At 43.8% G+C, this 144,179-nt stretch overlaps 1 non-coding gene and 1 pseudogene across 1 annotated transcript; one reads left to right on the top strand and one right to left on the bottom strand.

Moving 5' to 3' along the window:
* The first annotated feature begins 6,068 nt into the window (after positions 1-6,068).
* On the top strand, positions 6,069-6,232 carry LOC136396220 (U1 spliceosomal RNA). Its single transcript, XR_010749614.1, has one exon. It is a non-coding gene; the product is annotated as a U1 spliceosomal RNA (small nuclear RNA).
* Positions 6,233-30,666: 24,434 nt separating this feature from the next.
* Positions 30,667-116,042, bottom strand: LOC136393954 (cAMP and cAMP-inhibited cGMP 3',5'-cyclic phosphodiesterase 10A-like; annotated as a pseudogene).
* Positions 116,043-144,179: the final 28,137 nt, after the last annotated feature.

Below are 144,179 nucleotides of genomic sequence, written 5' to 3'. Positions count from 1 at the left end.
TACACTTGCCCTGCCACATCTCTGACTGCTCTATTGCTCTGCTTCCTCCCCAAAGACTGGTTCTTCTACACTGTGCTGACCTTTCTTGTTACCATTTCAAATCTCATCTCACCTGGCTTTTCTTTTCCTCCCAGCCAAAGCACCCATCTGGATTCCCTCCTCCTCTGCCCCTCAGACATTGACCCATACCTTCTTCACTCACACAGCCACTTTCCAGCCCCTGCCACTCTCAGAAAACATGAAAACGTGCCTCCTGCTGTAAAAATGTAAATGGTGGTAGACATAAGATACCTTTAAAATTCTTACTTACACACTTTTTTTTTTTTTTTTTTTTTCATTTTTCTGAAGCTGGAAACAGGGAGAGACAGTCAGACAGACTCCCGCATGCGCCCGACCGGGATCCACCCGGCACGCCCACCAGGGGGCGACGCTCTGCCCAACAGGGGGCGATGCTCTGCCCATCCTGGGCGTCGCCATGTTGCGACCAGAGCCACTCTAGCGCCTGGGGCAGAGGCCACAGAGCCATCCCCAGCGCCCGGGCCATCTTTGCTCCAATGGAGCCTCGGCTGCGGGAGGGGAAGAGAGAGACAGAGAGGAAAGCGCGGCGGAGGGGTGGAGAAGCAAATGGGCGCTTCTCCTATGTGCCCTGGCCGGGAATCGAACCCGGGTCCTCCGCACGCTAGGCCGACGCTCTACCGCTGAGCCAACCGGCCAGGGCTTACTTACACACTTTTTGATGACTAAAATTGCCCCTGATTATTTGCCTGCCCCCATTTCCACCCTTCAGATTAAACAAAAAGAAATCAACATTTCTGCCTCTTCCACATGACTGAGGAACTCCCACCCTCTCTGTAATCTTCCTCTCTTTCCCCTTTCTCTGCACCACATGTCCCTTGGGAGGATATGTACTGCTCTCAGTCTCCAGATGACATAAATAGGGAGTCCTGATTTCCTATGTAAATGGACAAAATGCTTCCCTGTTTGTTTTAAACACTTCTGAATTTATACTTGCCCCTACTTGCAAATACATTCTCTCACTAATGTACATGCTTTCTGAAATATCACTCTGCTCAAAGAAGAACCCTGTGAAACTTTAAAACAAACTCAAATGGTCCTTGGACTCCTGCTGAACCAAAGACCATGGTTCCCTTTGTAAATGTCAGATGTCAGTGATCAGGATTTCTGATGCCCACACCTCAGTAAATAAGTTTCCATGCCATAGCCAAAGTACACATACATAAAAGCTAAAAACATTTTTGATGCCTTTATTTCTGCATCTAGGCTAGTACCATACTTTCCTAGCCACAACTTGAGAATGTTAGCTTCTATACCGTTTTCGACCAAAGCAAGTAACCTCTAAAAGCAAATTTTGGGAACGCAGATGCTTAATCGCTGACTACAAAAATGTTTACAGAAGTAACAGAACACAATTTCCTGGTAGAGACTTGGGAGAGGTACCCGACAACCAATATTGATATCGACCCTTCCACTGGGAACTTCCGTGGAGCAGAATTTCTTACACTTTTCCAGACTTTTACAGGGTTTTAGTATGAACACTGACCACAAGCCTATGTAGATTCACCTGCTCTTACCATTTCTTGCCACCATCAAGAAATAAAACACATATAAAATTTCCCAACATATGATCTACTGTAACATACTCATACTTTCTATCCTTACCGGCAAATAAGAAACTAATGTCTGATTCTTCACCTCACCCATTTGCTCACATCACCTTCATAGGTGCACACTTGCACAATGCTAACCATGAATCGCAACTTGATTTCCCTCCCACCCCACGTCCTAGAGGACCCATTTCCTTCTCTATGTATACACTTGATAGACTCCTATCCCCATTATCACTGAGTCAAAGGGGCCCACAGGCTTCCTTCTATATCTCTAACATGACTCTGAACCCTGATTCTGACCCATGACACTTCATTCAATCTCTGGGAAAATTTTTTCATGGTGACTGACAGCATAGCTCAGCACCCTCTATCCAGACCATATACTATTACACATCTTCATATGACCTCATTCTGCCTCTGCGACATCTTCTCTAACCTGCTCCTGCTTTTGCTAGAAACCACAGGAGTCCCTCCTGGCCTCTCACACTTTCTTTCCAATGGTAAATAAAACCTACCTTCTTCCCTTGTCCTCGATTTGATCCAGCACAGACTCAAACTCACATGGACACTTTTTGGACATTTTTCACGGATAGGCAGACATGAATGCCTGGCACCCTGTGCAGCAATGTGTCTGCACTCTGGGAGAACACTGCCTTTTTTCAACACCAATGCACACAGCTCACTCACGACCCTTGAAAACTTATGAAGCCCACTACAACCACCTCCTAACTTTGAATCTTATGACCAAACCCATTCCAAATAACAACAGCCCATAGTATCCCATAGAACCTCCTTAATTTACATAGGATGATAACTGAAGTCAGGATGGGTGACTTCCCTTATATTTAAACACTTTCCTGCTGTTAACTATATAAACTATATAGGAGCTTTTCACTCTGTACCAAAACTTGATTTAAAATGGGATAAACTAACAAAGTTTTAAATTATACACCTATCTCAGCCTTACTTACTTATCCCCTCCCTTGCACACACTATTAAATGCATCTAACAGGACCTAGCAGTTCTTCCTCACTTGCTTCACCTCATGAGAAAGAACATCTGACACAGAGCATCTCCATGGCAAGCCATGGAGAACGGTACCCCTACACCTCACAGGACACATCTAATGGGAAATGTGGATGTACACATCCAATAAGAAAAACTAATCACAAGAGTAAAAAAGGAAAATGATGCTTTTCTCTCTCTCTCACTCTCCTCCCACAAATTAACAATCATAATCTATAAGCAAAAATAAAATTAAAAGAAAACACAGACTTTCCTAGTATTTTCAATTCACAGCTTTGGCTTTCGAATGTATTATTCATAAGCCTGCCATCTCCACGTACCTCTCCAATCACTCTTCCCTTATAGATGAAAACTAACCTTTTCATCTACTACACTATTTATTGAGCTTAAAAATTCTTTCTTCACCAACAGATATCAAATTACAGTGAAATGCTTTCTCACAAAAAAGTTTTCCAACGAATTACCCTAACATGATTCTTTCTAAACACTTCAAAGCCTTACCAAAACAGTGGGAACTTTATCAAGAAAAGATCTCTGTAATTCTGTAATGAGGTAAACATAAATAAATAAATAAACTAAATAACCCATACCATTCCATATACATAACTGCTCCACTATACCCTAAATATTCGGCTCTACCATAATTTACAAGAATGCTTGCAACTTTTCAAAAAATAACCCTGTGTGATGATAGGCAAGCTCTCTACACATTTCAATACACTAAAATTACATGATCTTTCTTTATAACTCTGGTGACCCTCCACGTAGACCTCTACAAAGAAAGGTAATGACTATATCACTACATAAACATATTTTCAAGTGAACATCAAAAAATAATTCCTAACTAACTCAATGCCACCCTTAGAAAATAATTTCAAATGAATAATGATGGAATTCTATTTCCAAGGTCAGATTGTTCAAAGCTTTTCCAGCAGTATTTTCAGGACCACAGGTGAATATGCCCCAAGAGCATTTTCAGCCAACATGGTGGCACATAATACTTTTAACTCACCTAGGAGTTACTTCCAAGCATTGAATACAAGAAACTGCTGCTCAGGAACACCTACAATGCACAAGATGTTCGTCCAGGACACACAATAATCCTGCCCTTTAAGCTCAATACTAATCAGAAGATGAACAAACCCTATTCCTCTACATTACACTGGATGAAGAGTAACATAAAATACAAACAGCAGGTCATGCTGCTGATTCTACATCTCAAATAACATACCTCTCTTAAATGACCCACATGAAAACTGAAACTTAAACAATAAGAATAAACACAAAATATTCATCTTGCAATCTCTTCAGGGCAGTGTCTCAGGCTGAGAACACTCAGGAGAGAGGTGAGGAGGACTTCACAACTGAAGACACTTAATCCCACTGTGATAAACCACAGTGCGCATGTCCACATCACTGCTTCTTTTCATAAATCACTCATTCCTGTTTATTAAGATCACATATGCTCTTTACTCCTCATATTTTACATTCCATATTGCACCCTCTAAACTTTTCCTCATTGAAAAAGAAAACTCTGACCAGATTTGAGCCCCCCATGACCTCCTCAGAGCATGTGATGACTTAGTCTTTAGAATTTCCATGACACCTTGCATCTCTGCCCTAAACTCATTGAAAATTAAACATAGCTGTCGCTACTTCATTTCACCATTACTTGAGTTATAACTTAAAAAAAAAACCTCACTTGACCTCATTTCTTTCTTTTACCTTCCAAGCTCTAAAAATTTTTTCATCTCATACATAGCTACAAAAATGAAACAGTTGTTATTGAATAATTTATACCTTGATGACATATGACAATCACCTAAAATTTACTGCAAATTAAAAAATTAAGTAGAGAAAAAATAACATTTGTTCATAACAATCCTATCTAAATCCAAAAAAAAAAAAAAAAAATCAACTGTGCCCAACCAGGTTGGCTCAGTGGATACAATACCAGCCACAGTGCTGATGTCCCACATTCTACAGCCCTGGCTGGGAGGTGAGGTGTGATATTGGCATAGTTGATAAACTATCCACTTGGAATTCTGAGGACGCAGGTTTGAAACCCCTGGCTTTGTCCGCCATGTCAAGAGACATACTGAAACTGATCATGGCCAGTTTGCAATGTGGTAAAGTGTTGGCCCAGCATGTGGATATCCTGAATTGTATTCCTGGCCAGGTACACAAGTGAAGTGCCCATCTGCTGCTCTGTCCCTTCCCTGATCACTTTTCTCTTTTTCTTTCTTTCTTTCTTTCTTTCTTTCTTTCTTTCTTTCTTTCTTTCTTTCTTTCTTTCTTTCTTTCTTTCTTTCTTTCTTCTTTCTTTCTTTCTTTCTTTCTTTCTTCTTTCTTTCTTCTTTCTCTTTTTTCCTTCCTTCCTTCCTTCCTTCCTTCCTTCCTTCCTTCCTTCCTTCCTTCCTTCCTTCCTTCCTTCCTTCCTTTCTTCCTTCCTTCCTTTCTTTTTTTTCTTCTTTCTCTCTCTCTCTTTCCCTCCTGCAGCCATGTCTCATTTAGAATAATCCATATACATAAATGCTCCACTAGAACTGTAAAACTAAACAGTAGAGCTGATATTCAAAAACATTTAGAACTTTTTTTAAAAAAAAATGACTGCACAGAATGATAAAAACAAGTTTCTTCCGATGAAGATTCCCTGAAGTTCCATGGACTTTCTGGGTGTCTCTACTCGCCTTCTATCTAGAAAACTGTAAGAAAAGGTCATTACCATATTATTGTACTAATGTGTTTTAAAATCAATGTTATAAAAATGCCCCCAAAATAAATCACTAATATAATTACAAAGTGTTTGGAATAGAAAGGTAACAAAACTGCTTCATCATGAACATTTCTGATTCCACAAACAGCTTCAGCTTCAGTGCTTTTTTTGGACCAAATATAAATTTGCCCTGAGGGCATGCTTGGCCAAGATTTCAGAGTTTTATATTCTCTACTGGGGGTGGGGGATTGAAGCTGAGCATTTTTTGTGAGCTGTGCATAGAATGAACAAGTGCCCCTGACACCTATGATGCAGGGGATGTTCACTTGGGACAAAGAATGATCCAGCCCAAAAGGTCAATGCTACTCAGAATTCACACCTACTCTATATGGCACCATATAAAAACTAGAATACAAACAACAGGGCAATTGAAATCTTAGATCACAAATGCTGACTCTTGACCTACCCCCTTGGAAGCAGACAACTAAAAAAAAAATTACAAACCATCTTCAAAAATTGCTGACTAGGATTTTAGCAAAAACTGATGTCCCAGAAAATCCAAGAGGCAAGAAACATCTCACAACTAAGACACTGAATTACTCTCCAGACTTGTCATATCAGGTCTCTGCTTCTCCTCATGACTCAACTACTCAGTCTTTCACAACTGTTTATGAATGTCACTAAAAATCTTTTTTTCCATACTTACCTGGCAGGGGAGATACCATGATCACGAAGGTGGTTTTCCCAGGGCGAGGCTTACTCATTGCACTCCGAGTGTGCTGACCCCTGCGATTTCCCCAAATGTGGGAAACTCGACTGCATAATTTGTGGTAGTGGGGGACTGCGTTCGCACTCTCCCCTAATAAAAAAAAAATCTTTTTTCCCATTTTTCTACAACCCAGCATTCACCCTCTAAACTAGTATTCTTTTCCTTTGGTAAAATTAAACATGGATTCCTGTCTACAACTACCTTCTTTTCAAAACAATCTTTTAAGAGACCACAGAATACTGCTATCTACCAGTTTCACATAGCTTCAGTTCTTCTACAATATAAACCAAACAACAAATAAACCTATATTCCAGAACACTGATCCTCAGCCTAATTCAAACAATACTACATCACTTTAAAAAGAAAAAAAATACATTCTTTTCTTACCAATAAACATAAATAGCCTACTTCATGGAATAAAAGCTTCAGTACTCGATGTAAACTCCTATCTCTTCTTATACCATAAATGTTTCTCTTTACATCATAGGAAATATTTTCTTCATAAAGTAAATGGTGTCACAACAGTTTTGTCAGAAAAAAGAACAACCCTATATCGTACTATCTGAAAAAGTCACTTTCTGTGGATGTTAACAGACATGCACAACTAATAGAAAATGCTGAAGCAACCTACACCATAACACAGAAAATTAAAAGAAATGGAAACAAAACCAAAACATATTTGGATACCATGCACTACATTGAAAAGCAAAAGGCAGTCCTACAAATTATGGTCAGAAATTCATTTTAATACATTCCAATGAATGCAAATATCTAACTTCAATACAATAAGTCACAAACTAGAATAATAAAACTCAAATAATAAATCACGGACCTAAAACTGAAAAGAGAAAAACCTATAATTATAAAATGCGCCTTAACACACCTCTCTCATTCAAGGATATGGCAAACCTCCCAAAACCAATGCAGCCCCCCACAAAAACAATCAGTAAGTATATTTTAAAAAGAAACCTATAATTGCCAAAAATAAATCAATATACCTAACTATTCCACCATTCCAAAATACACATCTAACATGCTTTACAAAAATGCTTATAAATCTTTAAAAATTGACCCTACTGAACAATAAACCACCTTCCTAGACATTTCAATTACATATGCTCTCTTTATGGCTTACCACACCTTCCATCTAGAAACCTGTACATAAAAGTAGAAACAGTATCATCATGTTTGCATTTTTCAAAGACACATCTTAAAAACACACACACACACACACACACACACACACACACACACACACACACACACACACCCTAACATAAATTACTGGTAAAGTTAGGAAATAATTTCAATGAAGAAGTAAGTGTTGCATTCCTATCATTCTGCTCTCCAGAAATTTCATACCTATGTCAACTTTCTGAACCAGATGAATATGCCTTCATGGCATATTTGACCAGGATGGTGCCATTTTGTATTGTAAGGAGTGTTGAGGGCTGGGTGTTATGTGTAAGCACTAACTAGAAAGAACAGAAACACATGGGAGTGATGTCAGAGAAATGGCACTGTGAGGAGCGCTACCGATAACTCTCCCCAAAATTTCAACAAGTTCTTCAACCAGTGACAGAAAAATCTATCCTTGGAGCATCTGGAAATCTCACACACTGAACACGAAGGTATGATTGAGCGAAAAATTGACTAAATATATAATCAACCCTGTAGGAAATAAGACAGAGAAAGGAACACTGCCTTCCTCACTAACCTGAGCAAAGGCTGCTTTCACTTGGAACTAAGAGAGAGTGAGGGCTGAGGGTGTGGAGGGAGCCCGGCTGCGGTACAGATGTCCAAGCCTAGGAAAGAATGTGCCTGCGGCGACTCAGCCTGACCCGGCAAAGACGGGCGAGCAGCAGCTGCCATGAGCCCCGATATTCTGGTTGGCAAGCGTGGATAGTTTGTGAGAGGTTCCTCCTAGCACCCTAGGAGTGGGCGCCCGTGTTCCCGGACAGAGGGGTAGGGTCAGAGGCCTTTGCATGGGCTGTGACCAGAGTCTTGGTGTGGTCCCTGCACCCTGAACAGCGGTTCATGGAAAGTGAGTGAAAGCGAACTTCTCTATGTCCAAACTTCTCCTGGCAAGCAGGGCGCCTCACCCAGCCATTCAAGCTAACATACCGGGGAAGAAAAAATACAAAAGCATTAGGGGGAGGGGCGCACAAGCAGCTTGCAGTCTGTTTCTGGAACAGATCTGCAGATCCAATCGCTGATATTAGTTTTACCTACAGTCTGCTCACCTCCCAAATGACCTACGTGGCTCTAACTGACAAGATCTCTCTCAGTTCAATGATCTAAGACAAGAGGCGTGATATTTTTTAGTGCCTCTTGCTATGCATGTAGGGCCTACATGATTAAGCTGGTGGCGCTGATTGGCAGAGCTTTCATACTCAGGGCTATATGTTAAAAAGAGGGACTTGGCAGCTTTTAAGACCTCCTGTTCTGCAGGCAGTGACTAGGGCATCTTTTTCCCAGACAAAACAGGTTACAAAGTGCAAAAAACCTGGGAAGAGTGGTCTCACAGAGTGCTGAGGCATACTGGACATGCCTGGAGGATCATAGAAAGCCACCTTGAAAGCAATTGGCTCCCAGCCCCACCTGATTATGCTGGCAGCTCTGATTGTCAGAGCCTTACCCAGAGCACTGCACTGAGTGGGGATAGAGTGGGGATTTGCCAGCTCTTTGAGCCTCTTACTCCCCAGGCAGAGGCAGAGGCAGCAGCAACCTCATAGCTAGATCATCAGGCTGATAATTCAGGAAGGAGAGACTAGGAGAGAGGCTTCAGGAAAACAGACTCTCTCATTGTCAGAGTCTGCAAATGCTAACAAGTCGTTGTCAACTAGCAATGAGACTGAAGCCTAATATATGACATCACCATAGAGACTTATCAACTGCAAATCTCTACCTAAGCATGCCACAGGGGCAGAGCCTGGGGTACAGAATCACCAACTAGGACTAGGAGGGAAAAGAAAAAGGAAGAAGATAACCTCTCAAAAATCAAGAAAAATCCACAGACTTTATAATTTTTTCCACTTTTTTTTTGTTTCTTTCATCTTCTTGTCTTTATTACTTCTTTTTCTTCCACCTTGGTCCTTTTATTCTCTGCCCATCTTATTCTTTCCTCTTCTTGAACTACACTATCCATAAGTGTTACATTTCCCTTTTTCTTTCTTTTCTTCTTCCTTTTTCTCTATGAGGGTTACTCTCCAAAACCCTGAACTCTCTCTCTCTTCTTTTTTCTCTTTTTTTCTTTTCTTTTTTCCACTTTTTTCTCCCTCTTTATTAGTTTCTTCTTTTCTCCTTTACTTTTCCTCTCATTCAATTCCCAATCATGAACAAATTATTTTATTTGGGACTCAAATTTGTTCTTTGTGGCATTTAGGGTGCTTTTTACTTCACTTTTTAACTCATTAGCATTTCCCTCAACCCTGGCTCTCCATTTTATCTAGTTTTTGCTCCACTTAATACAATGGTATTTTTTTTCTTTTTTCTGTTTCCCTCTTATCCCTCTCATTATATCTCTGAGTCGACCATCACTTACAAGCAAATCATTTTATTCTTGACCCAAATTTTTTACCTTTTTTTGCATTTTGTGGGTCCCTACCTCCTTTTTTTGCCCCTTTATCACTTCTCCCAAACTCAGGCCCTCTGATATAGGTAGCTTTTGTTGCATTTAGCACAATATATTTCATACTTTATCACAATATTTTCTCAAGGAGAAGTGGAGAGGAGAAAAAAAAATAATAAATTTTCTTTTTTTTCTTTTCCATTTTTTTCTTTCTTTTTTTTTTACTTTTTATTCTTTATTAATTCCCATTAGTACTATCAACAAAACCCCCTCAGATGCCATTAAAAAAAGGGAATCAAATATCATGGATACAAAAGACAGAAATGTAGCACAGATAGATGAGGAAAAATCTATGGAAAAAAATTTTAATATATTGAAAATCTTGGAGCTAAATGACAGAGAGTTTAAAATAGATATCCTAAAAATACTCAGAGATATACAAGGAAACACAGAAAGGCAATTTAGGGAGCTCTGAAAACAACTCAATGAACACAAAGAATATATTACCAAGAAAATTGAAACTATGAAAACAAATCAAACAAAGATGAAAAACGCAATTCATGAACTGAAAAACGAGGTAACAAGCTTAGCTAATAGAACAGGCCAGATAGAAGGTGGGATTAGTGACATAGAAGTCCTGAAAGAGAGACACTTTCAGCCAAGAATACTATACCCATCAAAGCTATCCTTCAAATATGAAGGAGAAATAAAAAATTCACAGATACAGAAAAGATGAGGAAATTTATCATCAGAAAACTCCCACTCCAGGAAATACTAAAGGGGGGTTTTCCAACCAGATACAAAGAACAACACAAAACAAAACCACAAAGTAAAAGCTCCACCAAGAAAACAATAAAACCAAATTTGAACTGTGACAACAACAAAAAAAGGGGCGAGAGGACGGAGATTAACAGTAGCAAAGAACGATGGAGTGCAGAAACACTTATAAGATAGTGTACTACAATGAACATGGTAGGTACCCTTTTCATTACTTAATGGTAACCACCCTTGAAAAAACCACCACAGAAGCACATAACTTAAAAAAGGTAGCAACAGAGGAAAGAAGTATGGAATACAACCAAACAAAAACAAAGGATAGAAAAACAAAAGAGAAGAATCAAACAAGATACAAAACTAACAGAAAGCAATTTATAAAATGGCAATAGGGACCCCACAAGTGTCAATAATTACACTAAATGTAAATGGATTAAACTTACCAATAGACACAGAGTAGCAGAATGCATTTAAAAAGAAAACCCTACTGTATGCTGCATACAAGAAACACATCTAAGCAATAAGAATAAAAACAATTTCAAAGTGAAAGGCCAGAAAACAGTACTACAAGCAAATAACATCCAAAAAAAGCAGGCGTAGCAATACTCATATCTAATAATGCTGACTACAAGACAGCAAAAGTAATCAGAAACAAAGATGGTCATTTCATAATGATTAAGGGGACACTGAATCAAGAAGACAAAACAGTTCTTAATATATATGCACCAAACCAAGGAGTACCAAAATATATAAGGCAGCTACTGACTGACCTAAAATGAAAAACTGACAAAAATACAATCATACTTGGAGACCTCAATACACTGCTGATGGCTCTAGATCGTTCATCCAAACAGAAAATCAATAAAGATATATTGGCCTTAAACAAAACACTAGAGTAACTGGATATGATAGACCTCTGCAAGACATTTCATCCCAAAGCAAGAGAGTATACATTTTTCTCTACTATATATGAAACATTCTCAGGAATTGACCATATGTTGGGCCACAAAAATAACAACAGCAAACTCAGAAAAATTGAAGTTGTACCAAGCATATTTTCTGATCATAAAGACTTGAAACTAGAATTCAACTGCAAAAAAGAGGGAAAAAAACCCACAAAAATGTGGAAACTAAAGAACAAATTTTTTAACAACATACATTTAAATTTGAATGAGTCAAAGAAGAAATAAGCACAGAGATCAAAAGATATATACAGACAAATGAAAATGACAATATGACATCTCAGAATCTCTGGGATGCAGCAAAAGCATTAAAAAGAAGGAAGTTCATATCACATCAGGCCTATATGAACAAACAAGAGAGAACCCAAGTAAACCACTTAATGTCACACCTTCAGGAACTAGAAAAGAAGAATAAAGACAACTCAAAACCAGCCGAAGAAAGGAAATAATAAAAATCAGAGCAGAAATAAATAAAATAGAACACAGAAAAATTATTAAAAAAATTAATAAAAAAAAAGCTGGTACTTTGAAAAGATCAACAAAATTGACAAATCCTTGGCAAGGCTCACCAAGAAAAAAAGAGAAAGGACTCATATAAACAAAATCCAAAATGAAAGAGGAGAAATTACTACAGAAATCATAGATATACAAAGAATTATTGTACAATACTACAAAAAACTATACACTACCAAATTCAACAATCTAGATGAAATGGATAAATTCCTAGAACAATACAACGTTCCTAGACTGAGTCATGAAGAAGCAGAAAGCCTAAACAGACCAATTATCAGGGAGGAAATAAAAAAAACTATTAAAAACCTCCCCAAAAATAAAAGTCCAGGCCCAGACGGTTATACTATTCTACTCAAAGTCTTCCAAAAGTTGAAGAAGAAGCAATACTTCTAAACACATTTTATGAGGCCAACATAACCCTCATACCAAAACCTGGTAAGGACGGCACAATAAAGGAAAACTACAGACCAATATCACTAATGAATACAGATGCTAAAATACTAAACAAAATACAATACAATACAATAGCAAATCAAATACAACAACATATTAAAAAAATAATACATCATGATCAAGTGGGATTCATCCCCGATTCTCAAGGATGGTACAACATATGTAAAACGGTTAATGTAATACACTATATCAACAAAACAAAGAATGAAAACCACATGATCTTATCAATAGATGCAGAAAAGGCATTCAATAAAATACAACACAACCTTATGTTTAAGCCACTCAACAAAATGGGTATAGAAGAAAAATATCTCAACATGATAAAGGCCTTATATGATAAAACATCAGTCAACATCATATTAAATGGCATAAAACTGAGGACTTTCCCCCTTAAATCAGGAACAAGACAGGGTTGTCCACTCTCTCCACTCTTATTTAACGTGGTGCTAGAACTTCTAGCCAGAGCAATCAGACAAGAGAAAGAAATAAAAGGCATCCATTTTGGAAAAGAAGAAGTAAAGGTGTCACATTTTGCAGATGATATGATATAATCCTATATATTGAAAACCCCAAAGACTCCACAAAAAGATTACTAGAAACAATAAACCAATGCAGTAAGGTCGCAGGATACAAAATTAATATACAAAAGTCCATAGCCTTTCTATATGTCAACAATGAAACATTAGAAAAAAACAATTGCAACCAAAAAAATTAAATACCTAGGAATAAACATAACAAAGAATGTAAAGAGCCTATATAACAAAAACTACAAAGCATTGTTAAGAGAAATCAAAAAAGATACAATGAAAAGGGAAAATATTTGTTCTTGGATAGGAAGAATAAATATAATCAAGATGACCATATTACCCAAAGCAATATACAAATTTAATGCAATTCCCATCAAAATTCCAATGATATTTTTTAAAGAAATGGAACAAAAAAATCAGATTTATATGGAACTATAAAAAAAAAAATCCCTGAATAGCCAAAGCAATCCTAAGGAAAAAAAATGAAGCTGGGGGCATTATAGTACCTGACTTCAAACTATATTATAGAGCCACAACAATCAAAACAGCATGGTATTGGCAGAAAAATAGACATTCAGACCAATGGAACAGAATATAAAGTCCAGAAATAAAACCACATATATATGGTCAAATAATTTTCGATAAAGGGGCCAACAACATGCAATGGAGAAAAGGAAGCCATTGGTGCTGGGAGGGAAAGAGGGAGAGAGAGGGAAAGGGAGTGGAGAGAAGCAGATGGACGCTTCTCTTTCTGGGTACCCTGATTGGGAAAAGAACCCAGGATGTCCAATGCTGGGCTGATGCTCTACCCACTCAGCAAACAGCCAGGACAGGCCATCTATTCTTCAATGACCTTGACAATTTGTATCAAGAAATTTTTCCATTTTATTTAAGTTGAAGTTTTTTACATAAAGTTTTTTATAAAATTTCCTTATCATTTAATGTCATCAGGATGTTTTCTCTTTCACTTCTAATGTTGGCTATTTTTAGCTTTTTGTCTTTTTAAAAATTTTTTTAGAGAGAGACAGACAGACAGGAAGGGAGAAAGACTAGAAGCATCAACTCAAAGTTGTAGCACTTCAATTGTTCATTGATTGCTTTCTCATATGTGCCTTGACTGGGGTGCTCCAGCCGAGACAGTGACCCCTTGCACAAGCCAGTGAACTTGGGCTCAAGCCAGTGTCCATGGGGTCAGGTCTGTGATCCTACACTCAAGTCAGTGACCCTATGCTGAAGCTGGTGAGCCTGTGCTCAAACCAGCAACCTTGGGGTTTGAACCTGAGCCCTCAGTATCTCAGGTCAGCCTGATGCTCTATCCATTGTGCCATCACCTGGTCAGGCTCTTCTTTTTGTCTTGACCAGACTAGCTAGAGATTTATCAATTTTATTGGTTTGATGTTGAATTCCACATTCTGGCTGTTGTACTGAAGGAAGACTAAGAGGGCAAAAGCAGAAGCAGACCCACAGAAGGCAGACCGAGAGCAGCCTAGGTCAGGAGGTTGCAGTGGAAGAGGGTAGACACATGATCACATTCCGGATGCATTTTGAAAGTAGAATGAAAAGATAAGATGGATAAAAAACATTGATCAAAAACAGACAAAGATAGGAGATATGACTCCAAAATTTTTGTCTTGAGCACCTGGCAGAGCTCAGTATCTGTGGATGGGAATGGGAAGACCATGAGGACCAGAAGAAGGAGCTCAAGTCTGAGAAAGTGGAGTTCAGTAAGTGCACTAGGCCTGCAAGTGCAGGTGGTCAAGAGTCTGTGGGATACACAGGCAGGAGCTCAGGAGGAGGCCTGGACTAATGATACAAAATTGAATTCACAATATTTAAAGCCACAGGAAGAGGTGGAGATGATAAAGATGGCAGTCAGAGATGGAAAGTAAACCAGAGAGAGAGAAAGAGATGGGTTTCCAGGAGAAGAGAGTGGGAGCTAAGGAAGGGGCTGTGGACAGGAGTATAAGGGGAGGCCTGAGGATGTGTAGGCTCAGAGGAACTTAACAAGAGCACTTCAAGCTCTGTGTTGCAGTGAAGATAAATCAGAGAGAAAAACACCAGTGTCTCAAAGAGCTGTTTGATGTGAAGGAAAGAACAAAAATAGGGAAGTTGATAGAGGAGGAAGAGAATGTTTTAATGATGGAAGAAATAACAGTGAGCTGATATATTGATACAGATTATTTAACAGAGAGAAAATGGATGGGACAAGAGACAGGAAAAAGAATGAGAATGGGACAGGTGTGCAAGTTAAGGAAACTGACCTAAGCTCACCCATCCGAGGAGAGTCAGCTGAGCTCAAGGACACAGATGCAGGGAGGAGGATGGTTGGGGGGTGGGGATGGTGTAGATCTTCCTCTGGCTACTCTAATTTTCCTTCTGAAGGGGAAGCTGTCATCGCAGGAGGGTGAGGGTGGGGAGAACATGCTAAAGGTTCACTTTCTCCTTGACATGGCCTAAGCTGTGTGGTCCTCTTGGTGAGCTTGGGAGAGAGTGTGATGGAGGACTGGGCTCCCTAGGGAGGTGCGGCCAGGCCATGCCCAGTTCCAACATGCAGCCACCAGCTCTGGGCAACCTGGACAGACCATTTAACTTCACTGCACCTCAGTTTCCTCATATGAAAAGGGAGCATTACTGTGCTGACCTACAGGCCGGTTATCAGGGGGCACAGTCGATGCACAACACAAGCACCATGGCAGCCATCCTCCATCCCCAGACAGGCCCCACACCCCCTCTGGGCACTCCCACCCGGGGACAACTCTCAAGGATGGGAGCATGGCTCTGGCTTGATTCCCTCTCCCCGACGTGACCTTGCTCACCTGGAGCCAACTTGATCTCCAGTGCAGTCCGGATGAGGGCCATCAGTGTGGATGTGAAGTGAAGTTGTCCTCATTGGAGATGAGCATGTTCATGCAGACCAGGCGCTGGGGACAAGGGGGGCAGGTCAGGGCCCGGCCTTCAGGGATACCCCCACCACAAGACCACTCAGTGCTGGAGGCCCCTGGAGGTGAGCCCTGCAGGTGCCTGGGACAAAAAGAGGTTGGGAGTTTTGCCAGCATTCCTACTCACTCCTGGACCCCTGCCCTCCCTCATGTGAGCTGGGGATTCTCCTGGCTGCGGAAAAGTAGAAGTCCAGGTAGAGACTGGACCCTGGGGCTTCCCAGGAGCCTGGATCACTCTGAAAGAGCAGGCACTTCTTCAGCCACAAGGCTCCCTGCTGGCTGCCCATGGTCAGGATGAAGGTGCATGGTATCGCCTAAAAGGGAAGGAATCTGGGAGGCAGGACCAAAGCTGAGGTGGCTGGGGACAACCCACAGAAAGGAGGGAAGATGCCTATCCCTTACTCCTCTGCCCACCTGGAGCACTGGACAAGGGGTGAGGTGGCCATGAGACTCCAGGCCCTCTGGCATAGCTCCCAAGGAAGGCTCCTCAGCCCCAGCAGAGCTTCTGCCTCTCATCACCCACCTGGGCAGGCGGGAAGAGACACCCAGTGCCACTTGCCCAAGGTATCCAGGGAGTCTCAAAGACCAGCTACATTTGGAAAGACCCAGAAAGCTGGGATTGCACAGGCCTGGGCTCTGCCAGCAACGTGGGGCAGGCAAGGAGAGGCTCAGGGCCATCTGCAGGATACAAGCACTCCAGAGCACAGTGGGACAGTTTCCCACCAGGTGAAAAATCCCCCTTCCTGCTTCAGTCCCCAAGGACAGAAGAGCCTGTCTGCACTGCGTGCCTCTGGGCACAGCCAGCAGCAACCCAGAGTCCAGGGCTCTGAGGACTTACATGCTCTCTGGGGGTAAATCAGGTGTGTCTGGAGTGTTCTCAGCATGGAGAGTGCTGTGATCCACCTGTCCTTTCCCAGCAGCCTCCTCTCCCTTCCACAGAATGGGAGCTAGGAATGGGGCACAGGGCCCTCACTGGGTCTGCCGGTCCTCTGCCATGTCTGCAGCCTGTAACATGACATTCTCTGGGGAGGACCAGTTGGCCCCCAGCTCTGCCCCAGAGTCCCAGCACCAAATGTAACCCTCACCCTAGTGGAGGGTGGGTGGCCAGAGACCTGAACACATATCCTGTCCCCTGAATGCTGGCAAAGCCCCACTTCACACATCTGACTGTGGTCCTAGGACCTCACATGTCACCTGTGTGATGCACCCTCCAAAAAACAGCTTCCCAGAGCACTGTGTCCCTGCAGACCAGCACCAATGAAAGTGGAAAGGCAGAGGAATTTCTCTCTGGGGACTTGGGGAATCAGGGAACGAAAAAGGAGGAGCAAAGCAGGTGATTTCCAAGAATGGAGTGCTCCATCCAGGGCATCTTTCCCCAGAGGGCCTGGAGTCTCAGGGTGCAGCAGAGGACCACAACCTGGACAGGAGGACAGGCCTCCCTGCCCTGGTCCTTGGCACTCTTGGCCACAGCTCTGTGCATCTCCTGTACCTTCCCCAGCTTACAAGCCTGTCTACCCCTCCCATCCTGAATTCTCCCTTGGCCTCTTCATGCCCAGAAACTTGGAGTTGGCCAGCATGGCAGGGGAAGGGTTCCAAAGCTGCCCTATCAGGCCCTGCGGCCCACCCTGGCCCCAGGTGTCAGTGTGGACAGAGCTCTGCTTCTTGGGGACAAAGCTATGGTCTTGCATGCAGGGCCTCCAGGCAGGCACAATGCACATGCCAGGCAGGGAAGGCTGAGGAAGACACCAGAGGCCATCTGCATGGGGCTCCCAAAGACTGTGCTGAGCCAGGGGACAGACATGTCTGGAACCAGAGCACAGAGACAGACAGTGTGGACAGACCAGACAGACAGAGAAGTTCTGGTGGAAGCCCACTCAGAGAGAAAGAGATGGCAGGAAGGCTCCTGATACATGCTGGCTGTCTGCTGGGGGCACAGGACTATGGGAGGGCTCATGGGGACGGGTGCTTAAGAAACATGAGGGGGTGACAGATGCATGAGTGGAGAGAGCAGGCATGCCTGGAGGTGTCCCTTGGTTTACATTCTTCCTGGCAACTCAGCTGGCTGCATCATCAGCAGTTGGGGTAGGGGGCCACAGGCCACCTGGGTGCTGAGGCTGTGCCCACTCTGCAGTGACCCTCAGAGGAGTATTTCCTTGGCATGCTTCCTCTTCAATGCCATGGTGGGCCCCCGAGACTCCGCAGACATACTTCCTCCCCAGGCTGCTGCAACCGGGCCTGGGGAGTTCTGCAGGTGTGGACTGGGATGGCTTTCTCACATGCACCTAAGGCCCTGCAGGCCTCTCTTCTTCCAGGGTCAGACCCAAGGGTGGGGGACAAAGGAGTGAGTGTAGAACAGCCCAGAAAAAAAGCCTGTGTCAAAAAACTGGTGTACCCCCTCATTCTAGGAAGGAGAGGGGAAGAAAAGCCAGGGGACGGTTCTGTCTGCTTCCTGAGCCTCTTGGGGCTCTCAGGGGAGCCCTGGGGGTACAGGGGGCCTCTGCAGAGACACCGTCATGGTGTCTGTGTCCCTCTGTCTGGGAAGGAAGTGGAAATGGCTGGGGCGAAGAAAATAAAGAAAACATTGAGACAGCAGACTGGCAGACAGACAGATGGATAAGCCCCAACAAGAGGTAGGAGACCAGCCCCAGCACAGACAGCCTTCAGGGAGCAGGGTCAGGGTCCACCTTGTATGCAACTCGAGCAGGGCATTTCTTCCCCAGCCCCAGGGGCGAGGACATGTGTTTCAGCATCTCAAACATGTCATTTTAAGTGATGCGCCCACTGGAGACCCGGCCGAGGGTCCACAGGAGAGTGCGGGAGGGGCAGGGAAGAAGAAGACAAGAAAACAGATCCAGTTAGCCAGGGTCAGAGTGAATCCTGAGTCAGATAATGAAAGGAGGGTCTCCGCTCCTCTTGACCCCTCCATGCCCCCCCCAGCCTCACCTCCTCACTCCAGCCCCATGCAGGGCAGTGGGCAGGGGGACATCTGAGCTATGAACATGGAAGGATGAGAAAGGGCTGCATCAGGGCAGCTTTGGGTTGTCAACTTCTGATTTTACACTTTTAGAAACTACAGAAAATGCCAAATCAGAAAAGAGCTGCCTGACCGTGTCCACAGCTGGTGGACAGGCTGTGACCACTGAGGCAGGCCCGAGAACCATGGAAACACCAGCTTTTCCTTAATACTCAGCTTGCTTCCAAGTTAGCCACGAGGCCCAAAGCGGAGAAGAGTCTAAAACAAGCAGGAGAACTAGAGCAGAGGGACGCTGTTCTGCAGGAACCCAGAGGCTCCAGACAAACTGGACAGGGCCAGCCCTGACCAAGCCCAGAGACACCTGAGGCCGGCCCAGAGCAGGGCTGCTGCTGGGGTCAGGGCTGGGCAGGAAATGGGGGACAGTGGGCAGGGATGGGGTGGTGGGTAGCTCAGACAGGCTATGGCCTGGCATCACCCTTTCCCCCTCCGGACACTGTGCGGGACAGGCAGGGACCAGAACACAGCCTGAGGCTCCAGACTCAGGAGAGCATCCTGGGGCCAGCAACTACCTCAAGCATCACCTCCACCACAGACTCCTGCCTACTGTACCTGCTTGGGGTCCCAGAGGCACAGACAGGTTCAGGCCACCCAGGAGAAAAGGGGCAGACCCTTCCTGGGCCTGGCCTTCTGCCCAGGGCTCCCAACCTTGGCTGCACAAATCAGTCCAGAGGGGCAGCAGACCCTGGGATGTTGGACTCCTCTGACCCAGAGGGGCAGCTACTCCTGGCCTACTTGTGCCCATGTCCCTTCCTCCAAGCCCTCGGCCTCTAGTTTCTCTGACCATCAGCCCACCCTTGAGAGCCCAGGAGTTGTGTTGGGTGACGTCTGGCCCCGGCTCTCATCCAGCAGCTGGTGTGGAGCTCACAGCCCAGCCAGGAGGTTCTGTGTGCACTGTCTCACAGGCTGTCTGTCCCCAGCCAACTGGAGGGTCAGGGAGATCAGATGGGGAACCAGAACATCCAGGAGTCTAGAGTGCGGGTCAGGGCAGGGTGGGAGGAGAGAGAGGTGAGGTGTCGTCATTCCCAAACCAGGCAGGAAGTGTGTGCAGTGTTTGCGTTTTGGGCAAGGAAGATATGTCAGATGGAGGCTCTGAAGTTGCAAACCTTGTAGGCCAACCTACGAGGGCAGCTCTTCCCTAAGCTAACGGGTGGCACAATACAACACAACAAACTGTACATATCCTTATAATGAATCCGGTAACTGGAAAGGAAACGTCACAGGTTATGGCAACCAAGGCACTTGACCTCATCTGCCCACACACCCAACCTGATGGGCAGACATGCAGGTGAAACGGGGCGGCTGGACAGGTGGCTCCCTGGTGGGGCCAGGGGCTGGGAGCCCCTGGATCAGGGCCAGAGATAGTCTGTGAGCCCCTCTTTACACATGACCACTGTCCCAGCCTACCCCACCCAGCAAAAAATCCATCCTCTGGCAGCCCTGTCCCAGGAGTGCCTGAGCCCCCAGGGGCTCTCCTGACTGTCCCCACCTCCCTAAATGAATGCCCTGGAATCGGGGTTCCAGCAAGGGACCCACTCACCCCAGGGTTAGCTTCTATCTCCTGTATATGCCCCCCAGTTCAATCATCTCCAAACTATGAGGCCTCACTTGTGGAAAAAAGGGGAAAAAGAGGAAGCCCCACTGTGGCCTACCCAAAGTGCATGCCAACCTCAGGGGACCCACGGGACCACCACAACAAGGCTGAAAACATGGTAGAGCCCAGCTCAACACCACCCAGTCTCAATCCACACCCTGGCTCATCTCTCCTCTGCCATCAAAACCCTCAGATGCCACCAGATTAAAAGTATGGGTCTGATACTGTCACTCAGATTCAAAAACTATGCTCACAGTCTATTAAACAAAGTCAAAGATACTTATTTAACCCTGATTTCAAGACCTTTCCCAACATGTCCTAGCCACCCTTTGTTACACTGTCTCCCTTTCAGCCAGACACACTCAGCCTCCACCATCTGCCCCTCCACCTGCCCTACTCTGCACTCTGTCCATCCATCTAGTCTGTTCCACACACTCTGGCTCACACACCACCTCCTCTGATCCACATCTCCCTCCTCAGGCACTCCCTGGCCTCGTGCTTGGGCTTCTCTTTTCCCCTGTGACCCAGCACAGAGTCCACATGGACCCTGGTCCTCAGCACTCAGGATGCTAACTGAACAGGAATGGACATAAGGACGAGTGACAAACTCACAAGTGAGCATGACCATGATGTTCCCTCTGGAGTCCACACTCACTATATTGTTGAGGCCGCAGGAACCCCCAAAAGCAGCAGCTCTAAGCCTTCCTCCTCTCCCCCAGCAGGCATGTATTTGTGCATATAAGCCCACCCATGCTCACAGGCACTCAACACACACAAGCATGCACCATTACATGCATGCACATACACTCTCATGCACATGGTTGTGCACCTGTCACATAGCCACAGAGGGGTAAACACACACATATATGAAAGCTTGGGAAACTTCACAAAGTCCTATTGTTGTTTCAAAATCTCTCTGAGAAGGAGGACACAGCAGAGTCGTCCCCTGGGAAATGACCACATGCTGGCATCTGTCCCGGAGACTAGTATAAAGCTCACACCACTGTCTCTCCTGCCCAGGATGTGGGGTCAAGACCCAATCAGCTCAGAGATTCCCTCCCAGAGTCTGGAGGTGACCTGCTCTAAGCCCAGACCTGTGGGAGCAGTAAGCATGTTAGCTGGGGTCACACCTCTGCCACTTTGTGGACTTAGGTCTGGTGTGGGTGCAGGAGTGACTCTGGCGTGAGGTTTACATTCTGCTGTCTGCTTCCCCACAAACACTTTTTTTTCCATGACCTTGACTACAGGGATTCCCAAAAGCCCAGATGAGAACTCTGCCCAATCACAAGCCACAGCCTGGCCCGAGTTCAGTTCCCGTGTGTTCTACCTCTGTCTCAACTGTGCTGGCCAGGGAGTTCAGGGTCTACACTTCACACCAACTGGGGGACATCCTCCCCTCTCCCAACCTGCCTTTGCCCGTTGGTCCAAGTCCCATCTAAACAATCTGTCTTTCTGAAACACAATCTCCTCCACAAAAAATGTGCCAGAAACGGCAGTGTCTATGCGACCATGTCAGGATGAGTCAATGCTGCCTACATCATAGTCTCTGCCGTCTGTGCCCAAGAAGGACCAGACCTTGTGTGTGGTCTGATCTGATGGGCCTTCTCAACCAGAGAACCTGTGACTGTCCCTCAGTCAGGAAAATGACAGGGCTCTCCAAGGCCATGAAAATGGCTACGCACACCATGAATCAATACTAACAGCCATGCTTGTTTCACACTGCAGGGAACTGAAAGCTTTTCCCTACAATGAAAAACATGCTGCGGTGTTGGGGGCCTGGAAGTGCCTGGGCCATGGTGCTGCTAGGAGCTCCAGGACTTTCCCAGATGGGAAAGGGTCGCACAGGCCCCTTCTGGGTCCACATTGTGCTGAGGTGGAGCTCCAAGTGGTGAGGGAGCCTTTGGGACCTGCAGGTCAGAAAGCTCCAGGGCATTTTCTATGCTGACCTTCAGCTTAGAGAAAGGCGGGCAGAATCCTGCTGCTCACTGTGAGGACACTGATCCCCTCTGAGTCCTCTGCCACACAAGGGCTGTGCAAGAAGGACATGGCAGGACACATGTGCATGCAGCTCCAGTTTCCCGTCCCCTCAGAGCATAGGAGGTCACAGGCACCCTCCCACTCACTGAGGCACAGTTCACGTGCATGTCTGCTGAGTGCTCTCCCTGAGCTGCAGGCCTGTGCCGTACCTGGAAGACAGGTCTATCGGTCCCTCCATGCTCTGCCTTGCAGAGAACATGCCCTCAAACTACTCAAGTAACTGCTTGAGAGATGAATGAATGAGCAGGTGAATGAATAAGGGATGGAGAATGCACAGGTGGGCAGGGAATCCATGCTGCTCAGCTAGCCCTGCAAATGAGAGTACACCATGGGCATGCAGGGGTCTCCCAGGAAACGTGGTCTCAAACCACCTTCTGACCCCCAAACCATGCCCTTTATAAGACCCTTGCTTTACCAAGGGTCTCATACTATCCCTCACTCACACAACAAACATAGTAAACCTTTCCCACCATGACCAAGGGGTCCTACATCCTGGTAGCTCACTAGATTTCAATAAAAGTTCACCGAGCACTATTTGTAGCCTGATCTGAGGATACAGAGGGGCATAAAGTTTCCTGTCCCTGAGAGAGATGGCAGAGCCCTGACCCGGTCGGGAAGAACATTCTGTGGCCATGTCGTTCCTGCCCACGATGGCCTCTGTGCTCTGTGAGGATGAGCAGGCTTGAGAGAGGGTGCCCTGCAAACTCCACAGCCTCTTTCAGGGCCTCCCACAACCCCTTATGTGATGACCATTCAGTAAGAACCCCAAGTCTCACAAATACACTGAAAATGTTACATGAACCCCAGGTAACATCCAAAGGGCTGGACTGAGGATTCAAAGAGATTTCTCAGCCTGGGGAGCTGTCGAAAAGTGCATGAAGCCCAAGTGGGAGACCCAATGAGGCTGCTATCCCACAGGAGCAGGAACCCTGAGCCCCAAACAAAACCTGACAGGGATGCTCACTTGTAACTTGTCTGATGCCACCCCAGCCCTGTTCTGATACCAATGGGTCTGAAACAACCCTGAGGATCACAGAGTGTGGCGGCTCACTCACCACGCAGCTGGGTTGTACTCAGCCCAGACCCTGATGAACTCATCTAGGTGATAAGGCCCTAGGATGGAAGAGTCCCGCGTAAGGTACTCAAAATTGTCCATGATTACAGCCATAAAGAGGTTCAACATCTGCAGGACAGGAAGGAGAAGAGATGACGTAGAGAGACCTCAGCCTGCCCTCTCCTGGCACCCCCACCCTGCAGTCAAAGTCTGTGTGAGACCATCAGGGTGGCAGAGGTCACTCTGTCTCAGCCAGAGCCGGGCCTCCTCCACATGGCCACTGCCAGCAGCAGCAGCCTCAGCCTCATGTTGTGGGGTTAGGAGACGACTGACCACATTTAGCCCTCTGAAGGTTTCTGCTCTCTGATTCTATGGCTTGTCCTAACTCAGGCCCCATCGTCTGACATCCATGATCCACCCTGCCATCCAGGTTTATCTTTTCCCATTCTGCAATCCCATCCTCTTCCCTCTGAGCAAGGACAGCAGTGACTTTGGAGTATTAACAGTTTGGTCACAAAAGGCCAAAAGCTCACAAGCTTCTTTTTTGTTGACTTGAAATTCACATAACATACAATTACTCATTTTAAAAATGTTTGTTGTATTGATTTTAGAGAGCTAGGAAGGGAGAGACATTTATCTCCTCCTGAATGTGCCTTGACCAAGGATTGAACTGGCAATCTCTGTGCTTTGGGATGATTCTCCAACCAACTGAGTTACCAGGTCAGGGTTCAGGTTTTTTATTCATTAATAGAGAAAGAAAGGGGAGAGGGAAAGGAAGCAAAGGAAGCATCCATTTGTTGTCCCACTCAGCTGTGCATTCATTGGTTGCTTCCCCTGTGTGCCCTGATGCGATCAAACCCATAACCTTATTGTTTTGGGACGATGCTGTTAACCAACGAAGCTAACCGGCCAGGATCTAAGAAGCTTTTAATGTACCTGTTGGCCATTTGTATGTCTTCTTGGGAAAAATGTCTATTCAGCCACATTGTGTTGACTATGGTAGCTTCCCTCCCCACACACACACAAAGAGAGTCAGAGAGAGGGACAGACAGAAAGTGAGAGAGTTGAGCACCTTAGTTGTTCATTGATTGTTTTCTCATATGTACCTTGACCTGGGAGGCTATAGCAGAGAGAGTGACCCCTTGCTCAAGCCAGCTACCTTGGGTTCAAGCCAGTGACCTTGGAGTCATGTCTATGATCCCATGCTCAAGCTGGCAACCTCGGGGTTTCAAACCGGGTCCTCCATGTCCCAGTCCAATGCTCTATCCACTGTGTCACTGCCTGATCAGGCTGATTATATGGTAGCTTTATGATAGTCTTGAAATTGGGAAATGTGAGTCCTCTGTGTTGGCTATTTAGGGCTCCTTGAAATTCTGTATTAATTTGAGGGCAGACTTTTTTATTTCAGCAAAAAAACCTCAGAAAAACCTAAGTTACTTTCAGGGAGTGTTGCCATCTTAACAATATTGTCTTTTGATTCATGGACATGGCTGTCTATCCACTTAATTAATGTTTAATTTCTTTCAGCATTATTTTGCAGTTTTCAGTGTACAAGTCTTTTGCCTACATGGGTATTTATTTATTCCTACATATTTTATTCTTTTGAATACTAATGGTAATAGAATTATTTCCTTTGCAGATTGTTCACTGCTAGTGTGCAGAGATTTCTGTGTGTGGATTGTATGTCCTCCACGCTGGTGAACTCATTTATCAGCTACTGTAGTTTTTGGTGTGTGTGTATTTTTTGTGACTTTCTATACATGGAACAATGTCACCTACAAATGTAATTTTCCTTCCTTTCCATTTGGATGCCTTTTATCTCTTTCTTTCTCACTGCTCTAGAGGGACTTGTATCACAGCGATGGACAGCAATGATCTGAGTGGGCATCTTTGGCTTGATCCTCTTCTTTGGGAGAAATCTGTCAGTCTTTCGCCATCAAATATGGCATCAGCTATGGGTTTTCAGAAAAGCTTTTTATTATGTTCAGGAAGTTCCCTTCCAGTCCTAATTTGTTAAGTGATTTTATCATGAAAGTGTGTTTAATTTTATCAAGTACTTTTTTTTGCATCTACTGAAGTAACCATGTGGGTTTTCTCCTCATCAGTGTGGTCCTCACACTGACTGACTCCTCTGTGTGTTGTGTGTTGAGCCACCCTTGCCCTCCTGAGACAAATCCTATTGGGTCACAGTGCAGAACCCTTGTACCAATGCAATTAATCTGCTGATATCCTGTTCAGGGTATTTACATCTATATTCATGAGGGACATGTCTGGTTTTGGTGTCAAGGTAACACTAGATGGAGTTTGCAAGTGTTCCCTCCTCTTCAATTTTTTGAAGGAGTTTGAGAGCACTGGCATTAGTTCTTCTCTGCATGTTTGATAGAATTTATCACTGAAGCCATCTGGTCCTGGACTATATTTTGAGAGGATTTTTTTGTGTGTGTGACAAAGACAGAGAGAGAGACAGAGACAAGAATAAGGACAGACAGATAAGAAGGGAGAGAGATGAGAAGTAGCAATTCTTCGTTGCAGCACCTTAGTCTCCTTAGTTCTTCATTCATTGTTTTCTCATATGTGCCTTGATTGGGGGGCTGCAGCAGAGTGAGTGATTCCTTGCTCAAGCCAGTGACCTTTGGGCTCAAGCTGGTGAGCTTGTGCTCAAGCCGGATGAGCCTGCGCTCAAGTAGGTGATCTCGGGGTTTCAAACCTGGGTCCTCTGCATCCCAGTCTGATGCTCTATCCACTGTGTCACTGTCTGGTCAGGCTTGAGGAGATGTTTTTGATCAGTGACTCAAACTCCTTACTTGCTAGAGGTCTATATGGATTTTCTATTCTTCTTCAGTTAATTATGGTAATTTGTGACATTCTAGGAATTTGTCTACTCCAACAAATGCAAGCTAATCAAAATATATGACATCTCCTAGTGTCCATTTCTTCACTGTGATAATACCAACCTCAGGACTGTTGCAAAGATTGAAAAACTTATATGTACTCATTCACAGGACCCTGCACAACAGCTAAGTCAATGGCTGTGAGCAGGCTGTCATTTTCTCAGTTCCTGTTGCTCTGTCAGTGCCCCTCTACTCTAATCAAGGTGACTGAATCCCAACCTATCCTGGTCCTGCCACCTAGCCCATAAATCACAATACTGTTTTTCTCAACGTTGCTTCTCTGTTACACCAAACCAGACCCAAGTGATTCAGAGTATGAGTAACCCAACAGACTCACAACTGGCCAGCAGATGCTGGGGGACTGTGCTTCCAGATCATTTCCCTTCTCTGCTTCAGCCAAGGACAAGGCCCACAGGACAGCAGCCACAGTGAGGTTCTGACATGTCAGGCCGACCGTGTCCTGCCCAGCTCTTGTTCCCCAGGGGCTCTGCTGGCTTGGAATGGAGCCCACACTCCTGGCACCAGCCCACTGACTGCTCCTCCAGACCCACAGGCTCCCATGCCCATCCCCACACAGTGGCAGGAGGCTTGTCCCCCATGTCCTGTCACCACAGGGGACATCCTCTAATGGCTGAACACGAAGGGACAGCTGCTCTGCGGAAACCCACAGCCCTCTCCATTGAGGTCAGGCCAGGCTCCGGGGAGCTCCCTGCAGGGGGGCCCTCTGGGGGGGAATGAGGCTGTCATCTCTGAGGAGTCAGCTTGCAGTGGACACAAATCCAAGTTGGAGCTCCTGGAAAGTGGGGACTCGTAACAGATGGAGATGGGATGGAGGCACTGCATGGACTCACCAGGAAGGAGCAGAGGAAGATGGAAATGAAGTAGAAGTAGACGAAGTCACTGCCACACTCGCTGGCATTGGCATACTCGTCACAGGCCTGGGTGCTGAGACAGGACAGCATGATCTCATGCCAGGCCTCCCCAGTGGTGCTCCTGATGGGAGGGCGAGCTGTGAGGCCCATAGAAAACAACACGGAACTAGCCTGGGCTCCCATGCAGAGCGAGCCTGCACAGGCATCATGTTTGTTTGACAGAGGCTGCTTCTAGAAAAGAACCCTCTGGCATCAGACTTTTTAAGTGAGATGAGGGGAGACAGTGAGACATTCTCCTACATGTGCCCTGACTGGGATTCATCCAGCAACCCCCATCTGGAGACGATGCTCAAGTCAACCGAGTTATTTTAGTGCCTGAGGCTGATGTTCAGACCAACCGAGCTATACTCAGCACCCGGGGCCACTGCTTGAACCAATCGAGCCACTGGCTGTGAGAGAGCCAGAGGGAGAGAAAGGGGAAGGGAGGGGAAGAGAAGCAGATGGTGGCTTCTCCTGTGTGCCCTGACTGGGAATTAAACCCAGGACATCCATATGCCAGGCTGAGGCTCTATCCACCGAGCAACCAGCCAGAGCCTGGCATCAGACTCCGAAATTGCTCATTTCAAGTTACTAAAAATAACCCACTATAGCAGAATGAGTACCAGGCAGGCTGCCCTCCATGGGCACCTCAGAACCACTACAGCCCAACTGCAGCTCTCACCTCCCAGCACGGTCAGCCCAGTCCTCCTTGAACCAGGAAATATTGGCTCCATCCTTCTACCTGCTCAGTCATCACCCTGTGTCCTGCACCTCCTTCCTACCACATCTCACCCATCAGCTTATTGACCTTCAGCTGGGGCTAGGCCAGTCACCGCCCCGAGCTGCTTCAACAGTTTCCTGACATGTTTTTGCTCTGCCCTGCCCAGTAGCCTGGCAGGTACACTAGATTCTGGTCAGATCTTGTCCCTCACAGTAAAAGCCAAAATTCACATGACTGCCCACAGCCTCATGTGAGCTGCTGCCTGCCTTTCTCTGACTTTGACGACCATCCTGCTCAGTCCAGTCTAGCCACATCAGCCCTCCACTGCTTCTTGAACACACCATAGACACCTCATGCGGAGCAGTCACCTGAAGGACCCTCTGACACAGACCTTTGTTCCTGGGCAAGGCTACCAGCAGCAGGGGCCAGGTTTGCACTATACCTGCAGGCAGGCCAGAGGCACCTGTGTACCTGTGTGTCCTGCCCTGGGCAGAAGCTGGGCCCACGCCCCACTGATGATGGCCAGGAGTAAAGGTTTCCTACAGGATAGCCAGTATAGACTACCCATGACCAACAGGTACACGTGCTCACATGTGACAGAAAGATTAAGGAGGAAGAGATCTATGAGACTCCAGGCTTAAAGTCAGTGCTGACTTCCTAGGTTGGCCTCAGAGCCTCAGTGCCACAAGCAGGGATGTTAGTAAGTGAAGAAATATGATGTGTCCCAGTTGAAGTCCAGAGAAAGGATGCTCTTCAGGAAACTGTAGCCTCAGGGAAGCACCACAAGCACAGGGAAGAGCCCCAAGCCATCCCAGGGCAGCCCACACATCCCTACAAGTAAATGGACGTGGGGCAAAACCTCCGGAACCTAGAAGCAGGACCTGCAGTCACACAGAGCTCTTCCCTCCTGGTCACAGGGTGGGCGGGGCTAAACAAGAGACACTCTGGAAGCAGCAAGACATATACCCCTCCTCCTCTGTGCTCCTGCTCCTGTTCTCAAACTGGGATGGCCAACCGCCCCCAACCTCAGAGGGTACTAAATGTAAGATATAAATTAGACTGTATTGCGATCAACACTTTGTTCTTTAGAAGACACCATCAAAAGAACAGAAAGCCCCACAATGGCCATAATAAACAGATCTAGCAAAGGAGTCCTATTCAGGGCTTTAAAGAATTCCTACAAATCAACAAGAAAGAGAACTCATGTAGGAAAATGGGCAAAGGTTTCCACAGACATGTCCCAGGAATGGACATCCAAGTAGTAGATCCACCTGGGAAAAGGCCATCACACAGGTACAAATTGAACCACAGAAACATGCCATGACCCTTCACCAGGAAGGCTAAAGGCAAGACAGAAAACACTAGTACTGGCTGGCAAGATGTAGACATTGGAGCTTCATCCCTGCTGGGGAAGTGTCATTTTAAACAAGGATTTGGTGGCACCTGAAAAAGTTAAATATAAATAAAGTCCATGACCAGGTGTGAACACCTCCTAGAGCTGTGGCCTGTGGTTCCCAAGAGACATGCCCTGGGAGAGTCCCCCCAGCACTGCTCGTAAGGCCTCACACTGAAAAGCCCCACATGCCCATCAGTCACAGTGGGTAAGACAGTGGTGGCACGGTTACACACAGACAAGCGGGACAACTACCGTGGGCAAGGAAGGAGCTGGCTGTGCCTCCATGTTTGGTACCCACACAGGTACAAGCTCCACTTCCCTCCCTCCAGAGGGCACCTCTCCTGTCTGCTCTGGTGTGTGGCCGGGCCCAGGACAGTGAAAGTGGTCGCAGTCATTGGGCAACACCACTGATCTTAGGGCCAGCCTACACCTTCAGGGTTTACAGAGCCCTCCAGCGACACCCCAGTGTCCCCTGTGTGTCCCCTGCACGCCTGTGGCAGGTCCTCCCTGGCCTGGCCCTCGGGCATGGCTGGCCCTGACCCTGGGATCCCTGGGACAGAGGCACATGCTCCCCAGCCCCAGCCCAGTTTAGCTCACCTGCAGTCCCTCTCCAGCTCCTTGGACTCCATGCAGTAGAAGAACTTGCCCTTGAACAGCTGCACGGCAATGACGGCAAAGAAGAACATGAAGAGCATGTAGACCAGGGGTCCCCAAACTTTTTACACAGGGGGCCAGTTCACTGTCCCTCAGACCGTTGGAGGGCCAGAAAAAAACTATAAACAAATCCCTATACACACTGCACATATCTTATTTTAAAGTAAAAAAACGAAACGGGAACAAATACAATATTTAAAATAAAGAACAAGTAAATTTAAATCAACAAACTGACCAGCATTTCAATGGGAACTATGGGCCTGCTTTTGGCTAATGAGATGGTCAATGTCTAGTTCCATATTTGTCACTGCTAGCTGTAACAAGTGATATGACGCGCTTCCAGAGCCGTGACGCGAGCGTCCGGCATCACCGGAAGTAGTACTGTATGTGAGTATGCGAGTGATTCCGCGCTTTGCCGCACCATCACATACAGTACTCACTGACCACCAATGAAAGAGGTGCCCCTTCCGGAAGTATGGTGGGGGCCGGATAAATGGCCTCAGGGGGCCGCATGCAGCCCCTGGGCCGTAGTTTGGGGACCCCTGACGTAGACGATCAGGATGTTGAGTATGTTCTTCAGGGAGTTCACCACACAGTTGAACACAGCCTGCAAGTGTGGGGGACAGAGCACCTACATGCTAGAACTTCAGGACCCTGTGTGGCTCTTGGGCCCCTGACCATCAAGAGGACCTGCTGCCTGCTGTTTTTCTCTCAGGAAGGAAAGGGTCATTGTGGATGTAACAGAGTGGCTGGCAGAGCTAGGAGAGGTATCACAGGGCAGGTGGGCAATGACAGCCCGGATCCCAGGCTGGCCTGTGTCAGGCAGAGCTGACACAGAGGGAATGGGATGTGGCCACTCACCCCACCCCTGCCCCGAGGTCTGCCAGAGGGCCACACTGTGCTCCTGCCCATCTGTGGGATCTGTGCAGGGCAGAGAAGCAGCGATGCTGTGACTCGCTTCAGCACAGGCACTTTGGGCAGGCTTGGTGGCCCAGGGGTGACTCACTTTACCACCAGCCCTTTCCCTCAGCTCCTTCCCCATCAGGAGGCTCAGTTTTCCCTGCACTGCTGACCTGGCCCCAGTCCCAGCTTCCTGGAGCCCAGCAGCTGTCCCCATCCCACACCACAGCCACCTCCAGAACACTGCCTGGCATGCACAGACTGAGCAGAGGGCTTGGCAAACACAGCCACGGCCCACCTGCACAGTGTCCCTGGGCCCTCTCCCCGATGGCAGGTCCAAGTCTCCACCTGACCCAGCACCTCTGGCTGCTTTTAGGTCACCTCCCAGGTGGCCCCTTCACACACAGGCTCTGGGGAAACTACCCTCTGTAATCCACGCACTGCCTGTGTCCCTAAGGCTTGCACCTCCAAGATCCTCAAACTACAGGTACTTCACTGCACACAGTTTTGGAGAATTAAATGACTTGACGCATATAAAGCACTTCACACAGTGATTAGATTTCAGAAGAACTCTAAGTGCTGGAGTGCACACTTCACACTTTCCTTTACTCAGAGCCTGAGCTGCACCCACCCTGCAGGGCCCAGCCCCATTACCACTCCTCGGGACCTGCCTCCCGCACCACCCCATCATCCCCCAATTCCTTGGGCAGTCCTTTCCTCTGGACACTGCAGCTGTGAATGAAATACTGTCCTACAGGACACTGCTGGAGGTGTGGGTGGTCAGAGAGCTGAGAGCACCCATCCCACCCACGCAGTACATGGTCTGAGAAAACCTCATGTAGGGGTTCCCCTCAGCTGTGCCTACCCTTAACCCACAGAGAAGCTGCAGGAGGACAGGGTTATTCACATTTACACACACTCACACATACATGTATGCACATGTAGTGTACACACCTAACATGCGTCCTGCACATGCACAGCCTAATACATGCTAACTCACATATGTGTACTCCATTGCACAGGCCCACACATCTACACAGCACATGCATGCTCATTCACATGTGCACAGGCCCACACAAGTGCATGGTACATGCATGCTCACTCAAATGTGCAGAGGTACACACACGTGCACAGCACGTACATGCTCGTTCCACATGCATTCACACGCGTGTACAGCACATGCATGTCCATCTACCACATGTGTGTGAATGCATGTGGGTGAGCATGTATGTACCCAACATGTATGCATGGCACTGCATGCTCTCAAGTTCCAACTCCAGGCCCTTACCTTGAGCTTTGGCAGCCGCTTGATGGTCTTGAGGGGCTGCAAGACACGCAAGACTCTCAGGGACTTGATGGTGTTGATGTCCTTCCCTTTGGATCCTCTAAAAAAAAAAGCCATGCATGCAGCTGGCTGGCTGCACACTGTGCCCTTCCCCATGAAACCCATCAGGGCCTGGGTCACACTGCCTCTGAGTTTTGTCTTGGGCCTTAGGGCAGAGAACCAAGAAGCATGGAGGCCTCAGCCTTATAGGCACCACAGAGGCCTCATCTAAGTGGACATGGGCCAGGTCAGCAGCACCTGGTGAACAGAGAGTGCTGGGCTTCCTGATGAGAAGAGCTTATTGTCCCAGACCACTTCCATCACCCAGCACTCCCTGACCCCCTCAAATCAGCTTCCACCTGCAAGGTCAGCAGTGGGAGTGAGAGGGGAAGGGAGGAGAGGCCCATACAGTGACCTACAGGCAACGTGCCCCACAGGTCTGGAAGGATTGCCTTCTCTTGAAGGGAGGTCAGGAAACATGTGTGGATCCCCTGCCTGTCCTCTGTCAACTGCCCTAACACTCCTCCACGTAACATAAAACTGGCAGAAAGGGGCAGGAGAAGAGGATGGGACACCTGAAGGGAGGGAGGGAGAATATTAAATAAAGATAAACTGAGAGGAAGAGAGAGGAGGGAGGAGAGAGGGAGGGAGAGAAGGGAAAAGAGCCAGAGTGAAGACAGAGACATCAAGACAATGAAGAAAAGAACAGGAGGGAGGTAAGGCAGGAAGTGAGGTAAAGAACATTTCAGGCACTAGACACAAGCTCAGAGGTCCAGGATGTTTGGGACCAGATCAGGGCCCCTCACAGAGGAAGCCAGAGGGGACCCAGGTAGCTCCCGCAAGCTGGCAAGGACAGAAGAACTGTCACACTCTGGGACTGGCCCTCCTGCCAATCTGAAGGCAAGGCAGGAGGTGAGGAGGGTTTAGGAGGCCAGCCTCAGAAGCAAGGCCAACCTGCCATTGGGGGTGCGAGGAGTGGCTGAAGGCTCAGAACTGGAGGTCCTAATCCATCCTGCTCAGAGGCCACTTCTCCCCAAGCTCAGGGGATCTGTACAAGGTGGGGGAAGGCAGTCCCCTTGAGCTCCAGCCAAGCTCTGGGGAGAGTGAGCCACAAGGCCCAGGCAGGCTTCATGGGGGTGGGACCCTTAGGGGGCTCAGGCGCGTTCTCCTCCTCCAGAACCATAGCTGGGGACTCCTCTCCAGAATCAGATCAGAGAAGATCTATAAGCTTCCACTTTTCAAAACTAGAAAATGGCAAATTAAATTCAAAGTAAGTAGAAGAAAAGAAATAAGAATTAGATCAGAAATCAATAAAATTAAGAATAGGAAATCAACAAAGAAAATTAAACTCAAATCTGTTTTTGAAAAGATCAATAAAATCAATAAGCCTCTGACAAGTCTAACTGAGAAGAAAAGAGAGAGGATATAAGTTACTAATATCAGAAATGAGAAAAGCACATCACTACAGATCCTATGGACATGAAAAAGTAACCAGGCATACATATCATGAACAACTCTATGCCCCAAGTTTGACAACCAAGATGAAACAGACCAACTTCTTGAAGGATCTGCCAAAATATACACAAGAATAAAAACAATCTGAAAGTACTTTATTAAATTTGATTTATATTAAATCATATTTGATTTAAATTAAATCATATTTATATTAAATATGATTGAGTTAATACTAAATAACTTTTCCAAAACAAAATGAACCAGGCCCAGAATGGTTCACTGGTGAGTTCTATCAAATATTTGAAGAAAAAAAATTATATCAATTTGCTATAATCCCTCTTTATGCATAAAAGCAAGAAAACACTCCCTCATTCCATGAGGCCAGCACTACCCCAAGACCAGAACTTGACAAAGACATTACAGGAAAAGAAAACTACAGACCAACAGTTCTCATGAGCATAGATGTAAAAAATCCTCAACAGAATTTTAGCAAATCAAAGCCAATCCTGCACAAAAAGAATCATACACCACAAAAAAGTAGGATATATCTCAGGCATGCAAGGCTAGTTCAATATTCAAAAATAATTTAATCTATCATATTACCAACAGGCCAAAGAAAATCACATGATCATATCAATAGATGCATAATATTCATCTGACAATACTCAACACTCATTCATGATGGCAGCTCTCAGTAAACTAGGCACGGGGTAACCTCAACTTGATAAAGACATACGGCTAGCATCATACTTAATGGGAAGAAACCAGAAGCTTTCTCCTAAGATGAGGAATAAGGTAAGGGTATCCTTTCCTCTAAACCAGGGGTCCCCAAACTACGACCCGCGGGCCGCATGTGGCCCCCTGAGGCCATTTATCCGGCCCCCACCACACTTTCGGAAGGGGCACCTCTTTCATTCGTGGTCAGTGAGAGGAGCACATTGACCATCCCATTAGCCAAAAGCAGGCCCATAGTTCCCACTGAAATACTGGTCAGTTTGTTGATTTAAATTTACTTGTTCTTTATTTTAAATATTGTATTTGTTCCCGTTTTGTTTTTTTACTTTAAAATAAGATATGTGCAGTGTGCATAGGGATTTGTTCATAGTTTTTTTCTGGCCCTCCAATGGTCTGAGGGACAGTGAACTGGCCCCCTGTGTAAAAAGTTTGGGGACCCCTGCTCTAAACTCTCCTTTTTAACATCAGACCAGAAGTCCTTAACAATGCAGTAAGACAATACAAGGAAATAAAAGATATACTTATGAGAAAGAAGACATAAAACTGTCCTTGTTCACAGATGACATGTTTATCTCTGTAGAAAATCCAAAAGAACAGACAAGAACACCACTGGACCTAACAGGTGATTACAGAGAGATGGAAGGATACAAGGTCAACACACAAAAGTCAACTGCTTCCCTTGCATACTGGCAAGGAACAAGTGAAATTATAAATTAGAAATATAGTACCTATTATATTAGCACCTCCCAAAATGAAATACTTGTTTGTATGGAGGCCTAAGGCCCAGAATAGCCCACACAATGTTGGAGGCCTGGCATCGCCCGACTTCAGGACTAACTATAAATCTACTGTAGTCATCAGCACAGTGGGAGAACAGACAAATAGATCAATGGAGCAGAACAGAGAGCCCCCAAGTAGACCCACATAACATAGTCAACTGATGTCTGATAAAAAAGCAAAACCCAAACAGTGGATAAAGACAGTCTCTTCAACAACGGGACACCCACATGCACAAAAAATGAATCCAGACACACACCTCACCAAAAGCTGCACTTCTGTTTTTAGAGGTGTGTGGACTCCGATCACAGGTACAGGGCTTCCAGCTGTCAGACCCCCCTATCTGTCTGACTGGTTGTTGAGGTTCAGTGAGCCGCTCTGGTACATCTCCTCCAGCTGCTTCCTGTTTCTGAAGTAGAGCGCCAGGTCGGTGGTGATGATGGCTTTGCGGATGATCTCGAGCACCTGCTCGTACTCACTGGAGCTCAGCGTGGAGAAGATGTTGTGCCCTGCCAGCTGCAAAGACACAAACACACCACCAGTGACCAGCACAAGCTCGGATCCTGTGGCTTCTCCCCGGCTGGCGGTAGCACAGTCAGCCAGGGGCACCTGGCACGCCAATGACAGGTTTGGAGGAAACAGAAGAATAGTCTGAAATGACAAATGGATTGGGTTGTGCCTTCTCTTCCAGCTACAACAACAAAACCAGCACTTGAATGAACTATTTCAGCGATGGTAACATCATCTGCGGCCGCAAAATCTCAGTGACTGAACTACATACCTACCTATATAGTTTGTGGATATGTCTAATCAGTAACTGAAGGCCTGAAAAATGTAAAGTACAATATTTAAATAAAAAATTTTTCTTCTTAAATTAAAAGTGTAGTGCTTTTAATATTATACTGAAAATTAATGAGCTAAAAGTTACCTATATCCTTGTCCACTCCAGCAAGCATAATGAACACTGACCTCCTGTCTTTTTACCCTAGAACAGGGGTAGTCAACTTTTTTATACCTACCGCCCTCTTTTGTATCTCTGTTAGTAGTAAAATTTTCTAACTGCCCACCGGTTCCACAGTAATGGTGATTTATAAAGTAGGAAAGTAACTTTACTTCATAAAATTTATAAAGCAGAGTTACAGCAAGTTAAAGTATATAATAATAATTACTTACCAAGTACTTTATGTTCGATTTTCGCTGTTTGGCAGAATAAATCTTTACAAAACAACTTACATAGTTAAATCTATCTTTTTATTTATACTTTGGTTACTCTGCTACCGCCCAGCATGAAAGCTGGAGCTCCCCCTAGTGGGCGGGAGGGACCAGACTGACTACCACTGCCCTGGAAGTATGTGCCCCACAACCTCAAAGTAAAGTGCACGTTAGCACACTGAACACTCTCCCCACGCACAAGAGCTCACACACGAAATGCCAATCACGCAGGTGCAAGCCTGGGCCACCTTCCCTTCCATCCTTGGGGCGGGGGACAGTGCAGCGTGTCCCTCCCGGCAAGGCCCCAAGGCTGGTCACTTCGATTCTACTGTCCCAGAATTCTCTTCCTATATGGGCATCTTTTAAATACTTTCCACATTAATTCCTCCCTCTGAGAATTTCAAGTTTTTATTTGTAATTGAGATAAAAATGGGTTGCTTTTCTCCAAACAGAAAAAAAGTTGAGATAATTAAGATGTGTAAAATTTGTGGGTTCACTAATAATATTTTAATTATTTCATTTTTAGTTATCATGATGCTACCAAAAATTGGTTTTTGAGTCTTCTTACTTCTCGTAAGCTACCATGATTGGCTGATGAAATATATTAAATTGTAAAGTTATTAAAGTGTATTTCTGTACAAGATCAGACATCCACTACATGCTGTCTGCTTCCTGTCGCTCTGGAGTAAAGCTGCATGTGCATGCTATCCTTGCTCTCAGTCTTTCTGCATCATTCACCTTTGGGAGTCCGTACATGCCCACAGCATCCTCCAGTGCATGCAGCAGTCGGTTCTGGGTGGCCACCTCCCCGACAGCAAGGGCTGTATGGCCTTCTGCTTGCACAAGGCGCTGAGTGTGGAAAGCACTTTCACATACATGATTTTGCTTTCCAGTTACAAAGTGTAGACGAGTACACCATCTCTCTGAGATGACAGCTATGCTGGAACACTACCAGGAAGTCCCTCTGATTGACAAGACCCTGCGTCTCCTGGCTATCACCGTGACTGTAGTGACACAGCCTCACAGCAGCAGCTCCAAGAGCCCAGAGGGTGAGGTGCAGGCTGTGACCCAGCTAACATCAGCTCAGCACAGGGGGATGCATCTCATACTCAGAACATGCGTGAGCGCCATGGGCCCAGAGGCTGCAGCGAAGGCTGCTTAGTGACTGGTGGGGACAGGAAACGACTCAAGGTTGGGCGGCTGGCTTAACTCAACCACCTTTATGGCCTGTCCAACCTTGCTGTCCGTGGTCCTAGAGCCAAATGCTACAAAACAGAAACCTTTTCTCTGACCTGTGCTGTGACATCTCTCTGCTTTGGCATGACCATGACCCATGAAGCCACTGGCCTCTGCTTCCACCCTGAGTGCCTGTGAGCTGGGCTCCCCTGAACACACTGTAGGCCACAGGGTGTCCCCCGGTGCTGATGTGCTCGCCTGCTGACGGCTGGGACCTGAAGAGGAGCCACATACAATCCATGTGTGCATGTGACTCATCCCTCTGCTGCCAATACCCACTCGGTCACAGTGCACACAGTATTCTCATGTGCTGCTGGTTGTGCTTTTAGTCTCTCTAGAATAGGGGTATCTTAGACTGGACTCTGTAAATGCTCTTGATGACCAGAGTTACGACCAGACTGCAACCCTGTTAGTGTGTCATCGTGATTGCGTTTTCATCCCAGTCTAAGAAGTGTCTGTTGTCTAAGACAAACGAAACTTGTTATAAAGGAGCTGTACACTCTGCCACCCACTGTAGATTCATTATTTCTGTGATTGCTTCACAATACCGAAGGAGGAAATGTTGAGGATGGGACCTCTATAATAAAAGTTGTAACTAGGACTTTATTACTTCCTCCTTCATTTTTATAAAAGTAAAAGAAATGAATAAATAAACAAAAATGGCCCTCTTCCCTTCAAGAGACTCTAGAATAAATATATTCCAGATAGTTTGCAATAACACACAAAACTGTAAGGGAGTCATACAAACCAAACACACCAGACAGACAGCTTGAACTGTCCTTTGGTAGAGGGCCGGGTGAGGGAGGCATGGTATGTGTTCACAGTGGGATGCTCCTCAGCCACGAGAAAGGATGACACTGCCATCGTGACAGCATGGATGGATGGTGAGAATGCCATGCTAAGCAAAGTTAAGTCAGACAAGAAAGGCTAAGTACCACGTAATTTCACTCATCTGTGGGACATAAAACTGAAACTCAGAGACACAGACAACGGCATGGCGGCACCAGAGGAAGGGATGGGGGCAGTAAAGGCTTAAGGCAGGCGTCCCCAAACTATGGCCTGCAGGCCGCAATGCGGCCCCCTGAGGCCATTTATCCAGCCCCCACTGCACTTCTGGAAGGGGCACCTCTTTCATTGGTGGTCAGTGAGAGGACCACTGTATTTGGCAGCCCTCCAATGGTCTGAGGGACAGTGAACTGGCCCCCTGTGTAAAAAGTTTGGAGACCCCTGGAGGGGACCAAACACATGGTGACAGGAGGAGACCTGAATCTGGGAAGTGGGCGGACAACACAATGTACAGATGGTGTTATCACAGAATTGTACTCTTGAAACCTATAGGATTCTATTAACCAAAGTCACCCAATAAATTTAACTAAAAAGAGAATTAAAATAAAATACAGGGTGGGGCAATAGTATGTTTACAGTGGTGAGTAAATAAAATGGAGTTGATTCTTGTGTTGTTATATTTATTTTTTTTTATTATTTTTTTTTTTTCCTTTTTCTGAAGCTGGAAACAGGGAGAGACAGTCAGACAGACTCCCGCATGCGCCCGACCGGGATCCACCCGGCACGCCCACCATGGGGCGACGCTCTGCCCAACAGGGGGCGATGCTCTGCCCATCCTGGGCATCGCCATATTGCGACCAGAGCCACTCTAGCACCTGAGGCAGAGGCCACAGAGCCATCCCCAGCGCCCGGGCCATCTTTGCTCCAATGGAGCCTCGGCTGCGGGAGGGGAAGAGAGAGACAGAGAGGAAGGCGCGGCGGAGGGGTGGAGAAGCAAATGGGCGCTTCTCCTATGTGCCCTGGTCGGGAATCGAACCCGGGTCCTCCGCACGCTAGGCCGACGCTCTACCGCTGAGCCAACCGGCCAGGGCTATATTTATTATTTTATACAAACAACCATAAACCTATTTTTGCACCATCCTATTCTGTGTCCATAAACAAAGTATTATTTAAAGCTGCAATTTCACGTTAGTTAAAACATAAAGCCTCACAGAGTAATACAACACATGTGTATCTCGGTAGGTAAGTGTGTCAGCATTAAAAGCCCAGGCCACACTGTGTGAGGCTCACACATACTGAAGGCAGCGGGCCCACTGCTATCAGTCAGGCATGTGGTGGAGGCAAGCAGCCCAGCTCTTTGGCCTCCGCGACAGCAGAGGTGCAGGCTATGGGCGCTGTGGTCCTGGGACCCGCGCCGTGCCTGTGCACACATGGCGCTGAGGGGCGGTGATGCTGGAAGGCCTCCAGCTCTTACACCTGGTGACACAAAGGACCCAGCTTCTCCTGCCATTGGCTGTGTCTGTCCATCAGAGCTGGGAGCACAGTCCCCCCTTAGCAGATGCTCAGCCTGCAGGGTCTCCTGATGCCAGGACAGTGGTCACTTAGGACCACTGCATCTAAGGCCCCACCTCCCTAAGCTCACCATGGAGGAGCTCGCAGGGTAGTGGAGCCACAGGAGACCGAGAGTGGACGGTGTGTCCGGCTGGGTGGGGAGGGCTCTGGCAGGACAGGAGCAGGACCGCATTCTGAAGGACACACGGAGGTGGGAAGGGGGAGCATGAGACGTGTGTTTGCTGGGACGACACCAACTTCAGGATGTTGAGCAAGTGGACAAGCGCCAGGTGAGAGTTCAGGTAGAGGAGGGTGAACAAGAGACCCAGGAAGGAGCGCATGGGGGCCCCAGACGATTCCAGGCAGGTGTTGACATGACCAGGTCTGCTCTACAACAGCTCTGCCCACAGTGTGGACGTAGGCAGGGCGGGGTGGGGGGGCACACAGGCAGGGGGAGGGCACATGGGCAGGGGGGTGTGGGGGCACACAGGCAGGGCTGTTGGTGTAACACAGGCAGGGTGGGGTCAAGCAGGCGGGGGGGGCGGGGCAGACATGTGGGCAGGGCTGAGGGGACAAGGGCAGGGCGGAGGTGACACATGTACATCAGAACAGATGCAGAAAGATACACCGACCAATCTTTCCTCAGCGAGATTTTAAACACTATTATTAATCACAGTAACTCCAGAAGGCCCTGTGCTGCTCAGACCTATGAGAGTCTATGGACGGCCCAGGGCTCAGGTGTTGACACCTGCAGTCCAGTAGTCCAGACCTCACTCCCTGCAGTCCTGCTCCAACCAGGCTGAAAGTCACTGCTCTAGGAAGTGACAGGCAGGGTGGACTCCCAAGGGCTTTAGGATGAAAATGTCCATGACAACTGACTGCATCCAATTTGCACAACCCAAGACCTTGAAAAGACGCCCAAGGCTCACTCTGTTGCATCATCACCCCCACATGGGACGGGATGGCACACTGAGGAGCAGGAGCAGGCTGTAAGTAAGAACGCAGGTTTTGGGGTCAAGCAATTCCAGAGTTGGATCCCATTCTGCTACTGCTAGCGATGGCACAATGGACGATGCTCACAGTTCTTATCTGTGAAATGGAAGTGCATAATTCCCACCACATAGGATACCACAGGACTGACAGCACATGAGTATGAGCACAGACCTTGTGTCTGGTTTACAGCGAGTCCTCAGCCGGTGACAAAACAATGACTAGGATGGTGGAGGTGGTTCACTCCATTAGCACCATTCTGCAGCCGTAGGGAAGGGAGAGGGATAAGGAGACACGAACAAAGAGATGTGCCCAGATGGACGTGGGGGCCAAAGACCATGTCCACTCAGAACCCTGCAGGGCAGGACAGACTGAAGCCAATCTGTCCTGCCATCTCAGGTCAGCAGCGAGGCAGTGCTTGGCATACCGCAGGCAATGGAAATTTCCCAGCGCAGACACACTGCAGGAACGTGTGAGCATGTCACGGAAATGTCACCGCTACATAAAGTAATGAAACTGCCATGGGATCTCACAATGCTGGATGAAGGGGAACATTCTTCAAGTGTGAACATATTTCAAAAGCCGTGGGAATTTGAGATTCATAAGATGTTGAGAAGATTTTCTTAATAATGAGCATAATCATTCCTAATGAGTCTGATTTCTAAAATTTTGACTTTCTGATACTTACCATAGGTAGGAGAGTTACAGGAGGCAAGTGACAGAAAAAAAGCAGATTGAATTTTCAAAATAATCATTAACATCTCAGAGGAAAGGGAAGGAACACATTTAATATTCTGACACTAATGGTTCTATCACAATCACTAAAGCGAGTGGGTAAGGTTTAGGTGAGAAAAAAGGGCCTATTTCCTTGGATGTCACTGTCCACTCGAAGGAGTCTCCTCACTCAAAGGCGTGTCCCTTTCTCCTGCTGAGCCACCTACTCGCTCTGCACCACGGAGACTTATCTATTCACTTTCTCCCAAACAAGACTTGCAGTTTTTATCTCTGGACTTGTTCTGCCCAATCTAAAGTCTCCCTCATTCTCCCCATTTCTACCATGGTGTGACCATCTCCACACCCATCCACAGACTCCAGGGTCACAGCCCACAGTTACGGAGATGACTGACATGCAGGGACTGCCCCCTCAGGCTTACACTTCAGAGCAGAAGAGAGCTCACTCATCCTGGAAAGCTCAGCACAATGTGGAACCAGGAGGACACATGTGTGCTCCAGGGCACCATGTGGAGGCATGCTGAAGAGGCACCAGACCACTGCAGCCATGGTATGGAGCACTGGCGCCTCCCGGCCATAGAAAGGTTGTTGAGAAGGACAGACAGACTGTGACACAACAGCACTGAGGGCAGTCAGGGAGGAGACATCCACCGTATGAGCAGTCCTGGTCAGTGAGGAGATCGAGGCTGGGAGGCCACTGAAGACTGCCCAGCAGGAAAGCAACATGTGCAGACAGGCACTGAAAAGGTGGAGCGGGGAGGTACCACCTTGGAGAAATGGTGGTCAGGGGAGAAAGGCAGTAAACAGACACATGATAAAGGACCGAGGTGCACTGCCAAGCACATGGGCCCTTGAGGGACATGCAGGAGGGCGTCGTAGTCAGAGTGGCCAGCTCTGCATGGGGTACCCCAGGTGGGCAGTCTCCTCTCATGAATGCCCACCCATCATGACCCTACACACAGCCATGGCGCAGTCACTGTGGAAACCGTCCTGATGCCCTGAGTTAAAAGATCACGGTGAGAGGTTAGAACACAGCCTCTCTTCTCTCTGGCTGGCCTCACAGGGCGGCCGGTTTCCTCCATGGCTCCACTCACCCCACAGGCCAGCCCACACGCCTGCTCACGCATGGAAGGGGAGCTGGGCCACATGTCTGCGTATGCTCCTCCTTCCCTCGGCTGGCACTGCCGTCAGCCCACAGCCCCTGCACGTTCCGTCCGCCTGTCCTGGTCAGCGAGGAGCTAGCTGTGACCCTGCATTCAGGTCAACAACACTGTGACATGCACAGTGTGGAGTTGGAGGTCTGGACAAGTGGGGTCCTGGCAGATGTGGCCACGGGACGTGGGGCGAGAAGGCTGCAGGTGGAGAGGGGCCATCCAGGCACAGCCTATGCTGGGGAACCAGGCCACAGCAAGTGCCCACACTGAGCATGACTCTGGCTACAATGAACACTGCTGGGGGTTTGGGAACCAAAGTGACAGTGCCCTAGGCTGATACACAGTGAGAGTCACAGCCCACTAGAAGGGCTGCCTCCCCAGAGCACCTACAGGCGGGGCAGTGAGAAGAGCGGCCACAAGGCTGAGCTGGGACGCTGGCCCCCTGCAGACCCCACACTCCAGGACAGAGATGTGTGCTGCGATCTCCCCTTGCCCCCTGCGGTGGCTGGTGGCAGCTGGGAGGCGCTCAGTGACAGGCTCCCCATGAACCCTCAGGGGCAGTAAGATCTGAGCAGGAACACTCAGAGACGTGTCTTGAGTGTACCTGCAAAATCAGCTGAGAGTACAGAGGTTTCCAGAAAAGGGGGGCGCCTGTCCTGAACACTGCTGCTCGTACTATGGGCCCCATGGGGCAGGGTCTGCAGTGGCCTCAGTACACTGCTCCCTGTTGCAGCTCACACAGGAGCTTTGGTCGGTCTGGGATCGGCTCAGTCTTTACAGGAGGGCTGCTCCACCGAATCCATGGCCATGCCCAATCGCTCTTTCCAGCTTCCTGTCCTTGTGATCTGCTGAGCCCATCTCCTCAGAAAACGGAGCAGACGTGCCCCTGGGCCTGTGCAGTGACTAAAATCCACCTCAGGGGCTTGTGGCCTAACCTTTCCCAGGATCTCCTGGGTGACAGTGGCTAGCCCAGACTCCTCTTGTCACCCGGGCCCTGCGACCAGGTCCTTCTCACTGGGGGAGCCCCGCTCAGTAACCAGGCCCACACAGCGAGGGAATGCTGCAAGGGGAACCTCTGTGAGCCGCAGCAGCTCGGGGACAGCTGGGTGCACCTTCCTAAGTCAACACAGGCCCCACCCCACCCACCCGCTTGTATCAAGGCCACGCCACCATCTCTATCACTTTTCTTCTTCCCATAACAACAAACAGCCTGACGGGAGGAGTAAGGTCAAAGGAGATATAAACTTGCATGAAATTCTAGAATGTTTGATTATTTACAAAGAGCACATTTTCCATATGTTGGTGTGTACACATATACACACACACGAACCCACTCGGATCTTGAGGCAGGTATGTATGTTTCTATCTATTCATTCATACTTATATCATTACACATACATCATTAGAGGAAAAAAAGGGAAAATTGGTGTCAAGGGGACATCAGGGACAAAACCAGCCCACGAGCAAGGAGAATGTTCAGCTACCTGCCGCAGGGGACTTGAAAACAAAGTACTTGGTCCCCAACGCAGCCTCCATGTCTGCCCAGAAGGTCATGAGCACTCACACTTCCGCATGCTCTGCCTCCTCCCTCTCAGTCCTGCAGGTGGGACCCGGACAGGTCAGCTTCTCTGGGATAGGAGGTGCTGAGCATGCCAGCCCGGCCAGCCCAGGAAAAGCTGGTGGGGTACAGAGAGGACCCCTGGGTGACACAAGAAAGAACTGGCCCAGGCAGAGATGCCCAGCTGCTTCACAACTTGCTGTGGCTGGTCCCTGCTCTGAGCACTCGGAGCATTCCCCTTAGACACAGAACGTGAAGGCCCTCTGATGTGTTCTCATCCTTCTCCAAGGTACTGACAAGGGAGGAATATACAGGGTCTGCCACCAAGTCAGACATAGCTCGTTTTATTACAACCACTCTGAGGTTATTGCTACCTTGTTAGGGTGAGTTTGAGGGAAAAGGTTTAAAGTGTAGAAGGACCCCTATGTCTCTCTCCTCCCTCTCCCTCCCTCCCTCCTCTCTAAAATGAATCAAGTCTTAAAAAAATAAAGTGGAGGAGCATATATATTTTACAGTGAAGTTGACAACTGTCCTTGTCTTGATCAAACAACAAGAACACCTTAAATGCAATGCAATGCAATGCAATGCAATAAAACAAACAAAAAAAAAATTTAAAGGGTTTCAGGAAGCACTTAAAACCTTGAATTTGCCTAACTTTCAAGATCTTTTGTTTAATATATGCTGGTTCTAGATTACGAAAAGCCTCATAAATTAGATTAAACTACATGAAACAAACTTTGCCTTAGGCTGTCATGTACTAAAACACCAAATATGATCACAAAGTATATTTAAAATCTTCATAAAGGATCCTTCACCCAAATCCATATTAACCTAGTGCTGACCACAAGTGCCAGCTCCCAGGACTGAGAGCACCTTCTCGCCACCCCAGAGAACTGCTCTCCTGGAAGGAGTGTCAGCCACAGAGCAGGCGCAGCCAGCCAGCCCACCTGTAGGATGGACACTGTCTGGGAGAAGTGGTGCTGCTCCATCATGGACGTGGAGTACAGGGCGGCCAGCGGGTGGTTGAACTTCTGCAGGTAGCTGTTGCTGAAGTCCCTGTGGTCCAGGTCATAACACAGACACGCGATCAGCTGTCCTTTGCACTGTAAGAATGGCACAGAGCGCAGACACTCAGCCCCGCGGACAGGGAAGAAGACCTGCAGCTGACCGCCGGCCACAGCAACCTCTGCCACAGATGCCACAGCACCAATGGAGCTCTGAAGTGCTGAGTGACCTCATCATTTTAACCTCTGCATTTCTGCTTATGAACACGAGAGTAAAACCATTCCTCAGTTTTTCTCCTCAAGTCTGAGAAGAAGTGGAATTGATAACGAATGAAAGCACACATCCCAAACCACAGTCACCACCAATTTGCACCAGGGAGGGCGATCTCTGTCCACCACAGCCCAAGTCTCACATCGTCGCTGCTGTTGTAACTTGTGAATACAGCAGGAAAATCACAAAGCATGTGCAGAATGCCCAACCATGTGTGAGGAGAACATACAGAGCAGGCCGGTTGGACTAGCAGGAGGAGGTCAAGGGCAGTTCGGGGGGTGACATGTGAGCAGGAAAGTGAAAGCAGAGGGGGAAGCAGAGACTTGTTGGGGGGGAGTGGAGCACCTGGCTGCAGGTGAGCCCTCCCTGAGAGTCAGAGGCTCAGGAAGGCGGCTCGGGGACAGCGAGGCGGTGTCACAGAAAGATAGAGGAGGCTGAGACCCTAAGGGCCTTCTGCTCTACATGAACCGGGGCACGACGGAGGGCACTGTCCTGAGCACAGACAGGAAGCTCCCCTCTCTTTGTGGTCATATGCCCCCTGAGGCAGGACACCAGTCCACCAGCTTCACAGAAGAGGAGAGGGGAGCTGAAGGCGGGTGTTCATGGGCTCTCTGGGACTGGGTGCAAGGGAGATCTGCTTGGGGGCCTGGCTGGGCCAGACCGGGATCAGCACGCTGGGCCGAGCTACTCTGCTCACCCAGGGCACCTGGGCAGGAACAGATAGCTGCCCAGAATCTGCCAGCTCCACGGTGGGACAACTTCCCATGTGAACCCGTCGCGGGTATGGAGCCGCCGCAGGTGCAGAAAGCCAAGGAGACACCACAGGCCCTACCCCTCTGTGCCAGAAGCTCAAACAGTCCTCAGGGGCTAACTGCACAGGACGCCTTGGGCGGCCCTTCACCAGGTGTGTCCACGTTCCCAGGCCTGTGGGACACAGAAAGATTCACTCTGCTTAGGTCTCTTCACAAGACTTCATGAGGAAGAAAGGCCACCAAAGTGACTCTTTCCTTGGGGACATGTTAGTGAAGTTGGAATTTGTGTATCTACATTTCTTACACAAAGTAACACAATAAATGCTTGGGTCTAGCAATCTGTCAAGTGTGCTTCTACTGACTGAACCAAAACCTGTCCTGGAACTGTCACACATACACGCACACACCTGCTCCACTCAGAGCCCAACCCCCACTTGGTCCCGTCTGGGCAGACCCGGAACTGTCACACATGCACACACATGCATGTCCCACGCAAAGCCTGACCCCCTCCTGGTCCCAGCCGGGCAGACCCAGAAGTGTCGCACATGCACTCACATGTGTGCCCCACTCAGAGCCTGACCCCCGCCTGGCCCGCTGGCAGCAGTGTGCACCTGCAGGTCAGTGTAGAGCTTGCGGTTGCTCTGCAGGATGGCATACATGCAGTGGGCCACGGTGACCGCATGCTTCCAGTTTTGGTAGGGAACCCACCTGTAGTTCTTCTTTACATTCATGATGAAGTGACACAGCTTTTCAAACTCAAAGCTGCGGGAGAAATGGACAGAAGCCAGTGGAGAATCAACATGCTGCCGTGGGCCTCCGGGCCCCGCACACACATTGCATGGCACACATGTCAGCGCAAGCCCCCGTGAGGAGCCCAGGCACATAGCCCCATTGGCCCTTGCCCCCCCAAGTCTCAGCCAGTTCCGGGAGGAACTAGCCTTCCGGAACTGGCAAGAGAAGTTCCGTGACTTCTCTTCCATCCACAAAGGGACCTGGCAGGAAGGAGGGACTGACGGGCTGGTGTTTTCACCACCACTCCCATCACCTTCCCACTGGAGGACACCCCAACTCCCACAGAGCCCACCCAGCACACCACACCCTTCCATTCTGCTCAAGAGTGTTCTGAATTAGTATTTTCCAAAAAGCATTTTCAGATTCACCCACTACAAATACGTTTACCATGCACAAGACCTTTCTAGATGAGTGCTTATCTTTTCAAAATGAATCCAAACTATTATGGCACTCCAATTATAAGTGGCAAAGGACGACATCCTGACATGGCACGTGATAGAAATGATGTATTTTTGCTATACAGGATGGTTATTATATTATATTTTACATTACTATCATGTATTTAAACTTATTTGAATAGGGCTTACCAACTTTGTTTTTTTTTTTGTATTTTTCTGAAGCTGGAAATGGGGAGAGACAGTCAGACAGACTCCCGCATGCGCCCGACTGGGATCCACCCGGCACGCCCACCAGGGGGCGACGCTCTGCCCCTCCGGGGCGTCACTCTGTTGCGACCAGAGCCACTCTAGCACCTGGGGCATAGGCCAAGGAGCCATCCCCAGCGTCCGGGCCACCTTTGCTCCAATGGAGCCTCGGCTGAGGGAGGGGAAGAGAGAGACAGAGAGGAAGGAGAGGGGGAGGGGTGGAGAAGCAGATGGGTGCTTCTCCTGTGTGCCCTGGCCGGGAATCGAACCCGGGACTTCTGCACGCCAGGCCGACGCTCTACCACTGAGCCAACCGGCCAGGGCCCCAACTTTGTTTTAAAGCAGCTTAAAACAAAGGACAAAGGCATCGACACAAAGCAGTGCTCTTCCAAATATCAACAAAACGAGAGTTTAGGAAACTTCTAAAAACACGCAACCTGTATGTTCTCCACTGAATTTTTTTAAATGTCCTTAAAGTCAAAGGTATGTCATTTTAAGAGTTCTGAGTGGTCAAACTGACAATGGATATTTAAGAATGACTAGAGTTAGTTATGCTGTGTGTGTCCTTTTAAAATGGTAATTTAAGAAAGTCACTGCCAAATGGAACAGAAACCAGACTTCCACAGGAGAGAAGTGAAGTTTAGTGCTAGAGAGACTGAGAGCCTCTGTTAGCCAGTAAATGAGCAGAGAGAGAGAGAGAAAAAAATTATTCCTCCGGGACACAGGCAAAAGTGAAATGGACAGACAGGCAAAGAGAGGCGTGCTGAGGGCACATCACTGATGGACTACTGGACTTGCTCCTTTTACACCTATTCTGACAGACACGGAATGTAAGCTGAAAGCCGACATGAATGTACACACCTATTCCCAAACACACTTTAAAACAGTGTGTGATCATGTTGAGTGACAACCTGTCTCTTTCAGTTACGCAGCTGAGGTACATTCAGCCTACATTTGCACAACCACCTGGATAGGTTTGTGGCTGTGAGCAGAGGGACAGTCACATGGCCAGAAGGCGTGCAGCCTCCAAGGGAAATAAGAGAGGCCGCGGGTCTGTCCAGCAAACTTACTAGCCTTTTTACATTTAAATATCCTGAAAAGGTACTTTACAAATAGCATATTTTAGTAATCAACCAGGAAAGTGACTGGGCATCCAGGCGGGGGCGGGGCAGTCCTGTCACGCAACTGTTCATAGTGGAAGTGCGTGGTCGTGCCTACCAGGATGTCCCCCAGTAGCGGTGGAACATGTGGACAAAAATCTCGGGACACATGCTCTCAAAGGGACCAATGTTGAAGTGGAATCTTCAATGAAACGGAAAGAAGGCTGAGTTCATTCCTAAACTGGATCAGTGTAACGAGAGAGGGCAGCAGTGCAACACTGTCCACCGGGAACTGAGACCCCACGGGGCGGACCCACTGCGCCCGCCTTCTCAGTGAGGGCTTTGCAGCGCAGGAAGACTTCCAAGAGGAAATCCACACGTTCCATTAGAAATGTAGCTCAACATTTGCTTAATTGTCATTGCTTAACTTTTTCTTAAACAATCTGTTAAAAAAAAGTGCTGGGGGCAGGATGCTGTAGTTACTACCAGAACAATGGAAAATGCACAAAAAAACTGTATTATGAGTAATACATGTATATTACACAACTAATCAATAAGGGGAACAGGCCTTATCAAGTTTTTTTAGAGCTAAAAATTGTTCTATCTCCTATTTAAGTCCAAAGAAAAATTTCATAAGCATCCAAAGTTACTACCTATTTTTAATATAATTTAGTTATTTATATTTAACCCAAATAAACAGAGTAGCTTATGTCAATTCTTACACTAGCTAGAATTAGCACCGACCCAGGGATTAAGGACTCTGTTCTGAATGAAGACTGCCCCTCACATTAGGTAACAACTGCAAGTCCAGGCCCCCAGAGTCCTGACCTACCAGCTATAAAGCAGAGGTCTGATCACATGCTACAAGAGCTCCCAGAACTCGGGGGAATGCCTGACTTACTGGCTCAGGTTTATTGTAAAGGATTCAACTCAGGAAGAACCAGATGGAAGAGCCGCATGGGGCGAGTTCTGTGGAAGGGGCAGGTGAGTTCACGTTGTCTGGGCTCACCACCTCCCCTACGCGGATGCATGCACCAGCTAGAGAGCTCTCTGAACCTCTTGTTCAGGGTCTCATGGGGTGTCCTGGGGTCTCCATGTCCTGACCTTGACATGCAACTCTCTGGCCACCAGGGCAGGGAAGCCACCTCAGTCTAATAGCCCCCTTGTTTAATTAATTTAACCACACCATCTTCCCAATGATAAGGCAATTACCAGCTCTGGGTCACTCTTGAAATTTCTCTATGTAGTTCAATAGTGTTCTCTTGTACTTATAACGAGTATACAAGTTCTCACAGTCTCTACCACCGGTGATTGTATATATTAACATAGAATTGAAAAACAAAGTGTGAAAGTTGAATTAACTTTGACTAACCTCAAATTTATATAAAAACAAAAACTATTAGATATTTGATATTAAATACCACTTAAAAATTAAATATTATATATATAGTTTAGAGTATACAAAAGACTAATGAAAAAACTAACATTCAGATGAACTCATTTCATAATTGTGTTCAGATATTTTTTCTGAGTTAATGAGAACTGGACCAGTTGTACGTGAGATGATGAATCACGTCAGACGGGGTCAACGTGGCCCTTGTGACTCAAACTCCACCGCCCCTTTCACTGGGGTTCAGTGGCACTGGGAGCCCGTCCCAGTGACTGGGACAGCGAATGTACTCACAGCCTTCCCCAGGGACCCTGGATGCACTCACAGCCCGCCCTAGGGACCAGGACCACGGATGCACGCACGGCCCGCCCCAGGGACCGGGACCGGGACTCGGACACACTCACAGCTCGACCTCCTTGCAGAGCTGGCCGGGGAGGCTGAAGCACATCAGGCCTTACCACTCCTCTGCCATGCAGATGCTGTGGTAGGACAGCTTCTCCATGGTGACGTGGTAGATGCAGTCCGAGTGATGAATCCTGTGGTACATCTGGAGGGCAGACCAGGAAACAGAGACAGCCATGTCACTAACATTCAGGGTCTCTGGTAAGAAAGAGTCAGAACTCCACTGAGACTACCGTCATGGCCCACTGACTGCTACTCCTGTCTGTCTCCCCATGCCCATGTACGTGGAGATGCCCATGCATGGGGCTGTGAAGACACAACACAACCTACTGGTCCTTTCTCATTACCAACACAGTCATGTGTTCAGGAGCGGAGATACTCAGAATGTCCCAGGGCCACATGGAGAGCCGGACCTGGGAAGAGGTGGCCAGCAGAAGCACCTCCAGTGCACACGCTTACTCACTGATGGTCTTAATAAACACTGATGTGTCCTCTCCAGAAACAAGGGGACACTGAGGGACAGGCAAGGCACCACAGCTGTGATAGCTGCTGGGGATAGCGCTTATGAAGTGGGCTCTTCTTAATCTCCACAGGATGCTTGGGGAAAACACTCAAGATAGCAAAGCAAGCCTGTTCAGCAACCTCATGTCCAAGCTGAAGGACAACACGATGGGCTCTCATCCAATGTCACTAAGGTCCACATAAGAAGAGGGGATGAGACAGACATGAACCGCGGAAAGACCATGGGAACATATGGGGCAGGTGGCCATCTACCGGCCCAGGAGAAGGGCTCAAAGAGACCAAACCTACCTATACCCTGATCTGGGACTTCTCGATTCCAGAACTGTTAGAAAAAGAACTTCCTGTTATTTACCACCCAGTCTGTGGTAATGAGTATGACAGCCCTAACAAACTGAGACAGCACTAATATAAATTTCCCGATTTTTTAAAATCATTCAGTGGAAAATAAGAGGATGTCTTGGTTTTTGTTGGTTGTTTGTTTTTAACAAGCTAAAGTATGGTATGCAGGGGTTAGGAAACATTCTCAAACACACCAGAGAAAGACGATCTCTGGAATGAGAAGAGGAGAGGAGGAAGTAAGACTCAAAGCAAGCAGATAACATGCTAGCATCTGGGGAGCATGGGTACAAGGAAATTCTTTGCACTTCTTCTGTAACCTTGCTTACTGTCTGAAATCCTTCCAGCATTAAAGATGTAAAGAACTTACACTAAGCCTTGTTTCACTCCAAACTGGGTAAAGGCAGGGGACTATTGTAAAACCACAGGCATCTCATTAAGAAATAAGTTTCCAGTAACTTGTGTTTTTTATTTTTGGTAATTTTATAAAAATTTCATAGCATGGTTGCTGTGGTCAACTATATACTAATAAAGCCCATGTCTCATATGACATATTGTACTACCATAGTCCCAAATTTTCATACTATTATAAGTGTTTGTTTTAGAATATCATCTTAGGGTAAGAATGAAAATATTTAAAGCCAGATATACTGTATTGGAACAAATGTCCACAGGGTAATGGAAGTGCAGGTTCAGAGAGAAATGTAGGTGTTAAACTTCCCAGTCACAAGAGCTCACCACGGGTTTTTACACGGGCTGTGCAGGTACCAGGTTACCAGGGAGCTTAAGTTCCACTGGGTTCATTGACAAGACAATGAAATCAATACTCAGGGCCTACTAGAAATGACATTTTCTGCAACTTTTAGGCTAAACAAATGTAAGCTGTCATTTTTTATTCATGAGAAAGACACAGAAAATGTTCAAAACAAAAAGATACCTGTCAACTGCATTAGGTCATCTCCCGTGAACCTAGTCACAACAAACGTCCTCAGAAGGGGCCTGTGGTGCTACAAAGGAAGATGGACTCTCAGGGAAATGGCCCTCACTGAGCTGCAGTTTTCTCTGGTCACTGAAGTACTTGCTTTTTGCCATTTTTGTTCTGAGTCAATCACTAAGCTGTTAATAGCATTGACTCTGCGGAACATGATTCTATTTACAAAGAGGCAACTTCTCAAAACTATTAAGGTGGTAAGTCCCATTTATAGTGATTTCAGTTCTATAAAAAGGTGAATAAAATTTTTCCTAGGTTCACAATCCCAGTAATGTTGCTTGGAGGATTACTAGAGTTGATAGCATACTAACTGTTCACCTCATTCCAAACACAAACACATAAAGGAAAGCTCCCTTCCAGTGAAACCCCTTAACAAACGGAGGCCCGCATGGGCTCTCAGGGCAGGCGGGCTGTCCAGGACCAGTGAGCAAGTCCTGCCAGCCCTCAGCCCCCACCAAGGGGCCCGGTAGGTGTCTGCTTTTCCTACAAGGACCTTTCCTGTTTGGGTACAAAGACAGCGGTGCAGCACCTATGAGAAACACTAAGGGTTTGGAAAACATTTCCTTGTTCATGTCAGTAGATACCATGAAACATAAACCCGATGCTTGAGAATTTTACCATTATTTAATTTTGTTTTTTAAACACATTCACACCATGAAATAAAGGCAAAATATTAGGAGATTCTGTTTCTTTCAAGGCATTTTAAGGCTTTCATTAAAATACAAGCCACCGGGAATCACTGTTTCTGGTTTATGAAAGACACTTAAATGGGGAAAGAGGAAACCTCACACTATTTTATTGGAAAGGTGGGATGCTAACACCATATGGTATGGGGCACCAGGAGCTGCTCTTATGTTGGCACAGTGTAAGGAGAGGGCACAGAAGACGGCAAACATTTTGAAGTTGTTCTCGTCAGTCTTGGAGAAGGCACTGTCACTGACCTTGTTCACCATCTGCACCACGCCGATCACGCTGCCCCGGCTCACGATGGGCATGCACAGGATGTTGTGGGTGGTGTAGCCCATGTACAGGTCCACTTCTCTGCAGGAGGCAGGAAGCTGCGGGCGGGCAGCGCCCCAACATGGACAAACGGAAAACAGAAGATAAACCACATGTTCTATCATAAATCTCAACTCAGTTCTGCAATTTACATGCCTCTATGACAAAGAGCTATATTGGAATCATTAGCTTCTAAATTCAAGGGCCATGTGGCATTTGAAAGTGTTTTACTAAAACTTTTTAAAAATATCCTAACCAGTTTGTTCTTGTGTTTTCAAATCTTTCAGAACAGTATTCAGGAGGACTTTGGCTTACTGTTTGGTTTTAAGTATCTAGCATTATTAAGAATCACAAACTGCCTGACCTGTGGTGGCGCAGTGGGATAAAACGTTGACCTGGGACACTGAGGTCGCCGGTTCGAAACCTTGGGCTTGCCTGGTCAAGGCACATATGGGAATCGAAGCTTCCTGCTCCTCCCCCTTCTCTCTCTCTCTCTGTCTCTCTCTCTCACTCCTCTCTCTCTAAAAAATCAATAAATAAAACATTAAAAAAAAAAGAATCACAAACTGTTGATTCAGAGAGAAATCAATATGGTAAAGAGTATGTTCCTTTGACCTTGGTCATGTGTGTGAGAGATGTAGCTCTCTGAATACACATAAACGGAAGTCAGAGCTGGGGTCAGCTGCAGCCCCTCCTCTTTTTAAACAGGACTCTAAAGGAACACAGTGCCATCATTCCTTAATGAGTGCCCCCAGCCTACAAGAGAGACATTGTGACCTAGAAAGCCAATGCACTTGCTATCAATTCTTAATAGAAAAGGTTCACCTACTTTGAATGAAAGAAACTAGTTTTTGAAAACGAGACTCCATTTCATACAGGCAACCTATAACGACAGGCAGCTAGCTACAGGGTAATCTTTGAGCCTGGCTTTTTTCACTTAGGTCAGTGGTAGTCAACCTGGTTCCTATCGCCCACTAGTGGGCGTTCCAGCCTTCATGGTGGGTGGTAGCGGAGCAACTGGAGTATAAATAAAAAGATAGATTTAACTATAGTTAGTTGTTTTATAAAGATTTATTCTGCCAAACAGCAAAAATCCGACATAAAGTACTTGGTAAGTAATGATTATTATATGCTTTAACTTGCTGTAACTCGGCTTTATAAATTTTATAAAGTAAAGTTACTTCCTTACTTTATAAATCACCATTACTGTGGAACCGGTGGGTGGTTAGAAAATGTTACTACTAACAGAGATACAGAAGTGGGCGGTGGCTATAAAAAGGCTGACTACCCCTGACTTAGCTGAGCTACATTCCCTGTTGCTGACGGTATTGGTGATGGTCCAGCCCTTTTGATTGCTGAGTAGTACTCTATGGAATGAAGATATCACATTTTATTTGTTCACGCACCAGTTAGTGGACATTACTATGGACAGTTTGTGATAATTATGAATAATGCAGCTGTGAAAATTTGTACACACATGTTTATGTTGACAGATGTTATCATTTTTTTTTTGAGAGATGTGGGGGGGGGGTAAGTATAGTCAGTATATTCTTCACTTTATTTTTATTTATTTATTTATTTGTATTTTTCTGAAGCTGGAAACGGGGAGAGACAGTCAGACAGACTCCCGCATGCGCCCGACCGGGATCCACCCGGCACGCCCACCAGGGGTGACGCTCTGCCCACCAGGAGGCGATGCTCTGCCCCTCCGGGGCGTCGCTCTGCCGTGACCAGAGCCACTCGAGCGCCTGGGGCAGAGGCCAAGGAGCCATCCTCAGCGCCCGGGCTATCTTTGCTCCAATGGAGCCTTGGCTGCGGGAGGGGAAGAGAGAGACAGAGAGGAAGGGGGGGGGGTGGAGAAGCAAATGGGCGCTTCTCCTATGTGCCCTGGCTGAGAATCGAACCCGGGTCCCCCGCACACCAGGCCGATGCTCTACCGCTGAGCCAACCAGCCAGGGCCATATTCTTCACTTTACAAGAAACTACAAAACTCTTTCCAAAGTGGCTGTACCATTGTACACTCCTGTGAGCAAAACAGAAGCTCCCAGGTCCTCCACATCCTTGTCCACCCTTGCTAATGTCAACTGTTAAACATTTTATCCATTCACGTTGGTGTGCAGTGGGAACTGTCAATTAAAGTCACGTTTCCCGTATGTCAAACATCTCATCAGATGTATAAAGATCATTCACAGATCTTCTAAGTTTTAGCTATTCTACTGACTTTTGAGAGAAAGGGCCAGAGGTAGAAAGAGAAACATCAATTTGTGGTTCCACTTATTTATGCACTCATTGGTTGATTCCTGTCCGTGCCTTCATGGGGGATTGAACCCACAACCTTGATATATGGAAACGACGTCTAACCAACTGAACTACCTGGTGAGGGCTGTCATTGGTCTTCTCTTGTGAGTGTTGGATATGATCTGGAGGCATATCTACTAAACTGGGATAACTGATGATGTTGGAAGAATTGTGTATAGAGTTTAGATACAGGCATTTCATCAGATTCATGTGACATAAATACTTCCTTAAAATCTGTTACTTGTCTTTTCATGTTCTTACTAGCTGACCTACACATTTTCTTTTTTTTTTTTTAAGATTTTTATTTATTCATTATGGAGAGAGAGAGAGAGAGAGAGAGAAGGGGGGAGGAGCAGGAAGCATCAACTCCCATATGTGCCTTGACCAGGGGCAACCTCAGCATTTCCAGGTTGACACTTTATCCACTGTGCCACCACAGGCCAACCTACACATTTTCACATAAAGGTTTTATAAAAGGATATATAAGTACTTGCAATATTTAAGCACTAAAATAACAAGTTTGTTTTTTTAAACAGGTTTTCAGCATATTCTTTATTGACAAAACATATTACTAGGATATATCTGTATTAATATACAAACTGTATATATTTGACATTAATCAAATAACTGATAAAATTTCTCATTAATTATTTCATTTAAGTGTCTCTTAAAATAAACTGAATGTTTAATTTAACTGAACACTGGTCAAAATACCTGAACTTTTACTCCCTGATAATCACAGCATCTATTTTATGATGCAATTTCTACAGATCTATTAAAATTACCTTAATATAATTTGTTTTCTAGTTCTCCAAAGAAACTCAAACGAAACCACTTTGATAAGCTGTCCTGACCTGGCTCTAGTAACACCTGATGAGAACGGCCGTGCCTTCAGGTCCTACTTGTGTGTCCAGTGAAGTGACAAACATTTTATGACTATTTCTTCTGATCTTTTCTTACTGAATTGATTGGGTGACACTAGTGAATCAAGTTTATAGGTGTCAGGTGTACGACTCTATGACATTGTCTGCACATGGCACTGTGTCCCCCCACCCAACTCCAGTCTCCTGTAAAACAGACAGAACTACAAAATGAGCATTCTGTGCCCCACTGAAAGGTCAGGAGACCAGGGCTCAGAGGATGAGTGGCCTCCTCCAGGCCCTGTGGGGCTGGTCAGGGACAGAGCAGGGGCTTCCATCACTCTGGTGGGGAGCCCACAGGGTGTGCTCTGGACAAAGTCACAGCACTACACTGGAAGAGAAAAGCAGCCCTCTAAGTCTAACCTTTCTTTCTAGTTGCTTCTGTAACATTGTAACTCCTGCAGCGGGGCACCATTCATGGCTTGGTGTCCATCATTCTGTAGCTATCTGCAAACACTGAGGACTGATAATAGTCATATGAAGGGAACGAACAGCGCACAGAGGGGATGAATGGATGGATGGACAGATGGACTGCACTGGGACTGAGGAGTACTGGGCTCCACCGCCCAGCCTTGCCCTGTGGACACGGAAGCTGACATGATGGCGGCCTGGAGCTACTCTGTATCTGTTGAAGTGCGGGTTCCCGTAGGTATCCAGGATGTTCAGGACCTCCCCCGTTCTTGCCACTTGACCAGCAATCCCTTTCTCAATTGAAAATCTGCACACACAAAAGAGAGGGACGCAACAATTGAAATATACCTGTCAGAGCATAATCTGAAACAGTTTACTGATGCCAAATATTGAATGAGAAAGCATTGTTTCATTTTTTTTTTTTTTTTAGAGAAAACAAAGATTAATTTTATTTTACCGTCCATGTTCACAGGTTCTTCTACCACATGGGGACCTAGTTGAGAACCAGCATCAGCATGTGTTTTCCTGATTCTTTTTTTTTTTTTTTTAATTTTTTTTTTATTAAATTTAATGCAGTGACATTGATAAATCAGGGTACATATGTTGAGAGAAAATATCTCTAGATTATTTGACCTTTGATTGTGCTGTATACCCCTCCCCCAAAGTTAAATTGTCTTCTGTCACCTTCTATCTGGTTTTCTTTGTGCCCCTCCCCTCCCCTAACCCCTCTCTCCTTCTTCACCCCCTCCCCCCTCCCCCAACCCCCCACCCCTGTTGCCATCACATTCTTGTTCATGTCTCTGAGTCTCATTTTTATGTCCCTTCTATGTATGGATTCATCTTAGTTTTTTTTCTGATTTACTTATTTCACTCCGTATACTGTTGTCAAGGTCCATCCATGTTATTGTAAATGATCCGATGTCATCATTTCTTATGGCTGAGTAGTATTCCATAGTATATATGTACCAAAGCTTTTTAATCCACTCGTCCTCTGACGGACACTTGGGCTGTTTCCAGATCTTCGCTATTGTGAACAATGCTGCCACAAACATGGGGGTGCATTTCTCCTTTTCGAGACGTTCTATGGTGTCCTTGGGGTATATTCCTAAAAGTGGGATAGCTGGGTCAAAAGGCAGTTCGATTTTCAGTTTTTTGAGGAATCTCCATACTGTTTTCCACAGTGGCTGCACCAGTCTGCATTCCCACCAGCAGTGCAGGAGGGTTTTCTTTTCTCCACATCCTCGCCAGCACTTATTCTGGGTTGTTTTGTTGATGAGCGCCATTCTGACTGGTGTGAGGTGATATCTCATTGTGGTTTTAATTTGCATTTCTCTAATGATTAGTGATGTTGAGCATTTTTTCATATGCCTATTGGCCATCTGTATGTCCTCTTTGGAGAAATGTCTATTCATCTCTTTTGCCCATTTTTGGATTGGGTTGTTTGTCTTCCTGGTGTTGAGTTTTACAAGTTCTTTATAAATTTTGGTTATTAACCCCTTATCAGACGTATTGTCAAATATGTTCTCCCATTGTGTAGTTTGTCTTTTTATTCTGTTCTTGTTGTCTTTAGCTGTGCAAAAGCTTTTTAGTTTGATATAGTTCCATTTGTTTATCCTGTCTTTTATTTCACTTCCCCGTGGAGATAAATCAGCAAATATATTGCTCCAAGAGATGTCCGAGAACTTACTGCCTATGTTTTCTTCTAAGATGCTTATGGTTTCACGGCCTACATTTAAGTCTTTTATCCATTTTGAGTTTATTTTTGTGAGTGGTGTAAGCTGGTGATCTAGTTTCATTTTTTTGCAGGTAGCTGTCCAATTTTCCCAACACCATTTGTTAAAGAGGCTGTCTTTACTCCACTGTATTTCCTTGCCTCCTTTGTCAAATATCAGTTGTCCATAGAACTGTGGGTTTATTTCTGGGTTCTCTGTTCTGTTCCATTGATCTATATACCTGTTCTTATGCCAGTACCAGGCTGTTTTGAGTACAACGGCCTTGTAGTATAACTTGATATCAGGAAGTGTGATACCTCCCAGTTTATTCTTCTTTTTTAAGATTGCTGAGGCTATTCATGTCCTCTTTTGGTTCCATATAAATTTTTGGAATATGTGTTCTATATCTTTGAAGTATGTCATTGGTATTGCATTGAATTTATTGATTGCTTTGGGTAATATAGACATTTTAATGATGTTTATTCTTCCTAACCATGAGCACGGTATATGCTTCCACTTGTTTGTATCTTCCTTGATTTCTTTTATCAATGTTTTGTAATTTTCCGAGTACAAGTCTTTAGTCTCCTTGGTTAAGTTTACTCCTAGGTACTTTATTTTTTTGGTTGTAATTGTGAAGGGGATTGTGTCCTTAATTTCTCTTTCTGACTGTTCATTGCTGGTGTATAAAAATGCTTCTGATTTCTGAGTATTGATTTTATATCCTGCCACTTTGCTGAACTTATTTATCAGGTCCAGTAGTTTTTTGACTGAGACTTTAGGGTTTTCTATATACAATATCATATCATCTGCAAATAATGATAGTTTTACTTCTTCTTTTCCAACTTGAATGCCTTTTATTTCTTCTTCTTGTTTGATTGCTGTGGCTAGGACTTCCAGGACTATGTTAAATAAGAGTGGTGAAAGGGGGCACCCCTGCCTTGTTCCTGATCTTAAGGGTATTGCTTTTAATTTTTTCCCATTGAGTATGATGTTGGCTGTGGGTTTCTCATAGATGGCTTTTATCATGTTGAGGTATGTTCCCTGTATTCCCACTTTGCTGAAAGTTTTGTTCATGAATGGGTGCTGGATTTTATCAAATGCTTTTTCTGCATCTATTGAAATTATCATATCGTTTTTCTCCTTCTTTTTGTTTATGTGATGAATCACATTGATTGATTTACGAATATTGTACCAGCCTTGCCTCCCCAGAATAAATCCCACTTAATCATGGTGTATGATTTTTTTCCATATATTGTTGGATCCGGTTTGCTAATATTTTGTTGAGGATTTTAGCATCTATATTCATCAGAGATATTGGCCTATAATTTTCTTTCTTTGTGTTGTCTTTGCCTGGTTTTGGAATCAGAATTATGCTTGCCTCATAAAAGGAGCTTGGAAGACTTCCTTCCTCTTGAATTTTTTGAAATAGTTTGAGAAGGATAGGAGTTAGTTCTTCTTTGAATATTTGGTAGAATTCCGTTGTGAAGCCATCGGGCCCCAGACTTTTCTTTGTTGGGGGTTTTTTGATAACTGTTTCGATTTCATTTGTTGTAATCAGTCTGTTTAGGTTTTCTGATTCTTCCAGATTGATTTTTGGAAGATTGTATGTTTCAAGGAATTTGTCCATTTCATCTAGGTTGTCTAGTTTTTTGGCATACAGTTCTTCATAGTATTTTCTTACAATATTTTGTATTTCTGTTGTGTCAGTTGTTATTTCTCCTTTCTCATTTCTAATTTTATTTATTTGAGTCCTCTCTCTCTTTTTCTTGGTGAGTCTACTTAAAGGTTCATCAATCTTGTTTACCTTTTCAAAGAACCAGCTCCTAGTTTCATTGATCCTCTGTATTGTTTCTTTAGCCTCTATGTCATTTATTTCTGCTCTGATCTTTATTATTTCCTTCCTTCTACTACATTTGGGCTTTACTTGCTGTTCTTTTTCTAATTCTTTTAGATGCAGGGTAAGTTGTTTATTTGAGCTTTTTCTAGCTTCTGAAAGTGTGCCTGTAGTGCTATGAACTTCCCTCTCAGCACTGCTTTCGCTGTGTCCCATAAATTTTGAGTTGTTGTATGCTCATTGTCGTTCGTTTCTAGGAATTTTTTTATTTCTTCTTTGATCTCATTTTTAATCCATTCATTATTTAACACCCTGTTATTTAGTTTCCATGTGTTTGAGAATTTTTGAGCTTTTCTGCTGTGATTCATTTCTAGTTTCATGCCGTTGTGATCAGAGAAAGTGCTTGATACGATTTCAGTCTTCTTAAATTTGTTGAGAACACTTTGTGCCCTAACATGTGGTCTATCTTAGAGAATGTACCATGAGCACTTGAAAAGAATGCATATTCTGTTGCTTTAGGGTGAAAGGTTCTGAAGATATCTATTAAATCGAGTTGATCTAGTGTTTCCAATAAGTCTGCTGTTTCTTTGTTAATTTTCTTTCTTGAGGATCTATCTAGTGATGTTAGTGGGGTATTGAAATCCCCTACTATTATAGTATTGCTGTTGATCTCGCCCTTTAAATCCATCAAAGTCTGTTTTATATATTTGGGTGCTCCTATATTAGGTGCATAGATATTTATAATAGTTATATCTTCCTGTTGGATTACTCCCTTTATCATTATGTAGTGGCCTTCTTTATCTCTTACTATATCCTTTGTTTTAAAGTCCAATTTGTCTGATATAAGTATTGCTACCCCAGCTTTTTTTTCATTTCCGTTTGCATGAAATGTTTTTTTCCATCCCTTTACCTTCAATCTATGTGTGTCTTTTGTTCTAAGGTATGTCTCTTGTAGACAACATATGTATGGGTCCTGTTTTCTTATCCACGCAGCTACCCTATGTCTTTTTTTTTTTTTTTTTTTTTACAGAGACAGAGAGAGAGAGAGAGATAGAGACAGACAGGAATGGAGAGAGATGAGAAGCATCAATCATCAGTTTTTCGTTGCAACACCTTAGTTGTTCATTGATTGCTTTCTCATATGTGCCTTGACCATGGGCCTTCAGCAGACTGAGTAACCCCTTGCTCGAGCCAGCGACCTTGGGTCCAAGCTGCTGAGCTTTTTGCTCAAGCCAGATGAGCTCCGCCTGGGGTCTCGAACCTGGGTCCTTCCGCATCCCAGTTAGACACACTATCCACTGCACCACCGCCTGGTCAGGCAACCCTATGTCTTTTGATTGGGTCATTTAATCCATTTACATTTAAGGTTATTATTGATATATAGTTGTTTATTGCCATTTTCTTCTTTAAAGGTGTATTCCTGTTTTTGCTATATTCTTTTCCCACTTTGATCTGTTTACAACAGGCCCCTTAACATTTCCTGCAGCATTGGTTTGGTTGTAATGAATTCCTTGATATTTTTTTTTTTTCTGGGAAGCTTTTTATTTCTCCTTCGATTTTAAATGATAGCCTTGCTGGATAAAGTAGTCTTGGTTGTAGGTTCTTGTTCTGCATTACTTTGAATATTTCTTGCCATTCCCTTCTGGCCTCAAGTGTTTCTGTTGAGAAGTTGGATGTCATCCTTATGGGGGCTCCTTTGTAGGTGATAACTTTTTTTTCTCTTGCAGCTTTTAATATTTTCTCTTTATCGTTTAGCTTTGGTATTTTAATTATGATGTGTCTTGGTGTAGGTTTCTTTGGGTTTCTCTTTAATGGAGTCCTCTGTGCTTCTTGGACTTGTGAGAGTTTCTCTTGCATTAATTTAGGGAAATTTTCAGCTATGATATGATTGAACAACATCTCTATTCCTTGTTCCTTTCCTTCTTCTTCAGGAACCCCTATGATGTGGATGTTATTTCTCTTCATGTTGTCACAGAGCTTTCTAAGAGTTTCCTCTGACTTTTTGAGTCTCTTTTCTCTTTTCTTCTCTGCTTTCATGCCTTCATTCCAGTTGTCCTCTAACTCGCTGATTTGATCCTCTGCTCTATCTATCCTGTTTTTAATTCCTTCCATTGTGGTCTTTATTTCTGATATTGTATTTGTCATCTCCGACTGGTTCTTTTTTATACTTGCTATTTCTTTATTTAGGTTTTCAAACTGCCCCTCCATTGTTGTTCTAAGATCCCTAAGCATCCTTACAATCATTATTTTGAACTCCGCACCTGGAAGTTTGATTATTTCCATATCACTCAGCTCATCTCTCAAAGGTGTCTCTTGTGGTTTCATTTGGGTTGCACTCCTTTGTCTTCTCATCATGGTGTTTTAGTCTGCCTCCAGTTTTCAGTTGTGTTATTTCTAGGTCTTCTTGGGTTGGTATCAGCTATTATTTGTAATCCACTTTCGGATTTGGGCAGCTTTGAAGTCTTGATTTGTTTGTTTTCTTAACAGGTGATAGTCTTGTTAACTGATCTCAGCAGGGGGCTTCCTTGAAACTGTAACCAGGAATGCTGTGGGTGTAACCTGAGATGCTGAAGGTCTCTTCCACCAACTAATCTCACTGGGGGCAGGGTTTTTTCTCAGCTTCAGTAGGGGGAGGTGTATCTTAGATCTCCATGGAGACCTGAGTTACTGCCCCTCCTCCCCACTTCTTGTTTTCAGCTGTGTCTTGTTGCGCTGATTGGAGCTGGATTGATGTCCGGAGATCTCTGATCCGGAAGCACTTCAGCTCTGTTTTGTGAAAGGTTCAGTCCCTCCCCCAGCTATGGCCACCTCCAGCATGAATGAGTCAGCTTTTTTATTTCGTTTCTTGCATACCTTAGCCCCTCACAGTCTGTCCCTCTCCCTATCCTTTCCACTTGGGAGATAAGCTGGTCTTTTCAACCCACCTTGCTCCCTGGTCACCAGGTAAGTGGCTGTGAGCAGTAGTTTCTGCTCTTTTTCCTCTGTGAAATCCTCTCTGGGCTCTCAGCCTCCCCCCTCCCCCCTTCCGTTCCTGTAAGCAGAGGAGATTCAGGCACTCCTTACCAGGATTATTGTGTCTTCCTCTTTGCTCCTTGGTTTTTGAGAGCTGTTCTTGCAGTTCAGTGTTGGTTTTTCATGCTGATTTTTCCTAAATTGATTTGTATTCCAGTTTGGTGTTGAGAGCTGGGCATCTGTGCGTCCGCCTACTCCGCTGCCATCTTTTGTTGTGTAGCATTGTTTCATTTTAAATGTTTATATTAACTTTACATTTACATATTCTAAATCATATTATCATTATAAAAATGCAAAAGCAGAAAGACACTGCACTGTAATCACTTGATTTGAGATATAATTTAAAATATATGATGAATTGTAAATTAAAATAGAAACATTAATTAGCATTCTCCTGCTCTGACCAATAATAATCCTTTATAGTGGCAAAGTACATTGTAATTTACAATACACTTCAACATAAATTTCCTCAGTTAATTCACACCATGGCCCATATGGATCCAGGACTTTGCTAAAATTCCTACTATATTAACGGCACAGGGAACAAGCACACAGGTCTACAGCGTGTACTTCCTCCCACAGAAACAAAGTCACATGTCTGGTCTCAGGATACAACACCGGACTGGAATTTTAAGGCGTCTATAACACAAACACTATATAAAAATAATACAATTTAAAACTTCTACTTTTCTTACTTTACTTATTTGTTAAATTTAAAAACTGTCAAAACACAAGCATTATCTAAATATACTTATGTTTTTATTTAATATCAACATTTTCTGTTATAAATATTTTCTCTTGTTTATAGTTTTCTGATTACAATATTATCATCAGTCACGCACTCATTTTGAAACTTAGTTAACAAAGATGTCTACAATCCACAATACCTACATATTTTAATAGCTGAAAAATAACTTTCATAATCATAATAATACACTTCAACATTATAGGATGTAATCATTATTGAAATAAATCTCCACCCTAAGGATTTTCACTAAGAAAAATTAGAAAGAAAACTGATACACTTAAAACATGAAAAGTGAGCCCAGCAGTGCATAGGACACAAGGTTATCTTCACCCTGGTTGTCTTGTGCCGTGAGCACCACGACCCCCACCAAGGAGATGGCCGTGAGCAAGGTGTCAGAACCCACTGCCTGGCCGGTGCAGATTCCTCAGTCTGAGGGTAGTCTGGCTGTAGCTTTACCCCGTATTTTAGGTGGCTGCCCCACATGGATGGCCAGCATCCCCAGTCTGCGGGCAGATCTACAGCCAAGCATGTCGCCCTCACTGTCCTCCCAGGCAGAGAACACAGGCTCCACAAGAGACCCATCTCAGCACTGTTAGGGAGCTCCAGAACATTCTGCAAGAGAAATGACTTGACCTAAATGCCTGTATACAGACTGACTGGCTGAGATCTACAAAGCAAACCAACGAAAGCATAGCAACTAACAGAAGAACTAAACAGTGCCTGTAAGTCAGTTACATGAGTGTGGAACACAGGACCTATCACCTAGGATGCGGAGCAGGACATGCCCAGTGGGGGACGGTGGCCAGCCCCACAGGACCACATGGCCCTTCCCAGCTGGTGAGTCCCCTCACAGGACAGGTGGCCCCGTGAACAGCAACTCTTGACTGATGGAGAGTGTTTCCCTAGGATGCCGTAACTATCAAAGCACAAAATGCATTATGTGGAAAGTAGTTATACAAGACACATAAAGCAAAAGAAGAAGAGCAAACTGTAACAAGCATTCAATTTTTGAGTGTCAAGTTTGATTCTCACATGTTTGATTTCATACAGTGCTCCCTGCAGGTGTTCAGACTCTGACTGGATGGAGCGTCCATCAGCCACACAAACCCTGTTCTGTTCAGTTAAGTGACAGAAGCTGCCACTTGCAGAACAAAGAAGGCTTTAGGTTCCAGATGCGTTGAAGGCGTGTCCAATGACTGACTAGATAGACTGCCCAGTTACAGAACAATGTGGTGAGGTCATCCACTGGTGTCGGCCAGCTCCCACTGTGCTCTGGACTTGGAGACAGCCCCACTGGCTGGGGATGAGCGGCCACCCCATCGTGTCAGTACACCCTGCTCCTAACACAGGACACTCTGCAGACTCCATGTAGGTGGGGTGCACCTTTACCTACCTGAGAGCACTAGCAAGTTTTTCCAACATGATTTCCAAAAGGACCACCTCCAGAAGACGGCATTTCCAGGAGTGACGCTAAAGCTCCCCAGGCGCAGTTGCTGGCACTACAATGTCATTCCCAGAAGCACTACCTTCAGGAGGTGGGTCCTGGTGGGAATGACATCATAGGGGGACAAGCACTGTCAGCGCACCTGTGAAAGGCACAGAACAGTGGGTGACACGACACCTGTTAAGCCACATGCAGCACACGGATAGCTGTGGAGGGCTGTACCTGATCTCTTTGGTCTTCCTGAAAATAGATTTTCCCTCATTTTCCTTGCCAATATCAAAAAGGTCTGAGTACAGCTCCTTGTTCTTGTGGTTGACCTGGAAGAGCATGCAGCAGTCTGCATTCACCAAGTTTTTGGCATATATCTAAAGACAAACAGTGCAACACGGTGAGCGGCAAGAAATTAGGAGTGCACATGTCAACGTTATCAGAAATCAATTCTAATCGCAGCTAGTCTATACTCTAATTGGGTGGGAAGTGTGCACGATAATCAAATAAATAAAGGCACAAAAATACAAGGCACCAAATATACAGTCACTGCTGGTGCTCTGGCTCAAGCAGACACATCACAGACCAGCAGCCGCTGAGCGTCCGGCCGTGGTGCTCAGGCTGTGATGCAGCTGACCCTCCACTGGCCCCCACACAGTCAAAAGTCCAAGTACAACTTCTGACTCCCCCAAAACATAAGTCCACCGATTCTCTTGGTATCTGCAGGGGACGGGCTCAAAACCCGCAGAGAGAGCATCACGTCCCCTGTATGTCAGCAATTTTCAACTGGCGCAGCACAAGGAGCTTTGTAACGTACACTACCTGACTGTTCAGACAGGGGCACCGGCTGCTGTTCCCTAGATCGTCACACATAAATCATGACAGGCAACATAACAATGGCCGCCGGTGTGAATGAATCAAAATTGCACTTTTTTTTTGGTATTTAGAAAAAAATACAGCAAATTTCAAATTTCAGTCACCAACCAAACATCTTCACACCTTCACCGGCAGTGTGAACATGGAGGAGAATGGGACTCCAGGGCACAAACATGGTCAGCGTCCTCACTGACTTCTTGCCCGGTGTTGTCACCAAGTGCAGCAGTGGCTTCTGTCTCCATCAGGGCCCGTCGTGGGCCCTGACCCAAGCTGACGTGGTTTGAAACATCCACTCCTGTTCACTGAATGCACACCATTCTCCAACAGTAGCTATCCGGCCCTGAAGTGACCACTTACTTTGACACGTCGAGGAGAAAGTCGTTCAATTCCGTCTGTCTGCTTGGCAAGGCCCCGGCAAACCTGCCACACAGATAATGGTGATGGATTATAACAGAGTTTTGCTTATTTAAAACTAAAACTTTCAGAATCCTATTGACCTTATTTTATTTTAAAAGGTATAATACAATCACTTGGCTTATAATGTGATAACAGTCTCAGTGACAATCCATTTTTTCTTGCATGCTTCGATGTGCAAAGCGCTTCCCATGCACTGCCTGGCACTGACTGGCACACAGTGCAGGTGTGGGCCTGGCTTTTCAACCTGAGGCACAAGGACGTTCAGAGTCTCACTCGGGCCCGTCTGGGGGGGCACACTCACCTGCATCTGATGGATTGCTACTGAAGCCCAGGCCAGATTGGCTGTTGCCACCTAAAAAAAGAGGGTGACACATTTTCATGAGCCATGTGCAGACATTCCACCAAGGACTTGCACATAATCGTGCACAAAAAACTTTCTGAGGTCACTGCACTTTTGAATATTTTGCCAAACAAAAGCATTAAATGTGGACAAGATTTCTCTTTTACATTCCCCCTTCCTTACAATGGACTGGAATGCTTCCTTGTTCCTCTTAATTTTGGCTAAGAAAGAAAATAAATGGATTAAAAATTTTCAAGTCCAGTGATTTTAACATAAATTATTTTTAGTCTAATAAAGGCCTCTAATGACCACTCTAAAATGATGAGCCATTTCTAAAACTTTGCAGACAACTTCTCAAACTGCTAACTATTCTCCTTTTCTGTTATCTGTTCACTGAGCAAACATTAGCTGGGTCCCTGCCAGGTGCCAGGTGACTCTGGGCATGACATGCATCACCACTGAGGGTGGGAACAGAGACAGGGGAGAGAGAAAGGGAGGAGGCTGTGGGTGGGCTGGTGGCGGCTCTTGAGAAAAGGGGGAGCAGAGAGGAAAGAGGACACTGGACAGAAGCTGCTCAGGACGGCCTTGCTGACAGGGCCACCTTCCAGGGCCCCTACATGTGGTGGCTGGAGGTGGGGAGGACGAGGACGAGCACAGCACATAGGTGGGCAGCCTGGATCAGGGTCCCATGTGGCTGGAGGAAAGGAGAGGGAGAGTAAAAAATGCCTCTATTTCCAGTGTAATCAGTTCTTTCTCTAAAAACTGCAAAACAAGCACCTCAAAATAGTTTTTAATCATTGGTGTAAGTATCAAACATTGTTAAGCTGACGTGGTTTGAAACATCCACTCCTGTTCACTGAAGTGTATGATGAGCATCTCCCACGGGCCAGCCCTCACCTCCTGGTGGCTCACGCAGAAGGCGTCCCTGCCCCAGTGCCGGTACAGCTCCAGGATGCCAACCAGGTCCCCAATCACAGTGATGATCGGCAATCAGAGGACAGACCAGATTCGCGTCCCCGACTCCAGCCCAGTGCCTCTGAGAAACTGCTCGTCCTAAAAAGTAAAATGGAAAAAAGATACAAATTTGGTAAAAAAAATTGAATAGTAAAACTACAATTCTTATTCCTGTAAGAAATCACTTAGTACTTGTAAGCAATAATGAGCAGGCCTCTCGAGGAAAAACGAAATGACCATGACCACTGGGAACATGGTTTAAGAAAATGTTTAGGCCCTGGCCGGTTGGCTCAGTAGTAGAGCGTCGGCCTGGCGTGAAGGAATCCCAGGTTCGATTCCCGGCCAAGGCACACAGGAGAAGTGCCCATCTGCTTCTCCACCCCTCCCCCTCTCCTTCCTCTCTGTCTCTCTCTTCCCCTCCCACAGCCAAGGCTTCATTGGAGCAAAGTTGGCCTGGGTGCTGAGGATGGCTCCATGGCCTCCATCTCAGGCGCTAGAATGGCTCTGGTTGTAACAGAGCTACACCCCAGATGGACAGAGCATCGCCCCCTGGTGGGCATGCCGGGTGGATCGTGGTCGGGCGCATGCGGGAGTGTGTCTAACTGCCTCCCCGTTTCCAACTTCAGAAAAAAAAAAGAAAGAAAATGTTTATCTTGAGCGACACAGAACCCGTGGGCATGTCCTGCTCAGACTGCTACCTTTGTAAGGCGAGGTTTCATCAATTCATATATGTTAATTTCATGCAATAATAAAAGTAATTATGATGACTAGTATAATTATTCATCACCTGCTACTGTGCCTGAACTTTGATAAGGGCTTTGCAAGTACAACATCACAAGGGAAAATTACTCCAAATGTAGGGACCGTATGAAGGAAATTACATGTAAAATGTTTTTTTCTATTTTGAAGGTTAGAATAAGACAAAAGTGGTGTTAATGAAAGCCATTCTAACTGAACCTCAAAGACTCATATCAAATATTCAAATCATCCAACAGTTATCAATTTTTTTATCATAAGAAATAAAATAGGTTCTTTGACTTTAATTATTTCTAGCTTAGCAAATGCTCTAAAAAGAATACAGAGAAATCAGGCCCTGGCTGGTTGGCTCAGTGGTAGAGCATCGGCCTGGCGTGCGGAAGTCCCGGGTTCGATTCCCGGCCAGGGCACATAGGGGAAGCGCCCATCTGCTTCTCCACCCCTCCCCCTCTCCTTCCTCTCTGTCTCTCTCTTCCCGTCCCACAGCTGAGGCTCCATTGGAGCAAAAATGGCCCGGGTGCTGGGGATGGCTCCTTGGCCTCTGTCCCAGGCGCTAGAGTGGCTCTGGTCACGACAGAGCGACGCCCCGGATGGGCAGAGCATCGCCCCCTGGTGGGCGTGCCGGGTGGATCCCGGTCGGGCACATGCGGGAGTCTGTCTGACTGCCTCCCCGTTTCCAGCTTCGGAAAAATACAAAAAAAAAAAAAAAAAAAAGAATACAGGGAAATCAAATGAATCAATATCAAAATACCAATTCTATTTATTTAATTTTTGCTGTCTGTGGGATGCTTTTTATGAACCTGGAATAGCACAAATCTATACTTACAATTTACAAATCCTTTGAAAATTTGCATAGACAATAATACATTTTCAAATGACAACTTATATATCACTTGCCTTTAACACTTGCTTTTTAACACTGAAGTATCTGTGATGCATAGCACTGTCTTGGCTCAGGTTACGGACAGCACAACATGGGAGTCCACTGTGATGTGACTGCGACCACATGCTCTGTTTATTAGCCTCTGTCATGTCACATACTTGTCTTTTCTCTTTGTGGTGGGAATAAGTAAGATCTGGGATCTTAACAAGTTTAGTAATTATGTTATGTATCATTGCCTATATTCATACTATACAACATTTACTTTAAACCCTTTTCCTTTCTTAAATAAATTAACTAGCTACCTTACTTGTTCAAGGTCATACAGATCATCAGAGGCAGAACCAAACTTAAAACCCACATTTTATGATTCTAGTTTAGTAATTTTTCAGAACACACATGGAGAGCTGAGGTCATCTGAGACCAGCCAGCTCTGACCTGGTGGCCCGTGCACATCAGACTAGTGTAAGCCGCCTGGCCAAACACAGCCCAGACCACAGATGGGCCGGGCCCATATACTCGGGCACAGCAGGGGGCTGCTGTGTAACACTGACATTCAGGGCATCTCTCACATGGCAATGGCTGGCTACTTACTCATCTGCATCCTGTTAGAATTTATGAAATATAAGAGTTAGTTTGCAGGAAGATGAACATATATTTTTATGCTTAACTATATGGGCATATGTTCTACTAAAAACTATTCAATCTAGCTCTCAGTGGGTATAGAAAGTATGGTATTCTGAGTACAAAGGAGCTTGTTTACATAAAAATTCATTTATCAAACTGTATCTTGCTTTAGTAAAATGGCTATGTTACAACATCAGAATAAGTGGTCTTTCTAATGAAACACTTCAGGGTACACATAGCACAGCGAGTGGAAAGCCACGTACCTCAAGGATGTCCTCCACCAGCAGAGTCTTCCTGGACTTGGCCACTTAGGCTGAGGTGGTGGTGCCCTGGGCAATGGGCCCCATGGGGACTAGTCATGGCTTCCCTTCCTTGACCCCAGGGGGGGGGGGGTGAACATGCACAGGCTCTGGCAAGAAGAAGGCGACACATGTCAAGGGCTGCCCTGCGTGCTGCACAGCAGAGACTTCTGGGGATTGCCTGGCAGGCCCCCGAGGTCTGGGCACCGGGGGAGAGACCAGGACGAGAGGGGCAGGTGCTTTGTGATGAGGAGACAGAGTGAGGAGAAACTCACACATTCCCCGCGCTCACAAGACACAGAACTTCAATGAACGTCTGTGCACAGGAGGGCTCTGAAAATAGCCTCCTATCTGATCCGTACAAAATACTAAAATTAAATTTAAAAAAGTGGTCCTTAGGCTGATGACAGTGCCACACCGGAACGACACACAAGAACCAGGCCCAAGCTCCCCACAGACTTGGCCCACAGCTCTGAAGACAGGACAGTTGCTATAGTTAAAGGGGTTTGGTTATACTTTTAATTTTCATCCAGAATCTTTCTTTCTGAAAACATTTTCTTATCTTGCAACCCAGTCATTCCCTCCCTTAACCTGGACCGCCTGCAAAATGCCTGGGGGTGGGGTAGAGTTCTGACATGATCTCTAAGTAAACATTTTAAAAATATGATCAGTTATTTTGACTAAATCAAATCCTATTTTTAAATAACTACCTATTAAATCAGAACAGCTTCTCTAAACAAATAATCTAGAGATGGGGGCAACATTCTGCTGTAAACTGTATTACAATTATCCACTCAATTTGAAACTGACCAGGGTTCAGGTGAATTCTCCCAGCAGCACTTTTAACTCACACTGGACTGCTTTATCTTAAAGGCTGAAGACCTTCGGAGGCAATTAAGCATTAGGCAATCCCCTTAAGCTAAACATGTCTCTATTAACTCTCATCATTAGTAAGCTAGTTCTAAGTGAAGACAGTGAGTTGGGGGTATTTATGAACCTATCACTTGAGTAGTTTTCAAGCTCTATAATGTCAAAGACCCTTTCTTTCAAATTAAGTCTTACTCAACACAAGAAAGTGTGCCTTATAGCCCAGAGCTCTGTCAGTTGGCTGGGAACAGGGGCCAGGAAAATGGTGTTGCCCACCTCCCACCCCTGCTGCTTTAAATAAGTCACCCTGTTAAGGGTAGCAGCTACGCTCCAAATATGTTTATCCACACTGCCTCTGCATCAAGATGGTTGCTAAGTAGTATTTGCTGGTAAGTACATGCCTGTAAAAATATATTCTAAATGTTTATTTTTTAAAATGTTCAAATACAAGTCATGCACTTTAAAAAGATTTTAAACATTTAACTATATATGTGATAAATGACAATGTCACCTTATTTAGTTTGAAAGAGACTAGAAATCAGAATCCCTTTTCCAAGCTGCTGTGATTCTATGTACTCTGCACCAATTCCCACACGGAGTGGCTGAGGTGAGACCTCTGTTAGACATAGGAACTCACTGTCCCAACACAACTCTGGGCGCAGTAAGACCGAGGGAAGAGTAGAAAAATGAATCAAGAACCGGAAGAGAGATGATTCCAGGACAGATGTAAAGGATGTGGTGTATTTAACTTGAAGACAAGACAGAAGTGAGGATCTTCCCAAACTCTGAGCAGTTCACTGCAAGGATGCTGCTGGGCACGCAAGCACTGGTCCTCTCTGCACCAGAGAGGATGTGCAGGAAGTGAACTCTGGCTGAACTAAGTGTGAGGCAGCTCTGAGAGCCCCTGGGTGGGTGGGTGGGGGGGAGGAAACCCCAGAGCACGCCCCAGCCCGGCTCCTCCTCTTGCTATTAGTACAGTTGCTGACCTTGTTGTTTGAGGCATATGACACACACCTTTTCTGGATGACTCTGCTCTATGCCCATTACAGCTGGATTTAGCATCTTCAAGTTATATACTTCACACCATAATGCAATACTGATAATATAGCTTATATATTGCTCTATTAGATCATTTGTTTAATATCATAAAACACTTATTGCCTCGCTACAGTGTTTCTATATAAAAAAACAGATAAGCAAACACTGGACTAGCATATATGGAAAACTATTCTATTATACTTGCTGGCAATAAATGGTTTATAAGCCTTTCAATTACTTGACTGAATCTGAAAAATCTCTCTTTATGGATAAATAATTATCAAAAACTTAAATAACTCTTTACAGTGGGAACTTTATACTTGTTTTAGTCACTAGCTCGCAAATTTTTTTTATCGTATTTACCAAACAGAAATGAAATGAGAGCTGAGGGCAGGAGCTGACAAAACATTAGCCCATATCACACTGGCACACGCAGGCCAGAGCCCAGGCAGGAGCATAAAATGGGGACCACTGTCAGACAGGCACCTGTCTCTGTATTCCACAGCCTCACATACTGTCATCTGCACTAACAGTTTCCTATACTATTGGAAGATTTTAAGTTTTGGAGTTTTTTTCTTTTTTTTTAAGACTTTATTTATTCACTTGAAAGGAGAGAGAGAGACAGAAAAAGGGAAAGAGAGAGAAGTGGGGAAGGAGCAAGAAGCATCAACTCCCACATGTGCCTTGATTGGGTAAGCCCAGGGATTCGAACCTGCGACCTCAATGTTTCAGGTCGAGGCTTTATCCCCTGCACCACCACAGGTCAGGCTTTTTTTTTTTCACTCATAAAATCCACCTATGTAAAAGCTCCCCCCTTAGCATCTACTGCTGACTGAAGGTCAGCTACTGGTCTGAGCTGTGAGGTTTCTAACTCGTGTTCACTACACTCTCTGGTGGATGGAATGACAGGCAGCTATTCCTGCAAACCGAAAAATTCAGTAACAAACCTCTGACTTTCGTGTGTGTTACAGGATGAAGGAAAAGTTGTTAAAGCTACCTTTTTTCCCTGGTACTAACCAAACAGACAGCTATGTCCTGAAAAGCCTTCTTTCTCCCGCTGCTCTAACTTCTACCGCCATCACATACTGAGTCCCCAGAACACCCGTGTCTGCCTCTGAGCACCGTTCAGTCCCCTTGGGTTGCTTGTTAGCCACACTGCTTTAATTCCTGTAACTTCAGAGTACATATTTCCTCTGGCAAGGCAAGTCTTGCTTTGGTTCATGATTTATTTTAGTAGACACATCCTGCGTTTTTGGTTGGCGAGGGGACTGCACTAATGCGTTAACAAACGATGGGTGCAAATTATGTTCTAAAGAGGCTTTCAAAGAAAACAAGAGCCTTATTTCTCAAACTCAATCGTGACTTTTGACATAGGATTTCACTGAGGTGTTCAAATTAATAAGATAAAAATATACTAACTATTTTCATAAAGAATGGTTGAAAACTGCTCTTCATAAAAAAACACAATATTTTAAAGTGTGTTAAGACTTCTTGGCAAACATTTACAATATCTAATTTGCCCATGAAATCCAGTGTTGGACTGAGTCTGTAAAACTGGTCACTGCTCTAATGTAATATACAGACAGCTATAAAAACTTCTGCTAGCACAAAAAACAATAAACTGAAAGAGAAATTAAGGACACAATCCCCTTAACTATTGCAACAAAAAGAATAAAGTACCAAGGAGGTAAAAGACTTATACTTGGAAAATTGTAAGACATTATAAAAAGAAATCAAGGAAGATACAAACAAGTGGAAGCATATACTGTGTTCATGGATAGGAAGAATAAACATCATTAAAATGTCTGTATTACCCAGAGCATTCTATAAGTTCAATGCAATTCCTATTAAAATACCAATGTCATACTTCAAAGATACAGAACAAATATTCCAAAAATTTATATGGAACCAAAAAAAAACAAGAATAGCCTCAGCAAACTTGAAAAGGAAGAATAAAATGGGAGGTATCATACTTCCTGATATCAAGTTATACTACAAGGCTATTGTACTCAAAACAGCTTGGCACTGGCATAAGAACAGGCATATAGATCAATGGAACAGAGAACCCAGAAATAAACCCACACTTTTTTGGTCAATTGATATTTGACAAAGGAGGTAAGAGCATACAATGGAGTATAGACAGTCTCTTTAATAAATGGTGTTGGGAAAATTGGATAGGTACACACAAAAAAAATAAAACTAGACCACCAACTTACGCCATTCACAAAAATAAACTTAAAATGGATAAAAGACTTAAATTTAAGTTATGAAACCATACACGTCTTGGAATAAAACATAAGCAGTAAGCTCTCCAACATCTCTCATAAAAATATTTTTCTCCACAGGCAAGTGAAATAAAGGACAGGATGAACAAATGGGACTATATCAAACTAAAAAGCTTTTGCACAGCAAAAGACACCATTACAAAATACAAAGACAACCCACACAATGGGAGAATGTATTCGCCAATAGGTCTGATAAGGAGTTAATAAAGAACTTTATAAAGAACTTTATTTATAAAATTTATAAAGAACTTCTGAAACTCAACACCAGGAAGGTAAACAACCCAATTAAAAAATGGGCAAAGGACCTGAATAGACACTTCTTCAAAGAGGACATACAGATGGCCAATAGGCAGATGAAAAAATGACAGTGAGTTAGAAACTATCTCACTGTCTATATATACTCCATTGTATGCTCTTACCTCCTTTGTCAAATATCAATGTCAACATCACTAATCATTAGAGAAATGCACAATGAGATATCACCTCACACCAGTCAGAATGGCGCTCATCAACAAAACAACACATAATAAGTACTGGCGAGGGTGTGGAGAAAAGGGAACCCTCCTGCACTGCTGGTGGGAATGCAGACTGGTGCAGCCATTATGGAAAACAGTATGGAGATTCCTCAAAAAATTAAAAATCGAACTGCCTTTTGACCCAGCCATTCCACTTTTAGGAATATATCCTAAGAACACCAAATCACTGATTTAAAAGAAGAAATGCACTCCCATGTTTATGGCAGCATTGTTCACAATAGCGAAGATCTGGAAACAGCCCAAATGTCCGTCAGTGGACCAGAGGATGAAAAAGCAGTGGTATATATACACAATGGAATACTACGTAGTTGTGAAATAGAAGGAAATCTTATCTTTTGTGACAACATGGATGGACCTGGAGATTATTATGCTAAGTGAAATAAGCCAGGCATAGAAAGAAAAGAATCATATGACCTCACTTATATGTGGAATCTAATGAACAAAGTGAACTGAGGAACAAAATAGAGGCAGAGGCAGGGTCACAGCGGCCAGAAAGACAGCAGTCAGAGGGAAGAGGGATGAAGGGATGGGATCAGAGAAGGTAAAGGGATTCATGAAACTGTATATACATAATACAGAGATATAGGTAACAGGACAGAAAATCTCAGGGGGAAGGGGAGAGGGAGCTTGAGGGAAGGGGCAAAGAAGAGTAAAGGGGGGGTAATGGGGGACAAAGGGGTAGAGGGGGTGGGAGTTATACTGAATGGGACACTTGAAGCCATGTTAACACAATAAATTAAAATTAATAAAAAAATCAGAAAAAAAAAAGAAATAAAGTATGCATCCCTAAAAAAAAAAGAAACTTCTACTAGCACAAACACTTTTCAGAGACTAGAGATAAAAAACTACAACTGAATGCAAGGAAGTCTTTCAAAGCTTCAATCCTAACCAGCGCTGCCCTCTCCAGAGTGGAAGTTTCTGCGCTTCAGCGTGCAGCCTGACAAGTGACGCTGAGTCCTTCACTCCCACTGGAAGCTGCTCTGTGGTGACAGACCTCAGTCCGCCACCTCCAAAAGCAGCAGGGTGACAGTTAGCTTTCCAATTTTTCAGAGAAACTAAACGCACGAGCCAATACTTTATAGTAACAACAAACTTTCTTACATATATTTTTTTTTTTTGTATTTTTCTGAAGCTGGAAACGGGGAGAGACAGACAGACTCCCGCATGCGCCCAACAGGGATCCACCCGGCACGCCCACCAGGGGCGACGCTCTGCCCACCAGGGGGCGATGCTCTGCCCCTCCGGGGCGTTGCTCTGTCGCGACCAGAGCCACTCTAGTGCCTAGGGCAGAGGCCAAGGAGCCATCCCCAGCGCCCGGGCCATCTTTGCTCCAATGGAGCCTCGGCTGCGGGAGGGGAAGAGAGAGACAGAGAGGAAGGAGGGGGTGGGGGTGGAGAAGCAAATGGGCGCTTCTCCTATGTGCCCTGGCCAGGAATCGAACACGGGTCCCCCGCACGCCAGGCCGACGCTCTACCACTGAGCCAACCAGCCAGAGCCTCTTACATAAAGTTAAGTAATCTTATAGAGAGAAGATTGGTAATTATCATCACAGCCAGTCAGCTGGCTCAACAAGGAAATAAAACAGCACTGAAATTAGTAAAAAGCAAATTAAAAAAGAAAGATGTGGTGGAAAGCGGAACAGACTCACAGTTTATTTTAATATAAAAACCTAATTTTATAGTGAAGTGGGAACATGGGTCCCATGAACAGCAGTTACTTGTGTCTCACTTGATCAACACCGATTCTCAATTTCCTTTCCACACACAGTTCAAAGATCACTTTACTCATGAAGCTTCATTTTTATGTAAAGGCTTTACCTCATAACCAGTTAAATCTTAGAAATATTTTTTAAGATGAAAAAAGGATTGAGGTGTACTATTATTTTTCCTACAGACAGCAGATGGCACTAGCTGGTAAGTGAATGCAGACCCATGCAAATGGCATGAGCAACCAGCCCACACTCCCACCCAGAATCTGAATTAGAAAAGTAACTCGGCAGAATTCTTGAGAGTAAACCACCTAAAGTTTACTGCACAACTGAAAAAGTCACACAATTATTGTAAACCACTGGCTCCAACTGGCTTCCAAAATCAACAGATGAAATGCTATCTATGCACTTACTTTATGTTTTAAATTCTTTTAAATATTGTTAAAGCCTACAAGGTCTTCCACTTTTACAAACAGCTACTAAAGATAACACAAGAAAACTGCAATGATGACTTTATGAAGTTTGTTACATATCAATTAGCTGGAGTATGTGACCAGCTACAAAAAGAGAAAAACTAAAAACATAAGTCGAATTAACAAAATCTTAACCACAGAAAAAGAGTTTTGTTCAAAAATCATCTCCAGAGGACCCTGGACAGTCAGGTCAGACGCTGCTTGGGTCAGGACACAGAACCCTGCTTCCTTTCTGGGCTCACCATTTCTCACAGATTGCTGCTTCTTTCTAGAAGTCCTTTATTTTCCCTGCTTATCTACTGAGTGGGTGGGCTTCCAGGCTCTGCTCAAAAAGGGCTGATCATACAGGCTGCTTTTAATGTGATTCCCCAGCACCCATCCAAAGCAGGTCCCTGGGCACCATGGCCCCTCCCTCAGGCCCCCCGCCCCGCTTCACACCCCCCACCTCAGGCCCCTCCCTGACTGCTCTTCACACCATGAGCTCTGACTTAGTGTGGATTCCTCAACTCCCCACTACTGCTTGCACATTCTTTGATGGCAGAAATGACTCATTATTTATCATAGTATGCTCAGTAATTTAGCAATTTTTGCTACACAGTAGGTGTTTGAAATGGTTTGCAGGATGAAGAATATTCATGACATAATATTTCAGCAGTGGAGGTTAAATTAACTTTTAGAAAGTTTAAGACTCATCCAAGTCACAAAGTAGCAGACTGCACTCACACAATCTAACTCCAAAATCAAACTCCTTTGAAAAGCTATTCACTGGGAAGCTTTACTTCTCTTTGCAAGCTCTGAAACAGAGTTTCTCTGAAACAAGGGTTCAGTTCTCTCTCCTGAGGGGCTGTGCCAGTGCAATGTGCCTAGGCAGGTGCAGGACCCTATTCAAGATAGTCACTGCGTCCAGGCTGAGTAACTGCCTACACTGTGTCCTGAGACAGCTGGGAATGTGCCTCCACAGGCTGCAGGTGGCAGTGAGCTGTGCTCTATGTCAGGTAACCAGCAGCACATGGTCAGGCCTATCCCACGGCAGATGGGAACAGGCATCCCTGAGGGGCCCCCACCACAAAAGCATCTGAACCATGACTATCGCCACTCAGGGAGCTAGACTCCTTAGTAACTCTGTCCCACAACTTTGAATCATCTTCAACAAACCTAAAAAACAAACACATTTTGAAAGTGCTTAACTTTTGTTCTCATTTTATTTTACTGCAGATTATGTACAGAAGGGACACAGACTGTCCACCATGATGAAACAACTTCTGTGCAAAACTGTAAATCTAAAAATGCCATTTGCAAAATAGCACACCACCAAAACCAAAACAACTGATAAATTACAAGATTTTATGCCTAAATGTTTTCATTTTGGTAAGATTATGGGCTAGTAATAACCACATATAGAAGCCAAGTACAAGATGAGTTTCAAGTACTTAATTACAATGTTATCAAGTTGTTAACATAGTATTTTTTATTACAAACTTATGATATTTTCCTAAGTAGAGCACAAAAAAAGCAAACAAACCCTAATTGTTGATACTTAACGTTGTTGCACTCGCCAAGGAAATACAGTGCAAATCCATCGGCTTTGGTGGCTGTCAGGTAACAGGAAGAAACACGGTGAATAGAGGAGCACAGGGCAGGCTCTCCAGGGTGAGCTCTGCGGGAGCCTTCTCAGTGGTCTGTGAACAAACGTCACTCAAGCCACACAGCACACAGAACAGAGTGGCAGCACGCAGAACAGAGTGGCTTACCGATTCGCTCAGTTACATAATTAGAGTATTTTCATTCACATTCATCAGCTATTGCAAATTTTAAGATGTGACATCCTCAAATAATATAGTCCTCAGTGTACTGTTTAATAACATATTTGTCAAACATTAAAATCAGTATTAAAAATATTTTTAAAGTTTGGTAATTGTATTTAATTGTTAAGGTATTAAAAGCACTGGAATTGATATTCATAATATTGAATGACCAATATAAGCACCAACCAAGAAGAATTATGTACCTGTGTGTGTCATCACTGAGGACAACATAGTTTGGCTTTTCTGAAATGGCTTCAGGGCCATCTGACGGCAATGACCAGGGCAGTAAATAGACCAAATCTTGGAAGAGTCGCCCCAGCTGAAGGCGGCTTACCCCCTTCTGACCTGTGTGGCCTTTGTAAGAGGTCTGGCCTGTCTTTGCCAAAGCCTTCTTGCCAGTAAAATGGTGATAATCATACAAAGAGGCCATATCAATTTAAAATGCTTCTTCCTTACAAATTAATAATTTCTTGTATAAATGTGATTTAGTTCAATATAACTATATAAAGAAAACCAGGTTTTATTTATTTATTTATTTATTTATGAATGAAAAACCAGGTTTTAATTAGAAGACATAGTATACTCCATTTAAGCATCAGGTAGATACATATTTTGTCATTCTGGTAGTTTCATAATAAAATATTTTCACCTTACATTTAACCCAAGAATAGCAGTACATGAATGATGCTTATGTGACTGGGCAAGGACACCGTCTGGGCCCTTTCCTGCAGTGAGACAAGGACTCCAGGCTCCAGTGTCCATCCTGGGGGACCGCGAGGGCCTTACCCACTTGGATTATGCGGCTGAGCTTATACAGGAGCAGCTTGTTGTTGCTGCCCGTGTCCAGCTGCTGCTCTATGTAGCTGCTCAGCTCCTACAGCATGCCCTGCATGTTCGTGTCTTGGTACTTTCAATAAAAAATAAAAACAAAAATAAATGGCACAATTAAATATAATAAAATAAAAGTTCCTTAGTTTGTAAAACATATATACTATCTACATATATGACTTGCTATACATACTCCTGGTTATGCTTTCATAGAGCATGATTTAATATATAGTCTACTATAAAAATTGATTGCAAACTAAAAATGTTATGAGTTACTTAGAATTATCTTTAGACTTCATGCATGCCTATTTACATTAAATCTCAAATGTTACAAATTACAACTTTTTTCTAAAGTTGTATGTCTTATGTAGCAGGCAGAAGTTGGCTGAGTGGAACATCGTGAGAGGGTAGAAAAGTCACCCTTATGCACTGCCCCAGGTGAGACCAAGTTTATTACTGTCCTGTCCCCTGCACCAGTGTGGCTACCACCCAAGTTCCACCCCAGTGCTCCACTGGAAAAGGCCAGAGCTCATCCTGCCCCCTCCCCCGCATGTTGCTACAGTGATCCCCCAGCAAACCCAGGCTGCAGGCATGGTCCAGGCCCCGGGAACACAGCGGGTAGACAGGGCCTGGAGAGAAGGCAGAGGCTGAGCTAGAGCAACTCCGGGTACCAGCCCCACTGTGTCTTCCCCAAAGGCGCTGGTTCTGACATAAGCTTCCCTCCATCCAGCTCATCTTCCTAGGCCTCCTCTCCACAACAGTCCAAGGTGAACTTGAAAAATAAAATGCAATTCTCTCACTGCCAGGCCTCCAAGACCCCTGGGCTTCCCAAGCACTTAAAATAACAGACAGAATGCGTGGTGTCCTCCCCCACCACACAGTGGGGGGTTGTCCATCTCAGAAGCTCTCAGACATCCACTTCCCCCTGACCAAGTGGGCACCTTTCTCTCCCATGGCCTGCAGCTGTTGTCTAGCACTGTTCTCAACAGACACATGTGGGATGGATAAATGGAGGGAAAGATGAGAGAATGAGTCCACCACGCCACAGTCTGCTCCACACGGGCCCTCCTCTAGGCGCACTGGAGGAGCAGGGAGACTAAACTCCAGTCCTGGAGAAGCCGACGTTCCAGGTATAAAAGAACGAACAGTAACCACACAGCGTGGGAGAAGGCCAGAGGCGTAATGCAAGGTGGGCAGCAGGGTGAAAGTGGGTTCCCTTTTTCAGCAGGACCTGGGAAGGCAGGCTCAGTGACATGGGACTTACAGACAGACTCCAGGGGCACCAGATATCCTGAATGCCTGCAGCGTGCCAATCGGCCCCCAGCTGTCTTGGATGGAATGCTAAGTGCCCACCAGCTCCCTCTGCCTCTGTCCTACAGAAAGACTCCAGGGCCAGCAGCCCCAGAAATTGGAGTGTGGAGAACAATGTGTAGGAAGTCCAGTACACACCAAAAAGCATGATGAGATCTAGCCTAACAAAGACTGGGTCTCAGAGGCTGAAACGGAGAAAAAGGGTAGCAGTGGATGAAGGAAAGTTCTTTTTTAAAAAATTAAATTTAATGGAGTGACATTGGTCAATAAGAGTACACAGGTTTCAGGTGAACATATCTGTAACATCTGAACTGTTGTGTTGTGTGCCCATCACCCAGAGTCAAACTACTTTCCTTCACCGTATATTTGTCCCTCTTTACTCCTCTCCCCTCCAGCCCCCACTCCCCCAACCTTCTCCCCCTGGTAACCACCTCCCTTTTATCTATGGCCATGAGTCTCAGTTTTATATCCTACCTATGTGTAAGATCATATAGTTCTTGGCTTTTTCTGATTTACTTATTTCACTTCATATAATGTTCTCAAGGTCCATCCAGGTTGGCATAAATGGCAATATGTCATCATTTCTTATGGCTGAGTGGTATTCCACTGTATAAATGTACCACATCTTCTTTATCCTATTCTCTACTGAGGGACACTTTGGTTGTTCCCATGTCTTGGCCACTGTGAATAATGCTGTGGTGAACATGGGGGTGCATGTGTCTTTGTGTGCCAGTGTTTTCAAGTTTTTTAGGTAGATTCCCAGTAAAGGGATTTCTGGGTCATATGGTAGTTCTAGCCTTAATTTTTTGAGGAACCACCATTCTATTTTCCATAATGATTGTACCAGTTAACATTCCCACCATCAGTGAATGAGGGCTCCTTTTTCTCCACAGGCTCTCCAACATTTATTCACTGTCTTTTTCATAATAGCCGATTTAACAGGTGTGAGGTGGTAAGTCATTGTAATTTTGATTTGCATTTCCCTAATAGTTAGCGAAGATGAGCATCTTTTTATGTATCTGTTGGCCATTTGCATGTCTTCTTGGGAGACATACAAATCTGTTGTCTGTTCAGGTCCTCTCCTCATTTTTTAATTGGATTATTTGCTTGCTTGTTGTTGAGCTTTGTGTGTTCTTTATATATTTTGGATATTAACCCCTTATTGGAGCTGTTTGTAAACATCATCTCATTTGGTTGGCTGCCTTTTGGTTTTGTTGTCAGTTTCTTTTGCTGTGCAGAAGCTTTTTAGTTTGATATAGTCCCGTTCATTTATTTTTGCCTTTATATCCCTTGCCTATGGGTCAAATTCATAAAATGTTCCCTACAATCAAGATCCGTAAGTTTAGTACCTATATTTAGGTCTTTGATCCATTTTGAATTAATTTTTGTGCATGGGAAAATCTATAATCAACTTTCATTCTTTTGTATATGGCTTTCCAATTTTCCCAGCTCCATTTATAGGAAAAGCTTTCTTTTCTCCATTGTCAAAGATGATTTGTCCATATATATATGGTTTCATTTCTGGGCTGTCGATACTGTTCCATTGGTCTGTATGTCTGTTTTTCTGCCAATACCATTAAATTTTTATTATCATAGCTCTGTAGTATAATTTGAAGTCAGGTAGTATGATATCTCTGGCTTCATTTTTTTTCCTCAGGGTTGCTTTGGCTATTTGGGTTCTTCTGTGATTCCATACAAATCCGGTGATATTTTTTTGTGATATTTATTTTAAAAATTACTTTGGGATTTTGATGGGGATTGCATTAAATTTGTACATTACTTTGGGTAATTGGACATTTTAACTATATTGATTCTTCCAATCCATGAACATGGACTATTTTTACATTTCATTGTATCTTTTTCAATTTAATAATGCCTTGTAGTTTTCAGTATACAAGTCCTTCACAACCTTTGTTAAGTTTATTCCTAGATATTTTTGTTGTTGTTGTTACAATTGTAAAAAGAATTGTTTTTTCAATTCATTTTCTGAAGTCCTACTGTTGGCATACAGATAGCAGTGGACTTTTGTATATTGATTTTGTATCCTGCCACTTTACTGTATTTGTTTGTTTCTAATAGTTTTTTGGTAGGGTGTTCACTGTGCCCATCAGGTTGGCTGAGATCTGGTCCTGATGTGACTGACACTGAACATCACTGAAACGCCCGAGGTCCCAGGCATGTGATCTGGTCTTAGTCAGGTGGGAGTGCAGAGTGGATTTATTCAGTAGGACTTGTTTACCTAGCTCCTAAGCATGTCCCAAGACACATCCGTCCCTGAGGCTATGAGTTGGGCATTCCTGAGACTGCTGGCCATTGTGCAGAGCTCTGTGGTGACGGCCCCAGCAGGTCCTGAGCCCCCTGTGGTAACTAGAGTTTTACAAACACATCTGGAAAACATATCCTCAGAACCTGGCAGGATTCCCAGACTGTCAGGTTTCTACCTGGGAAAGGGATGGGGAATCTGAGGAACAATTCCCCCATCAGCAAGAACAGAGAAAGGCACTTTAATGCAGCTGTGTGCAGTGCTCAGATTGATGGCCAGCTGCTCACCATCTTTTGGACAGGAAATGTCACACACAAGTGAGAACCAGAGACATTCTGGGACATGGGCACTGATCATGAGGTTTCCTTTAACCACATCTCTGGGCTTCAGTTTTCTCGACTGTGTAACATGAAGGTTGAAATGGATTCTCTTTAAACTTTTTAATACTAGCTATGATCGTCAGTGAACTAGGATTTTAATTTGTGCTGTCATTTAAGCTTCATTTTCTAATCTTTAACCCCACACTTGGGTTACTACACCCTGTTTCCTTTGATTACATAAGTATCACAAGATCAAAATGTTTTAGGATAATTGCTATTCATATTAATGTAATGTTAACTCTCAAATATTAAAGGCTTATCTATATAGTGGATCATTCAAACCACCATCCACTAACACTTAGATGACACATATAAATGTGAAATCATAAGCTTATCTGTCACTCCTGAGTGCCAGTGTTCTGGGACAGGCAGAGGTAGCAGGTGGGGATAAATGTCAAGTCATGTGTTTCTAAGATGCTCTTATGAAATGAAAACAACATAATCAAAAAAGCTTACTAAGGAATCAATTCAGTCAGTTCTATGAACCTGTAATTCTGTGGCTTGAGTATCAGAAATTTATAATAGAATATTAATGACGTTGTTAAGAACTGGTATTTTCAAAACATTTTTTTATTTTTTAATTAAATGTATTGGGGTAACTTGGTTAAGATAATACAGGTTTCAAGTGTACATGTCTATGATACATGATTGGTATAGTGCATCACGTGCCCACCACCCAGTCACTCTCCTTCTGTCACCATGCATTTGAGCCCCTTTACCCTTCACTGCCTCATGCCCCTCCCCTCTGGTGACCAACATGCTGTTCTCCACCTCTATGAGTTTTTGTTTTTGTTTGTTTGTTTTTAACTGCACAAAATCTTTTCACTGCCTTTGTTATATGACTTCTTATAGAAGATGTTTCATTGGTCATTTAGGTTAAAATGAAACCTTAAACTGAAACAGTAATTTGATAATCCAACTTAGCAATGTGTATTAAAATCCATGAAATACTCATGTTCTTTGACTCATGACCTCAGGCCTCAACATGTTTCCTCAGGAAACATTTACAGGAAAAAAAAACTGCTAAATACATAAATAGCCTATGAAAAATCAGAAAGAATTTAAAGCTCCACACATAGAATGAGAAAGTAAAAGTCATCAGAGAGAACTCAATGGGATATCTGTAGTCATTAAAGATAATATTAGACAGCATAATACCATAAAAATACAGCATAGTACAATGCAAAAAGCAAAAATAAAAACTATGTAAATACATTCATGTAAAGGAAAAACTAGAAGGACATATTATTTACTGATATTACTGACTGGCGCAGAAAGATCACGGCCTGCCAATGAATGGATGGCCCTTTCCACACCCTCATGCATGAGCTCTGCACATCTGTCCACCTGGACAACCCCCAGCTGCTCCCTTTTTTACCAAAGCCTCCCTCTACCCCTGGAGCTTAATACCGATCCCTGCAATTCCTCTGTAACCTCCAAGGCCTCCAAGAGAAACAATATGTTACCTTTCTGCCCTAACTAAAACCTTCCTGCCTTCCTGATGAGACTGCTTCCTTGACTAGAACTATCACATAATGTAAAATTAACCTGTAGGATGCATGGACATGGGTGTTAAGCAGATAATTCAGAAATGTCTTTAAAAACACAGTAATAAGTAGTATATAAATATGAACAGAAGACCAGCTCTTCCAGGAAAACCAGAAATTGGAATTCCACGACCTTGCCTCACCTCACTCTAATAAACAGCCAAAGAAGAAAATGCAGAGAACATGGACCACTCTGGCCGCCACATGCCATAAATTTTAAGGCAACTTCACCAAACAGAATACCAATGAAGCCAAAGTGAAGAGTCCTAAGGGCTTACTTAAAATTCCTTTTCCCAAGAAATGGCACTGTTGCTAAAGTAAATGATGAATACTCTGGGGAAATCAATGGCCCAGGACCCCATCTCACCTGATACACGCAGAGGCTCCCACACCCTCCAGCAGGGGGGCTCTGTGGCAGGAATACACTGAGCAGTAAAAGCAGGGAAACCGCAGGATGACTGAGAGAACCAGCACCCAATCATTAACCTGCATGGACAGGTCCTCCTCTGGACCAGCCAGTTACAAGGAAAACAGGGAGATGGAACTAGGATTCCAGCAGAGCAATTCCTTCCTATTAAACCAGAGCATCCACGGAGGTGGACGTCCCCTATGGGAAAGCCCAGTGCTCCATTCCCAAGACTGAAGTGGTGCTGTTGACCCTCCCTCGCCAGCCCTACAACCTAGGATCTAACAGAAGAATTGTAATAGTATTTACATTCATAGTAAGCAGAGACAAAGAAATTCTAACTACAAATACCAAGCCTAACATCATTTCAAGATAAACATTAAAAAAGAGACTTCTCAACAAGTATTGCAACATTATAAAAAGAAGGAACGCCTACCAAAAATACACAAGGTGTTATGATTATAGCAGTACAGCCAGGAAAATCTCACTTCAGATGCTGTCCAAGGATGAATTCATTCCAAATTAATGTTAGCAAAGTGTCTGCTCTGCACCCTTAAAGAATTAAAGCATTAACAACAAGAAATTCTCAGTGACTTCCTAAGAAAGACTGAAATGAAAGGAAAGCACCAAAATAGAGAAGTAACTTAAAGTTAAAAGAGCCACTGCGAATGAGTCTTTATAAATGCAGTTATAGTTTACAAATAAGAACAGAAGACCAGCTCTCAGAATTCAACCCAAAGCCTATGCAGAGGACGATAGGCCTTTCTCCTGCACCGCCCATATCCCTATGCACTCTGCCCCCCACACCACCCCCTACCCTCACCCCCCAGCTCCTCCTCCAGAGGCTCCCTACTCCCTTCAGACCCCCTCTGCTCAAAGGCCAACTCATCAGCACCCTGTCCTGCGACCTTGGGTATGTACATGAGCAGGAAGGCCATGCCCAGCCCACCTTCCTTCCTTGTCCCTTTATTCTCTTCTAGTCCTCTATGCATCATCATATCTATCACTACACACACACATGATTTTCTCAGTCGCTTCCACAGTACAAGAGCCAGAACCCTATTCTGATGAGCAGCATATACCCAGTTTCTAGAACACAAATGCTCAACATCTGTGAACAGAGTGGCAGGAGGTGGAAGATGGAGAGAGAGAGGGAAGGAAGGAAGGAAGAAGAGGGATAAAGGGATGGGGGTCAGTTTAGAGGTCTGACTCAACTTTGGGTAAAAAGCTAGCTTAGTTTACTAAGAAATCAAGAACCAGAAACATCCTATAGTTTCTTTAAAAAGCTAATTTTCCCTTAAAACTGTATTCCAGATCCATAGCTTCCAAGGGCTCTCTGCTACCTCCTCTCGCTGGGCCCTGGACACAGCGTCCTGTAAATTCTGGTCGGAGGTGCCGTCTTCTGAAATGCACTGTGACACACTTTACACGGAGCACATCTGCCCAGATCCCGGGCAGCTAAACAGAGATACACACATCGCAATCGGGCCTGTTTGCTCTGAAAGATGGACACAGGCCTCTCTGTTCAAAGAGCACTCTCATGAAGGAGGGGCACAGCCTCTTAAAAATTGGCACACACAAAAAAGTGAGAACAATATTAACACTTGACAATTAAGGAGAGGAACTTTTGTGAGTAGGACGTCACAGAAGCCCCGAATGCCCAGGGCTGTGATGCTCAGCCTCCCACAGCGCATGCTGCTGACAACAAATGTGCTCAAACAGAACTGAAAAGGTTGCACCCACCACCTCTACATCTTAATTCCAACTTAAAACAATGGCATACTGTTTTATAAAACAAATGTTGAGTAGTCAAATAAGCATTGATCAAGATATGGGGTAAGTTCAGAAAAAAAATTAAGAAATCCAGGCAACTGTTACTATCCTAGGTTTTCAATACATCAATTTAGTGTTTCTCAACCAGAGATGCACTTTCTCCAAATACGGCACAAAATGCAAGAGCCCTCACAAAACAACCACAAAGGAACTTATGTGCACCATCCTTTCATTGCCTCTCATGACCCTGTGAAGAGCAGGGAAGGAGGTGCTGTCACAGCAAGAGCATTTGGCCATGTCACTACCCAGTCCCCAATGTGTTGGAGCAACACTGTGCAAAACTAAAACACACAGAAATGTCTTTAATAAAAACTGGGCTCTTTGTCTAAACAACTGTTCGACCCAAATAGAAGCCAGCTTATACTTAAGGAGTGTGCTGAAGAGCAGAGTCAGTTATGACTCTGTGGCACCAAGTCTTTATATGTGGGGACACTGAAGGCGAAGGGACAGCTCCAGCAAGTGGTGAACAGGGTTGGCACACAGGTAGAGGCGAGATGTCGCAAAGAGCTCTCAGCTTTGTCGTCACACATGGTCTCCTCAGAGACCTGAGATAGCAGAGTGCCCGACGTCAGCACCTGGGGCCTCAGGACTCTGTCCAAGTCCAATTTTCATCTTCAAGCATCGCTCTTTAGCCTCTGCTGCTCACAGAAGCTACAAACGTTCCCGGCCGATGCCTCTGCCTCTTGAAACACCCTGAAGCACTCGCACGTGGGGACTTTCTAACCGGAAGGAGCTCTGTTGATGTGTAGCTCACCGGAAGGTGTCCAAGGAAACCCTGAGACATGCAGGAACATTCAGAGTCTGCCAGAACAGAAGACCCCAGTCATTTTAGAGAGTCCTTTCTTCAGTAATCCATAATAAAGGAAAGTATCCACATACATGGTGATACTAAAGCACTTCAGGTTACGGTTTAGGACAAAGAGTGAGTGATTTGTTATAGAAGACTGCATCAGATACAAGTCAGACTGATCCTTTTCCATATTTAATCCACATTTAATATCTGTGTCTGTGTACAGGATGCATAATAAACTTACTCTGCATATGTAACTCATTATCCTGTTATAGTATTAAAACTGTATGCTATCAATAAATGCTTTCAGGACTTGTGCCCATGAGCTTTTAAGTTTATTAAGTCTCTTAAACACCAAATATTTCTCTTGGACATGAGAACGATTCACTTGACAGTTCTAGAAGGACTGAGGAACACCATGTCCTTGCTACATTAGTCATCGCTGTTCTCCCAAAGAGAAGGCACAGGGATGCAGAGGCAGGGACTAGCCAGGTCACACGTGACACTGTCCCAGAATGCTGGACAGCGGTGAGGTGGCTTCTGCCACGCAGGCTGGGTGACAGTGGTCATGTGCCAATGCTGTCTTGGTACTGCCTAACTTATGGTTTGTCACCAGAGGCTAAACCCAGTCTCTGTGTGCACTGTCAAAGCTGCCACGGTTGGCAGCTGGCTCAGAAGCCTCTCCACAGGCCAGACAAGTGCCTCTTCCACTGCACTCAGCCAGAGGCCTTTGAACAGCAGCCTCCCCTCCTGCCCGGCCTCCAGATAGCGAGCGACATGGGGAGGGAGCACTCAGCTCTGTCACTAGTCCCAATACTGTGACATGTCAGAGCCCTGCGGGAGCACACAAAAGGGTCCATGTCCCCCACGGTGGTGGCAGAGACTGTGTCCACAGCACTTACCCTGCTGATCTCCTTAGGAGCTGTCTCATCTGGGGGAGGGAGAAGAAAAGGGAAATACACAATTAGAACCTCAGAGCAGGGTCCGGAGCACACAGCATGTCCTCCTCTCTCAGTCAGCCAGAGGCCCCTGTGCTATGCCTCCTCTTACACAGTCTAAGAACTTGGTTTTTGAAATCTGTCAATAAAGGCTAAACATAGTAAGTTTAGAGCTAGATGCACACGTTAATTTTGAAGGGACGTGATATAACCCAATTATTAGTCATTTCAAGATTACCTACAAAATGGCCATGCCCACAAACATGACTAAACAGTGGTTTATTCAAATGCATGGACACAGAAAAGGCTTGTGACATCTGTATTACTCTAATGACACAACTTGCACGAATATCTCAAATGACCATTATTACCACCTGTGCTGCAAGGGTTCATTCAAGCATTTCTTATTGCTGAAATAAGATATTACTTGTATGGCACCCTGGTCAAGGCACGAAGGGCTTCCCCGTGGGGTTGGTTACATGGCAAGAACATACTTGTATGGCCAATAGGACACAAGAAACAAACTGGTCAAGACTCCACCAGAGGACCACTGGTCCTGACCCAAAGGAAGTGTGTCTATGTGGCCTCTGAAGACCCCGCTTGGGGTGGCAGCCACTGACACTTTGCTATCTGTGTCTCTTGTGGCAATCAGACCCCGTCCACCCCCACCATCAGCACACATGGCTCAGGCAGGTCTCAGTGACTCCTGTCACTTGGCTGCACAGCCCAATTCATCATGACTGTGACAAAAACAGACCCCGTGGGTTCAAACAGGGTCTTGACCCTCCTCTCTCTTTTAAAAGTCTCACTCTCTAAGCCACTGAGGCCTGCTGGCTCCTGTTTTACCTAATGCTTCTTCAGTTTACTGCGTACCATCTATTTCCATGAATAACACCAAGTCTGGTCCCAAATCATAGACCAACCAGTCACCCCCAAGGTGTTCCCTAAAGCCACTATCTGCCCTGGCAACCATGCCCAAACACACAGAAACACACACACGCACTCACACAAGCACACACACAGGCATGCACAAACACTGCCCCATCCAGTTTGTCTTTCAAAAGCATTCCGCTCTGCTGCCTCAGACACTAAGGCAGACACGTCTGTCAGCTCTAGCTGCTCACTGCTCCACCTGGGGACTGCGTGCAATCACCAGGCTGGGACAGGACATGTTCAACAGTAGGTGTTTAATAAGCAGTGCCTATGTTTTATCTTCTTTATTGATACACACTTGATTATGATTTTTCCTTGTAATTCTACAATACACATTTGAGTATCGCAGCTGACATTCCTAAGAACAAGCACGCTATAAAACAAACATTTACCATCTACATTTAAAGCACAGCACAGAAATATTCCATTTAATCTTTAACTCCTAACCCTCCATCCTCTCTTAAACCTCTCTGAAGATTAATCTATTTGATTTAATCATCACAAGTTTATTAACAGATTCTAAGGCTAAAGAGGTTTGTATGTTATTAATATTTTTTAAAGTTTTTTATTTTGACAGAGACAGAAAGAGAGAGACAGAGAGAGGGACAGATAGGGACAGACAGACAGGAAGGGAGAGCAATGAAAAGCATCAATTCTTCATTGTGGCTCCTTAGTCTCCTTACTTATTCATTGATTGTGTTCTCATATGTGCCTTGACTGGGGGTGGGGGAGCTCCAGCAGAACGAATCACTCCTTGCTCAAGCCCGTGACCTTGCCATTTTGAACCTGGGTCCTCCACATCCCAGTCCAGCACTCTATCCACTGTGCCACCGCCTGGTCAGGCATCTTAAGTTTTTATCTAAGACATTCGGTGAGCTGGTTGAATATCCAGGTGATGAAAAGGCACGTCGGAAAAGAGCAGCTGTACAGCAGTTCCCTGCTAGGCCTGCGGGAGCTAGCCCTCTATGACCCGCTGGGCTCCGCATGCTTCACCACTCGTCATTAAGATGTGAGTTAGTTCAAGTGAAGAAAAGCCTGAATGTCCCGACATCTGCAAACAAACACACACTTCACTTCTTTCTCTAGGTGCTCAGTGTTCCTCAGACTCCGGTGTGCACAAGATCCTCTACCAGCAGGAATTTATAACAACTCTTCTTCCCCCCCCCCCCAAATGGGTAGTTTAAATTCTATGAAAGAAAAAGAACTTTACCAACAGCTGACCTCTGGATTTTTTACTACATGCTCTGAGTGAGAAATGCACCCTCTATCTCTTTCTCTTGCTCAGAAGTCAAGCAATCCTCTACATGAGCATCCAGTCCACTGCGTTAGAGAGGAAATCTATGACCACAGCGAACCCCCCCCAGAAGGACTTCTGCCTCCTCCCCTGTATGTGGGATTCTCATTTAGTTGATCTCTCTGCCCAAGAAAATTCTAAGCACGTTAAAAAGAGTGCATTTATCTTTCGGTCTAAGGTGGGTAGCAGAGTAGAGCGGTGCACAGGAGGCAGTGCCCAGCAGCTGAGGCCACAATCTATGCTCTGCTGTCCAGAGTGGCAGTCAATGGGGGAAAAGTGACTTTCTGCCACCTCAGAAGGCTACAGTAAAACACTACCCTAACAATACAACTGGACACTGAAAACATTTTTTTCTACAAGGACATTTTCAAAGTAGCAGAGAGGAAATGCCTCCCCTCTGGCACACAGTTCCTGAAGGCCTGCAGCTCACCTAGGGGACAGCAGGTGAAGAGCCCATGGCCTGGGACATCTATGCACGCACGGCATGTGCTTCACGTGGCTCAGCAATGAAGCTCACTCTAAATGGACCGGGGACCACAGAAATGAAAGGAATTGCCATGGATACCAGATTTTGAATCATTCATGAGTAATCAATTAGCAACAGAAATGTTCACAGCAGCAGACACTAATTTTTATGCAGCATAAGGGTTATGTAAACATTTGTTCATTCAACAAATGCACACTATAAATCCATTACATGCCAGGCATTTAACCTTGTTTTCAAGGAGCTTACATTCTAGTGGGATGAATAAAATGGAAAAAACATAATTTCAGAAATAAAATATATACGCTTATCAGAGGAATTTATTTTGAAAACAAGAAAACATCTTCAATCTAAACATCATTTTAATATGTTTTAAAGCTAAGCTCATGTGAAAATAAATAAATAAATAAAACCTGGTGGCACCTGACCAGGCGGTGGCACAGTGGAAGAGCACTGGACTGGGACGCAGAGGACTCAGGTTCGAAACCATAAGATCGCCAGCTTGAGCGTGGGCTCACCGGCTTGAGCATGGGGTTTCTGGCTTGAGCATGAGATCATAGACATGAGCCCATGGTCACTGGCTTGAGCAAGGGGTCACTCACTCTGCTGTGGCCCCCTGGTCAAGACAAATATGAGAAAGAAATCAATGAACAACTAATGCTTCATATCTCTGTCTCTTCCTGTCTCTTTTGCTAAAAAACAACAAAAAAAAAACTGTGATTCTTATAATCCTTAAGTATTTTTATTCTTTGCTGATTTTTAATATCTTTCTACTTTTAAAATAGAGGATTTAAGTAGGCTTACAATTAAAAATATATAAATACAACATGGTACAAAAATGCAACTGCTGAAAATGATGACTTTATTTTATAATTTAACATGATTTGGTTAAGTTAAAAATAAAGGAAAAGTAGAATTACTATAGAGCCTCTGCTGGCTAAAAACCATGCATTAATCTATATGTGTATACATACACATATACATTTTATACATTATAAACATGCAAATTAGTTTCAATTAGAAATAATTTTTATATCATGTCATCTCACAAGCCTGAAGTTAAAAACATGTGTGTTCATATACATCTTATGCAAATGTAAATGTGTGTTAATAGCAGCTTTGGGTGGTGAGAATATGTGATGTCCTCTTTCTTCTGCTCACATTTCTAAATTTCTATAATCACAAATAGATTTCAGCTTAAACATTTTGCCTTTCCCCTCCTCTCACCAGACAGACACCAGAACATAGCGTCAGCCAGTGCAGAAATGAATGAATGGCCTGTCCCATGACCTGGCCGGAGAGCCGCAGACCCCTGCCCTAAGGGTGTCCAGCAGTTACTGCGTCCCCTGGGCACACCTGAGGGGCCCTGGCTGTGCCTGCTAGACACTCCCAGGTGCAGCTCACGGACACCTGTCCCTGTGCTCCACTCTGCTGATGCCAGAGCTGACTAGGGTGGCCACGGTCTACAGGCTAAGGCTCCCCCCGCGCCAGGCTGGGTCAGGGCCAGGAGAGCAAACCCCACACCCACAGAGGAACCAGCATGTCTGGTGTCCCTGGCAGAGAGGAAAGAAGGCAAATCACGGCTGCACTCTCAACAGAAAAATGCGCCACTTCAATGCAACAGAAAAGAAACAGCATAAGCAAAAACAATTAACAGAAAATGCAGTCAAATAACAAAAAAAGAACAAAGGAAACTATATTTGAAAATCCATGATATGAAAATCCAGGATAATGCATGTCTCAGTCACCAAAGTGAAATGAAAAATTATGGGTGATGGAATTTTTACCGCTTAACATAAAGGAAGCAAGCCTTGAGCTCTACAGAAACCGACTCGGCTTGCTTTTGCTTTATGCACACAGAGGTGTTTCAGAATTGGTCTTTGTTATACTGCTATTCCAGACAAGCTGACATCTGGTAATAAAAATACTGCACTTGAAGTTCTATGATAAGCATTTTAATGTTATATGTTAAATAAGGAATAAACTGAAAAGGTTTAATTAACTTAATAAAGAAGACATCACAATAAAGAACTACATGGTGATTTGATGCTTGTATCATAAATTAATACTCCAAACTACATTTTGCACTCCAAATTCTAAGTTGTGATTTTCATAGGACCAAACTCATACCTTCAGTGGGGACCCTGTTGAAAATGTCTAGCTTCATTACTCCATGTTCAGAGAACGTGTGTTGAACAGTTTCTGCTTTTGAAATTGGACATTTCCCTGAAGTTTCGGAAACGTGGTCATTTTACTAACTCCTGCATGGCTGAGCTCTCTGCTGCCAGGGCTCGTTCTGTGGGACAGTGGGAGCCACAGGTGAACAGCCGATGCCCAGAGAGGAGGGACAGATGCCGGAAGCCAGTCCTCTCCCTGGAGACTCAGTGCTCAGTCCTGGGGGCCCCGCATCTCACTCTTCCTCGCAGGGCTGCTAGCATCCCTAGCTGAGGAACACTTGTCTGCTCATGAGAGGAAACCCTTGCTCCCCACACGACTGAGGAGCTAGCCTGCTTCCCACACCACTGTCTCTTAAGAGCAGGCATGGCTTCCCTCAGCCTCCTGCAGCCACTCCGCCACTGCAGCCACCTGCGGAGCTCATCTAAAGACAGCCATCTGTCTCCTAGAAACAAATCAACACACGGATATCTATCAGATACCCAAGGTGTGCAGATGCTGAAGGAGTGTCTCAGCTGCCAATCGGACTGAAGGGAAGGATTTAACCTCCACGGGGCCTGAAGCCCCGGCTGTGGGTGGTGGCAGGAGCCGTCTATCATCTGGGGAGTCTGCCCAAACGGGGAGACACCAGCAGGGAAGGCAGACACACGCAGAGACTTCGAGGGTGAACATTGCTTCCTGACTGCACTAAGTGCCTCGCTCCCCCTCAGCACCAGCACCTTACATTTCAGAGGCTACAGAACCTTCTCCTCATTCACGCAATACATCTTCTGCATGGTATTATTTTCTAAGATGTTTTAATGCCATAGGTTTAGAATATAAATAAGTCAGTGTGCCGAGATTAGCTCATGCCCTCATTACTTCTACAGTGTTTATATTTGCTATTTTTAGTTAGAGCTGTTATAGTCTCTGTGACTTCATTAACATCCAATAAATAGTCACTTGGAAATCCCAAGTTTTCTATACTCCTGCATAGATAAAAAATACACTTTATCTAAAACTGTTATTATTTAAATGTAATACTTTATCTTAATAGGAAATATTTATAGTATAATCTCTTATATTTAAGGACAGATCATTGGCTTTTAAAGGGGGAGCTTAGTAAGCACATTTTCTCCACCTGCAGCTGCACTATTTATGTCTAAAGATACTGAAAATGACTAGAATGACCTATCAGAAGGCTCTTGGACTCATGAAAGGGAGGAATCTACTCCAAAGAAACAGGGCTGGCATCCATGGTGCTGTCACTGCCCCGGAGATAAACAACTCATTCAAGACAGTTGCTGACATGAAGACTGAATTAATATTTGCAAAACTGTATTTCTGCCTTACAACAAATAAACTCACAGATGTGGTAGAGTCATCTTTTTCATTATATTTCTCCAAAATCAGCAATAATCATCACTGAAGATCTTTAATGTAAATATTGGGCAACAGATACAGTTGTGCTGAAATATTTAGCATTAAATAACTTTCTCCAGCATTGTAGCTTGCCTTGGGACAAGCATGTTCGAGCATGTTGATGTTTGCTTTGAAAAAACTTCTGGTGGCTGGCACAAACTAAGGCAATGGCCCCAACCCGCACTAGCACTCACTACATTTTTCTGTGTCACCCAGTAGCAAAAAATAGAAATAAATATTTTATATAAACAACAAAGAGCAAGCACAAGCAGTGTTAAAATATTCTGAGTTGAATAACATTTTTTAATCTCTTGTACACTTGAAAAAAAACCCAGTTGCATTCAAGAATGCCCTTGAGGAAGTAGGTCATTACTGCTGACCTGGCCCAATGGCCATCAGTATAAGGCAAGAGTTCACCAATAGGCACCCAAGTGGATCACCTCAGGGCCAAGCATACTGTCCCACAGCTATGTGTAGCATAGTCGTTCTCAAAACTGTCCGATCCCAGCCTGGATCTGGTACAGAAACCTCACCTGTTCTGGGCCCCAGTAGAAGCCCAGCCTTTGGGTAATTCAGTATGCAGGGCAGAGTGTGTTCTCAGATGCAAACATGCTCATTCCAGAACAAGAACAGACCACCAGGACCACACTAACTGCTTTGTGGTCAGAGGGGCAAGATGGAGTCATTCACATGTAACCTTGGTGGCAAGGACTCAGGACCACTGAATACCTCAAATTTTGCTGGCATTCAGGGACCTCTGAATTAATGTAGGGTTTTTCTCTGGTGGTTGGCCACTAAATATTTAACAAACAACTGCAAAGGGAAACTATGCTCTGATCTACAGCATTACCCGATCTCTATGCTATAAATATTTGCATGATGAGCTGAAGCTAGTGTGCACTGGCTTGTGAGAGCCAATTATTGAACTATAGGGCATTTTACAAGAGTGAAGGAATGGTATTTAATTTCTGTACTGGTTTTTCCTTATCTGAAGGTTTTGTTTATACATTATATCATATAGCCTCTCGTAGACTCAAATTTTCCCAAATGCTTTGATAAAGTAATTTTATCTAAAACAAAACAACTTACAGAAAGCTTAGCAACTTATAAAATTGTAACCAAAGTCAAAATATTAAAGTGCAAAGATCTTTCTTATTACTGCTATCAAACAATAGAAATCAAAATTCTTGGGAAAAAAACACATTAGCCAAACTATTGAGAGATTGGCACGTTGTTCACCTCTCTCCTGAGAATGCTATCTAGGCTCACAATTTAACCAAACTCTATTTCAGAAAACTCTATTTTGCTGTAATATAACATTTTTTTCAATCTATATATTTTTATAAACAGGAATATAGTAATGAGAATTACTCCATTTTTTAAGATATAAAGTTTTTAAACCTTATTTATATTGTTAACTCTCACAATTGTCTACTTCCTGGGGAACAAAAAGGCATTATTTTAATGACTGTAAATGATAAATCAAATAATTAGTATTTAAATAATTGATACTTGGCCTGACCTGTGGTGGCGCAGTGGATAAAGTGTCGACCTGGAAATGCTGAGGTCGCTGGTTTGAAAACCTGGGCTTGCCTGGTCAAGGCACATATGGGAGTTGATGCTTCCAGCTCCTCCACCCTTCTCTCTCTCTGTCTCTCCTCTCTATCTCTGTCTCTCTCTCTCCTCTCTAAATAAATAAATTAAAAAAAAAAGATTTGTCTTAAATAATTGACACATCCTATTTTTTAAATTTTCTTCTGTAATTTCTAAATAAATAAGTTGCAGAAAGAGGGAACCAAACTCTTTTCCTGTTTAATTTAAGACATTTTTGATTTTCTAAATGAAAAGATGGCCTAACTACTTTTTTTTTTAATTTTATTTTTTTAATGGGGTGACATCAATAAATCAGGATACATATATTCAAAGATAACAAGTCCAGGTTATCTTGTCGTTCAATTATGTTGCATACCCACCACCCAAAGTCAGATTGTCCTCTGTCACCTTCTATCTTGTTTTCTTTGTGCCCCTCCCCCTCCCCCTTTCCCTCTCCCATTCCCCCCTCCCCCCTGTAACCACCACACTCTTATCAATGTCTCTTAGTTTCACTTTTATGTCCCACCTACGTATGGAATAATGCAGTTCCTGGTTTTTTCTGATTTACTTATTTCGCTTCGTATCATGTTATCAAGATCCCACCATTTTGCTGTAAATGTTCCGATGTCATCATTTCTTATGGCTGAGTAGTATTCCATAGTGTATATGTGCCACATCTTCTTTATCCAGTCATCTATTGACGGGCTTTTTGGTTGTTTCCATGTCCTGGCCACTGTGAACAACGCTGCAATAAACATGGGGCTGCATGTGTCTTTACATATAAATGTTTCTGAGTTTTTGGGGTATATACCCAGTAGAGCGATTGCTGGGTCATAAGGTAGTTCTATTTTCAGTTTTTTGAGGAACCACCATACTTTCTTCCATAATGGTTGTACTACTTTACATTCCCACCAACAGTGTATGAGGGTTCCTTTTTCTCCACAGCCTCTCCAACATTTGCTATTACCTGTCTTGCTAATAATAGCTAATCGAACAGGTGTGAGGTGGTATCTCATTGCCGTTTTGATTTGCATTTCTCTAATAGCTAAAGAAGATGAGCATCTTTTCATATATCCGTTGGCCATTTGTATTTCTTCCTGGGAGAAGTGTCTGTTCATGTCCTCTTCCCATTTTTTTATTGGATTGTTTGTTTGTTTGTTGTTGAGTTTTATGAGTTCTTTGTATATTTTTGATATTAGGCCCTTATCTGAGCTGTTGTTTGAAAATATCATTTCCCATTTAGTTGGCTTTCTGTTTATTTTGCTATCAGTTTCTCTTGCTGAGCAAAAACTTCTTAGTCTGATGTAGTGCCATTCATTAATTTTTGCCTTCACTTCTCTTGCCTGTGGAGTCAAATTCATAAAATGCTCTTTAAAACCCAGGTCCATGAGTTGAGTACCTATGTCTTCTTCTATGTACTTAATTGTTTCAGGTCTTATGTTTAGATCTTTGATCCATTTTGAGTTAATTTTTGTACAGGGGGACAAACTGTAGTCCAGTTTCATTCTTTTGCATGTGGCTTTCCAGTTTTCCCAGCACCATTTATTGAAGAGGCTTTCTTTTCTCCATTGTGTGTTGTTGGCCCCTTTATCAAAAATTATTTGACTATATATATGTGGTTTTATTTCTGGACTTTCTATTCTGTTCCATTGGTCTGAGTGTCTATTTTTCTGCCAATACCATGCTGTTTTGATTGTCGTGACCCTATAATATAGTTTGAAGTGAGGTATTGTAATGCCCCCAGCTTCATTCTTTTTCTTTAGGATTGCTTTGGCTATTCGGGGTTTTTTATAGTTCCATATAAATCTGATGATTTTTTGCTCTATTTCTTTAAAAAATGTCATTGGAAATTTGATGGGAATTGCATTAAATTTGTATATTGCTTTGGGTAATATAGCCTTCTTGATTATATTTATTCTTCCTAGCCAAGAACAAGGTATATTCTTCCATCTAATTATGTCTTTTTCTATTTCCCTTAACAATGGTTTATAGTTTTCATTATATAAGTCCTTTACATTCTTTGTTATGTTTATTCCTAAGTATTTTTTGTTGTTGTTGCAATCGTGAAGGGGATTATTCTTTTGAGTTCATTCTCAATTGTTTCATTGTTGGCATATAGAAAGGCTATTGACTTCTGTATGTTAATTTTGTATCCTGCGACCTTACTGTATTGGCTTATTGTTTCTAGTAGTCTTTTTGTGGATTCTTTGTGGTTTTCGATGTAGAGGATCATATCATCTGCAAAAAGTGATACCTTTACTTCTTCTTTGCCGATATGGATGCCTTTTATTTCCTTGTCTTGTCTGATTGCTCTGGCTAGAACCTCTAGTACCACATTAAATAACAGTGGAGAGAGTGGACAACCCTGTCTTGTTCCTGATTTAAGGGGGAAAGCCTTCAGTTTTGTGACATTTAATATGATGTGAGCTGATGGTTTATCATATATGGCCTTTATCATGTTGAGATATTTTCCTTCTATACCCATTTTGTTGAGAGTCTTAAACATAAAATTGTGTTGTATTTTATCAAAAGCCTTTTCTGCATCTATTGATAAGATCATGTGGTTTTTGTTATTTTGTTGATATGGTGTATTACGTTAACCGTTTTACGTATGTTGAACCATCCTTGAGATTCTGGGATGAATCCCACTTGATCATGATGTATTATTTTTTTAATATGTTGTTGTATTCGATTTGCTAGTATTTTGTTTAGTACTTTAGCATCTGTATTCATTAGAGATATTGGTCTGTAGTTTTCTTTTTTTGTGCCATCCTTGCCTGGTTTTGGTATGAGGGTTATGTTGGCCTCATAAAATGTGTTCAGAAGTATTGCTTTTTCTTCAATTTTTTGGAAGACTTTGAGTAGAATAGGAACCAAGTCTTCTTTGAATGTTTGATAAAATTCACTGGTATAGCCGTCAGGGCCTGGACTTTTATTTTTGGGGAGGTTTTTAATGGTTTTTTCTATTTCTTCTCTACTGATAGGTATGTTTAGACTTTCTGCTTCTTCTTGACTCAGTCTAGGAAGGTTGTATTGTTCTAGGAATTTATCCATTTCTTCTAGGTTGTTGAATTTAGTGGCATAAAGTTTTTCATAGTATTCTACAATAATTCTTTGTATATCTACGGTGTCCGTGGTGATTTCTCCTCTTTCATTTTGGATTTTGTTTATATGAGTTCTTTCTCTTTTTTCCTTGGTAAGTCTTGCCAAGGGTTTGTCAATTTTGTTGATCTTTTCAAAGAACCAGCTCCTTGTTCTATTAATTTTTTCTATAGTTTTTCTGTTCTCTAATTCATTTATTTCTGCTCTGATTTTTATTATCTCCTATCTTCGGCTGGTTTTGGGTTGTCTTTGTTCTTCTTTTTCTAGTTCCTTAAGGTGGGAAGTTAAGTGGTTCACTTGGGCTCTCTCTTGTTAGTTCATATATGCCTGAAGTGATATGAACTTCCCTCTTATCACTGCTTTTGCTGCATCCCATAGATTCTGATATGTCGTATTGTCATTTTCATTAGTCTGTATATATCTTTTGATCTCTGCACTTATTTATTCTTTGACCCATTCATTTTTTAAAAGTATGTTGTTTAGTTTCCACATTTTTGTGGGATTTTTTTCCTCTTTTTTGAGTTGAATTCTAGTTTCAAGGCTTTATGATCAGAAAATATGCTTGGCACAACTTCAATTTTTCTGAATTTGTTGATGTTGTTTTTGTGGCCCAACATATGGTCAATTCTTGAGAATGATCCATGTACCCTGGAGAAAAATGTATACTCAGTCACTTTGGGATGAAATGTCCTATACATGTCTATCATATCCAGGTGCTCTAGTGTTTTGTTTAAGGCTACTATGTCTTTGTTGATTCTCTGTTTGGATGACCGATCTAGAGCCGTCACCAGTGTATTGAGGTCTCCAAGTATGATTGTATTTTTGTCAGTTTTTGTTTTAAGATCAATAAGTAGCTGTCTTATATATTTTGGTGCTCCTTGGTTTGGTGCATATATATTAAGAATTGTTATGTCTTCTTGATTCAGTGTCCCCTTAGCCATTATGAAATGGCCATTTTTGTCTCTGAGTACTTTTCCTGTCTTGTAGTCAGCATTATCCGATATGAGTATTGTTACACCTGCTTTTTTTTGGATGTTATTTGCTTGGAGTATTGTTTTCCAGCCTTTCACTTTGAATTTGTTTTTATCCTTGTTACTTAGATGAGTTTCCTGTAGGCAGCATACAGTTGGATTTTCTTTTTTAATCCATTCTGCTACTCTGTGCCTTTTTATTGGTGAGTTTAATCCGTTTACATTTAGTGTAATTCTTGACACTTGTGAGTTCTCTATTGCCATTTCATATCTTGCTTTCTGTTAGTTTTGTGTCTTGTTTGATCCTTCTCTTTCATTTTTCTATCTTTTGTTTTTATTTGGTTGTATTCCATACATCTTTCCTCTGTTGCTATCTCTTTTATCTCATGTGCTTCTGTGGTGGTTTTTTCAATGGTGGTTACCTTTGAGTAATGAAAAGGGTCCCTACCCTGTTCATTGTAGCGAACTATTTTGTGAGTACTTTTGCACTCCATCGTCCTTTGCTACTGTTAATCTCCATCTTCTCCCCCCCCCCTTTCTTTTTGTTGTTGTCACAGTTTAAATTGGTTTTATTGTGTTCTTCTTGGAGCTTTTACTTGTAGCTCTGTTTTTTTTTTTTTTGTTCTTTGTATCTGATTGGAGAACCCCCTTTAGTAATTCCTGGAGTGGGAGTTTTCTGATGATAAATTCCCTCATCTTTTCTGTATCTGTGAATGTTTTTATTTCTCCTTCATATTTGAAGGATAGCTTTGATGGGTATAGTATTCATGGCTGAAAGTTCCTCTCTTTCAGGACTTTAAATATTAGGGTCCACTCTCTTCTAGCTTGTAGAGTTTCTGCTGAGAAATCTGATGATAATCTAATGGGCCTTCCTTTATATGTTGTATTCTTCTTTTCCCTGGCTGCCTTGAGAATTTTTTCTTTGCTGTTGGTTTGTGTCAATTTCATTATGATATGCCTTGGAGTAGGTTTGTTGGGGTTAAGAAAACTCAAAGTTCTGTTTGCTTCTTGAACTTGAGGCTTTAGTTCTTTCCACAGGCTTGGGAAGTTCTCATCTATTATTTGTTTGAGTATGTTCTCCATTCCATTTTCTCTCTCTTCTCCCTCTGATAGATATACCTATTATTCTTATGTTATTCTTTTTGATGGAGTCAGATAATTCTTGTAGGGCTATCTCATTTTTTTTAATTTTTGAGTCTCTTTCTTCTTCTCTCTGTTGCGCCTCAAGTTGCTTGTCTTCTATTTCACTAATCCTCTCTTCTATCTGACCTGTTCTATTAGCTAAGTTTGTTACTTCATTTTTCAGCTCGTGAATTGAGTTTTTCATCTCTGTTTGATTTGTTTTTATAGTTTCAATTTCCTTGGACATATATTCTTTGTGTTCATTGAGTTGTTTTCTGAGCTCTCTAAATTGCCTTTGTGTGTTTTCTTGTATATCTCGGAGGATTTTTAGGATTTCTATCTTGAATTCTCTGTCATTTAGCTCCAAGGTTTCCAATATATTAAATTTTTTCTCCATAGATTTTTCCTCATCTATCTGTGTTACTTCTCTTTCTTTTGTATCCATGATATTTGATTTTCTCTTCCTTAATGGCATCTGAGGGTGGTTTTGTTGATAGTATTAATGAGATTTAATAAAGAATAAAAAGTTAAAAAAATACAAAAATAAAAAATAAAAAAGTTGTTTTTTTTTAAAAAATTAATAATGAAATAAAGAAAAATAAAATAAAATAAAAATTTTTAAAAAAGAAAATTATTCCCCCCCTCCTTTTTGCCTCTCCTCTCCTCTCCCCTCTTTCTTGAGAAAATCTTGTGGTGAACTGTGAATTATAACAAACAATGTCTGTGATGGAGGGCCTGAATTGGGGAAAAGTAATAAAGGGGCAAAAAAAAGAAAAAAAAGGGGGAGGGTATGGACCCACAAAAAGCAAATAAGGAAAAAATTTGGATCAAGAATAAAATGATTTGCTTTTAGGTGTTGGTTGTCTATGAGTTATGATGAGAGGAATAAGAGGAAAACAGAAAAATGGGGGGACAAATTAAAAAATTACTATTGTGTTTAGTGGAACAAGAACTAGATAAAATGGAGAGCCAGGGATGGGAGCACTGCTAGTGAGTTAAAAAGGTGAAGTAAAACCCCCCCAAAATGCCACAAACATAAGTTTGAGTTCCAGATAAGATAATTTGTTTGTTATTGAGGTTTGAATGTGAGGAGATGTAAAGGAGAAAGGAAGAAACTAATATAGAGGGAGAAAAGAAAGAGAGAGAGAGAAAAAAAGAGGGAACCACTAAAAGAAGAAAAAAGAAAGGAGAGAGAGAGAGAGTTAAGGGTTTTGGAGTGCAACCCTCATAGAGAGAAAGGAAGAGGAGAGAAAAGATAATGGGAGATGTAACACTTATGGTTAGTGTAGTTCAAGGAGAGGAGAGAGTAAGACCGGCAGAGAGTTAATCAGCCAAATTGGAGGAGGAAAAAAAGTATCAAGAATGAAGATAAGAGAAACAAATGAACAAATATAATAAAATGGGATAGGTTATAAAGTTTGCAGATTATTCTTGATTTTGAGAGGTTATCTTCTTGCTTTTTCTTTTCTCTCCCTCTTCCTGGTCGGTGACTCTGTACCCCGGGTTCTGCCCCTTTGGCACGCTCAGGTAGAGGTTTGCAGTTGATAAGTCTCTATGGCAATGTCATGTATTGTGCTTTAGTCTCGTTGGCAGTCGAGGCTCATTAGCATTTATAGGCTCCGACAGTGAGAGAGTCCGTGTTCCTGGAGCCTTTCTCCTAGTCTTTCCTTCCTCAATTAGTAGCCTGATAATCCAGCTATGGGGTTGCTGCTGCCTCTGCCTGGATAGTAAGAGGCTCAAAGAGCTGGCAACTCCCCACTCTATTTCCACTCAGCACAGGGCTCTGGGTAAGGCTCAGTAAGTCAGAGCTGCTAGCATAATCAGGTGGGCTTTCCGCCCACTCAAAGACCTCTGGCTCTGCCACTCTGTCCGGTAACACAGGCGGGCGCCCACTTCCGGGGCACTTGGAGGAAACTCTCGCTCAATATCTGTGCGCGCAGACCAGGATATCCGGCCAACAGTCTCACGCTCTGAGTGAAACCCCCAACCACATGGAAAAGTTGCAGCGTTGGAATTGGCTCTCGCTCCCTCCCCGTGCGCGGCTTTTGCAAGGCGCTGGGGCGGCCTGAGATTCCGCTTTGTCCCACACAAAGGCCCTTGACTCGGCCCCTTTGTGCGATAACACGGGCGCGCACTGCCGAGTCACTCGGAGGAATCTCTCACTCCCTATCTGTGCGCGCAGACCAGGATATGAGGCCCGCCGCGTTTCCCTCTGAGTGAAACCCCCACCAGCACGGAAAATTTCCACCGTTTGAATTAGTTCTCGCTCCCTCCCATGCGCGGCTTTCCCAGGGTGCTGGGGCTGCCCAGAGATTCTGTTTTTGGCCCACAGAAAGGCCTCTTACTCTGCCTCTCTGTGCGGTAACACGGGCACCCATTCCCGGGGCTTAGGAAGAAATCTCTCGCCCACTAACTGTGCACCAACCAGGAGATCGGATAAAATGGCTGCCCCGCTTGTCTTTCTTTGTTTGGGTTTGGCACAAGTGTTAGCTTGTATTACCCGGGTTGCCAGAGGATCAGTTTTTCCTCGGCTTGGATCTCCGTGCCACAGCCTGGTTCAGCCGTTTGTGCCGCGGCCTGGATCTATTCACCCCCTTTGCCCGCCTCAGTTTCTATATTCACAGTTACCAGAGAAAGCCGCCCTGTTTAGGTTAGTGAGGAAGGCAGAGCATTTCTTACTCCCTATTTCCTTCGGGGTTTGGTTATATATTTAGGCAATTTTTCACTCGACCATACCTTCGGGTGTATTGCGAAGCATCTGGAGGCTCCAAGTATAGGTTTTTCTGTTTCTGGTTGAAGATCTTGTTGAGTTTTGGGGGAGATTTATCGATATCGCTTCCTACCCCGCCATTACTCTGATGTCATCTCCGGTCTAACTACTTTTAAGAAAAAAAATTTGTTCTTAGACAACAAATATCTAACAGCCCTTTGCCACTTAGAAAATCTAAAAATAAAGCATCTCAAGCTTCACTTTCATATGACTTGTTCATACTTAGTACTAAGATGAAGATATTAAATAATACATGTATTTAAGATGTAAATAATATGAAATATTTGGATGAGGGTACTAAAATATATCTCTCTGATTTTTAAATACTTTAGAGCTAAAATGTTTTAAAATTTTAATGTAATTTTTGTTTAAGTATCTAGAATTGCACCTGTCAAGTCTTCACATGGTAAAGAACAGATATATCCTAGTCCTCTCTTGATGATATTTTAGAGAATTTAAAAAAATAACTGGAGCATGGCAGGGCATAATGCACGATGAACTGGAAGTAAAAAAACTTCAAGTTCATTTGTTTGCTACCTGTGTAGCCTTGGACAATTCCCTAACTTTTCTTTGTCTGTTTCACCCTTCTAAAATGAAAGGGGTCAAAATATCCCTCAATAGCTTTGATTAAATGGAATGAAAAGAATCAGGGGCCCTGGCCAGTTGGCTCAGCGGTAGAGCGTCGGCCTGGCGTGAGGGGGACCCGGGTTCGATTCCCGGCCAGGGCACATAGGAGAAGCGTCCATTTGCTTCTCCACCCCCCCCTCCTTCCTCTCTGTCTCTCTCTTCCCCTCCCGCAGCCAAGGCTCCATTGGAGCAAAGATGGCCTGGGTGCTGGGGATGGCTCCTTGGCCTCTGCCCCAGGCGCTAGAGTGACTCTGGTTGTGGCAAAGTGACCCCCGGGAGGGGCAGAGCATCGCCCCCTGGTGGGCAGAGCGTCGCCCCTGGTGGGCGGGCCGGGTGGATCCTTGTCGGGCATATGCGGGAGTCTGTCTGACTGTCTCTCCCCATTTCCAGCTTCAGAAAAATAAAAAAAATAAAAAAAATCAGGGGCATTATCCTAAGTTAGACAAAAGGTAACAGAAAAAACAAGGGCACTAAACTAAATTTTCAAGAGAATGCACTGACTATAAATTAAGGAGAAAATAAGTGAAATTGCTAAATAGAAACCTACAAGACACAGTTTTCAGTATTTGGTTCACTGACTACTCCAAAAAGTATTCAAAATGTTATATCTGATGTCAACTAGAATAACACCAGCTGCTGAGAAATTAAATAATAAAGACTGTAAGATGTATGATTATTTCATTGGGAACTAGGGAATTCTTTTAATGTAAACAGAAGTATAGAAGAACTTTACAAAATTCTTTTAAACTTCTCTTCCATTTACAAAGCAAAAATAACTTCCTTCATTATCCCAATGTGCTACCCTTACCATTGCCTGTGCCTGTGATCTGTATTTGGTCCCTATAAGCACAATCACATGTATGAAAGACATAGGAATCACCTTCTAAAAACACTTACCTCTTAGGAAGCAAGCCTAGTACAATATTCACAAGTCAATCAATGTGATTCATCACATAAACAAAATTTAAGAGAAAAACCACGTGATAATTTCAATAGATGCAGAAAAAGCATTTGATTAAATCCAGCACCCATTCATGATCAAAACTCTCAGCAAAGTGAGAATACAGGGAACATACCTCAACATGATAAAGGCCATCTATGACAAACCCACAGCCAATATCATACTTAATGGGAAAAATGAAAAGCAATCCCCTTAAGATCAGGAAGAAGGCAGTGGTGCCCCCTTTCACCACTCTTATTCAACATAGTCCTGGAAGTCCTAGCCATAGCTATCTGACAAGAAGAAGAAAAAAAAAAGGCATTCAGGTTGGAAAAGATGAAGTAAAGCTATCATTATTTGCAGATGACATGATATTGTATATAGAAAACCCTAAAGTCTCAGTCAAAAAACTACTGGACCTGATAAATGAATTCAGCAAAGTGGCAGGATATAAAATTAATACTCAGAAATCAGAGACATTTTTATACACCAACAATGAACAGTCAGAAAGAGAAATTAAGGAAACAATCCCCTTCAATGTTACAACCAATAAAATAAAGTACCTAGAAGTATATTTAACCAAGGAGAATAAAGTCTTGTACTTGGAAAATTATAAAGCATTGATAAAAGAAATCAAGGAAGATACAAACAAGTGGAAGCATATACTGTGCTCATGGTTAGGAAGAATAAACATCATTAAAATGTCTATATTACCCAAAGCAATTTATAAATTCAATGCAATACTAATTAAACTACCAATGACATACTTTAAAGATATAGACCACATAACCAAAAATTTATATGGAAACAAAAGAGAACACAAATAGCCTCAGCAATCTTCAAAAAGAAGAATAAAGGGGGAGGTATCACACTTCCTGATATCAAGCTATACTACAAGGCCATTGTACTCAAAACAGCCTGGTACTGGCATAAGAACAGGCACATAGATCAATGGAACAGAACGGAGAACCCAGAAATAAACCCACAGCTCTATGGACAACTGGTATTTGACAGAGGAGGTCAAGGCATACAATGGAGTAAAGACAGCCTCTTTAATAAATGGTGTTGGGAAAATTGGACAGATACCTGCATAAAAAAGAAACTAGATCACCAACTTACATCATTCACAAAAATAAACTCAAAATGGAAAAAAGACTTAAATGTAAGCCGTGAGACCACAGCATCTTAGAAGAAAACATAGGCAGTAAGCTCTCCGACATCTCTCGCAGCAATACATCTGCTGATTTATCTCCATGGGCAAGTGAAATAAAAGACAGAATAAACAAATGGGACTATATCAAACTAAAAAGCTTTTGCACAGCCAAAGACAATAAGAACAGAATAAAAAAAACAAATTACACAATGGGAGAACATATTTGACAGTATGTTTGATAAGGGGTTAATAACCAAAATTTATAAATCTCAACACCAGAAAGACAAACAATCCAATCAAAAATGGGCAAACGAAATGAATAGACACTTCTCCAAAGAGGACATACAGATGCCAATAGGCATATGAAAAAATGCTCAATATCACTAATCATTAGAGAAATGCAAATTAAAAGCACAATGAGATATCACCTCACACCGGTCAGAATGGCGCTCATCCTCTTATTTAATGTGGTACTAGAGGTTCTAGCCAGAGCAATCAGACAAGACAAAGAAATAAAAGGCATCCATATTGGAAAAGAAGAAGTAAAGGTATCACTTTTTGCAGATGATTTGATCCTATACATCGAAAACCCCAAAGAATCCACAAAAAGACTACTAGAAACAATAAGCCAATACAGTAAGGTCGCAGGATACAAAATTTACATACAGAAGTCAATAGCCTTTCTATATGCCAACAATGAAACAATTGAGAACGAACTCAAAAGAATAATCCCCTTCACGATTGCAACAACAACAAAAAATACTTAGGAATAAACATAACAAAGAATGTAAAGGACTTATATAATGAAAACTATAAACCATTGTTAAGGGAAATCGAAAAAGATATAATTAGATGGAAGAATATACCTTGTTCTTGGCTAGGAAGAATAAATATAATCAAGAAGGCTATATTACCCAAAGCAATATACAAATTTAATGCAATTCCCATCAAACTTCCAATGACATTTTTTAAAGAAATAGAGCAAAAAATCATCAGATTTATATGGAACTATAAAAAACCCCGAATAGCCAAAGCAATCCTAAAGAAAAAGAATGAAGCTGGGGGCATTACAATACCTCACTTCAAACTATATTATAGGGTCACGACAATCAAAACAGCATGGTATTGGCAGAAAAATAGACACTCAGACCAATGGAACAGAATAGAAAGTCCAGAAATAAAACCACATATATATAGTCAAATAATTTTTGATAAAGGGGCCAACAACACACAATGGAGAAAAGAAAGCCTCTTCAATAAATGGTGCTGGGAAAACTGGAAAGCCACATGCAAAAGAATGAAACTGGACTACAGTTTGTCCCCCTGTACAAAAATTAACTCAAAATGGATCAAAGATCTAAACATAAGACCTGAAACAATTAAGTACATAGAAGAAGACATAGGTACTCAACTCATGGACCTGGGTTTTAAAGAGCATTTTATGAATTTGACTCCACAGGCAAGAGAAGTGAAGGCAAAAATTAATGAATGGCACTACATCAGACTAAGAAGTTTTTGCTCAGCAAGAGAAACTGATAGCAAAATAAACAGAAAGCCAACTAAATGGGAAATGATATTTTCAAACAACAGCTCAGATAAGGGCCTAATATCAAAAATATACAAAGAACTCATAAAACTCAACAACAAACAAACAAACAATCCAATAAAAAAATGGGAAGAGGACATGAACAGACACTTCTCCCAGGAAGAAATACAAATGGCCAATGGATATATGAAAAGATGCTCATCTTCTTTAGCTATTAGAGAAATGCAAATCAAAACGGCAATGAGATACCACCTCACACCTGTTCGATTAGCTATTATTAGCAAGACAGGTAATAGCAAATGTTGGAGAGGCTGTGGAGAAAAAAGAACCCTCATACACTGTTGGTGGGAATGTAAAGTAGTACAACCATTATGGAAGAAAGTATGGTGGTTCCTCAAAAAACTGAAAATAGAACTACCTTATGACCCAGCAATCCCTCTACTGGGTATATACCCCAAAAACTGAGAAACATTTATATGTAAAGACACATGCAGCCCCATGTTTATTGCAGCGTTGTTCACAGTGGCCAGGACATGGAAACAACCAAAAAGCCCATCAATAGATGACTGGATAAAGAAGATGTGGCACATATACACTATGGAATACTACTCAGCCATAAGAAATGATGACATCGGAACATTTACAGCAAAATGGTGGGATCTTGATAACATGATACGAAGCGAAATAAGTAAATCAGAAAAAACCAGGAACTGCATTATTCCATACGTAGGTGGGACATAAAAGTGAAACTAAGAGACATTGATAAGAGTGTGGTGGTTACGGGGGGGGGGGGGGGGGATGGGAGAGGGAAAGGGGGAGGGGGAGGGGCACAAAGAAAACAAGATAGAAGGTGACAGAGGACAATCTGACTTTGGGTGATGGGTATGCAACATAATTGAACGACAAGATAACCTGGACTTGTTATCTTTGAATATATGTATCCTGATTTATTGATGTCACCCCATTAAAAAAATAAAATTATTATAAAAAAAAAAAAGAATGGCGCTCATCAACAAAACAACACAGAATAAGTGCTGGCAAGGATGTGGAGAAAAGGGAACCCTCCTGCACTGCTGGTGGGAATGCAGACTGGTGCAGCTTCTGTGGAAAACAGTATGGAGATTCCTCAAAAAATTAAAAATTGAACTGCTTTTTGACCCAGTTATCCCACTTTTAGGAATACACCCCAAGAACACCATAGCACTGTTTTAAAAGGAGAAATGCATCCCCATGTTTATGGCAGCATTGTTCACAATAGCAAAGATCTGGAAACAGCCCAAGTGTCCATCAGAGGATGAGTGGATTAAAACGCTTTGGTACATATATACTATGGAATACTACTCAGCCAAAAGAAATGATGACATCAGAACATTAACAATAACATGGGTGAACCTTGATAACAGTATACGGAATGAAATAAGTAAATCAGAAGAAACTAAGAACTATATGAACCCATACATAGATGGGACATAAAAATGAGACTCAGAGACATGGATAAGAATGTGATGGTAACAGGGGGTGGGGTGGAGGGGTGGGAGGGTGGCAAGGAAGGAGAGAGACATAGTGGGGGGAGAGGAGGGGCACAAAGAAAACCAGATAGAAGGTGAAGGAAGACAATTTGACTTTGGGTGAGGGGTATGCAGCATAATCAAAAGTCAAAATATTCTGGAGATGTATTCTCGGAACATATGTACCCTGATTTATCAATGTCACTGCATTAAAATTAATAAAAATAAGAAAAAAAAATCTCTGCTATTATTATTTGGCACAGTAATTGGCTCTGATTGTAATATTATGAGTCATTTTATTTTGTTATTTACTTATGTATATTTACTTTCCCCCTTAATTAACTTGCATTCATTTATTAAGAACATTTACAATAGAATATATAATTAAGATCAACCTTATTAAAAATAATCATTTTCATATCCAGTAATTCCAATCCAAGAAAATGGACCCATATCATAAATTCTTCAAATAATTGTATACCCAATAATTTTTACTCAATGTCATTTAAGGTAGAATTTAGTATGAAGAAAAGCTCAGAATTAAAGGTATATAGGAAAGGAAAGAAACACTAAAGGTTTTGACATCTGAGTTTTATGTGCTTTTCTCTGAAAAACATGTTTTACAGAAGTTTCTGACCCCAATAAAAAAACCCATGTGTAAATGACACTGTCTCCCTAACACAGAAAGCAGCAGGAGCCACTGCCACTCAAACAACAGTTATTTACTAAAAGCATTTCACATTTACACTATCACTTACTAGGTGCCCCAAACTCTGCTGAGCTTCATGCTTCATCTCATTTAATCTCCCAATAGCCTTCTGAGAGGGATCTGTCAAAGTTCATCTAGAATTTCAGGAGAGATCATGTGTGGACTCACCGAAATGTCTGTCCAGTGTCTGCTGGAGACTGTACCATGGGGAAGAGCATTTATGACGGAGGTCCAATTGGAGTCCCGCCTCCTTGTTTTTGCGGCCCATTGTGGAATGGACCAAGAGTGTCTCCCCCAGTTTACAGAGGCTGAAGTCCAGGGAAAGCAGTGGTGGGTGTGGACAGCCTTTACGGAGCATGGCGGGAGGCTGCAAACAGAGGACCAGAGTGGGAGAAACCAAAGTTATTTTGTTGAAAATTATTTTAGATTTTACCGGTTGCGGTTTTGTGTCGAGAGAATTGTTGGTAGACTGTCTACTTTGGGAAGGGTGAAATGTTTTTTTTCATCTGGAAAAATATGATGGCTGTGGCCACTGGAGCCTCATGGAAAGTGTCAGTCACCCATGGTCCCAGCTCACCTTCCTCGGTGCCCTCCCCATCCCCAAGGGGCAGCTAACTTTCTGGTGCGTTTTCCCAGAAGCGGGATGGTGTTGGGTGGTGAAAGTATACAGAGCAGAGACAAGGTCTTAAGGAAAAGCTGCTGTCCTGATCATCAGTCTCCTGTACGGCACTCCCCGAGCTGGCAGGTGGGGGGTGGCACTTCCCTCCCCTCCACCTCCCCTGGTGTGGACTTGTGCCCACCCACCCTCAACCTCCCCAAGCTGCTACTGCGATTCTAGCTTGATTATAGCCTGGGAGGTCTGTGAGAGGAATGGGAGGGGAGGGCCCAGAGCTTTTTCTACTTACTTGGTTAGTTAAGGTGTGCGCATTCTGATGTCCTGTCCTCTGTACCTTAACACCTCAAGTCCAGTCCTAAGCCCTGCGGGAGCTTGCCTGGTGTGGAGGAGCAAGAGAGCAATTGTAATCTTCCATTCTCCCAGAGTAGGGCAATACTCATGAACAGTGTTCAGTTTGTGTTCTGTAGGTGTTTTGGAAACAAGGTTGAAAAGTTGGAATGGGAGAGGGGGTTAGGTTGTAGAGTTCAGAGATATGGTACTGTGTGTAAATTTTCTAAAGGTCTGGCATGAGAAAGGTGGGTAATCTTACCATTCAGCAGGGAGGTTGATCCAGAATTGAAAGGGAATTCACCAGGTCCCATTGCAAGGGCAGTGGAGGAGTTTGTGGGAGAGCAGGGTCCACTGACTTGAGCGAGTCTATACTTGAGCAAGTCTATATGGTTGGGTGCGATTCCCTGAGTAGGTGGCTGCTCCCCACACTCCATGGCCAGTGAACAACCTGGTCACAACCGTGAAAAAAAAATGCAGTCCACCTGTGGTGTCGGGAAATGTTATTCAGGTTACCTGTCCTTTTCCGTGTGCCCCAGGTGTGCGGAGTGTTGGAGTGTTATTGAGTTTGTGAGGGAGAGACTTAGTAGTGTTAATCCAAGGGACACAAAGACAGTGTTCATCTTTTCTATGACTGAATACAGAGGGAAGAATGGGTTCAGCATGTTGAAAGGAAGGGTGCCCTCCAGGCTGGGCCCTTGAGGAGAAGAGGAGTCCCGCAATGGGTGGTCTGAGAACAAAGCACTGAGGTGACCTGCAAACCTGTCCTGAGAGGGCTGGAATGTAGGGTTGCAGTGACCCAGCATGTAGAAGCTTTCCAAATTCCAGGGAAAGTGGTTGTAAGGCCAGTATTCATGGCCACCATCACAGCCGCCTGGTCAGTGCAGGTTTGCATTAGATTAGGACAGTCAGTAATGAAACAACGGAGTCAAGAAGTGGTGGCTATTACATTTAATCCTAGCTTGCACCTGATGGGCAAGTAAAAACACACATTAGGCTGCAAAGCACACTTATTTAGTGCTCACAAAGCTACTAAGTTATCCAATTTTCCTAGAATCAAAGGTTTCTAGCTCACTAGCCTCATTCATCTCTGTTCCTCATCTCCTTCTCTCTGCACAATCTCTGCACAAACTGGTTTCTCCTTCAACACTCCACCATCTTGGCTGTTTCTCTTGGCCTCGTCCATGTGGCCTTACTCTGTTCTCTTCTCTAATGCTATTCTCAAAAACTGAGAGATAGCAAGCTTCCAGTTTGCCCCACTTTTTAGTGTAGAAACCAAACCTTTAGTCCAATATACAAACAAGGAAGTCTCTGATACAAAGTCATTCATCTGAGGCATAATGGGATTCCTCCTGAGAGTGCATCAACCCACATCAAAAAGGGTGGGGAAGGCTTAGTCCCAAAACCAAGCCCCAAGCTACAAGGATTCTGCCTGCGCACAGCCCACCCCCAACACACATTAATATAATCACCCACATCCAAAGCAAGAAGGGCAACCAATACCATCACCTAGTCAATGGGCTTCCACCTGGGCAGCGTCATCTTTAACAAAGTGAGCATAATATATTTTATCTTCCCAACAATCCCCCCCTATGCTGAATTTACTACCCACAATCTATACCACTGGCATTCCTGTGCAAGAAAATTGGGCACATTATACAAATTACAACATGACAAATCATACAGTTTCAACAATTACAAAGGTACATTTCACCAGTCTCTGAGCACCTTGCCGAAAGTGCAAAATGTCGTTGGCCTTCTTTCTAGCCATGGGAAAAGCTTCCAGGGGCAGAAGAGTGCTTCCTGAAAAGCCTCCCCCCACCCCCATCAGGGTATTTTACATTGTCCAAAATCCAGAAGTCCATCCACAAAGGAGCCAGTGCCCACTCTGGTGGTAGTCCAGGAAATTAGTGCACGCACAGGAGGTCTCACCCACCCCCTCATCCCTGCCATCCTGGCAGGTCTTACACTGTCCCAAAGAGGAGCATGTGGCAACAGCAGTCAGCATTTCCATCTGTGCTCTGGAGAGCATGATGGCATTCACTCCTATGTCCCAAAATCGCAGACTTACCAGGAGCGTAGTAAGAATTTCTTGCTGCTGGGCTCTCACCTTCTGGAGACTGCAGATCGCAACTCCAGCCCGATTCTACTCATCCTCCAAAGAGGAACTGAAAACACCAGCTCCTGCTGCCAGGCTTGAGCCCTGAGCCACCACTGCCTTCTACTCAGCAGACCTTGCAGCCCCGGCTGTGGCCTCAGCCCTGGCCTCCTGCCACTGCTGGCTCTCCACAATGTCCAGGGCAAGCTGCAACTGAGAAACCTGTGATTCCTTCTCCAGCGTCTGATCCATTTCCAGTCAAATCTTGCAAACCTGGTCGGCCTCCTCCTCCAGCACTTCCTCCAGCTCCAGGGTCAGCATCTGTTTTTCCCACATTTCCTCCAGCTTCTTCCACTGCTCAGTTTGCATGTCTCAGGTAACCTCTTTCACAGAGCTCTTGGTTTCCTCACACATGGCTGTAAAGTCAGCCAGCCTATGGTCCCCAAAAGGACAACCTTGGGGAACTGTAACAGCAGCCAGCTCTCTACTCCACCTCTCAAAGGTGGTGGTGGCTCCATACTCATCTCTATTGAATACTGCCACAGACTATGCCAAATGTAAGGCCAGTATTCATGGCCACCATCACAGCCGCCTGGCCAATACAGATTCGCATTAGATTTGGACAGTCGGTAATGAAACAACAAAGCCAAGAACTTGTGGGCCATTACCTTTAATCTTAGCTTGCACCCAGCAGGCAAGTAAAAACACACACTGGGCTCCAAAACACACTCATTTGAGTTTCCTAGAATCAAAGGTTTCTAGCTCACTAGCCTCATTCACCTCTGTTCCCCATCTCCTTCTCTCTGCACAAACTCTGCACAAACTGGCTTCTCCTTCAACACTCCACCATCTTGGCTGCTTCTCCTGGCCTCTTCCACGTGGCCTTTCTCTGTTCTCTTTTCTAATGCTATTCTCAGGAACCGAGAGAGAGCAAGCTTCCAGTCTGCCCCACATTATATGTAGAAACCAAAACCTTTAATCCAATATACAAACAAGGAAGTCTCTGATACAAAGTCACTCATATGAGTCATAATGGGAATCCTCATAAGAGTGCACCACCCCACATCATAAAGGGTGGAGAAGGCTTAGTCCCAGAACCAAGCCCCAGGCTACAAGGATCCTGCCTGCCCACAGCCCATCCTGAACAAAAATTAATATAATCACACCAATCCCAAGCAAGAAGGGCAACCAATACCATCACCTGGTCAATGGGCTTCCACATGGGCAGCTCCATCTTTTACAAAGTGAGCATAATATATTTTATCTGCCCAACAGCAGTTATAGTCATGTCTACTGAGCTGGGTTCTTGTAAGAAGGAGGAGGACAAAGCAGCCCATGGGGAAGCTGAGGTCATTCAAGCAGGGGGCTGGGGTGTATCAGTATCAAGAAAGGGAGAGTGTTATTAAGGTCATGGAGAAGTGAAGGGGCCATTGGGTTAATAGTTTAAATTTTATATTTTCATAGCATTCTGTTCTCTTTTCATATATGCACTATTACCTCTTATCTAAAGGATTCATGAGATTTTTAAAAGGCATTTTTGTCTTCCTATGTAATTTTGTCCATTTCCCCCCTTCTTTTCCAAGTGAGAGCGGGGGAGATAGAATGACAGCCCCCTACATGCGCCCTGACAAGGATCTACTCAGCAACCCCCATCTGGGGCTGATGCTCTGCCCATCTGAGGTCATGTTCACAACTGAGCTATTTCTTAGCACCTGAGGTAGAAGCTCCACAGAGCCATCCTTAGTGCCTGGGTCCGGTGTAACTGAACCAATTGAGTCATGGCTTCTGGAGGAGAAAAGAAAGAGAGAGAGAAGGGGGAGAGGGAGGTATGGAGAAGCAGACAGTCACTTCTCCCGTGTGACCTGACCAGGAATCAAACCTAGAACTTCTACACACCAGGTCAGTGCTCTACCACTGATCCAACTGGCCTGGGCCTATCATTCTATTTATTTATTATCAGCCTTTTACAGTATTTGCTTGGAAAAAAATTAGGTTTTGCTAATGTGCTGGTCTAGAGAGCTGGCAGCAATCTTAGTCTAGCACGTGCCTCCCCTCAATCCACTTCCGCTTCCACAAGGTGGAGACACACACAATACACAAGTACAGAGCTAGTAGGCTCCTTTGAACAATAAAAAGTACAGGTGCATTTGAGGTTAACTGCAAGTTTGTCAGATAAGATAAAGATACAACCCAATGCATTAGGCCCCTATGAATTCTAACATAAAGATTTAAAGATATAGTGACAGATTCTTGTTTAGGGATCCTCCCTGTAACTCATACCTGTGGGTGATGACCTTGTTCTGAGACCACTGCATCAGGTAAAAAATAAAGAAAGTTGAGGTAATATGGGGAAGAATTTTAGAGTAATAGCATATTCCCCCACCCTGTTCAGCACATTCCACATAAAAATGGAAGAGTCTACCCAGTAGGTAAACTCTATAAGCCCCTTCTTGTCAAATGTGAGTACACACTCATGAAGTTGTGTGAGCTAGACCCTCATGCCTAATCATTACCAGTTCCAATTATCTAATCAAATTATTTTTCAGGATGAACACCTTTGTGAAGCATATCGGGTGTAAACCCCCATAGACCCAGATGCTACCGAAAACAGCATGGCTATTAATTTGGCTTTTGTGACTCAGTCAGCCCCAGATATTAAAAAAAAACTTCAAAAGTTAGAAAGGGTTTGAGGGCATAAGTAAGTCCCAGTTAATTTCAATAGCTCAGAAAGTTTTTCATAATAGGGAGACAGTTAAGGTAAAACAGGATAAAAGAATAGCTAAAGTAGTAGTAGCAATGCTCCAAAAGATAAACTCTTTTAAGGATAAGAAGCCCTTAGGGGAGGAAGGAAGTGAGTTGAGGGGAACTAGGACTCTATTAGGAAGAAATCAATGTACATATTACATGAAAGAGAAAAATTGGAAAATTAAATGTCCCATATTGTGAGTAGTCAAGGGAAGTTCTAAAATCCTGAATCTCAAGGACTGACAGGGCTGAGGCTCTTTTTCATTGAACCCAAGAGCATATGGTAACAGTAGAAATAGGAGGAAAAACTGTAGATTTTCTAATAGACACTGGAGCAACACATTCAGTTTTAACTGAGCTCCTGGGACCCATCACCACCCACAGGGTGGCCTCCAATACAAGGGACCACTGGAAAAACTGCACACTACCCATAGACCACACAGCGGACAGTCAATCTAGGGCAAGGAATGGTCACCCATTTGTTCTTAGTAATACCAGAGTGCCCCTCTCCTCTGATAGGGCAGGACTTGTTACAAAAACTCCAGGCCAAAATATCCTTTAAGGGGAAAATTCTACCTTAACTATAGGAACCAATAAGGGAACTCCAGATGCTGGGTTATAGCTTCTCCTAACCTGCCCCCTCTCCAAAAAATAACTTTTACAGGAATCAACTGAATCTGAAAATGCCCACAGTCCATCTTTACTTCAGCAGCTCCAGGAGAGCTTTCTAGAAGTATGGGATGAAACCAACCCTCTCAGACTTGCGGTTCATCATCCACCTGTGGTCATACAATTGCTATCCACTGCAACTCCAGTAGCAGTAAGACAATACCCAATGAGTTGGGAAGCTAAGGAGGGAATAGCTATTCATATACAGTGTCTCTGGGAAGCAGGAATCTTAGTGCCTTGCCAATCCCCATTAAACACTCCCTTATTACCAGTTCTAAAGCCCAGAATAAAGGATTATCAACCGGTCCAGGACCTTCGGGAAGTTAACAAATGGGTAGAGACCATACACCCTACAGTCACTAACCCGTACACATTGCTCAGCCTCTTGCACCTTGAACATCAGGTCTATGCAGTCCTAGACCTTAAAGATGCTTTCTTCAGTATTCTACTAGCCCCTAAAAGCCAGCCTGTTTTTGCCTTTGAGTGGATAGACCAGGCAGGAGAATTCTCTGGCCAACAAACATGGATTAGGCTGCCTCAAGGCTTCAAAAACTCTCCTAATACCTTTGATGAAGCCCTGAGTACAGACCTGGTAACCTACCAACAGGAACATCAAGACTGTACCCTACTCCAGTATGTAGATGACCTACTGCTGGTGCCATCTTTGCAGGAGCACTGTCTTGAGGCAACTTGGGAACTCCTCGCCATACTACAAACACTAGGGTACCGAATGTCAGCCAAAAAGGTTCAACTCTGCACTTCAGAGGTGACTTATTTAGAATTTCAGGTCAAGGAAGGAAAGATAACTCTGTCCTCTGGACACATCAAGGCCATACTCCAGGTCCCCACTCCAACAACAAAAAGGCAAGTAAAAGAATTTCTTTGGGCTGTGGGATATTACAGACTATAGATTCTAGGTTTTGCTGAAATATCAAAGCCTCTCTATTCCTGCATAGGTGGGTCACAATTCCTGAACTGGACTGAAAGAGCAAAAAGCCTCTGTAAACCTTAAAAGGGTTCTAGTATTGGCCCCTGCTCTTTATTCTAGTATTGGCCCCTACCAGACATCTCAAAGTCCTTTTAACTATTTATATTTATGAGGTTCAGGGAATGGCAAAAGCGTTTTAACTCAGCCTCTAACTAAACCATGGAAAAGACCAGTTACATATCTGTCTAAACAACTGGACCTATGGCGGCCAAGTGGCCTGCATGCTTAAGGGCCGTGGCAGCAACTGCAACCCTAGTTAGAGAGGTGGACAAGCTCACATTGGATCAAGAGCTAACTCTGACAGCACCACATGCAGTGGAAATGCTCCTAAGGGGAACTCCAGAAAAATACATGTCTAACACTTGAGTAACCCAGTTCCAAGCTTTACTCCTAAATCAGCCCAGGATAAGGTTTCAGAAAACAACTGCCATAAACCCTGCGAGCCTACTACCAAATGATGACCTGGATACACCGCTACATGACTGCGAGGGGGTAATCAACATCATACAGACTGCTCGACCAGACTTAAAGGACTCTGAGCTGCCTGATGCCAATGTGGTACTGTACACAGATGGGAGCAAATACATAAAAGACGGCATCAGGTATGAAGAGACTGCAGTAGTGACCCTGGATCAGGTCATTTGGTCACAGGCGTTGAGCTGGGGAGCTTCAGCACAAAAGGCAGAACTAATAGCCCTTATCCAGGCCCTCAGATGGGGAAAAGGAAAGGCAGTTTTCATTTATACAAACAGTAGGTATGCTTTTGCTACAACACATGTACATAGTGCCATTTATAAAGAGAGAGGACTACTTACCTTGACTGGGAAGGATACTAAAAATTAGAAAAAAAAATCTTAACATTACAAGAAGCTATCCAACTCCCCTCAGCTGTAGCAATCATTTACTGCAAAGGGCACCAAAAAGAAGATTCAAGAGAAGCCCGGGGAAACTGAGCTACAGACCTAGAGGCACAAACAGAAGCTGTAAAATCAGTGGGGCCTCTCCAAGTTTTAATGACTTTGCCTTTGCCTGAGCTGCATGACACCCCTTACTACTCTCAGGAAGAAACTACCTTAGCTAAAGAGAAAAGAGCTACCAAAAATGTCAATGGCTGATGAATCCTACCAAATGAAAGAATCTTAATTCTAGAGACACTAGGGTGGACAATAGCCCTCCAAATACATCAAGCCTCCCACCTCAGCACATCCAAAATGACTAAATTGCTCCAATCCAGGTATTTCATACCATACCTGGACCAGATACTAAGTAGCATTGTAGGACATTGCCAGGCCTGCACATAGGTAAATGCAAAACAAGGCAGGAGAACACCCTTAGGAGTTAGAGAAAAAGGGACCATGCCAGAAGAACACTGAGAAATTGATTTCACTAAAATAAAGCCATGACACACAGGGTACAGGTATCTCCTAGTCTATGTAGACACTTTCTCTGAATGGGTAGAAGCATTCCCCACTAGGTAAGAAACTGCTACCACAGTATTCAGGAAATTACTCCATGAAATAACTCCACAATTCAGCCTCCCTACTGATGGATACATGAATTTACCAAAACTTCCAAACTGCCCTTTTGCTGTTCCGCTTGTCTATCTGACCCCACCCTTACTGGACTATGGCCCCTGAAACAGAAAAGTTATAGGAAGCTGGTCAGCCACACCGAGGAGAAGCGTTCCAAGAAGCTGATGTTGTAAAACTACAGAAGGGAGCATACCAGAACTGCTGACACAACACACACTTGCTCAAAGCTCTCCCTTAACCCTATAAAAAATTTGCCTCAGAATCTGTTCGGGGCACTTCTCATGGAGGAGTTCCCCAGCAGGTCTTTCTCCTCTAATAAAGCCTGCACACCTGGTGTTTGAGTGCCATCTCATTCTTACATCTGGTGCTGAAACCTGGGGCAGGGTACTTACTGCCTGGACGATCCCTCTTTGGCATCCAAACTTACAACCAGGGAAGCAATGGGCAGTGGCAGCATGTCCCAGGCTTACTCCCTGATTCTGTTTGGACGTGTTATTGTAGGTTGATTGGCCGGCAGTCTAACCCTGTCCTGAATCCCTACTGGACCAGAAAGGTAAGGAGTTTCTCCCTTTCCCTTCCCTGGTTGGCCTCTAAATTTCTCTCTAAAAACACCCCTTTTCTGGTCGGACGGTTTTCTCTGACATGCCTTACATTTTGCAGGGTTTGACTTTCAGTCTCAGTGGACTGCACGGAAGACTAGGCGCCTAGCCAAACCTCTCCACTCTCTTGGACTTCTTGTCCTCGGAGCTCCCTGACAGGTGGTGACGACTTCTATCAGGTGCGAATCCCCCACACGGAGATTCTCTCCTCTTGGGACGGTGACAAAAGGTGGGATGCCCCCTCTTGCTCACCTGTCTCCACTATGGTCTCTTCAGAGTCTAAGCCTTTTGACCAGACCCCTCTAGGATGTCTCATAAAAAACCTCACAGGGTTAGGCCTCTCTGTCTTTAAGCCAAAAAAACTCATTTTCTTCTGTAACATGGCATGGCCTCAGTACAAATTAGACAATGACTCCCATTGGCCTAAAAATGGGACATTTGATTACAATATCCTAAGAGATCTTGACAACTTCTGCCACCGGACGGGGAAGGCAACAGAAATCCCTTATGTGCAGGCTTTCTTCTATCTTCGGTCTAGACCTTCTCTTTGCTCTTCATGCTCTACCTATCAAGTTCTTCTGGCAAGAACTTCTATCTCATATTCTACCCACTCTCCTCTCTCTGACCCTCCATCTGATACATTTGACCCTCAAGACCACTCTGCTATCCCTTCCACACCTGCTCCTCCATCTTCTTCTACTGCTCCACCTCCCCATCAATCACAATCACCTGAAACACTCCATTACCTCCTTCTCCTAATTCCTCTCTTCCAATTTTTCCCCCTCACCTATGCCCACATAAGCCACCTCAGCCAGGCATGTACCCTCTCTGGGAAGTTGCAGGAGCTGAGGGAATTGTTAGGGTCGCTATCCCTTTCTCCCTCTCTGACCTTGCCCAAATTGAGCACCACCTAGGTTCATTCTCCTCAGACCCAGACACTTACATGAAAGAATTCAAATACCTTACCCACTCCTATGACTTAACCTGGCATGATTTAAGTATTATTCTCACCTCCTATCTGTCAGCCAGTGACAAGGACTGAATGTGGACCACTGCCCAACAAATTGCAGGTAAGGCAAACAGTAGGAACAACAACCTCCCCATGGTTTGTCTAGTAGTTCCCTTGGATGATCCCAATTGCAATTACTAGCTCAATAATGCTGATCGAAAACTCAGAGATCAAATGATCGATTACCTAAAACAGGCCCTCAGCAAACTTGCCAATAAGGCTGTTAATTATGACAAAATTAACAAAATCATTCAACGGCCCCAAGAGAACCCCGGGGAATTTCTGGAACACCTTTCACAGGCTTTTCAAAGGTACACTCGACTAGACCCAAGAACTCCAGCAGGGGCCACCATCTTACACTCACTCTTTATCTCCCAATCTGTTCAGACATCAGGTGCAAGCTTAAGAAACTTGAGAATGGGCCTGAGACTTCCCAGAGCGACCTCTTAAATTTAGCCTTTAAGGTCTTCAATAATAGGGAGGACACAGAGAAGGAGGAACAACAAAAGAGGAATCAGGAGAATTACCTAATACTAGCGAAGGCCTGAAAAGGGAACACTGCTATGGGCTCAAAGACCAAAACCCCTCCAGGGTCAGTCTTTTAAATCTGGGCCACGGGATCCTCCAGGTCCTTGTTACCATTGCAAGCAGCCAAGCCACTGGGCTAAGGAATGCCCTAACCCTCGTCCACCACCAGGGCCTTGCCTGCATTGTCACCAGGAGGGTCATTGGAGGATCAATTGCCCCAGTCGCCAGAGAGGGATTGGGTCAAACCTCCCCACTAATAGTCAGTGACTGGTTTCCTAGGCCTGGCAATGGAGGACTGAGGAAGCCCTGGGACACCGGCCCCAGTACGAATCGACAACAGTGAGCCCAGGGTAAAACTTCGTGTAGCAGGTAAGGAAATCTCCTTACTTATTGACACCGGGGCCACCTACTCCACCCTCCCTGAATTCGAAGGACCTCTGAGTCCCTCTAATACCTTTATAGTTGGGGTCTCAGGTCTACGCACTAGCCCTCTTATAACTCCACCACTTACTTGCATACTAGGACAGACATCAGTCACACATCAATTTCTAGTTATTCCACAATGTCCCACTCCATTACTAGGATGGGACATCCTAACTAAACTCAATATTACACTTCAATTATTTTCATTTAGCTCTACTCAAACATCAAACAACAAACTTCCAATATTCTCCTTTTGTTGGCCAGTGGTTCATCACCTCACCTTAATGACTCCCCATTTCTCTCCCCTCCCCTTCCTTCCTCTCTAGTAGACCAATCAGTTTGGGACATTCAACACTCATCCATAGCTAGACATCATACTCCTGTCCAAATCTCCCTTAAGGATCCCTCCCTCTTTCCTAATGTACCCCAATATCCCATTTCCCACAAACACCTCCAAGGACTAAAACCTCTCATCACAAAATTCCTTAATGCAGGACTTTTTATCCCTACCAGTTCACCATACAACACTCCTATCCTTCCAGAAGTCAAACCCAATGGCACTTATAGACTAGTGCAGGACCTGCGAGCCGTTAACTCGGCAGTTCTTCCCAACACTCCTGTAGTTCCTAATCCCTACACTATCCTATCTACCATACCTGCCAACACTATACACTATACACTATACAGTGTCAGATCTTAAGGATGCTTTTTTACTATTCCCTGACTGTCAAAATCTCTTTGCATTTACTTGGACTGATCCTGACACTTTACATTCACAATATCTAACCTGGACAGTCCTACCTCAGGGCTTCCGGGATAGCCCCCACTTTTTTGGACAGGCATTAGCTAATGACCTCAAATCACTAACTTTGTCCCAGAGCACCATCTTACAGTATGTTAATGATCTCCTTCTTTGCAGTCCATCCTTGGAAATTTCTAAATCAGACACTATTTAACTACTCGATTTCTTAGCTCACCTAGGCTACTGGGTAGTTCCTGCTAAGGTACAGCTCTCCCTATCACAGGTCATATATTTGGGGCTACAGTTGACCCTAGGACAAAAGGCCATCACCACTGATAGAAAACATTTAATTTCCTCCATACCAACACCCTCCACCAAAGAGGAGCTTCTCTCCTTTCTGGGAATTGTGGGTTTCCTCAGATCCTGGATCCCTAACTACAGTCTGTTAGCAAAACCTCTCTACAAGGCCACTAAAGGGGTCCTCACCGAACCCCTAGACCCTAAATTCCCAATACAAACATCCCTCACTAAACTCAAACAGGCTCTCCTTCAAGCACCTGCCTTACCACTTCCAGAATTAAACTCAGAATTCATACTCTATGTTACAGAAAAACAAGGGCTTGCCCTTGGAGTCCTTGGATATCAAAAGGGACCCTCCTTCTCACCAATCGCTTATATCTCTAAACAGCTTGTCCCCACTTGTAAAGGATGGGCACCCTGCCTCAGAGCTCTGGCAGCCGCCGCCCTGTTAGCCCTTGAGAGCATAAAGCTCTCATTAGGACAAAAGGTCATCATCAGGTCTTCTCACAATCTACAGGACTTTGTTACTCATAAGGCCTTAGCTCATTTATCACCCTCTCGATTACAACAAGTTCATATCATCTTTCTTGAAAATCCCGAATTCTCTTTCCAGCCCTGTTCTAGTCTAAATCCAGCCACACACCTCCCTACCTCCTCCTTACACCCAGCACATTTTTGCATCGAAACTTTCACAAATTTTGCTATCCCCTTCCCTCACCTCTCTTCTACACCTCTTCCCACTCCAGAACTCACCCTCTTCATTGACGGGAGCGCACTTAAGACCAGACAACAGTCCACTCAGGCAGGCTATGCAATCATCACCGACCAACACCTCATCCTCGAAGCTCAGCCCCTACCACAGGGTATGACCTCACAACAGGCTGAACTTATAACTCTTACAAGAGCTCTGACTTTCAGCTCTAACAAAATGGCTAATATAAATATTTACACAGATTCAAAATATTGCTATCATATTCTTCACTCAGCTGCAGCTATTTGGAGGCAGCGCGGATTCCTTACTACCAAAGGCGATCCCCTCCAAAACCACACATACATACAAAATCTTTTAAATGCAGCTCTACTTCCCAAACAAGCAGCCATTATTCATTGTAAGGGACATCAGAAGAGTGCCTCTCCTATATCCACTGGAAATGACTAGCCGATCAGGCAGCCAGAAAGGTTGCAACCTAGTCTCCTAATTCACAAATTTATTTCCTCACCTCACTTACTCCACAATATTCCACTAAGGAGAAAACTATCTACTCCTCTCTCCCACAAAAGGAGGAATGGTTTCTCAAGGATCGAAAACTCCTTCCACAATCCCAGACTGAGACCATCTTACAGTTTATACACGAGTCTTTCCACATAGGCTACCAACCTCTTCTAGTCTACATCTCCTCCTTCCTCATGGGTAATAGTATTTCTACAATTCTTAAAATGTATAACCTCATCTTGCCATATCTGTACCTCTTGCACCTCACAGGGAGAAATACATTCCAAATTTTTCCCTGCCCACCAGGCTTGGGAACAACTACCAGCCCAAAACTGGCAAATAGACTTTACTCATATGCCTAAATATAAGGGATTCAAATACCTCCTCACCATAGTAGATATCTTTTCAGGATGGATTGAGGCATTCCCAACTAAATGGGAAGATGCTGGCACTGTTGCCACCATCCTAACTGAACACATTATTCCCTGATTTGGTCTCCCTTCTGCACTCCAATCTGACAATGGCCCTGCCTTCATTTCTCACATCACCCAATCTCTCTCATCCTACCTAGGACTCAAATGGCAGTTACACATTCCATACCATCCTCAGTCCTCAGGGAAGATTGAACGAGCAAACTAGGTCCTCAAAAATCATCTCACAAAACTCATCCTAGAACTATAACTACCTTGGCCTCAGCTTTTTCCGTTAGCCCTCATGAGAATTCGAGCAATGCCCAGGAAACCAATGAACCTAAGCTCCTTTGAGATTATGTATGATTAATCCTTTGTCTTAGACTCTAGTCCCCTTACACCCTCTTATCCGGCTATAGGGTCCTACTTTCCTGCCCTGGCTCACATGCGAGCCAACCTACACGCTGAGGTCAACAAACTGCTACCCCAACCTTTCCCCACAACTAAAACACATTTTTCCCTTCTGCCTGGAGACCAGGTATACAAGAGGACCCAAGGAAAAACACCACTCCAACCAGTTTGGATGGGACCCCACACAGTCATCCTGAGTACTCCCACAACTATTAAAATAGAAGGAGATACCCACTGTACTCATCTCTCTCATATCAAACCCTACATTAGCAAACCTCCTAAATCCTATCTGTCCACCCCTACAGGACCTCTAACTCTCAAACTCTCCTCTATTCCGGAGGAATGAGCCCACTTCTCTGCCAAGTCGGCTTAGCTCTCTACACTCTTCTGTCATTCTCTTGCTCCCAATCCTATGGCCAACAGCATGTCTGGAGATTCTTCATAAATGAAACTGTTGGGCCTTCATATTCAGCACAACCTCCACATACAGTTGAAACTGCAGATTGTTCCCATGCAGGGTGCCAATCTTCCATAACTGTCCCAATTCTATTACAAAATCTCCAATCCCTACAAAAATCTACCTCCTCATATCATACCTTATTTTTTCTTTATATACAAAGCAAACCTTACTGCTCTGCCAGAAAATCTGGACCCTGGGGGGCATGCCCTGGGGAACCCAAAGAAGCCATAACCACTAGCTGCAAATTCTCACCCCTTCCCTCTGAAGACTATTTCAATTTCACTATAAATGACCCCTGCGCCCCATTTTGGGAGAGAGGCATAACAGCTTCTATCTTTCAATCCTCATCATCGCAGAACCCCTCTGGAATACTTTCTTTAAACTGACAATGGGTGAGGGGAAAGTCTCCTACAAAACTTCTAGAGGAGCAACTAATTCTATCATTATCCATGAGGTTAAACTTAAAATACAAGCATCTAAACCCTACTCCCGACCCTTCTCATGGCTAGGACTCATCAAGCAGGGTATCCAAGTTCTCAATCTCACTTCTGTATACAACACTTCTCATTGCTTTCTCTGTGTGTTTTTAAACAAACCTCCCATCACCACAGTTCCTTTCCATCACCATATCCACTCACCACCACCAAAATTCAAGACCCTTTTTCTCTCTCTGGAGTTCCTCTCTTCTTAGAAGACCCCACTTCAACCCTGAATGTCTGCTACACTAATCGGCCCACCCCATCATGTAATAATATTATCCCAATCAAAACTTCTCTAACCAGCCCTAACAGAACTCACTTCTGGTGCAATAGAACTATTCTAAAAATGGTGAACGCCTTTTCCCCCTCTCCCTTGTGTCCCGGTAATAATTGCACCACAATTAACATATTATGGAGAGAAAGAATTCTCAAACCAGCTGAGGACAGGTAGAAATAAATGGGCTGCCTTCCTCCCGGTCCTCCTTGGCCTTACCCTTGCCACCTCTATAGTGGCTATAGGAATAGATGGGGCTGGCCTGGGCCATAGTATATGGACTACTAACCAACTAAAGGCAGACCTGGAACAGGCCCTTGATAATTCAGCCACCTCTCTAGCTTTCCTCCAGAGAAAACTGACCTCTCTAGCTCAGGTTGCCCTACAAAACTGAAGTGCTTTAGATCTACTAACAGCAGAGAAGGGTGGTACTTGTTTCTTTTTACAGGAACAGTGTTGCTACTACATCAACGAGTCTGGCCTGGTTGAGGAGAATGTCAACTCTCTCCAAAAACTTCAAGAATGAATCTGCAGTGATCAGGCTGGTATCAACCCCTACTCCGAACAATGTTGGAAAAACCCTTTGTTCTCCATGCTAGTACCAATTATAGGACTAATCCTAATTCTGTGCCTAATATTAATACTTGCCCCTTTCTTTATCAAGTTCCTACAGGCCCAAATGAGAGTAATCTCCAGAATTACCTACAATCAAATGCTTTTGCAACCCCTACTCCAACTGCCCCAGGGAGAGGTCCATGAAGGAGGCCCCAATGGAGATAACAGCAGGAAGTAGCTCCAGAAGATAGCCGGCCAAGACAAACCTCCTTCCTGGGCCTCATACCTCCCTATTTTTCTTTTTTTCGTTTCTTCCCCTCACCTCTTTTTCTTTTATCATACCACAGAGTTGAGAAATGATGGATACATGAATTTACCAAAACTTCCAAAGTGCCCTTTTGCTGTTCTGCTTGGCTGTCTGACCCCACCCTTACTGGACTATCACCCCTGAAACAGAAGTTCTAGGAAGCTGGTCAGCCACCCCTAGGAGAAGCATTCCAAGAAGCTGATATCGTAAATCTACAGAAGGGAGCATACCAGAACTGCTGAAGCAACACACACTTGCTCAAAGCTCTCCCTTAACCCTATAAAAAATTTGCCTCAGAATCTGTTCCAGGAGAAGTGCCCCGGCAGGTCTTTCTCCTCTAATAAAGCCTGCACACCTGCTGTTCGAGTGCCATCTCATTCTTACACCTACCACCATGGGTTCTGACAATGGGCCGGTATTTATCGCTAAAATATCCCAAGACTTAGCCAAAACCTTAAATATTAACTGGAAATTACATTGTGCCTACAGGCTCCAAAGTTCAGGGCAGGTAGGGCATATGAATTGAACTCTAAAAGGAACTTTAACTAAATATGTTTTTGAAACCAATGAAAACTGGCAAACCCTACTCCCACTAGCTATTCTTTGGGCAAGGTATACCCACTATAAAGAAAAATTTACACTCTTTGAAATAATGTTTGGGAGACCCCCCTCCCTTACTACCAAAACTCAGAGAAGAAATAAAAGCTGAATTAAGTAACCACTCATTTCTTAAGTATTTACAGGGTCTACAGATTACTCAGCAGGCTGTTCAAGGTACTGTCTGAGAGGTGCTTCCAGTATTGCCAGAAGATTCAGTACATCCTTTTCAGCCTGGGTAAAGAAATACATCACCCAAGGACTGACTCCCACAAGGCCGGGTTCACACACCGTGACCTTAACTACTCTCACTGCTGCCAAGGTAGAAGGCACATCTGCTGGGTCCATGATAGCCGGTTGAAGCCTGCAAATCCAGCAGAGACACCCTCATGGATAACAGAAACTGACCCCACCAACCCTTGTAAATTGACCCTGAGAAGGACGGCGAATGTATGAAAAACTCACTAAGGAGTTCTTTTCATCAAACTTTGGGAAAGGGAAAACTAGGGCTAAAACAAAAGCCAACTTAATTGTCACTAAAGGTTAAAGGTTTTAAAATTAAGAGTTCTGACTAAAAGTAAATTGTTATAAAAGTTTTATGTAAGTTACAAAAAGTTTGTACAATTTCTAGAAAATCAATCAGTAATATTTGTTTCTTTAGTGAACTGTATTGCTATCAATGCTGTCTGTTAAATATCTGTTACACGTTATAAGTTAATATCCCTAAACAACAGCCTCATACTCTTCAGTAAATTAAGTCAAGAATTTGACTTAGGAAATAGAACCAGTGTGGATTGTTGTAAGGTACTAAAAAGCTAAAAATTGATATTGATATTCTGGGAAGAAAGGTCAGGCTTTCCTGTCTCGTCTTTTTTTTATTATTTAATTTTTTTATTTATTCATTTTAGAGAGGAGAGGGAGAGACAGAGAGAGATAAGGGGGAGGAGCTGGAAGCATCAACTCCCATATGTGCCTTGACCAGGCAAGCCCAGGGTTTCGAACCGGCGACCTCAGCATTTCCAGGTCGACGCTTTATCCACTGCGCCACTACAGGTCATGCCTGTCTCGTCTTTTTTTGGGGGGGGGCAAGGGAGGAAGAAAAATGTAGAAGTTTCTGGCTTGCAAGAACAATGGGTCATTTATTTTTAAAGGTTAATCAAGAAACTTCTTCTCTTTCAATAGGAGGCAGAATTTACATACCACCTTGCATTGACTGTAGTTCCTCCCCCTTCCTGAAATCTTGAGAGTAAAATACTTCTAGGCTAGTGAGAAAAGATAAACCCTGAAAGATTTGTAAACATTTTTTATTGTGTTACCTTGAAAGTCTTTATGTTTCTATGTATTCCCTAAACAAATGTTGTCAGCTTGTACCGTGACTTCATGCTCTCCCCTGCCTGTGTGTGATCAAGTGTATATAAGCAGCCCTTGAACTATTTTTGGGGTTTGCCCACAATTTGGGTCTGTTGCCCTGTGTCAGCTATGTGTGGCCAGCATATTTAATAAATCTCCTTCAATAAAACTCTTCAAAAACTTATTTGGACTACATACCTCTATGAACACCCGTGGAATTGTGGATTAGGTACATTACAACACCAGCGAGCCTCTTCTCTCTTAGGACTGATGGAAACCCCTGAGGTTCTGCTGAACCCTATGGCCATGTGGGTGTTGACCTATAAACAATGCTCTATTGACCAAAGAGAGCTGCTTGGTTTGTGGGTGGCAGTTTTGGGGTGCTTGTTTTGTATTTTTTCTGAAGTTGGAAACGGGGAGGCAGTCAGACAGACTCCCGCATACGCCCAACCAGGATCCACCCAGCATGCCTACCAGGGGGCGATGCTCTGTTGCAACCAGAGCCATTCTAGCACCTGAGGCAGAGGCCATAGAGCCATTCTCAGTGCCCTGGTCAACTTTGCTCCAATGGAGCCTTGGCTGTGGGAGGGGAAGAGAGAGACATAGAGGAAGGAGTGGGGGAGGGGTGGAAAAGCAGATGGGCGCTTCCCTTGTTGCCCTGGCCGGGAATCGAACCCAGGACTGTACCACTGAGCCAACCAGCCAGGGCCTGGGTGGCAGTTTTAAAGTGAACAGACAGCACCCTCTTTGGCAATCTGCCACTTTGACTCAAAATAGCCATCAAGTCAGGCTGATGCCAGTCAATTGCAGAGGCTACAAATGGGTCCTGGGGGTCATAGACACAGACGCTGGGTTGGGTTTCATATACCTGATGGTAGGAATGAACTTCTCCATCCCACCCCCTCCCCCTTTTCTCTCTCTTTCTTTTCTCCTCCTGCAGCCATGACTCAACTGGTTCAGACCCAGGTGGAAGCTGAGGATGGCTCTGTGGAGCTTTCACCTCAGGTGTTAAAAAATAGCTCGGTTGTGAACATGATGCGAGATGGGCAGAACTTCCAGATGGGGATTGCAGAGTAGATTCTGGTCAGAACACATGTGGTAGTCTGTCTCCCTATCTCTCCTCCTCTCACTTGGTAAAGAAGGGGGGGAAATGGAGGAAATTATGTAGGAAGAAAAAATGTCTGCTAAAAATCTCATGAATCCCTTTAGATAAGAGGTAATAGTGCATATATGAAAAGAGAACAAAATGCTATGAAAATATAAAATTTAAACTATTGACCCAATGGCTCCTTCACTTCTCCATGAGGGTAACCCTTTGCCTTCTTTGATACTGATACACCCCAGCCCCCTGCTCGAATGACCTCAGCTTCCCCATTGGCTGCTTTGTCCTCCTCCTTCTTACAGGAACTTAACTGGGTAGACATGACAATAATCACCTTCCCTGGAATTTGAAAAGCTTCTACATGCTGGGTAACCACAACCTTACCTTCCAGCCCTCTCAGGATAAGTTTTCAGGTCACCTCACTGCTTCCCTCTCAGAACATTCATCATGTACTCTTCTTCTCCTCAAGGACCCAGCTGGGGGTCACCCTTTTTTCCAACATGCTAAACCTTTCCTTCCCTCTGTATTCAGTCATAGAAAAGATTAACACTGTCTTTTTCTTTCTTGGATTCACACTACTAAAGCTCTCCTTCACAAACTCAACAACACTGCAATGCTCTGCACACTCGAGGCACACGGGAAAGGACAGGTAACCTGAATAACATTTTCCAACACCACAGGCAGACTGCTTTTTATCCATGGATGCAACCAGGTTGTTCACTGGTTATGGAGTGTCAGGAGAGGGCACATGACAGTGCTCAGGGGATCACATACAATAGATCACTCATATAAACTCACTCAAGTATAGACTCGCTCAACTCAGTGGGCCCTGCTCTCCCACGAACTCTGTCCTACTCTGGAAAAATGAAAGACTACAATTGCTCTCCTGCCCCTCCATGCCAGGCAGGCTCCAGCAGGACTCAGGACTGGACTTGAGGTGCTGAGTTGCCAAGAACAGGACACTGGAGAGCACACACCTCAATGAAACCGAGTAAGTAGAAAAACCTCTGGGACCTCCACTCCATTCCTCTCTGACCTCCCAGGCTATAATCGAACTATAATCATGGTTGTAGCTTGGGAGTGGGGGTTGGGGGTGGGTGGTCACAAGTCCTCAATGGCAGAGGTGAAGGGAAGGGAAGCACCACTCCCAGCCCACTGGCTCAGAGACTGCTGTGCAGGAGACTGAGGGTCACGGACAGCAGTTTTTCCTAAAGACCTCCTCACTGCTCTGTATACTCTCACCACCCAACACCATCTCACTCCTGGAAAAACACACAAGAAAGTAAGCTGCCCCTTAGAGACGGGGAGGGCAGGCCAGAACCATGGGTAAATGACACTTTCCATGAGTCTCCATTGGCAGCGGCCATCACATTCTTCTAGAAAAAAACAACAACAAACATTTCACCACTCCCAAAGTATACAGTCTAACAACAATTCTCTCAACCCAAAACCACAACCAGTAAAATCTAAAATGGTTTTCAACAAAACAACTTTGGTCTCTCCCCACTCCAGTCCTCTGTTAATAAGTCGCACCCTCCCACCATGCTCCCCAAAGGCTGTTCACACCCACCACTGCTTTCCCTGGACTTCAGCCTCTGTAAACTGGAGGAGACACTCTTCGTCCATTCCACATGGGCCTCAAAAAAAAGGAGGCAGAACTCCAATCAGATTTCCATCACAAACACCATTCCCCATGGTACTGTTCCCAGCAGACACTGGACAGACATGGCTGGTAAGTCCACATACGATCCCTTCTGAAATTCTAGACAAACTTTGGCTGACCATTTTCTTTACAGTTGTAGTCCTAAGACTGAGGTAGGAATGTGGCAAACTCCATTCCATTTCTCTACTGGAAACTGAAAAAACTGGACCTACTTAGCTCCCTTTTCCAAGACGACTGGAATCTGCTCCGGAACAAATGGAAACTCTCCTTCTGAGCTCACTGGGTAAACCACAGATTACACTCCTGATAACAAGCTTCCCCTGACCGCAGCACACTTTGGGTGACCAGGCTCTGCTTTCACTGTGAGCTGAAATGGCCCCATCTACCTACTACCCCATCCTTGACCCTTTTCCCAAAGTTTGTCTCTCTCTCATCCCACTACCTTCTCAATTTTTATCTCATTCCACACAGTCATTTCCCTTCGACTTCTTTCCTGCTCTACTACAAAAACACAAACCATACCTATATTTCTGCTGATTTGTGGAACCTACTGGACATTTCAAACAGCATCCATTCCTACACTGATAAACAGTAGACCAGTCTGACCTTCACCCTCTTTTTTCTCCCACTGAACAACTAGGTCGATCCATCATCTCCAACTTCCACAAAGACTTTTTCACAATGAATGTGTGAGCCTGCACCTCAGGAAGAAGGCTCACTACACACCACTTTGACCACTCACAAGACAAATCGAAAATCTGACAGCTGCAGAGCACTCACATCACTGCAGATCAAAAAGCTCAAGACTACAGAACAAGTAAGCTCCACTCCTTCTTTTTTTTTTATTTATTCATTATAGAGAGGAGAGAGAGAGAGAGAGAGAGAGAGAAGGGGGAGGAGCAAGAAGCATCAACTCCCATACGTGCCTTGACCAGGCAAGCCCAGGGTTTTGAACCGGCAACCTCAGCATTTCCAGGTTGACGCTTTATCCACTGCACCACCACAGGTCAGGCTCCACCCCTTCTTTGTCTCTGATCACATACCGAAAAATGAACAGCTTTTGTGTGTTTCCAAGTACATAGCCTCACCTTCTCAAGTCTTATATTAAGTACTCATAGACCTCTATAAGAATGATAGCCCTTCCTAGCAATTTCCAACACGTAATTTCTCAACCTAATTTTAAAATGGCATACCCTCACACCCTGCAAAGAGATATAGCTGAATAATCTAAAAGGCTCTGAATGGAGCTGCACTAAAATAAATTCTTTCTACAGAGATAATCTGAGAGGAAGCCATGAAAACATTGTGTGCTGTCCTTGCTTCACCTCCAGACGCCACAAGGTGGCCCTCATTAAAAACCAACATAAGCTAGAGCTCCCACCACATAGTCTTCTAGGAAGTGTCTGGCATTTCTGCGGATCCCTTCCCTGATCAACCCATTGTAGAGATCCCCTCTTGAAAAAGAGCACGCCCGCATGGAAACAGCCCTGCTGAGTAGGACTGGCCCACCCACACAACCACCATCAAAGTGATCGAAGGGTGACCAAGGGTCCTGACTAGGTGAGTTTCAACCTATCCACCCTCAGATCTGCCGACACAACTCCCTCCCTCCCCCTTCTCTCTTCCTCACTCCCACATTTTACTGCCCTATTTTACTCCCACCTGCAATCCCCAAAGCTCCTTTTTTCTCTCTCAGAGGCACAACTGGATTGTCCTCCAAGGAGGCTCCTTCCAGACCTCCCACATTACATTAACTCCATAGCTCCCTTTTTCTCTGAATTCCCAGAAAGTCTAAACAGGCCAGTCTGGACTCTCTCATCATCCCTGCATGCTAAGCCCCAACCCTTCTTCCTCTGTCCCCAGCTGATAAGAAGACAGACTGCTAAATACTTGCAGTAACAGTTCAGCACTCCTCCTACACACACATGCAAGAATAGCAAACGGCAGCCCTGACAGAACAGACCCCGCACATCATCTGTACTGCAGAGCACAAGTGCACTCATCCTCACATCAACACACCTCAGAACCTCGCTTTCCCTGGATGCCACTGGATCTGGAACCAGACAGGGAATGCCTTGCTGAGCTGACCCTGCAGACCTAACAAATATTCACCTTCTATATCCTGCATCATCCTTGGCATTCCCTGTTTTAGAGCACCACACCCTAATCGCACTCCAACTGCACTGTTTCTTTTTTCTTTCTTAACTGACATGCGGTGAGTTGCAGACACACACTCCCACATGCATCCCACATGCATGTATACATCAATAACTATCTGAGACTAATGCTCGAGTTGATTTTTCCTGCCTGACACTGGGAATGACCGAACCATCCTCACACTCCTTCCTTAAACCAGTAAGCCACTGGCTGAGGAAGAGAAAGACAAACTAAAGAACAGGTACAGGTTGTCAAACCAAATGGCCAGTTATCTTGTGTACCCTGGCTGGGAATCAAACAGAAACTTCTTCTCTACCCAGTCAACCCTGTCACCATAGCCTTTAGCAGTTTTTTTTTAACCTGAGACAACAGGAAAGGGCAACTCGGAACTCATTTGTTAATGAGCACACAGACATTGGTTTGACAACCATCAAGAAGAATTCCCTTCTCTTCCTTCTTCTTTCCCTTCTCCCTCCCTCCTTTGGAAATCCAGAAAGGCAATTTAGGGAGCTCAGAAAACAATGAAAACAAAGAATATATTACCAAGAAAATTGAAACTATAAAAACAAATCAAACAGAGATGAAAAACTCAATTCATGAACTGAAAAACGAGGTAACAAGCTTAGCTAATCGAACAGGCCAGATGGAAGGTAGGATTAGTGACATAGAAGACAAGCAACTTCACGCACAATAGAGAGATGAAGAGAGAGACTCAATAATTTAAAAAATTGATAAAGCCCTACAAGAATTATCTGACTCTATCAAAAAGACTAACATAAGAATAATAGGTGTATCAGAAGGAGAAGAGAGAGAAAATGGAATGGAGAACATATTCAAACAAATAAGAGATGAGAACTTCCCAAGCCTATGGAAAGAACTAAAGCCTCCAACTCAAGAAGCAAACAGAACACCGAGTTTTCTTAACCCCAACAAACTTACTCCAAGGTACATCATAATTAAATTGGCACAAACCAATTAAAAAAAAAAATTCTCAAGGCAGCCAAGGAAAAGAATAAAACATATAAAGAAAAGCCTCCTAGATTAACATTGGATTTCTCAGCAGAAACTCTACAAGCTAGAAGAGAGTGGACCCCCAATATTTAAAGTCCTGAAAGAGAGGCACTTTCAGCCAAGAATACTATAGCCATTAAAGCTATCCTTCAAATACGAAGGAGAAATAAAAACATTCACAGATACAGAAAAGATGAGAAAATTTATCATCAGAAAACCCCCACTCCAGGAAATACTAAAGGGGGTTTTCCAACCAGATACAAAGATCAACACAAAACAAAACCACAAGTAAAAGCCCCACCAAGAAAACAATAAAACCAAATTTATACTGTGACAAAAAAAGGGGGGGCCTATATGAACAAACAAGAGAGAGCCCAAGTAAACCACTTAACATCACACCTTCAGGAACTAGAAAAAGAAGAACAAAGACAACCCAAAACCAGCAGAAGAAAGAAAATAATAAAAATCAGAGCAGAAATTAATGAAATAGAATACAGAAACATTATTTAAAAATTAATAAAAAAAGGAGCTGGTACTTTGAAAAGATCAACAAAATTGACAAATCCTTGGCAAGGCTCACCAAGAAAAAAAGAGAAAGGACTCATATAAACAAAATCCAAAATGAAAGAGGAGAAATTACTACAGAAATCATAGATATACAAAGAATTATTGTAGAATACTACAAAAAACTATATGCCACCAAATCCAACAATATAGAAGAAATGGATAAATTCCTAGAACAATACAACCTTCCTAGACTGAGTCATGAAGAAGCAGAAAGCCTAAACAGACCAATTATCAGGGAGGAAATAGAAAAAACTATTAAAAACCTCCCCAAAAATAAAAGTCCAGGCTCAGACGGTTATACTATTCTACTCAAAGTCTTCCAAAAGTTGAAGAAGAAGCAATACTTCTAAACACATTTTATGAGGCCAACATAACCCTCATACCAAAACCTGGTGAGGATGGCACAAAAAAGGAAAACTATAGACCAATATCACTAATGAATACAGATGCTAAAATACTAAACAAAATACTAGCAAATCAAATACAACAACATATTAAAAAAATAATACATCATGATCAAGTGGGATTCATCCCCGATTCTCAAGAACAGTAGAACATATGTAAAATGGTTAATGTAATACACTATATCAACAAAACAAAGAATGAAAACCACATGATCTTATCAATAGATGCAGAAAAGGCATTCGATAAAATACAACACAACTTTATGTTTAAGACACTCAACAAAATGAGTATAGAAGAAAAATATCTCAACATGATAAAGGCCATATATGATAAAACATCAGCCAACATCATATTAAATGGCATAAAACTAAGGACTTTCCCCCTTAAATCAGGAACAAGACAGGGTTGTCCACTCTCTCCACTTTTATTTAATGTGGTGCTAGAAGTTCTGGGCAGAGCAATCAGACAAGAGAAAGAAATAAAAGGCATCCATTTTGGAAAAGAAGAAGTAAAGGTATCACTTTTTACAGATGATATGATCCTATATATTGAAAACCCCAAAGACTCCTGAAAAAGATGACTAGAAACAATGAACCAATACAGTAGGTCGCAGGATACAGAATCAATATACAAAAGTCCATAGCCTTTCTATATGCCAACAATGAAACATTAGAAAAAAACAATTGCAACCAAAAAATAAAATACCTAGGAATAAACATAAAAAAGAATGTAAAGAACCTATATAACAAAAACTACAAAGCATTGTTAAGGGTAATCAAAAAAGATACAATACAAAGGAAAAATATTCCTTGTTCTTGGATAGGGAGAATAAATATAATCAAAATGACCATATTACCCAAAGCAATATACAAATTTAATGCAATTCCTATCAAAATTCCAATGACATTTTTTAAAGAAATGGAACAAAAAAAATCATCAGATTTATATGGAACTATAAAAAAAAACCCTGAATAGCCAAAGCAATCCTAAGGAAAAAGAATGAAGCTGGGGGCATTACAGTACCTGACTTCAAACTATAGTATAAAGCCACGACAATCAAAACAGCATGGTATTGGCAGAAAAATAGACACTCAGACCAATGGAACAGAATAGAAAACCCAGAACTAAAACCACATATATATGGTCAAATAATTTTCGATAAAGGGGCCAACAACACGCAATGGAGAAAAGGAAGCCATTGGTGCTGGGAAAACTGAAAAGCCACAATCAAAAGAATAAAACTCGACTACAGTTTGTCCCTTTGTACTAAAATTAATTCAAAATGGATCAAAGTCCTAAATATAATACCTGAAACAATAAAGTACATAGAAGAAAACATAGGTACTAAACTCATGGACCTTAATTTTAAAGAGCATTTTAGGAATTTGACTCCAAAGGCAAGAGAAGTAAAGGCAAAGATAAATGAATTGGACTACATCAGACTAAGAAGTTTTTGCTCAGCAAGAGATACTGACAACAAAATAAACAGACAGCCAACGAAGTGGGAAATGATATTTTCAAACAACAGCCCAGATAAGGGCCTAATATCCAAAATATACAAAGAACTCATAAAACTCAACAACAAACAAACAATCCAATAAAAAATGGGAAGAGGACCTGAACAAACACTTCTCCCAGGAAAAAATACAAATGGACAACAGATATATGAAAAGATGCTCATTTTCATTAGTTATTACAAAAATGCAAATCAAAAGTACAACGAGATACCACCTCACACCTCTTAGATTAGCTATTATTGACAAGACAGGTAATAGCAAGTGTTGGAGAGGCTGTGGAGAAAAAGGAACCCTCATTCACTGTTGGTGGGAATGTAAAGTAGTACAACCATTATGGAAGAAAGTATGGTGGTTCCTCAAAAAACTGAAAACAGAACTACCTCATGACCCAGCAATCCCTCTACTGGGCATATACCCCAAAACTCAGAGACATTGATATGTAAAGACACATGTAGCCCCATGTTCATTGCAGCATTGTTCACAGTGGCCAAGACATAGAAACAACCAAAAAGCCCTTCAATAGATGACAGGATAAAGAAGATGTGGCACATATACACTATGGAATACTACTCAGCCATAAGAAATGATGACATCAGATCATTTACAGCAAAATGGTGGGATCTTGATAACATTATACAGAGTGAAATAAGTAATTCAGAAAATACTAAGAACTGCATGATTCCATACATAGGTGGGACATAAAAACAAGAGTAAGAGACATAGACAAGAGTGTGGTGGTTACCAGGGAGGGGGGTGGGGAAGAGAGGGAGGAATAGGGAAAGGGGGAGGGGGAAGGGCACAAAGAAAACTAGATAGAAGGTGACAGAGGGCAATCTTACTTTGGGTGATGGGTATGCAACATAATTGAATGATAAGATAACCTGGACATGTTTTTTTGAACATATGTACCCTGATTTATTGATATCACCCCATTAAAATTAATAAAAATTTATATTAAAAAAAAGAAAGAAACACATAAGCACCTACAGTGCACAGCCCTTCACCTGAAACAAAGATGGACTCAGCCCAAAATATCCATGATGGTCAAAATACAGGCCTTAATCTACATACAACAACAAGAAATCTAAACTATAATAAAATACAAACAGCAAGACATTTTAAATCCTAAATCTGAAATGCAATTTTTCTCTTTAAATATCACCATAGATACTCAAAACCAAACCTAAACAACAATAAGCAGAAAACCTTCCATCTTGAAATGATTGCAATCGACTGCCCTGAGGTGACAAGACACCAAAAACACTCAGGAGTTGAGTAACATTTCATGTTCTATGAGACTGAATCTCTGGGACAGAACCAGACTAAGCATCTCACCATCACCACTTCTTTTCATGACACAGAAATCACTTTCATAACTGTGTATGACTACTTCCATTCCTTTATCTTACTTCATTAAATTTCAGAATTTACTCTCTAATGTTTCCTGCCTCAAAACTGAAGACTTTGACCATAGTGTATTAATCCCCAGACACCCTCATGGAGCATGGCTAATGACTAACCATACTTAGGGTTACTACCACAGCGTGCATCCCAGACTTACACTCATTTCAAATGCTAAGATGAATGTTACTATTTTACTGACTCATCAGTGTACTTTTAACTCACAAAACTATTTTTACCAACTCCTCACATGACCTCACTTCTACCTCTTACCTTTCAAGCTTTGACAACTTTCACATGACTTACACCTACATCAATCTACTGATCATGACTACATACTTGCTTATGTACCTGGATGACTCATGACAGTCACCCAACATTTTTTACAAACAAAAAATTTTACTAAACTGGAGAATAAATAACAATCATACATAAATACTCCATTTATACAAAAACTCTCTTGACTTAATAATATACTTCTTCAGACCCAGTTAATAGTAAAACAGGTAAAATACCTGGGAATCTGCTTTACAAGAACAGAGATGATCTATACTAAAGAAATTATAAAATGCTACCCAAAAAACATGGTATTTTTACGCTCTTTAATAAATAATAGTTATGAATATCAACATTAATGATAACAATTATTAGCCTGACCTTTGGTGGCGCACTGGATGAAGCATGGACCTGGAATGCTGACATCTCCTTGGAAACCACAGGCTTGCCTGGTCAATGTACATCCTGGGAGACAACTGCAGATGAATATTTCCCGCTCCAGTCTCTCTAAAATCAGTGACTAAAAAAAAATTTTTTTTAATTACATTGTTTTCTCAACATTGTCTACATTGAAATAGAAAAGTGCTCCCACTGGAAGTGCTCACTTAGACTGGGAGTGGGACATAAGCCCCACAAACCGTCAGGGGATTCTTCTCTGCTCCTCACTACCGATGCTGCTCCTGCTGCCCCAAATCCTCTCTTGTGTCCCCTCCTCCCCTCCTGACATCCCCGGGGTTGGGGGATCCTCTCACCTCTACACCTCTGACCCAGAGAAAATGACCCCTGCCTGGCATCACCTGGCCTCACGTCCACCGACATCCTCTCTCTTCCTGTGCAAAGTCTTCACCTCAGGTCTGGGCCCCATTTCCCTTCAGTGCAACTCAGGGTTGCAACTCAGAACTCACAGGGTTCTCTTGACCCTGCTTCTCCTCTCTGGCTGGTCAGCCTCTGGGGAACATGCCCTGCTGCTCATACTTGACTTTAGTTTTTTTCTGGCTCATTCACATAAAAATACTCAGGAACCAAGGACACTGGTGCATGTTTACCTTAGCAAAATAAATTCATTTACACTTGATAAAATTGAAAACTACAATGAAAAAAACACCTTCCTTACAAAATTAAAACTCGTACCACCACAAGGGAGACATTCTGAAATGCAAAAACAGTAAGAGAATGCACAGATTCCAAGGGAAACAATGGGAAATTTTCTATGGGGTGTGCTGAATAAAGGTTGATGGTCTTTCTATAAAAAATATTACAGTAATTAATGAATAGGAATAGGACAATTAATTCCTTCTCCTACTCATTACTGTAAACCTACTTTGGAACTCACCTGTGTTATGCGAACATCATATAAATGGACATTCTATAACAGTACGGCTGAGGGCAAAAATTATAACTACAAAGACCAGCGCTTCCTATCGCTGAGATGGATGGACCTGGGAGTTCCTGCTTTCCATGCACTGCACAGAAACTCGAAAACAGAAGCTCCCAATGACATACAGCAGAACTGCAAGAAAAGACACAAAAATTTATCATGGAAATAAATGAATCACAACTCTCTCCTTCAGAGATGAGAGGACACCCCTCCCCCATCTCCTTCAAAAATAATCAGTAAGGAGAGAAAACACTTAAGGTGAATAGCAAAGTGGATTCCTCCTTGGTAGGGGACTGGCTCTGCAGGACCTTCTCTGCACACCTGCACTACGGTGTCATTTCCCCAGATGCCCAAACGAGGGCAACAGGAATGAAACCTTTACTCACCACATATCTGATCAAACATTTCTGCTCCATACAGCAACACAAAGGTAATAAAAAGAACTTTTCTAATCAAAATTCACATGGCTCTCTAAAACAAATAACCACACTGAAAAACAACTTTCTACCTAAGCACAAATCTGGCCTAGTAACACACTGTGGATAAAAAGGGGTTCTGTGGATAGTGGCCTTCTCTTGAGCTGACAGAAAATTCCATTCGTCTTTCTCATGGCCTTTGATCTGGAAACCTGTAAGAAACAAAAATGAAGACACCCATCCCATTACCATTATTTCAAATAAACTTCTAAAACAGTCCCCCGAATAAATTATTACTACAGTTACAATGCAATTTCCATGATGAGGTGATAAAATGTTATATTAGAACTGTTTCTACACCAAAGTAAAATTTGACCCCAGGGCATATTCAGCCAAGATGGTGGCCTTTCACATTACAGAAAGAGGGGGGGTTGCTGGCAAGTAGTGCACACACTAACATGTGCTGCTGAGCATCTACTGTGCAGAGAGCCTTCCCTCCAATCAAGAAAGATCTGCATTACTGACAGGACAAGCCCTGCTTTATGTGAAACAAAACGAAGAGTCCATGACCACACAAACTGTATGTCCTTTGGCGTCCTACCCCTCAAAGGATTCCTCTCTTCCAGGATGACATGGAGGCTGAAACCAAAAGAAAAACAACAAACACAAAACCAGCCATCTTGCAAAGACTGCCTCTGTGCATCCTAAGCTCAGAAGACACCTGAAAAAATCTGGAGGAGATATCTTTTCCATGAAGCTGCACATCATTCATTGTTTACAGCACACATATGACAAAAATAATCTTCAATGGTAACCATCTTTTTCACAATATTACACCTTTGAGATTAGGTTCCTGGACCATCAACACTCGCTCAACTCTCTAAAGTGATCACTTATGACAAAAACATACTAGCAGGACTCCTAATCTCTTTATGTATTTATATTATTGTCAAACATTAAACATTTTCCAGCCCTGCTTGGGTGGCCTAAAGTAGTCAACATCGACCATGCAAAACATGTCA

This window comes from Saccopteryx leptura, chromosome 2, assembly GCF_036850995.1.
Source record: "Saccopteryx leptura isolate mSacLep1 chromosome 2, mSacLep1_pri_phased_curated, whole genome shotgun sequence".
Classification (NCBI taxonomy): domain Eukaryota; kingdom Metazoa; phylum Chordata; class Mammalia; order Chiroptera; family Emballonuridae; genus Saccopteryx; species Saccopteryx leptura.
This window is presented reverse-complemented; position numbering and strand designations above follow the sequence as displayed.